This window comes from Balearica regulorum, chromosome 1 (assembly GCF_011004875.1).
Source record: "Balearica regulorum gibbericeps isolate bBalReg1 chromosome 1, bBalReg1.pri, whole genome shotgun sequence".
In the NCBI taxonomy this organism is placed as follows: Eukaryota; Metazoa; Chordata; class Aves; order Gruiformes; family Gruidae; genus Balearica; species Balearica regulorum.
Genome location: NC_046184.1, coordinates 51,271,497 through 51,377,461, shown reverse-complemented (window position 1 = coordinate 51,377,461; position 105,965 = coordinate 51,271,497). Strand labels below are relative to the sequence as shown.

Below are 105,965 nucleotides of genomic sequence, written 5' to 3'. Positions count from 1 at the left end.
CTAGTGTTGAAAGCAAAACCATCATCGCCTGCTTAAATCTGAGTGTTTAATTCTGTTGACTCTACCACCTATCTTCTCCAGATCCACACAGTGGATCATGCACAGTGGTTGTGATACCTTTAGGGATGGGTAGGATGCTTTTTAACTAGCATGTATCAAAAGGACACTCAGATACTTGTTGCCATCATCATGTTCTTTTAGGGTGTAATGGATGGTCAACAGAAACAACTTCCAATTTATGCTACTAGTCTTTCTGGTAGCCAGACTTGCTATGGGCCAGCTGAAAGAATAACTAAGTTAAAAGATTTCTGTACGGAAGTCTGTGTTGAGACTATATAATAAAAGCATGAACACAATGGGAAATGGCACGTACAGCAAAATTTTTTGTGCCACTTAGAGTGAAGAATAGCTGGTTTCAAGTGATAATATGTATAGTGTTGCAGAACACAACTTAGAGCTTAGAGTGAGTGTCTTGGATTAAATCATACTGCGAGAGTAATTTTTGCACTTTTTTCACAATTGCGAAGGATAAATACGTATATCTGTGAATGGCAATATTACAGGTTTGGTATGTTATCTGTAAACACCACTTCTTGTCTTTACATACTGAACCAATTTTGATCGCAATGTCTCCTGCTCATGGTGGGAAAACATTTTGTGTACCAGGAAATACAGGAGCAATTACATTCAGCTTTTAATACACTCTGCTCCTTTGAGAGATGAGTAAATATTCCAGCTCTGTTGTTATAAACTTCTCAAAAACCAGAAGAATTTCCCAGGGTCGTAGATTTCAGCGTAGAAGTCAGAGAGCAGGAGTGCTTGACTTCTAGTTTCACAATTGGTGCGTGAATTCACGGGTCAGTAATCTCATCAGCTGTAGACTGAGTCTGCAGCAATTTTCCGTAGCAGTAGGGTAGGAAGGAGTACTGAAAGCACAGAATGCGTGACTACATCTGATGTAGTTAACTGGATAACTTGGTTAATCAGGAAACAAAATAGCTTTTGCTTTTTTTTTTTGCCCCTGTAAGGAATTTGCTGTTTACCTTGTTGACTGAATCATTCTGACTCAGGGACAGTTTGCTTACGCGGGTCTTCTCCTGACCTTCAGCACAGGGGTGAAGTTCACCTTTTGTCCTCTTTGTATTTCCCCATGTAATAGGGGAAGTAATCATTTGCATTCTTTTCTGCCTTTGGGTCACGGTATTTAGTCTGCTGCTTGACAGGAAATGAACAGGAAAGAGTTTTTGTCATAGATTAATCCAAACCTTACATCTTGTGTAGATGGACAGGATTTTCTCTTCCAGCTCAGGGCTTGGAATTTAGCATGACTGCCTACACTCTGTTCCTAAGGAAACACATTAAGGAGCTGGACATCCGACCGCAGCAGCGTTTCTGGTGGAGGGACTCATTAGATGGCGTTATCTGTGTAAGTGCAAATGCTCACTGACATCATTAACACGCCATGTCACCATAATGCCAGGCTGAGAGAGCTAGCCTCTGTACTCTCACATTGGTGAGAGAAAGTTGAGCTGCCCAGAAATACTTCCTGACTGAGCCGAGTTTGCTGAGACAGGAACTCCCTGCAAAAATCCCCCTTCTGCCTACCATAAACACATCTCTTAAGGAAACTTTCAGGGCTGCACCATGTTCCAGCTTCTGGGCTGCACATTTAGTGAGCATCCCGTGCCTTTTCCTAGCGACATGCCAGCTAAATTGGGTTTTGCTCTGCTGCGCTCTTCTCCCGCATTGCGCGAGTTACTTCTGATACCACGCAGTTCACCTCTACTGGAGTAGTAACAGTGTCAACTTTGCCATCACACTGAAGACACCATGAGATGGGCACCAGTTGCAAGCAGAAAACTTAAAGCAGCTGTGAAGGCACAGCTATGAATTAAGAGTGGGGAAAGCTGAGTTAACAAGGCAGCTCCACCAGGAGACAGCACCTTCAAAGGACAGGTTTGCATCAAAATAAATCCCATGTAGCGGCATGGAGTTAGCCCTGCTACGCAACAGATGAACCTCAGCTTCTGGTTCTGTTGGGTTCATAACTGACAAAGCCGTGTAAGGACCCTCTGCTCTCCCCAGAGGAACCTGTCCCAGGTGAAGATGTACCACTCTCCTTCCTCCCCCTTGCCAGACTTCCAGACCGCAGTGTCTGGTTCTTGAAAATATTGGGTGATATGATGCCTTGGTCTAAGCTAGACAGTTGTTAAGTAGCCTTGTGCAGATCAGGAGTGGATTTCTGAAAAACTCTTATTCTAACCGCTCGGGGGTACAGTGGTTGTGACGCTCATGGGCCTAGAATATTTTTGAGACTGTGTGCACCCTCGGAGAGTTTTGCTGCTGTAGCAATGCTACTAAAATGTGAAGAGGATCTAGGACCTCAGGCCAAATCTTACCATTAAATAAATTTATTTTTCCTTCAGGAATAGACATAATGGAAGATTTGCCATTATAAATCACACTGTAATGGAAAATTTGCTCTTCCCCACAATTTTTCTGTAGAAAGTATCTGATGACATTTTGTCTAAAAATCTTTTTCAGTAAGAAATATACATTTTTTTCTATGTGCAAAAAATCTGTATCAGTTGTCTGCTCTTGATGACTTGGGAACTACTGGGGCAGTATGTGTGGATTGTTGACAGCCCTCATATGAGGTATAATCCTGACATTCTGGGGCTTTGTCAGATTAAAACAGTTTCTCTTCAAGCGGTATTTTCACAGAGATTTCTACCACTAAAACATCTTTCCTCTCTCTGTTGACAATTTTTCATTTTAATAACACTGTCTTTGATTAAATCTCCATGAATGAGGCAAAAAACATCCACCACAGACCTTCACCATGGATGAGGACTGGGATCCCTGGAGGTATTTAAAAGACATGTAGATGTGGTGCTTAGGGACATGGTTTAGCGGTGGACTTGGCAGTGCTAGGTTAACAGTTGGACTTGATGTCCTTAAGGTTCTTTTCCAACCTAAATGATTCTATGATTTTATGCTGCAGTAGGTAGTGGCATCAGGCTCCAGAAGGAGAGAGGTCTTTAATTTTTTTCTGATATCCTAGGATCATCAACTGAACCAAAGCCGAGCTGTGTTGCAGAGGTACTGGCAGTGCAGGAGGCAGGGCTGAGCCTGGGAAGAAGAGAACGCAGTGTTTCTTCTCAAGTGGAGGATTTATGTGCAGTTTCTGATCAACACAACGCCTTTTGCCTGCAGAGTGATGTCAGTATGAAATGAGATTGGGGGGTGGGAGGTATATGCTGACAAAAACTCAGGGCTTGATGGAGTAACAAAATTTTTGCACCCGTTTCCTCCCAGGAGGTTTGCTGTGAACCTGTCACCAAGCTGGGCTGTGCTGGTGAGAAGGAGCATGGGAAGGGTGTTGTACAGAAATTACGGGAAGATTAAAGCCTCCTTTTATGCATATAGAAAACCTTTATTTCTTTGTGCAAATAGTATTCATGCAAATTATGCAGCTACACTAAAGAGAGGCCCTTTAAGAATGTGTCTGAAAACACAGACTTCATTGCCAAGAAATAATGGGACTTCCTTAATTATCAGCTGTTATCTTCTGGTTTTGGCAAAACTTTTGTTGCTTTATGTGCTGTTGTTTCTTTTATGCTTTGACATTAATGAATTGGAATTGAAATTATGTGCTGAGGAAAACAAAGTGATCTGTATAAATAATAAAATGGCATTCTTGTGTGTGTCAAAAAGGGAGAGATCATGCATTGTGCAGAAGGAATTTGGAAACTGTGCTTTCACACAAACATCTTAATGGAAACAAATAGCTGGCTCCAAATCACAGAAGTGGTTCAAGAGTTGGTGTTTTGAGAAATCTGTCTGAGCAGAGCTCAGAAAGTCTAGCTGGTGTTGGAGGCTCTCCATCTTAGGTGGCAAGCTGTATTTTAACAGGAGCTCATCTGCTTCTTCTCTTGTCCCCTTATCTCCAGCCATGGCTGAAATTCCAGCAGTGGTGGTACAAACCTAACCATAGGTTGTAAACCTTAATGATCTTTTATTCATGCTGAAGCCTACTTGGACAAGTGGTTACCCTGACAAACAGAGGAAACTCATTGTTAATAGTGAATGTTGGGAGGGGGAGAGGAGAGGAGAGGAGACGAGAGGAGAGGAGGGTTTAGGCAACAGGACAGTCAAATGGGTACATGGATCACCAGGGGATTGCTGGTCAAGAAAGATTAGATGTTGTACAAGAGTTTCCCTCACCATTTCAGAGAAAGAGCAGAAGAAAACTAGCTGGAAAGGAGAAAGTAAGAGAGAGAAATGCTGCTGGGTTAAAAGGAGCTAAATCCAGGATTCCTGAACTTCTTAGGAAACTCTGTCTGAGCCCAAGCAATATTCTGGAGGGATGAGGCAGAGAATAGGAGCCTGGTTCCCAAAGAAACCCATGAGTCATCAAGGCAGACTGGCAGCTGTAGGGACAGATATGTCCTGAACTGCCTCCATTACACTGTGAGGCTTTAATGTGCAGTGACTTTATTAATTTGGCCAGATATGTGTATTCTTGTGATAGCCAAAGGGGAGTGATTTGGGGTTGGAGCCTCTGCGAAGTCTGCTGGGCTATTTGCTACTCGCACCTCTCCCAGGGGAGCCAGAGCTGCTCCTGGGGCAGCTGGGCCAGAAAGTCTTATTTCCGAGAAGGGGCTGCAGACAGAAAAAATCCCCAACCCCCTGTCCTCCCAAAAATGTTCCAGAGGCAATGTCTGCATTTCGTGTTTGCCTTGAACCTGAGCCCAGGGCCCACATCTCAGCTGGGAGAGAGCGATCACTACCCTGCAGCTGAGACCAGTGACTTCTGCCTCTCCAATAAACTGGTGGTCCTTTCGTGAGGGCCTCTCCAGGGCCAAGGGGTGGCAAAGGTCTGCTGTAAAGTCAAACGTATGTGGACAAACCTTCTCCGTGGAGCAGACTGGAGTAGAAGCTTTCATGCAGCCAGTTTCTGGTCAGCTACCAGAACCTGTGAGCATCTTACTGCCTGCCTGAAACAGGCAGGAATCCAAACCTGCGTAGGTGGGCAAGCTTTTCTCAGACCCCACAAACCCCATAGGCTTAGCCTACCTGAGATAGGAAGGGTTACAGGGACCAGGGATTAACTGTGGGGATGGTCAGTGAATTAGAATCAGACGCATAAGGCAGCGTGCTCAAGGCAAAAGTAGCTTGAAATCCCATGGTTCAACACACATCATCTGATACAAATCCAGGAGAGAGAGCATGGCTGTAGGTGTTTATGCTGGTTTTATGCCAACTGTTCCCAAATTACCAGTGCTCTGACTTTCATGTTTCTTGAGGCAGTGCCCAGCTGTATGTGCTGGGTGCAGCGTGTCACCACAGAAATGCCATTCTTCAAAATGCTTTAAGAGTTCAGTAAGTTGGAGTTTTAGCCAGTCAAGTTTCCACTGCATTGTGTCAACGGCAATGGTGCTCGCTGAGGGCAGCTCTACCTGCTTCATTTCTAGCCAGGAGGCCATTGATGTGCTGGTGTTCCCTTGTCACAAGTGCTTTCTGTAATGCTTTAGATTGCTATTCAGTTTGCCATTTCTGCCTTCATTTTGCTGAGTACCCTGTTAGATCGCTTATACAACTGTTACTGTTTTTTCCAAAGTGCACGGAGGATGGGAGCTGGCCTCTCTCTTTGCCTGGCGGGTATTTCTGAGGAGGCACCTGAGGTACCACGGGCTTCCCCGCTTGGGCACCAAGAGCCTGGAGAGCCAGAAAGAGCAGTTTCAGCGCTCCCAATGGTGCACTGACAATTTCTGCTGCTCTTGGCACATCCTAGGTGACCTGGCCCTGTTGCCACCCCTCTCCCTTTGGGTCCTTTTCTGTTCTTTACAGTCTTATGGCAGCCATTATCGCCTGCCTATCCTGGGGCGTGGGTGGCCTCAGCAGCATAGCATGGACATTTGCCGCCATTTGGTGCCTTCCTTCTCCAGGGCAATGTCTTCTCTGTGGCAATTTACACCACAGGTAATGGGAAGGGCCAAGCAGGTGCGTGGAGGACCCAGAGATGGTCAATAGGGGATCCACTCTTCTGCCCAGGAATGCAGTGACAAACATACTTTCAAGGGAAGGTACTGACCAGGTGAGTGAAGAGAAGATCAGGCCCTGACCATATTGTTTACTGCAATGCAGGATAGAGATACTTCAGCTAGTTTGGGGTAATAAAAACAATTGAAAAAAGCCTGCTTCTCTGCCAACAAACATATTCTGGTGTCTGAGCCGGCTCGCTCTGACCAGCAAGTGCAACTACGATAATGTGGAGGATTAGGGTATGTTCATGTGTTAGGCTGTGGCCACATTTCAGCAACTTTTCACAAGCAGAGCAAAAAGTGTACCCTTAACAATGACCATTTGTTGTGACACTCAGATCTTTGCTCCAAAGCTCATCATCATTTTTCCAGAAGAAACATGTTATATATTTATTTTTTTTTAAATAAGGGAAAAGGAACCTATTTTTTTTCCCAAGCACCATTCTTGGAAATGACCTTCTTGGCTGAAATTTTCTTGAAAAAAATCAGCTTGGTGCAGATATTTCCTGCTTCCAGGAAAGCTTTTCTAGAGATCTGTCTCCTGTAAATGTTTATACAAATAGTTAAAGGCTGCCAAACTTATAAGCTGCTAAGAAAGGGGAGCTTAAAATGGAAAACAGTGAGACCTTAATAATAGCATTGCCAACTTCACTTAATAAACAGATGCCTTTAATATGGATTTTATATAATAAATACTAGCTTAGATATGAAACTATTGTACCATTTTTTTGCTACACAATAAACAAAGATTTAGCATATCCATGCACAATGTAGAGGTTTTTTTGGCAAACATTGTATTTCTAAAAGTATCCTTAAGGTTGTTTGATCAGTTGCAGGTTGCAGTGGACTGATATTGATGTTCCTTTCATATGATGCTTTACGTACTTGTTTTGACAGATTGTAAAAGATACGTAATTAGAAGGGGAAAAGGGCTAGTTCATACCTGTGACATTTTATGGATTTACATGCTTCTGTGAACTGGACATAAAACACTTCAGCTCATCTGCGGTTTTGTGGGCTCTTGCTTTAAATGCTCAAGAAGAAGCTCTTACCATTTTTTATCTCTGGGAAAGGAGATCTAGAGGATTAAATGATACTATTAAAGACTTAACAACAGACATGAAATCCACAGCTAAAGAGTCTTATTTAAGTTTAATTTGCAGTACTCCCATGTTGAGACCCCAAGAATTTTAATGGAGGTATGACTTTACATTTAGTTGATAAGACAATTCACGATGGAGTCAAGTGGATGGCAATTTCCGTGCCATCTGAACTGGGCTGTCCAAGGAGAAGCACGGTCACGGCGGTGGGTGACAGTCCTTCTGTCCCAGCACTGGGACACCAGCTCCCAACCAAAGACCCCAGCAGATACTTTACCCATCCAGAAGATAAGAGTGGCTGGAAACCTGACTGCCGTGATACTTGTTCACCATTTAATAACCAGCTGAATTTAGGTCTGCGGAGGGACTTTCCCACAGGCCGTGTTGACAATGACCTTTATAATATGGCTCTACTTTTTGTGGTGTTTGGGGAGACTTAAGAACCTGTATTTTGTGAGTTATCTTTGAGGCTATGTGTAACTGATCTCCATTTCCCTAATACACTATTCATACAATAGGTTTTCTTTATGGGTCCATTACTTGCAGTGCTAAACTTGGCAGAATTTCAGGGAGTTTATTCTGAAAATAAAAAGTTCATCTGCATGAAATTGGATTTTTTTTTTCCCTGAATAGTCAACAGCAGTAAATTAAGTATAGATGGAAAATACTGCAGACCAGTGTTTCTGATGCCGAGCAAATATATGAGTATATAATAGCTTATACAAATGAAAAATACAACCTTTTTGATGTTGCCAAGTTGACTCCAGCCTCAGATAATGGGCTAAAAGGTGCAAAGTAAGCACATTGATCGGAGCTGTAATGTCTTTAGCAAATGAGGGAAATTAAATACCCTTTGCCTACATAGCCTTTGCCTTGACTGGTTTTGCTGTATTCACATTTGGAAGTAAACATCATCTCCGTGTGTGCCTAAATAGCAGCAAGATGGAAGTAATGACCCTGCTTTCAAGGGCAGAATGCCCCTGAGTTCCATGGGAATGGGATGCTAAATTTTACTAAAAATTCATAGAGCACACATGACTTAGACTTGAGTTGTACATCTGAAATGTTGGTGTAATTAAAAGCATCGCTTAATTATTTTTTTGTTTATAACAAAGGCAAATCCTTTTTATATCATTTAAAAATATGTTTAACTTTCCATATTTTCTCTGGTTTAATATTCATATGTGTATTTTATATATATGTGATACCACAAAACAGTGCAGAAAATACTGTGCATATTAATCTATATTTCTGTGCTACATATATATACATACTTTATATTATTTACTAACAACCGTTTTATTTCAGACATCAGAAAAATGTGGGATGCTCTCAAACTGTGTCTGAGAGCACTGATTACATTCACAATGGTGAACAGATTAACCATTTAGTTGCAGGTATCAAGGTTGTCACTCAAACTGGCAGCACCTCAGAATAGCTAAAGCTTATCAAAAATTGTCTGGATTGGAAATGACAGCCATACATGCATGAATGCGTCTGTATGGCTGGAAGATTGTTGAAGTGTGAAGTGAAGAAGTTCACTTCAGTTTATTTTTTATCATAATTACTGTATTTCATGAGGGAACATTGACTTGCCGCATGATAAATACAAGGGGAAACAGAAAGAAACTTCATTCTCTTATCATCTTTGTCTCCCAAAGGTCACCACATTTGAACAAAGCATATTTATTTCATTCCTTATGCATTTACATAGCCATTTACTGTACTCTGTATAAGTGAAGCAGAATAATTTTTTGCGAGACTAATTAAAAGTTGCATGGTAGAAAATGTTTTTGTGATCACACCACCGTAACGAAATTGAGCTGTCTTTACTGACGTGTGCTCCATTTACTGAGTTTTTAAAACATATTTCCCACACTTCCAGCAGATCATTGTTTTTTAAGAGCAAAACATAGTAAAGTTTTCCATCCTAAGCAAAGTAATATCCTTAATGAACATATTTAGGAAAAAAGTCATGGCAATTTATCTCATCTTTGTTCTATTTGTTGTGCAGCTTTGTACTGCTTCCTAGCTCTAGAGCATCTTAGAAAACTTCCATGTGAAATCAAGAGCAGCTAAATTGCCTCTGGATCCATAGGGTCAATGCATAAAATTTATTTGTCACCACCCAAGTGGTCTCTCTCAGTCCCAGCATACAGTACCAACCGGACAATTTTACCATGTTCTACATTTCGGATCCCATGTGAAATAAACATTTAGTGAATGGAAGAAGCCATTAATTTAGTTATATGATTTCATCATAGACTATTGATGGAGTTGAGAGTTGTATGGAGAAAGCCTGGAGGTTTTACCATGACAGATGGACAAACCTAAGCTTTTATTTTAAAAAAAAATTAAATTCCCCCAAGTTAGCTCAAATCACAATTAATTCTTCCCAAAGACTGCCATAGGTGGGGACAGGACTTAGTTCTGTGGCTGACTTTTTTAAGGACAAAATGGTCTACCAAAGAAAGGGGAAGGTCCAGTTTTAACTGGCGCAGCACTCCAAAGTGCCCAACTGGTTTCCACAGAGAATTTGGGAAGTTTTCTTTTTCAGGTGTTATGTGCCTAATTAAAATGGAAGAATTAATACTGTCTGGGTATATACTCAAAGGCAACTGCTGTGTCTGAACTGGCCAGTGGATAAAGTGTTGATAATAGCAGAAGTTCATGCTATGCCCCAAAAGACCAAAACTTGTGGCAACGTTGATGCACTCTGTCATTATAGGTGTGGGGTCGGAGATCGGTCCTACCCCTACTACTGGTCCTGCAAGTGGCCTTCGGCAAGTTGTGAAACTCCCATTTGCAAAGCAGGGACATTTTTTTATTATTCTGACCATCATCGCATTATTTTATCGATGTTATGATGGCACCTAGAAGACTAATGCAAGATTGAGGCTCTGCACTGTCGGGCACCTGACAAACATGAAGAGATATCAAACCATGGGTGGGGAAAAGCAAACATCATTTAAAAGGTGGAGAATGGGGAAAGATAACCCTTAATGCTCTACCTGCCGTTCGGGAAGTGAAAAAGGCATTGCCAGGATATATTAGTTTTTGTTGCAAAGCTGTGACTGTCTGAAGCGCAGACCTGTACATGTATTTTTCCCTTCTCGGTGGCTGATCACATGAGGGAAGATGAAATGCCTCCCTTTCCAAATGCGTGCAAATGACTCTGAGATATGGATAGATATGGGATTGTCAACTCCAATTAGTTGGTGAAATGACCTACTGTACTTCTCTTCTATAGGTATTACAAAAGCCGTTCCGCCCATGAATTAGGCATCGGTGAGAAGCTGAATTTAAGCCCACTATTGTATGGGAATGTCCACTCCACTTTGCCACACTAAAGACATTCAGGCAGGCAGAACACCCTCCGCCGACTCATTAGGGCATACATTAGAGGCAAACTCGCTGCGCTCGCCATGAACCCACAGCGCTCTCTTGAATGGTAGCCCTTGGTGGACGCTTGCAGGGCAGGCGCGTTCCCACAGCACCCCGCTGATCCCCTGTGAACAGATTCGCAGCTCCCCGCTGGCTGCAGAAATGGATTGCTTGCCCCATCCTCACCCGCCACTGACAGCCCTCATAATAATAACCTGCCCGGGAGGCGGAGGATGGGGACGGGTTTCTGACAACTCATTAGCCTGAGATACGGTCGGTTCCTGCCGGGGATCGCCACCGCCACCGCAGAGGGAGCAGGACGATGCTGGGCAACACCGGTTGGATCCTTTTGGTGCCATCCTTTCCCGAAAAAGTTACTTTCGTCCTCAGAATGGAGCATCTGGGGAGAGTGGCTCCATGAAGGATCCTGAGGGGGGGAAAAAAACAGAAAAATTGGCAGCGCAAGAAGTGCTGAGAAGAAAAATTAAGCCAGCAGGGGGTCGTATGATACTACAATGAAACCACAGCTGCTCAGAGGGATGGGAGGCTGCCCTCCGCACACAGACGTCATCCGTCTTCGAGGCAGCAGTTCAGTTCTGAGGTCCTCAATCTGATTTCTGTAGTGCTGTCTCTCTTCCTCCTTTGGCTTCATCAGGACATCATGATCAAGGTATCAGTCTGGGAAAAGAAATCAAGAAAAGAACTGGGAAGGCTGTATTAAATATTGCTTCTCCCTGTTCTCTGCAGTTTGTCTTTTAAAATCCAGGTGTGCTGAACTACCCTGTGATTTTTTTGGCCCAGTTGAGAACTACGAGTGAGATCCTGCCCACTGCCCTGTGTCGCTGGAGTGGTAGACAGGGCACTTCTGAGTCTGGCAGAAATGCTCTTGGGGTCTATGAAAACCACCAGGTAGAAGTTCCTCAGGCTGATTCAGCAGGAGGGGATGTGGAAGGCTGTCCGTGACGAGCCATTTTTTTCTGGCAGTCATGAAATGTTGTTACCTTACCTTCAGCTTGGAGAGTGATGCTTGCAAAGGAGAGATCTTCACTCAAAGCACCCAGCAGGAGCAATGTGGAGAAGATTGGTCACTACAGGCAAGAGATGCCCTTGCTTCTAATGGGATGGGAGCAAGACATGGGGAATCTTAAAGGAGGTCACATATTACACCTTTGCTACCTGTATCTTGTGTGATATCAGAGGCAGTTTTCTGTGCAAACTGAAACCCTGGACTGCATGTCCTCTAACTGATGTCTTCAAGTTTAATCATTAGACTCAGAAGGAGAAAAACAGTTGATTTATAAGGTCTTTGTCTTGCTCCGTACTGGTAGACAATGAAAAGTTAATTAATTTTCTACAAATTTTAGTGCAGAAACAAGAAACGGCTTCACTATAGGGAAGTAATTTGCAGCACTACCGCGGAGAAATGCCATCTACCAGGAATGGAGGCAGTCACTCTAAAGCAAATGCCAGCAAGACCTAATTTGACAGCAAAGAAAGTAAAACCCAATTCAGGCCATAAATAAGTAAATAAACAAAAAGAATTATCACAGTGTGCTGTTACTATAGCTCAGCTGCTTTGGAAATTAGAATGAAGACTTTCTGAGCCACAGGTCTCTAAGTACTTAAGCGTTCTGGTCAGGGAAGGCTCACTGGCTATTGCTAAAGTTTTGGGGGGATGTAAAATCACAAAGAAACAACTTCTGTTTTGGAAAGGAGGGAAATGGGAAGCCATGAATCCACATGCAGTGGTCTAAAATGGTGTTATTTTATTATTTCTGTCTTCTAAGCAGCCTGTCTTGTAGGCAGGGCTTAAACTGTTGAGATACAGAGATATTCCAGGCACACTGGAGATGTTCCAGACCCGCTAATAATCCCCCTTAGTCATGGAAGAACAACACATAGTAAATCATATTGAAGGCCAACAAAAGGTTTTTAACAACTTTATTAATGAACTGGAAAGGGAGGAGCATGTCAATGACATTAGTAGAAAATGCTAAATTTGGATGTGTTGCAGGCAGAAAAATTGCTCAAAGAGAAAAGTGGAGATTAAAATGATCTGGCAGAACTGGTACAAATTCATTCCATTTCAGGCACTATAACTGTTGCAAAGGAAGCCAAATATATTGATCTAGGTTTTACATTGCCCCTCACAACACATGCAGTCTGTCCAGAGAGCCTGAGGAACTGACCTCTCGTACAAATAGAGGCCCGGCAGATGTAAATCAAGGTGACATCACCTGCTGGCAAGTGACAGCTGGTACTGTCCCGCTGGCCTAAAACATAGCTATTAATGGAAAAAGGTGCAAAGAGAAAGAAACTAAATTAATCCAAATTAAAAGGCTGGCTGACATGGTCTAAGGCTGTGGTGAGATCCTGCTAAGTAAAGAAGACACATCTTGTTCCCAAGCTGTCTTGAGAAAGACACGGAGAACCCCCTAGATGCAGTCCTTCATGGGAGACTCAGACAAGAGAGGAGTGAAATGGCTGCGGATGTGGAGGTGTGCTTTGTCAGAGACAGGGAAAGTCAGAGTCTGCTGTTGGGATAAACCACAGAAGTATCTTGTCCTTCCTGCCAGGGAGGTTCAGTTGCTAGAGCGAGAAGCTGTAGCTTTGTGAGGAAGGGATTATGATCAGCGGTGTGGGCAGGAGCGCAGCTGGGGTTTTGCACGCAGTAAAACGGCCTTGGGAGGGAGGCAGCCACGTACAGCCGAGAGGCTTTCCTCTGGGAGCATTCCTCCGGGGGATTCACCAGTGACACCAGTGTCCTGTTTTCTGGAGCAGGTTCATATTCCTGAATTGCCTTTAAGCACACAGTACAAAGCATAGAACAAGCTTTATTATCTATTTCGAAGGAATTCCAACTCACCAAACTAATATCAAGGAAGCTTTCTTCAAGCGCTAAAAACTTGTTCATGCAGAAAAAAAAAATTGTGTGACTGTGAAAATGCACATTCTGTTAGATTTATTTGTCTCTAAGTGTTTTGTAAATAATGATCTTCTTGGGTGTGGAAATTTCTTCTAGGGTGGAAAATACTGATCTTTCTGGAGATGACTGTGTACTTTTTAATTGCCTTCAAGTTTGGAAGTGGTTGCACTCTTGCTAAGACTGTTTGAAGTGGTTGCTTCACTTGCACATGGATGAACTCCAGCTGATGGTGCCACATCTTCCAACAGAACAGCTGTAACTAGAAAATAGATGCTTGGCTTCCAAGTTCATTTTCAGCACTGAGCTTGAAATGGGCTCAAAAAGAATAAGGAAAAAGGAAATACAAAACTTGACTGGGCCAAAAGAGACATAGTCCAAAGGAGCAAAGATTTTGGTGTTGCACCTCAGAGCCACTAACAGAATTGTGTTGGTTGCAGCCCCGCAGTGACACACACATCTTAAAATCTCAAATAAAATACCTGGACCAATATTCTCCTCACTGTGATCCAGACCACAGATTCGCAAGTGAGGTGGAGTCCAATGTTTGAACCCAAAAGTGTCTGGTGAAATGCAGGAGTCTGGAGGGGAGCGAGTCAGCAGGAATCGCCGGAGGAGGAGGATCCTTGGGAGGAGGCTGATGCTAAGGGCCACCACCTTTGTGAATGCAACAAACCGCAACTCACCTGGTGTGCCTCGGAGCAAAGCGAGGAGCTGATGTTACTTTTCCTAGTGTGGGAACAGCTCCACTTTCTGGGTGTCTGTTCATATGGAAGTATATAAGACAAGGAAAAAAATGGTTTCAGGAGATGAGTCTTCTCACTTTGTGATATGGAGGCTACATATAAATGTTTTTTAATAACATTCGGAAAGCCTTCACAGCAAGCCATTTTGATATGTTCCACTGAAACTACTTTTCAATGGGAAAACAAACATGTAAAGGGAAAAAAGAGGATGTTTTTCAAACTCTCCAGGAGATGTTTTTGGCTTTTGTACACTTCCTTCCAAGCCCATTAAACACTCTTTCCCAAAGTCAAAGCACTTCTTTCACTGAAGCAGGCTGAATGAGTCCAGAAAAGCGGCCAGCCCTAAGTTCTTGGTGCCATTTCTGACCTCTCTTATAATATTTTAGATACCTCAGATATTTCTCCGCCAAGGTCTCAGAAGGCAAGAACTGTTAAATCACATCTGTAAACCGAAGCATGGAGAATTCTTTACATGTGTAAAATTCCTTCTCATTATATATAGAGAAATAGTTTACAGACTGCTCTAAGTACAAGGCAGTACTCACCAGAACAACAGGGATAGTATATACAAGCCTCTTAGCCTTGATGATCTTGTTTGGTAACAAATGTCTGAATGGCTTGACTGGATTACTTGAAAGTAGCTAAATTAAATACTGTCTTTTGTTCATCAGCTGGGAGATTTTTTTCTAAGCACTCTACTCCAGTCCCAAAACATCTGCAGATAAGTAAGAAAAAGAAAAGGAGGCAAAATAGCACATAAAGGGGATTTAACTCTCTCTTAAACAGAAATGCAAATGAAGGGATTCTGGCTAGCTTGAGAGATCCCCGCTCAGGGAGCTCGATGCTGGAGACTGGACAGGAATGGTATGAACACACATTTCTAAGAGCATCCATGTCACCCAGAGCTGCAAAACTGGGGGGCATCCGTGATCATATTCAGAAGACAGGATAAATTATCACTTAGTACTTATATAGGGAAATGTCAAGAGACCAGATCAGAATCTGGATTTCCCTGTGCTAGGCTGAGTTTACACATATGAAGACACTCTCTCGGAAAGCTAAAACCCTCCCAAAAGCTTGAAATTCTCTCATGAAACTATACTTCAGATATATGAAACGTACTAAGCTGTGTACATCCATCGGTGCAGGGGTTCGAGTGCTGAGTGACAGATTTTTAAACACATCAAGCGCCGCGTATCCTTTGTGCACTCCCGTTGAGACAGCAAATCCCCGGATAAATGCCTTCACCACACCACTGAGTGGAAGGCTCCCATATTTTATTTCCTCCTGCATCGTGTCCATACCCTGGTCAGAGTCAGCGTTTGCCTGGTCCGTGATCTCTGAAGTCCAGCAGTAGAAGATCTGGATCCAGGGAACAGCCAGAGCGCTGTGTTGCAGCCGTGGGGTAAACCTCACAAGGTTTTTTTTCCTGGACACTTCTTTTGTTTTCCACGTGGAAGCTTTGCTGAGGTGGCTTTTGCCAGCTCCCTGTATGGGCCCTGGATTTCCTGACCTCCCTCGCCGTGGGGAGGTTGGACCATGCTGAAACCTTCCCAGGCTGCCCCATGGCGCTGGCTGCTCCGGTCACTGCAAACGTACAGCGCCATCCCACGGGCACGTATTTCTGAACGGGACAGCCAGGCCTGTGCTCGGTGGGGGCCGTAGGCAGACTCCCCTCCCCACTGCCCTCCCAGGCAAGTCATCCCACCTGCAAGCGCTGACGCCCATCGCGGGACCCCAGGCATCCCATGTTCTTACATGCTGAGAGGTAGAAGTTGAAAGGTGTGTTTTTAGAGTTGCTAGCCATTTTTGTCTGAAGCATCTGCTCTACTGTGTGCTTTCTTGCTGTCTCTGATTCCCTCAAACAAGGAAGAAGCCAAGGTTTTGCAAGCCAAGTCTAATCCTGTTTACATGATGCTTTTAACTCCTCTATTACTAGTTCAAAGCATGTGTCCAAATTTAGAAGCAAGACTAATACAACCTCAGGCTTAGCACTCATCAGATCTCGCTAATTAAGCATGTTCAGGCCTGGTCAGTACTGGATGGAAAGTTGTCAAAAAATTATCTGCCTTAGCTGGGAGTGGTCTCGGAGACTGCAGGTGATGCACTTCTCTCAGTAATCCACTACCGTCACAGCCACACTTAGCTTGGCAGTTTTGAACGTCTGGAACAGAGTTTGGTTTAATTATATGCCATAGCACTTTGCGCTCATTTTTCCACGTGGAGAGGGAACACCAGCCTGATTTTGAAGACCAGCAAAGGGCTACTTGACATTTAAATCCCCAAATTCCTATCTGGAGGACAGAGAAGGACTTCTGTGTGCTGGCCTTCTGCACAGTGTCATCTCCTACTGCCATCCCCTGAATACATAATGAAAATGCTGATGGTTCAGGCTGGGCTGGTGCAGATGCTCATTTATCATCAGTGAAATACTGACATTTCTTTGTTAGAGGAAGGATGTCGATCAAGTTATCAAGCTCCAAAGTGAATGATTCTCTTCTTTCCTGTATTCTTTGTCCTGCTTATCCATCTGATAAGTCATGTTGCTGTTACAGATCTCTCACGTTTGAGTGAAAGTCAGCCTCTGTTGAAATGGCTGGCGTGAGACCCACGAATGACCTGTATAAGACTTCAGCATGAATCAGATTTATCATTTCATAGCTCATAGCTGAGTTTAGCCCTAAAGAAGATTTTGCAAACAGCTTAGGGATGTTGTCGTTACAGCACAAGTGCTTGTAATAAACCACTTTACGTAGAAGACACTATTTTGTCATGTGACAAATGCTGTACAATTGGAGAAAGGTTAGTATATACACATGCAAAACTTTGCAGCAGACTTTCTGCTACAAAGTTTTAACAACTCTCTACCTCCCTACCTATGTTGCAAACACAAAGCTCAGCCCATCAGGTGACAGAAATGCCCACGAGGTTCATCATCTTTGCCACAGAATTGATGTCTGATCCAAAACAAGCCAGGATCAACATCTTGAAGTCATGATGTGCTTCTGATTTCACCTGAGTTGTACCAAAGTCAAAAAGAGATAGACGGTAAAGGGGCAGTTTACAGATCTAAACCAAAGGCAGATTCCAGCCTACAACGTGGTACTATCTTTTAACTCTTTGTTAAGAAACATTGTCACATTCATCACACCTTTTGAGAGTGTCAAACCAGTTTGGCTTTTCAATAGCCAGTAAACAGCAAAAGTCTTTTTTTAAAAAAAAAATACAAAGCGAAAATCAAGGTTTTTTTGCAAACAGTGTCTAATTCTTTTTATAGAATGCTGTTGGATTTAGAAATACCAGTGTTCCCCTTGCAGCTAATTGCTAACTCTAGGTAGGCAGAAACTATCAATATGTTTCAATTTGAACATAAAAAAGCTCGCTCTTCTTTGTTAGCTATGTACATAATCAGCACAGCTTTGCTCCTGTTTTCCATCATTTACTGTGACTTCTAAGACATCTGAGTGAACAAAACAGGGTGCTAGTGGTGGAGTATGATGACAGATACATCTGCTGTGTGCTAGTCTAATATTAATTCATTATTTCCATTTCTACTTCTCCCCAGTAAGAAAGTACTCATCCAAAGCCTGACTGCCTTCACAATTGTCAATGAACAATTAACAATCAACACTTTAAATGCCCAACCTTTCTCAGGCATCGTAGCTCTGAGAGCAAAGGGCCATTTCAGTGTCTAAGGCAAATACTTCAATAGCCCTGGTGAGAAAGCAAGAAAAGGAAGAAGACCTTAGCGGTGTTGGGAGTTTGCCACTGAAGTTGTAAACTAGCTTTGCTGTTTCCCTGGCAAACCAGGACTTCAGCAGTAAACCCTTACAGAGCATGGATGGAAACAACTGCTGCAAGGGAAGAAAATCTTGACTGGGACAGGTACCATACACCTTCAGTCTTTCCCAACAGAGACATCATCATGTTTCTGGTAAGGCATCAAACTATTGCTCTTAAAAAGGGTTGGGATTGGGGGTAACTTTTGTGGTGTGGATTCCTCCTTCTCCTCTGCTCTGGCCATGTGGCCTTTGGTAGAAACTGCTTAATCTGACGAGCCTTACTGTGAATCCTTGCTGCATTGGGGAAGCAGGAGCCCATCACTGTGGGGTGCTACCAGCACCATGGGACGCCACCAGCACCGTGGGATGCCCCAGCGCCTTTTCAACCCGCAGGAGGGAGGTGTGTGCGTGGGAGGGCTCCCGCACCCTGGCTCCTGCTCCATCCCTTCGCCCCTCAGGTGGACTCCCCCAGCCGCCCAGCACGCCACACATGCCGTCCCCTTTTGTAGACCTGTCAGTCAGGATAACATCCTTGACCAGGCAAATCGCAGCCACTTTTCAGCTGGAAACAATGCTCGAGCCACAACACGGCATTGTGCTCAAAGCGGATTACACAAGCAGGGCTGTCTGCCTGGCATGATATTATTATATCAATAAGACTTTTCTTTCTCCCAGAAAACGTAAGCTCTGTCATATTTTAACAAAGAAACCCAATGCCAACCTGCTGCCAGCCAGCACTTTTAGCAAAACACTGCTGCTTCTCTTGGAAAGCGCTAACAACTATGGCTTGTTCGTGACAAAAGCATCAGGGGCTCCGGCGAGGAAAGAAGGGAAAACTTCACCAGTGGTCCGGATTCCTCTTTCCAAATACAGCGGTGAGCAAACCAAAAGAAGGGTTCATGTGAGCAAACCTCCACCCTGATGCAGACCCCTGCCCTGATGCAGAGCCCTGCCCTGATGAAGAGCCGCTGTGTGTTGGCTGAAAGCCGCCCACCAGCAGGTGCACGCAGCAGAGATGGCCCACAGACGGTGGGCTTCGTGTCCCTGCGGCATCAGCGGGGCCCATGTCTGGCGCTGATGATGAGGCAGGAGGAGGAGGCCAGTGGTTGTAGCAGCAGAAAAATAGCACTTGCTAAAAAATATCTTTTGGTGTTTCAGGGCTGCATTTCTTGCCACTCCCGAATGCTGTGGAGACCTTCGCTGCTGGCTGATGGGGGGGGTCAGTGACAGCTAAAACATCCCCTCAGGTCAGCTTATTCTTCTCAGTCCTTGGGTTTGTTACATTCAACAACTTCTAGGCACATTTTTTCCCCCTGAAGCAATGTTGTACCGCCATTGCCTTGCACCCTCTGTTATCTCTGGCTTGATCTGGGCTATTAATTTCTCATGACATAATTCCAAGCAAGTTTCAGAGAGCTTGATTCCTGTAAAGCGGCATGAAAAGGCTGTCGCTGCTGTGCCTACTGATTGTGGATTAAAACAAACATGATTCCATCTGGCTACATCAATCTGTCATGTTCGTCCATCTGTGGTTTTGCCTGCCAGTTAAATTCATTTATCATTAGAATAAGTCCCTTTCAAAAAAAGGGAAAGGGAAAATGATGCCTTTTGTTGGGTTAAGTTTAGTTTAATTTGAGATATCTGCCTTAATCTACCTAAGGAAATTTGTGAGCAGCATTCCTAGACCATGCCAGGAAATGTGTCTGTCTTCACAGATATTGGATGTATCTGCTCGCACAGGAGGGCTGGAAGACAAGCCAGATACGTGCCCAGGTATTGCAGGAATATTGTCCGAGACACAGTCTGGTCATATTTGTCTTTTTGCACATCAAGAGAAATCCTACTGAAATCAGTGCAGGGCATTGATATAAATCTAGCATATGCCTCATCGGGAGGCAGTGTGTTCAAAAATGCTAAGTCAGCCTATGTCCCATTTTCAAAGGTGACCTACTAGAAGAGGCCAAGATTTACTGGTGCTTATCAGCTTCTGCAAATACATATGTTCACAGTATAGAATCTATGCTCTTTAGTGTAGATTTTTCCCATCCTTCTCTATTGTTCATCTATGGGTTGTATTTCCAGAGAATAATCCTCTTCCCAGTTTGAAATGATCTAATCCTAAATCTTGCAGTCCCTGCTGGCCTGGCAGTCTCTCTATCTTCTTCATCAACTTCAGTCTTTTCTGGCTGCTCCTTGTACAAGGTGAGGCCACTGACGTTTCCTAATTTGATGCTCAGTTGCCATCGTCTGTGTAGTACCTACTCTTCCTGGGTCGGTGTTTGTGAAGCTGCTTGCACACCTTGCCTTGCAGATAGGAAAGGGCTTGGAGCCCTCACACAAGCCAGAAGTCCTGGTTGCCTTGAGATGGAGCACGTGCATGATGCAGCCAAGCACCAGTACTCCTGTGGGTCCCCGTCCTGCAGAGGTGCTTGTAGCATCCCCAGGCACCCACCACCTTCCAGACATGGAGGACCCAGAACTGGTCCAGAGATGCTGGATATAATGCTGGAATAAACCACTGAGCCTCTAAACATGAATAAGCCAGTCAGCTGTAGTTCATTACCACCTTAGTCATTACTTTGCAAATATTTGGACTTCTGCCAGAATTCATCAACATATTTCTGGATTCCAGGAGTGTCAAGAATTCATACCAGCTGTTCATTAGTCACTGCTCAGCACTCAACTTGCTCATGCTAGGAAACGTCGGTGTTTGCTTAGGGAATCAGAAACCACACTGGCTTACCCGCCAGGCACCCCGGTCACAAAGGTTCATTAGTGGAACATGGCAGCCAACATTTTGTAGGACACCCATAGCTGGAAAATTATTTGCCCAGGTAGTCAGTTAATGTTTAAAATAAAACCAAACAAAACCCGCTTCAGACTCATTTCCCAAAACAACACACTCCTCTGCCTGACTGCCCTGAGTGGCTCTGACCAGGGGATCTGCAGAGGGCTGGTACTAGGCTCCTGCCTGTCACTTAATTGCTGCTCAAAGCCTTTTTGAGTGGCTACACGGCATTTCAGGGGTACTTTGTGGCCTAAAGTCCACATTAAACAAGGCTCTGGAGCGGAGGCCCAGAATCAGCTCCCGCTTCGTTGCATTGCCACCTGTAGGTCTGTCTCATGAGGTGCCCTGACAGCCTCACCCAAGTTCACTTGTCCCTCCTTGAAGACGAGGCTCATACGCTGAGGTGGCTCTGAACTGAACCCAGCTGCTTCTCAGCAAGGACTCACATTTGATCAGACCAGCCTCAAAGCTTACCATCACCCAGCGATGGGGCCAGTGGTCTTTCAAAGGACAAGGGAGAACAGGTGAAGCAACATGATCAAAAAAGGGTTCTTGGTCGACTGCAGAAGTACATCAAAGTCCCCAGTATGGGACTTGACACGCAAGCCTTGCACAGATGTGTTTCCCAAAGACTTGCACACTCCTGCGAGGCTTTTCTTGAAAATGAAGAGGCTGCAGCAGCTGCTCTTTTCATGTTTTGATCCAGAACAAGTAACTGGCCACCTCCCAGCGACTCTGCTGTGTGCAGCTTAGCAAAAGCTGCTGCCCGCCTTGAGTCACCGCAGACTGGTAACGTCAGCTGGGACAGAGCCTCTCCCGTCAGCTGGTCCTGGATGGTTCCCTCCTCAATGATAGCCCTTCGCTGGCTTTGTTTGGTGCCAGCATCTTCTTCCTCCTGTTTCACATGCTCCTTCAGTGTTATGGACCAAAGCGTGTGGCCCTGGCTTACGGCTGAGCACTGCCCAGGGCAATAAAGTTTTGCAGCGGGCACGTGGCCCAGCTCAGCTTCTTTACCTTTGCTCTGGGCATCCTTGTTCCAGCAGGATGGCACCTTCTGCCCTGGGCCTCCTGAGGATATACAAGAGGGAGGGTGACTTGTAGATCTCTTTATATTAGGAGGATCTGCTCCAACAGGCAGCATTATCTGGTTCTGGTATTTTGGGTTGGATGTTTGTAGATGTTGGTTATTCACAAGAGGTGGGGTTGGCTCTGGACCGAATGTCCCCAGCATCTAAAAGTCTTTTCTGTAAGCTCACTCATGCTGATCTTTGCTAAAAGATCTCAAGTGGGAAGTTACTGAGGAGAAACTAAATAGTAAATGTGGAGTCCAGTATACTAAATATTTGTGCAGATGAAAGGAAATTGCCTCTATTACAGGGAGATAAAGAAGACACAAACATAGAATTTAACTAAATGGTTGATTTTCTCCAGTCAGTCGAAAGGAAAGCTTTAATTTCCCTAGAAAAGACAAAAGAAAGAAAAAAGCACAGCCCAGGGGAAGGGAGGAAAGAAAGACATGAAAAACCATAAGACAGTATTTCCCATTATGAAAGGGGCTTTTTGGAGACATAATGCTCAGAACTACATTATTACAAGATTTCTTGTGATTTATGACAAATCTTATAGCTGACAGAAAATACTTGACATAATTCAGTTAATATTACAAAAGGCCTTTGGAACAAGCTAGAACAAGCTTTAAACTTTTAACTTAAGATAAATTAAAATTCTTACACCAAGAGCCCGTAAAGACAGCGCGTGTCCCAGCAACATCGTGAACGTTATGGTTGTTATGTGAACATACGCAAACCATTTGCTGGGTTTTGGGGGTTGTGCTTTAGTTTTCTTGTTTAGAGTACTCTTGAAAATTAACTAGGGAATAGAAATGCAAACTGTGTTTCATATCCATTCTTGCTTTCAAAAATACAAGTAATCATTGCTGCTCACTGAACACTAAAATCTGCTGTCAGACAGTTCAGTGTCAATCCCACTGGACATTGCTTTTCACAAAATACAGTGCATGGGAGGCCACAGACAAACCCACATAATAAATAAAATAATTATCCCAAGATAGAAAATATAAATCACTGCACTGAAGGTGAAAACTGAGGACTAACCCTTCACATCTGCAATCTAATGAGTCACTGTTGACTTTTCTCCGGGCTCTGTTTTGAACCTGTCTTCTTGGTTCTGCCTCTGCCTTCCTTTGCAGGCTGGGATTATTTGATTACCTTCATTGTGTCTGCATTCTTGTTCATAAAATGTATAAAAAAACCAGTGCGTTCCTCATCTCCTTGCATTTCAAAGAATAGTGAAGTTTGCTCAGATTTAAGATTGTATTACTGCAGCAACGGGTAACATGCTTTATGTTAAATAAAGCAGCAGATCAAAATGAGAATTACTTTCTGTTGGAAGACTTTAGAACAGAATTTTTAGTGAAATTACTTAAAAAACGCGGTTTCAGGCAAATATAAAACTTCTTTTATTTAAGCCCTCATGGAAAAAAACAAGTGACTTTCATTTTTGCTTCTTCCTTTTCTCTGGCCTTTCTACACTGGAAAGGAGAAGTAAAGACTTCAGAGTAAGGGAGATACTCCAGTTTAGATCAGCAAACGGGAAGGCAATATTGCTTTATACATTGGAGGATGGGAGGAGAAACAAAAAATGACCCCTTTAATTCCTTTTAAACCATATCACACCCCAAAACTTGTTCTGCTTCCATCCAATATGGAAAGGGAATTCATGGCTCAAAATGTGTTTAGAAATTAGAAATTATTTTCTTATTAAAATCAGATACATTTCAAACACATACACATGTTTTTATTGAATGAAAAATCCTTTTTCATCTGACCTCATTAGACACTAGTGCTGACATGGCAGTCCTCTGCTAGATACACGTATTGAGCTGGTGGCTTCATGCTTTTTTCCATTCTCCCTTTCATCTCCTCCTTCTCTCCTTTGTTCTTCAGCAGGTTTCTAAATGGCAGCTTGTTTTTCTTGGCTGCCTCTCAGGAACGTCAGTCAACATTGGATCACTGGGTCTCATCTTCTTTGATTTCAAACCTATTTTAAACCCATTAAAAATCTGAGCCATTTGTCCTGTGGTGTTCCCACCCCTCCCTGGTTTCCAGAAGCTCAGACGTATTTAGGTGAGGGCAGTAAGGTGCCAAAATACCTCCCAGTTCGTGGTCTGAGGTTTGTCCTGGCTGTGCCCTCCCTTGCAGAGCGCAGTGCTGCCAGTGCTGCGGTTACGCGGGGTTGCTGGAGCCCATGGCCCGACCCTGGGAGAAAAAAGGTACCTGGGGGCACCCCATGTCCCTGCCAGGGTTGTTGGAAACCCCCTCGCCAAAGCAGCACATTTCCGGGGGGATTGGGGCAGATGGGTTTCAGAGCTGTTGTTTCAGTCCGTAGATTCCCATAGACATTTCTGTGCCGGGTACCTATAGGGGGGTTAGGATATCACTGACCTGCAGGAGCAGCAGGAACTCGTTCCCACCACCCAGACCTGCAGTGGTCTGTGCAGGACATGAGGAGAATTTTGTTACCTCCTTGCACACCCTTGCAGTTGGGAAATCCTCCCCTTGCTGATGGCGAGGTGAAGCCTTGGTCTCCAGCCTGGCTGTCAGACTGTTTCCCTGCTGAACTTCTGACAGCATACGTCCACAGCCCTGCCCAACTCTCACAGTCACTCCAGCTGTTAGAAATGTCTAAATTTATCCTTTATAAAATATGAATAAGTGGCTTCTTATCGGCTTGTATCTCTCCAGATGTTTGGGGATCTCATCTGTCAGGAATGTATTTAGAATTTTGTCTGATGCCAAAATCACAAAGCTATAAAAAATATTCCCAGACTTACTAACTCCTGGATCATCCTGAATTTTCCTCTTAAGCATTGCTTATCTCTCTTCATGCTTTTCCGGTGCTTTCTGTTTTTAAACTGAGGAAGAACATTATCTCAGTCATAATTCAGTCATTCAGTGTCCCGTCTCTGAGAATGGCTGAGACCTGGTGAAGAGCCAAGTAAGCCCAGAATGGAAAACTATAAAATTATTTGACCATAATTAGAGATATTCCCCAGAGTTTAGTGTCCGCTCTGTGTCTTAAAAAAGTTTTTTATCCTGTCTGTCACTACAGACAGTTCATTCATATGCAACTATGTATGTGTTTATTTGCTTCCCTTCAAAATCTTAGCTCTGCAGGTCAGCACATTTTGGTTTATGGTCTGTAAAGATACAGAAACTGGAAATGGAAAAAGGGATTTCTCATCTGTCTCACTCCCTCAGTGCTGTGATATTATCCGTTCTTATGTTGCAGAATGAGAGGCACACACACCAGGGCCTGGAAATCTGAGCTGCTTTGAGGAGGATGGAGATCCCCCAGAGGACTCTCTGAGAGGAGATCGGGCTTCTTTCTGGCCATGCTGATATTTGATGTCTTCACTGCTGCCTGCAGCATGGTTTAGAGGTACCAAAACTAGCTGTAAGCAAGAGCTTTATACAGGCTAATTTAGCTTAATTGCTCAATTTTCAAGCAGAGCAAAAGTCACGAGGCCCCTGGCGTCTTTAATGTATGCTGGAATAAGGCAGCTGGGAATAGTGTTACTTAGGCTGGTTCCCTGGCTGTCTTCCCACTCTGTACGTGTCCTACATCCATGGACACACTGAAGAACCAGGGTTGTCATATTTAACTACCTATAAAAAATGATGTTTAAAAGCTCCTTAGTGATCCAAGCTTGTAAACAGCCAAAGGGTGACTAGACTAAATGCAGACTCACATGCACAAGCTACGTGAATCCATAGCTCTGCTACATTATGCTGCCACAAGAGTACACACACAGCACGTTCCACATTTATGGAGCTCTTTTAGTTTAAAGAGCTAAGTGGTTCTTCCATTTCCACTTACAAGAAGCTAATTCACTTGACTACCTGATAGAGACTGATAATTTGCTAGATGCGTGTTAGACATACAGAAGAAGAAATTCCCTTTTTAAGATATATTTTCCACCAGAGATTGTGCCAGCACTCAGTAATACTCACACCCAGTAACCTGCAGCATGAAGTCCGACCGTAATGAGTGCACCTAGATGAGCACGAGCTCTTTCTGGCACCCAGTCTTTCTACTACATCCCAATGTGATGAGCCTTACTGTACACATTTTCCTGCACATCAGTCTCATACAGGTCAGGGAATCATAAATATGAAATGGCTTTGTCCTCTGCCTATCAAAAGAGAGGAGACTATTGTCAGAGATCAGAAATAACCATGATGTCACCCCACGTGTACATCCAGCAGAAAGCAAAACAATGTCTAGAACGGGTGGAAGGGCTGCCAAGACCCCACAGCAAAAGCAACATCTGAGCTGAGATTTTGATACTAAGGAAAGGGCCATGGGGATAGACAGATTTCTCTAACATGCTGGAGGTCAAGATTTTAAAGACAGCCTTGTGGTTTGATCAAGAGTGTCATCTCTCTACCCTGGATGTTATTCACACTATGCCTAGTATATCCAAACTGTATCTCAGATGTTTAATTTTATGGTGGGGATACTTAAGGCCCCTCAGATATAAAGATCCTAGTGAGCACTAATGATTCCACTGTATCATCACATGCATTACTTTTTACAATTTACCTGCGCAGATGTTAATAATTTTGCATAGGGAGAAATAGAAGTGCAGCCAAATTCAGTCCCACTCTGTGCCGTAAGAACTCTAGCTCTCCAGATACATAGCATGACTTACCCGAGCCCAAAAAGAGACATGACCAGGATTTCTCTGTGCCTATGTGCCTGCATGGCTCTTCTATGCCCAAGAGGTTCCAGTATATCTCCAGGCTGCGTTTTTCTGGCTCCCAGTATGCCCGCTCTGCCTTGCAAATCCAGAAATGCTGGCTGTAAAAGCGGCATTTTGGACTCTGAGCTAACAGAGCAAAAGATGATGTTGACCCAGCAGGACAAATTGCACCTTTTTTGCGTCTTCTGCCAGCACAAGAGGCATAGCCTGAGCTCACCAGCAGGTCCAGTGCCTGGCGCTCCACCATATCTGAGCTGCCACATTCCCTTTCTCTTAGCAACACTATGTGACACTTTTACTCACAAGTGGACAGAAGGACCAAGTAACATAAGACAGAATTAAGACTTTGTGCATCTGGGGATAATGCAGGGCTTTTTATTGAGTCTCATGGAAAGGAGCAGCATTAGCAGGAAGCCCTGTAGCAATGGGCACCTGCTGGGGCTCACCAGACTCCACAGATAACAAGACTGGGACTAGTACAAGTGACTGTGTGACCAAGCTGATGCCCCAAAGAGAGATTCAAAAGCAAAGAAATCATTGCACAATTCTCACTAGTAAAAAAAAAAAAAAAAAAAAAAGCAAGCAAGGAGTAGACAAGGACAAAGGCCAAGGTTGTCCAGCTTAGCTTGGCTTTCAGTGCCTGGTTTTCAAATGCCCCACCAGAGACACCAAGAGGGTGTAAGCAAATTGCAAGTATTCACACTGCATGTGCTCATTTTAGTTGTCTGAAAATGGGGGACACTGCAACGTGCCACCATCAACCACCATGAAACCTTTCCGCTGTTTCTGGCATGCTGAGATCAGCAATTCATTTGCAGTAACTGCTCTTACCGTCAAACCAGGGTCACATTCAAAGGAGTAGGTTTCAGGCTGTTCTGTGTTGCACCCAGCATACGCTAGCTCCTCGCTGATACTGGGACACGTGAGTGATTGGGTTGGGTTGACACTATGAAGGAAAGCCTGCAGGCTTCCTCTGAACCAGATTAACCTGAAATCCATGTTGTGAGCCTGCAAATACAGCCCGAGAAACAGCCAGAGCAGGGCACCCGTGGGGCCCCACTTACCTAGCCGTGCTCAGCATCTCCCAGGCAGCCACCAGGTGCGTTCCCAGAGCATCCATCCATGAAACAGCCTTTGGCAAAGACAGTGGCAGAACACAAAGTCCACTGTGCTTATGGCTACTTTGAAGCCGGACTTTCATGCCAGCATAGGTGCAACCATTAGAAGAAAGGATTTTGTGTGACAGGGCTGGGTTCTTCCTGATGTCTTAGCTGCAGATACTTTGTTTTCCAAAGAAAGGAGGGGAAATAGTCATGCGTGCTTGCAGCCCAGAAAGCCAACCGCATCCTGGGCTGCATCAAAGGAAGCGTGACCAGCAGGTCGAGGGAGGTGATCCTGCCCCTCTACTCTGCTCTTGTGAGACCGCACCTGGAGTACTGCGTCCAGCTCTGGGGGCCCCAGTACAAAAAGAACATGGAGCTGTTGGAGTGAGTCCAGAGGAGGGCCATGAAGAGCATCCGAGGGCAGGAGCACCTCTCCTATGAGGACAGGCTGAGAGAGTTGGGGTTGTTCAGCCTGGAGAAGAGAAGGCTCAGGGGAGACCTTATTGCAGCCTTCCAGTACCTAATAGGGGCCTAACAAGAAAGCTGGAGAGGGCATGGAGTGATAGGACAAGGAGTAATGGCTTTAAGCTGAAGGAGGGTACGTTTAGATTAGATATAAGGAAAAAAATCTTTACTGTGAGGGTGGTGAGGCACTGGAACAGGTTGCCCAGAGAGGTTGTGGATGCCCCATCCCTGGAAGTATTCAAGGCCAGGTTGGATGAGGCTTTGGGCAACCTAGTCTAGTGGAGGGTGTCCCTGCCCATGGCAGGGGGGGTTGGAACTAGCTGATCTTTGAGGTCCCTTCCAACCCAAACCAGTCTATGATTCGATGATAAAATAGAGCTTTTGCAATGTACCTCTCTGTCAGGAGAGCTTTCTCACTAGCACAGGACAGACATAATTTCTGTTGTACTTTCATGGAGTCTCTGCTGCGCAGAGGGGAAGGAGGGCAGCCGGTCATGTCCCTGCCCTGTCTGGCCATGCTGTTGCCCTCAGGACTGTGGCTCCTTCCATCTTTGCTGCTGGTTCACTGGCCCAAACTCCCCATCACTTCTGAGCGGGGCTCTGCCCGCCTTCGGAGGCTGCACCACATGGCCTGCAGCAGGTCTGCTGGGCCCGTAGGATGGGAGCCCTTGCGTTGCTTTCCAAAGGGACTCAGGCTCAAGAGGGCACCAATGCTCACAGTACCTCTTAGACTCAGGGAGGAGCTTTGTATTCCAGCAGCTCACTGAGAGTGCAATCCTTTAGTCAATGTTTTTCATCATATTGTCTGACAGCATTTCTGCTTCTTTTTCAATGGAGTCCAATGAGATCACAAAACAATAACCTAGTTTCCCTAAATGCTGCCTTTATTGCTATGTTTAATAAAATGTCATTATTTAAATTGACCCGTAATGCCTGAAGGGAGTGATTTACAACCACCTAACCTTCCCCAAGTTTGCCATGAAACCACTGCCAAATGCTTCTTTGAGCATTTCTAAACTCAGTTTGTCAGATTTTCGTTGCTCATCCTGTTGATCAGGCAGACAGAGGCACATTTTTCCAGTCTTGCTTTCTACTAACACCATCTTTCCTCCGCATGAGTAGTGATTGTAACTGGAGGCTATTAAACCTCATTTAATTCAAATGGTCTCTCTGGGGAGGCAGGTTCAGCAGCAAGTCACTGTCCTGGAGGAAGCCCTGACCATCCAGTGCCTACTCTTGGTTTATGAAGTTAGACTTGAAGCCCATTTTCTAAATTAATTCTGCATTTGCATCTGAGAGTCCCTGCGGCTGTCGCTGCTTAATTACCTTTCTGTAAGGTGCACTGCAACAGGCTTGACCGTGTGCTTCAGCACCAAATTCCCATTGATCAGGTCACTGTGGAAGAGCTGGATGCTATGACAGTCCCCAGGGTACCCGGCCTGCTCGGCAGTCCAGGGGTGAGGAGGATCACTGAAGGGTGATGATCAGGGACTGAACCAAAAGGCAAAGAGCAGATACAAAAGGGGGTGGCATGGCCCCATCAACATCTGTATCCCCATACACCCAAATTCCTTCAAATGGGTCCTGCTGGCAGATGCCCCAGTTGGGAGGCGGGGGCAAGCACAGCTGCCTTGCCCTCCTTTCCCGCTGGAAAGGCACGAAGGGGAGCATGGCACGGTGGTTGCTGTCTCCACACACGTATTAATGCCACCAGGCAGAGGACATCTCCCTCAGTTGCCCTGAACTCCAGCTTTGGGGGTTTGGCTCCCCTTACATCAGCGGTGAGGCAGAGCAGTGCCGAGAGTCATTCCCCCATCAGGAACTGAGAAACAGGCTGCGGTACGCCATGGCCAGCCAGCCGTTTCTCAGATGTGCTGACCCTGCTGTGCTCGGTGGCTTTCCAGCACAAGGCAGCGTCCGGACCAGCTCCCCGTACGGCTCGGAGGGTGGCGGAGAGATGACAGCAAGCATCCTTGCCTAACCCCTCTCCTTCTGCCCCACCAGCTCATTCCTCCCAGCCCCACACCCTGCAGCCACTGCTCACTGCTGGGCTGCCCTCCGGCACCCCGATCCCAGCTTTTGGGCTGGGTGCCAGGGCTGAAACAAGAGCCAGGCAGTGCCCAGGAGTGCTGTGCCCGGCCCCGTCCCACTGCCAGCCCCAACGCTGCCGGCTATGGATGGCTGCCTCACCGCCCCGGCTGCCTCTCGCCGCCCTGGCTGCTCTCCCTGGCTGCCGGGAGCGTTTCGGAGGCTTTCTGCCGGCTAGATGCCAAAGTTGGCAGAGGTGGCATTCAGGAAGCAGCAGGCAGGTTAATCCTCCTAATAATTCGTAGCATGCAGGATGGAGTGGAGAACTGACGTAGAAAGCATCGGTGCTGTGGGTTTCTATGGCATTTAAATTTCATCATTGTCTTGATATCTGCATATCAATTACCCAGGAAAAGAGGGAAGGAGGAGGGGCAGAGGTTACTTTGGAGCTAAGAAAACCATGATGGCAATAATCCGGCAAGCGCAGGTTCTATTGCAAAAAATTACGCCGACTGCCTGCCAACACTTTTCTTTCTTTAGCAAGTCCTCCCCATCTCTCTCTCTTTTGCTTTGTTTTTTTCCCTCCTGAATCCCCTGTAAATGGAACATGGGCAGATTAGCTGGTTTCCCTTCATTCCTGCTTGTCCAAAATGGATGGTAAGAAGAGAGGGAGAGAGGAAAAAAAAAAAAAAAAACTCAAAATGCCTGGAGCTATGGCTTGTGGATAAAAAACAGCTGCATGTGAAAAATAATTGATGTGGTTTTCAAGCTACTACGGTTTGGAGAATAAACCACCAACTCACCCCTTACTTCCAGAAAGATGGCAGAACCTTTAAAGAGTATTACTGAAAACAGGGTTTTGGACTGTTGGGTTTTTTTAGCAGTGGATGCTAAAATGGAATCTCATGCACCTGGATCCAAGCCTGTGTGCTGCCCGACAATCCCCTGTGGCACCGGGCTTGGGGCCTGACCTTTCTTCCTAAAACAAACCCCTGTCAGAAGGCGTTTTGTTGCTGTCGGTCAGAGAAGTGTAGCAGCTATCGGACCTCCTGGACACCAGAACAAGCCTTAACCCTCTTGTTCCTCCCATGAATCCCAAGAGAGGACTGTCAGTGGAACCGATACCTGATTACACGATGAGGTGATGAACCCTTGCTGGAGCACAAGGGTCCCTTTGAGTGGTGCAGGGAGACCCTTGTGTGCACTAAAAGGACCGGTACTATAACCAGAGGGAAAAGGATTCAGATCTTTATCAGACTGCATAGTAAATGGATTTGTGGCCAATATTTATTGTCATGTGCAATGTGCAGAAGTCTACACAAAGACTGTGATGGTCTCAGCTTTGCCCCCATAGAAAATGAACCACGGTGAGTAACTCCAGGGTTTCTTCTTCCTCTCTTTTTTGGGTTCCTTACTGACCTTGTGCATTTTTCCCCATGGTGGGCAGAAATAGGGTCCTTTCCATCCTCACTACAGACTTCTGAAGAGCAGCGCTGTCATTACTATAATGATTCTGTGACTTGACTTCCAATTACTAAATGCCATGAAAGTCCTCTCATTCTTGTATGCACACTGGTCCGGCATGCAAAATACTTTGCTCCAAAAAGTTGATCAGTGGCTACAGGGAAAAGTAAGGGCACTTTGGTTCCCTCATTTTCTCCACTTGTCTGTAGGCTGATGCCTTATATCAGAACTCAGCTTTAACAGGAACTTAAAAAAGGAAATACGAAGCTTTAATCAGTAATTATTGCTCTGGATTATCCGTTGGTTTATTTTCATACAGAAAACTTAGGAATCAAGCTGTTTCAAAATACGATGAGTCAGTGAAATGTTTTCATTGCTCATTTGATAACGGTTGGAAGATTTTTCAGTGGTTTGCAAAAAAAAAAATTGAAAAGTGCAAGACTTGCTTAACAATGGATTTTAATAGAAAGGATTAAAGATGTGGTGCCAAAACAGACAAGAGGGAGGTGGCTTCAGACCCCATCCAAAATCCACTGTTCAGATGTCAACTTCCATTGACTTCAGTGGACTTTGAATCAAGACCATATCTTTTCTTGAGACAAACAAATTTCTATTCCTTCCAACAAAGCTCTTTTAACACGTTTAAATGTGTATGTGGTACATTAACCTCTGTTCATGGCTGGAGGAGTGGATCATCTCTGGAAAACAGCAACAGCCACCAGATCTGGATGAACCAAATTTTCTCTGAAGTCGAAAGGACTGCTAATCCAGTAGATCCCTCGTAGAGACAGTAGCATCACCACCCCCCACATGGTAGAGGGCCAGTCACCCAAAACATTGGGAAAAGGCAAAACAGGTCAATGAAAACAATACGGAGCAAGGTGGAGCTGCCATGGGAAGGACTCTGTACAGGAGTGTGGCTGCTCTTCTTGCACTGCACAACAGACTTCGCACCAGTTTGCAGGGTGCATCCTTTCCCCCTCCTCTCTCCCACCAGCACCCTACTGCTAAGCAGTGTGTGAGATACCTCTAGCCCTGCCCAGAGGACACCTGAAAGGGCCCCTCAGTGAAAAATAACTAGCAAACTAAAAATAAGCATCTCTAGAGTTAAAGCAGGTAAGTAATTATTCAGCTGGAATTGCTGCCCTGCAGTTAAGCTCCTTGGCAGCGAGCGCTCTGATCTGGCCTCTCATCTTCCCGCCAAAGGACGATGCTCCATTTGGGTATCACCTCCGCTCCCCACACAGAACCGAGCGGGCCATGCCCAGTCCGTGGAGGAGCAGTGAGTGCACAGGCAGGGCAAGACCAGACACAGGGCCACGCCAATTAAAATAGTCAGGCATGTCTGAAAGACTGCGTCGGCCCCGAGGACCTCCTGTTAAACTGTAACAGGAGTTCTGCGTACTTATACGGATGCAAATAGAGAAAATGCTGATCTTTGAACAAGCCTCTAGTTAAAAAGTAAATCTGATCTTTTGAATTTTTGAGATTTTTATGACAAAAGTCTAAGCCAGGTGGCTCTGACTAGGTGGTAGGTGAGGTATTCCCCCCATGGTTTGCTTCTAAAATTAGCTTCACACACTGACTTGAAAATGTTAATCCCCGCTCATCTCTACCCTTGGCAGGGCACTTGGGGGAAGAGATTCACGGAGAATCCTCTCTCATCACCCAGTTCAGGGGCCAAGATTTCACCCTGACAGAAAAGGCCGAAGGGCTTCTGCTGGCTGTCCCCAGGGATGGCATCATGCCCTTGGGGACCTCTGCCAAAGCAGCAGGCTCTGCTCCTTCCTCCAAGTGACCTCCTCAGCATCTCTGAGGAGGCAGAGGCCATCCCCCGGGCCTGTCACCCACGCTTAGTCCCCTCTAACTTACTAGGACACATATATCCAGGGAGCATCATCACTCTTTGAAGACTTCTTAAGTCTTTAGTCTTAAGTGTAATCAAGAAATGTGAACATCAGAGAAAACCAGGTGATCTTCACATTTCTGGGCCTTTCTGTCTACCTGGCAACCTACAAGCACATTGCAGGAATGACAATCTCTTGCTCTTCTGTAACCAGCAGTACAGTATGAACCCAAAAGCCTATGATCCTGGAGAAAGTCTGTGGAGAGGTGAACACTCTCCTCCTCATAATTTTCTCCTCCGGCACCTCAAGAGGCAACACTGACAGACAAAGAAAATAAAACTGTGCTGAGACATCTCTGTGCACTTCCTACCTTCTGCTGAACTCCCACCAGCCCTGCAGAGCAGCAGGCAGCCACGCCTGCCTTGGGAAGATGCCCACAGCTTGTGGCCATGCACAGCTCTGCAGGGGGCATTCACTGAGCCACCTGCTTGGGTGCACTCATGGATGCATGTTTGTCCAGGTCCCATGGGGTGACCAAGAGCCAGGAAGGGGGTGTTGGAACGATCTGAGTTGCCTGTGCCCACAGTTGCAGACCGTGTGGCCTCCAACAAGTAAAACAAATTCATCTAGGAAGAGCAAACAGGTTTTATCAGGTTGCAGAGCTGCTAGACAGGAATGAAAGTGCAACTCAATTATTTGGCTTATAAGGACCAAGGCATGTGAGCCAACAGCATCTGGAAGGAGCAGGCTTATGCTACCAAGGTGAGAGCAATTCATCAGCTCTCTCAAATTTTTGGATACTCAGGCTCACTTTTGGATGTCCTACCTCGGGTTATCTGGAAATTGTCCTTTATTATCTCCAGTTTCCTATGCAATTGATCTGTTTCAGCAATATCAGACCTCCTGCCCCTACCACTGCTGTAAGCCTATCCTTACCACACACTCTTTCTCTCTCCTATCCCCAGGAGTCCATACCCACCATGGAGCCTCTCTCCTCCCATTTTCCCTCGCTGGCCACTGCTCTTCCCTCTCATTTCTAACTCAAGCCCGAGCCTGGCTCTACTCTCTCTCCCCAGCCATTGATACCACGGTCCATCTCCCTCAAGATTTTGTTCTGCAGTTTTTCAGTCCAGATCATCTCCTTCCCTCGTGCCCCAGATATTTCTCCAGAGCCATCCTCTGCCCCAGTCAGCCCTGTCTTCTCCTTTCCAGACAGTCACTCCTCCTGCTCATGGACCTCAACCTGCCATATGCTCCTGATGGCACGTGGGTTGACAGAGTAGTGCGACCTCTTGCTCAGGTCTGCCCAGACTTACCACCCTACAGCAGACTTTTCGCTTGGTAATTTTGATGTAGGAGGACCTATGAGTAACAAGTTACAACGGAGATAAGTTCCTTGCTTGTGGCTTTCACTTTCCCTTTCCTAGCCCTACGTGACATGACTGCTGCAATCAGGCTGTAACAACACAAACGCCCATGTGATTCCTCAACCACACATCACCCTTTTGCAAGACATGAGGCAGAAACCTTCCAGAACATCCTTTTCCTCCACGGCTGCTGCCGTGAGGAGGCTCAGAAGTGTAGGCGCAGCCCTCACCTTGACGGGCAGGATGCAGGACAAGCCCCCCGAGTAGCTCGCAAGCAGCCGTGGGGGGCTCGATGGGTGCCGGGGGGCTGGAAGTCCCTGTCTAGACGCACTTATCCGGAGGGCAGAGAAAATGACAGCACAACGTGAGCGATGCTTGTCTGTGGTATGTAAGTCAGCACTGGAAAATTAGAAAGATGCCAAAGATCAGCCTACCTTTACCTTTCAAGGTATAGATACAGAGATAACACCGCCCCGTGAGTCAGATGTTTGCTATCAGTAGATTATGGACTACATACATACCTCTCAGGGAGCATTTTGGTGATGATATAACCCTGAGTGGCCCTGAACGCGCAGCATTTTTGAAATGCATTGCAGAAGACAGCATGGTGGTCTTAAGGTACCATCATGCGGGTTTTTAAAACAGAGCTGTTCTTAAGTTAACCGAGTTCAAAGTGCAGAGGAGGAAGTATGAAACATTTTGTAACGCTTGCAACACGCTCACCTCCCAGGTTAGATTCAGGTAAGCAGAAAAAGTGACCGCTCAGAAGCGTTCCACCCTAACGTCCCTCTGCTGAGACCTGAGGGGGTAATGGTCTGGCAGGGAAAAATAGATGTATCCATGTCTTTTCCTATTTTCGGAGCTTAAAACTTTCCGCTGAGGTATGGTGACCGGTGCTATCGAACCGATCAGACCATGCGGGACTCAGCGGCTCTAAAAGCTGTGAACTAAGCCACGGATTGCCGGGGCCCGGGAAAGAAGGGAAAACCTCTTACGTTGTCGTGGCTCCATCGCTCGGCCCTTCGGTTACCAGAAAAGAGCCGGTAAAACACGAAACGTCTTCAAAGATTTAAGCAAGTCGGGTTTAATTAGCGGCTGGTTTAGGTCGCTCTTTTAAAACCGAGCCGGAGGAAGGCTGCGTTTCACAGCTTAGCTTCCAACCTCTCCGCCCTGACAGCGCGCCCGGGCTCGGGAGCCGGCGCCTCCCGGGGGCCGGTGCGGGGCAGGCCCCTGCCCCGGGGCGCGGGTCTCTCTCCCGGGCACCAGCCGCCCCCGCGGCGGGGCCGCCCCGGCGGGGAAAGGAGGGGAGGGGAGGGGGGGGGAGGGCAGAGCGGCGGCGGGGCGGGGCGCGGGGGCGGGCGGCGGCGGGGCGCAGCGCGCGGCGGGCGGCGGGCGGCGGGGCGGTGCGGTGCGCGGCGGGCGGCTGGGCGGCGCGCGCCCGCCCGCCGGTGCCGCGCGGGGCGCTGATGCCGCGCGGGGCCGGTCGCGCCGCGGGGCGGCGGGGCGCGCGGGGCGGGCAGCGGGGCGCTCGGCCATGGGGCGCGGGATGTGGCTGGCGCTGCTGCTGGGCGCCGCCGCCGCCGCTGCAGGTGGGTCGCGACCGTCCGGCGCTCGGCGTTTTCCGTCCTCCGCGGGCGTACGAGGTAGATACGGGGCCGTATGTACGCATAGACGCGCGTGTGTACATACACGTGTATCTGTGTATATATGCGTATCTCTCCGCGCACGTACGTGCGTGTGTGCATAGGCGTGCGCGTGCATAGAGTGTCGCGTAGGCGTGTGCGCACTATATACACACGCGCGTGTCTGTGCATGCACGTATCTGTATACACGCACATATGCATGTACACACGCATATATGCACGTACGTGCTGTGTATGCGTCTGTCCGTACATACACGCGTATGTCCGTACTGGCTACGTATGTAGGTGTGCGGTATGCGCGTAGGTATGTGGAAGGGCAGGAGCACTGGCAGGGGCCGGGGCTGCGCTCCCAGCCCAGCGCCCCTCGCCGCAGACAAAGAGGGGTCCGGGCGCGCCGCGCTGCCCGGCGGGGCGGCGGGGGGGAGCCGGGGCCGGGAGGGGCGGCGGGGCCCGGAGAGCTCGGCCCGGGGGGCTGAGCGCGGGGGAGCCGGGGGATGCCACGGGAGCGGGGCCCGGCTGCCTCCCCGCTCCCCCGGGCGGGCCGGCGCGGGGGGCAGCGGCGGGACGCGGAGGAAGGGCGCTGCGGGCTCCGCAAGCGCTTTCGGGCGGCGGTGCCCCGAGCCGTCGGGGTACGGAGGGCGGCCGGCAAGGCGGGCAGGGCAGGCAAGGCGGGCAGGGTTTTCAAAGCCCCTTCCCGCAGCATAAACGCTTTGCGCTGAGATCTGCCCGCAGCGGGATCCCGCCGCGCCGCAGCAGAGACAATTGGGCATAAACAGTTTGCATAACGCTTCCTCGGCCAGTCGCAAGCCGAGTGCCAATTTTCTTCTTTAAAAAGAACAAAAAACCCAGATGGGAAACAAACATTTAATCGGGCACAAGATATAAATGAAACATCACAAGGCAAGTGTTGCTAAAATGCTTAAGCAGGAAGCATATGATTTTCCATGGATGTTTTACAGGTGAGTCATGGTATTCGCTGCATGCTCTTACTCATTGCTGAAGATCCCAGTCCAGTGGCATGTACAGTGTATAGAATGGGAGTATTTAATTGGGCAGATTCATTAAGTGCAAGTAAGGAAAAGCACCTTTTCCAGGGCTGTGGCAGAGCAGTCGTGAGCTTGGGGCTGACGGCATGGAAATCTTTGTGCTCTCGTTTGTCCTTTTGCTGAATTCCTGTGGCAGCCAGCACTACACTAGAAAGCTGTCACTTTTCATAACATACGGTGCTCTGCATCCGTCATGCAACTCTTTCCAATTCAAGTGAAAACAAACACCCTTTCAAAGGGGGTTTCCTCTCCCCCCTTCTCGCCCCGGGACGGGAAGCGGGGTCTGCGTGCCAGCAGTGTTTCTCAAATCCTACTGAAGCCAAGGTCCCTGGCCCCAAATCTGGCCCCAGGTGAGGAAGGGACTCTCCATGCCTGGCCCAAAGACAGCTGCAGTCAGTGACCGTGCGTGACCGGGGCCAGAGCATACCAGGACATTGGAGCAATCGAATACCCTCGGCTCCCAGGGTCTCACATGGGAATTTGGTAGCCAATCCTTCCTGGCCGGGCTCAGGCAGAGCCTTGCCTCCGTCCCGGGGACAGCTATGCCAAGCCCTGCCACCACAGCAGTCCCCGGGACACCTCCCACTGATCAGGTCCTCCTCACTGCCTCCCCGGGGGCAGTAATCCATGGTGTGCAAAAACCAAAAGCACTCGATGAACTCGAACAATAATCTTGACCTGTCTCAGGGTGCTGACTGAGTCCTGCTCTATTTACCTCTTTCCAAATCCTCCTTGCAATCCCGCAACTGAGAGAACCGCAGTATTTTGTTTAGCGGCTAACTGCGCCGTGTTACATGTAGCCCAAGAATGCAGGAAAGCAGCCAAAGACATAAATTAGGCTAGCTGATAATATGATAATAGCACACACTTACCTACCCCTCAGGAGAGCTATGTAGGTTAGTTAATGTTTATATAATGCTTTGAAAAGGATGTTCAGGAGATGTAAGTGATATGACATTAATTTTACAGTTATATTTGTTTACTTTTCTAGAGTAAATGTATTCTGCACAGTTAATATAGATCATCTCAGACACATTTTTACCAGGTCCCTGTAGGAAGCCAACTTGACCGAGCATTTCTCATTCACTAAAAGTTTCTCAAGACTGCTTAGCCAGTGAAATCCAGAGACTGGATTCAGAAGTGCTTTTTTATGGGTGCATAACAAGCAGCGGTCCACATCTGTTCTGAATAATCAGTATAGAAAAACCTGTGTAGACCTTTGGTGGTAGAAATGTTTTCTTTCCAGGGTGTTTCTCGAGGAGTAGAAGGAGTGGGGAACGCTGTCAGGCTCTGAAGGCTTAGCCTCTGCCAGTGCATAATATAGCTTAATTGCTACTATGACACTGTAGACAAAAGCTGAATAAACCCCAAATAAAGGATTTATTGGATGCTAAACTGAAACAACCTTTGGACATAACACAAATGCCAAGAAGAAGCCATAGTAATTGGTGAACAAAGCTGACTATGTATGACTGGCCTAGCGATGAAGAAGACATTATGCACCTCAGATGGTTTGGCCTGCCCACATCCAAGTCATTATAGCTTTTTTTTTTTATGTTAAACAGTTATGGTTCATCAAATACAGCCTTGACCTACTGTTACATTTATTAATAAAGAGGTGGAGAGCCCCTAATCAAACATTCCTGCACCAGGAGGGTTACATTGCAGATGGTTTCACACCAAACCCCATGGTGATTTTGTTTTTCTTTGACACTTTAACTGTGGATTTTTAAATTGACAAAGCTTCCAGAGAAACTTGAACAAAACCCACAGAGCCTCAGCTGCGAGGCAGCTTGCCAGCATCATTTCAACCAAGGATTATATTTTTTTTCCCCCTTTACATGCATCAGTGACAGCCTTCCCAAACTTATGCAGTGCTTCAATTCAATCTTGACCTCAGCAGCAGTTTGGGACTGTGGGGAGATTTGGGGTAGGGATGGAGGGGTGCAAGAGGGGGTGAATATTTGAGGTCATTGGTGGCAGGAGATATTCTTACCAGCTCTCACATCCCGGATGCCAGATCTGCTGCAGGGTGAGCCGGGCTGCAGCAATGCTGTCCCCCATGGCTGTCTCCTGGCCTCCCACCGGCGTGCCACCTTGGCTGTCCTGGTGTCGCTGGCAGCTCGTCTTTCTTGTGCTTTTCTCCCCTTCCCCAGGACCACCTGGATCCCCTTGGAGGCCTCAGGGCAGGGGTGGCACAGCCACGGTCATTGCCCCCGAAGCCTCAGCCCTGCTCTGGGTCCCTCAGGGTGGGAGGGCGAGGTGGAGGCATCCCTCCTCCCATGCTGCCTGCTCTGCTCTGCAGCTCTTGGTAGGGATTTTCCCAAGCAGGGAAGCCCTGAGGGGGTTTTGGTTTGTTCTGCTGTTATAGATACACTGAGCTCCATGGAGGGGAGAGCGGAGCAGCAGTGCCGCGCTCTCCCTTGGCCACTCCTGGGCTCACTGGGTCTTGGCGGGATCAGTGTCCCCGAAAAGCGTGCCGCAGAGCACGTCTGCTTCCACCAGGGTGGGGTGCGCCCACCTCGGGAGCCAGCTTCAGCCCCCCACTCTCTGCCTTGCAGGTCTGGGCGGCACGGCAGCAGCGGGCAGCCCCTGCGAAAAGGCCTGCAACCCCCGGATGGGCAACCTGGCGCACGGGCGGGCGCTGCGGACGGAGACGGCCTGTGGGCGCCATGCCGCCGAGCCCTTCTGCACCTACGTCGAGGACGCCCAGCATCGCTGCAAGCGCCCCGCCTGCGGCCGGTGCAGCGGGACCCACGCGGGGCTGGCCCACCCCCCCGCCGCCATGGCCGACTCCCCCTTCCGCCTGCCCCGCACCTGGTGGCAGGCGGCCCAGGACGCCCCCCGTGAGACCATCCGTCTGGACCTGGAAACCGCCTTCTACTTCACTCACTTGATTTTGGTCTTCAAGTCACCCAGGCCAGCTGCCATGGTGCTGGAGCGCTCCCAGGACTTTGGCAAGACGTGGAAGCCTTACAAGTACTTTGCTGCTAACTGCTCGGCCACCTTCGGGCTGGAGGATGACGTGAGGCAGAGAGGAGCCATTTGCACTTCCAGATACTCGAGTCCCTTCCCCTGCACCGGAGGAGAGGTAGGTGTGCCGGGGTCGGGAAGAGAAAGCCCTCCCTCCAGCCTCCCTTTCCCTCTGCAATCTCCACTCCGGCATTTACACTTCTTATTTTAGCGCACCGGCATACTTTGTCATGGAATTTACCTCACAGGGTGAATTAACGCAATTCATTCCTAGGTGATGTAGGCACTGCTCTGCCCCTTGCTTTGCTGAGCTCGTAATCCCCCTCTTTTCTGAAATACTCTTCTCCCCTCACCTGGTGAAACCCCTGGCACAACCGCAAACAAGGCGGATGCTGCCAATTTCTCGGGAAAGCCAAAGGGAGCGTTGCTCTTGATGGCCTTCTCCAGTCCTTTGCAGTGGTTTCAGGGTGATGCAATTTTGACCAAAATGCAACTATGTTAAAATTAATGGTCACCAGATGCACTTTAGTGACCACCTTCACTGAGAAGTAAGCGTGTAACCATTCAAAATAGCTACTGACCAGGCTGAGGTACCATAAGCCACATTAGCCAGGTAATTAAGAAACTTTATAACTCGTCCTTTTTTTCTCTGTGCACACTTATTCTAATGTGAAATGAGCATGAAAAAAATGAAGAAAAACATCACATTTACTAAGAGGAAAAATAGATGTGAAAAATAGATGTGAAAAAGATTATTTTCAATACCAGAAACAGCAGATAATTAATCATGCACTTGGAGGTGCTACCAATAATACTCTTCCCTCTGGTGCCCAGGCCTGTCCCGTGATGCTGGAGACCCTCCCCTGGGAGCCACAGCTGCAGGGCTGCCCTCCAGAGTCCCCACTCGTGGGGACGTGTCCCCAGTGACCAGCTCTGGACTTTAAAGGCTGCTCCCTCTAGTGGCCTAATTTAACGAGCTTGCCTGAAAGTTTAATCAAACTTAAAATTCCTCTCTGACCTAACACAGAGAAAGGAGCAAATCTGGTTAGTGAATCGAGGGTCAGTTATATCATTGTAGGTTCTACTGGGAACTGGTTTTGAGGTGAAAGCCTGGTCCTCAGAGACCACCAATCATGTCTGAGAAAAATCACCTATTCAGACCCCTTTGCAATCACTTGGGGTCACCTCTAGCCATGCTCAGGCTAAGAAGCCACTCTCTGCAGAAATACCAAGAGGTCTTTGTTCACCAAAGTGCATCTCTTAGCTGCGTCTCAGGAGGCAGCCAGTGTCCTGCTCTAGGAGAAACTGCTCCACACTCTCATCAACTCAGAAACAAGCTGCTCCAGACCTGCCAAACAGACCCAGCATGCTTATTTCATTAGCTCAGCAAAGGGTTTAAATCAGATGTCTGGCGAGATAAAGTGCTATCTTCCTCTCTTCTCCTGCCTCCATTTGCTTGTGCCCCAAAAAAGTTGCCTGAACTTCCTGCCACAGTGAAACATATAAAAGGGCTTATAAGAAAGATGGAGAAAGACTTTTCACCGAGGCCTGTTCTGACAGGACAAGAGGAAATGGTTTTAAACTGAAATTGATTTAGATTGGATATAAGGAAGACATTTTTTGCAATGACGGTGGTGAAGCACTGGAACAGGTTGCCCAGAGAGGTTGTGGATGCCCCATCCCTGAAAGTGTTTAAGACCAGGTTGGATGGGGCTTTGAGCAACCTGGTTTAGTGGAGGGTGTCCCTGCCCATGGCAGGGGGGTTGGAACTAGATCATCTTTGAGGTCCCTTCCAACCCAAACCATTCTGTCGTTCTGGATCTGGGCTAACTACAAAGTGGGACCTACAAAAGAAATGATGGATGTACCCCGCTGGGAATTTTCCAGTCCCTCGGCACTTCTGCCAGCCTCTGTGTCCCACCACCTGAATCATAGGGCTATGCCAGCGTGCGATACAGGGCAAGGACTGAAATCTATAGCTCTTGGGCTAGCCAGTGGAGCATGTCTGGGGTACTCTGACTTGCACGCTCCTTTTTCAGCTTTCCCAGGGATTGTTCCCAGGGGTGAGAAACACAGGGCGTCATTTGGGGCAGTATTTACCTCATTTGTGCTGGTAGCTAGCACCCCAGTGTGGTTTTCACTTCGGTCACCCCTTGATGTACCTGCACCCCAGGATGGGGGCTGAGCCTGGCAACAACCTGTGCAAATCCTGAGCTTGGGCTGGCTCCTCTACAGGTCAGTGCGATGCGTGGGGACAGTAGGATCAAGGTCTTGCGTGTAGAAACTAATGTCTGTCTCAAGAAGGAAAGGAATTTGGTGGTATTTGATGCATCTGCAGTAGCATGCTACAAAAAGAGGCTATTTACTGAGCTTGCTCCTGCGGGATCTCTTCTTTTGGCATCGCTTTAGTTTGTGTTATTGCAAAGAAGCTATAAAAGTCAAGATCATTTAATTATTCCAGGTTTTAAACCAATGTTGAGTCCAAGGGGCTGGATCTTATAAGACATATATGGCACACATATATGGCACACTTCAGTTCCCTGCATTTTAACACCACTTTTTACCTGCAAAGTAATAACAGCAGCTTTCTGGTGACCAGATGGCAAGCCTGCATGCTTAGCAAATATCACATTTAATTTATTACAGTGTGCTACATTCCAGCAATTACTTGTAACTGCCAATAGCAACATGTATCTCACCTAAAGAAACATCGGAGTTTTGTGTTCTGTTTGGAGTTATGTTGTGCTTTACTCCCACTTCTGGTAGCACCTAATTTCAGACATATGGAAACAGTAATTTCACTTGAAACAGTGGTTTCAAATATGCAGTCATCTGAAATTTCCAAGTCTTATTTAATTGCAGCTCATTTGCCGCAGTTTTCTTTAAAGCACAAGCATAAATTCTGCAAGTGCTACTGGATTTCTTTGTTAACTTTTTAGAAGGTTTTTTTTAACTGCAATGTAACAACTGCAACCTGTGATCCAACCTGTGTATCGCACCATCTATATCCCACTTTCTCCCGCTTCAAACATTTCAACTCCACACGTGCATTTCCAGGCACAGAGTCAGGGCTTGCAGGACTTTGCAGGACGGTGGGGTCTCTGCACGCTGCTGGCAGCTCGGTCACTGCCACTGGTCTCCCTACGTGAGCGATTTGCAAAGCTCAGGGGAAGCCTCTGGAGGTGGTGGCTCCCCCCACACGGCACCGGAGCCCGGCACAGACCTGTGGCTGTTTGGGCTGGTGGTTTCTGGCCGTAGCCCTCTGCAAAGAGCAGGCGGTGCTGATCCACCTGCATTTCTGCAGATCATTATGGTGCCTGCGAGCCCCATTTCGAGGCGGCAGCACGCAGAAGCTCATAGTACTCAGAGGCTTACGGCTTCTTTTTAATAAATCACCTGTGTTAATTTGGAGCAAAGGTGTATCTGCCTCAGTTTTTATTGAAAAGAAACATCAGGCTTTTTGCATTTCTTCTGCCCTCATCATCATGAGTCATTCCTTAAATGCCTAGTTCAACTCTTCTGACAAAAATCCTCCCTCATCACAACTTTGCCATGATGTTGATATTGAGGAGATTTATGATACCACAGAAAGCAAGCTGTCAAGCCTCTGGGTTCATTTCAAAGACCCAGAGCTCAGAGCTCATGGAGAAATGAGAGATGCTGAACTGGCTCTGGGAGACGCCTTTTATTTTTCTTCTGTAGTAGAGCAGTTCTGGGCTTCCCTTTGCAGTGGTGGGACCGGGGTGGTGGAGGGCACTGGGAGAGTGGCCTGCATGGGGGGGCTGCTGGGTGTCACGGTACTGCAGTCACCCAAGCTGAAGGCCACCATGGCGGTGGGAGCTGGCAGTGGTAATGTCACATGCCATGTGTGACACTTGTGATGGGTAGAGTCACCTTGGCAGGGACTTGGCAGGTGTCTGCCCTTCCTCAGTACCTGTCCCTGATGCTGCAAAACCACCAGACACTGTTATCTTCTGCTTTGGATGCACCTGAGTCCTCCACCCTGAAGCAGGCATGAGCTGGAGGACCAGCAGCCCAATGATGGGATTAGGAAGGAAAGGGCAGATCTGGACAGAACTGTAGAGGAAAGAGGTTGAAGGCTGCATGGCACACTACTGATGTCAGGAACACCGCACTCATGCCCTGGGTTTGGTCCCAAAGGCTTTCTCAATGGAAGTGAACATGAGTTCACAGGTCAGCATGTGCTCAAAGACTTTGCCAAGCTGAGCCCCATGTGGAGCAGCCTGTAGTCTGCTGTAGTCTGACCTCATGCAAAGAAGAACCACCCTTTCAGCAGTCAGGAAACCAGTGACTTCTCTGCAAGGATCCAGGAGCCAAACGAAACAACTTAGCACCTTCTTGGTAGGGAACAGAGGAAAAGAGGCAGATGGTGGGCACCCATCTGCTGCCCCGGCATCCCCAGGCACTCACTGCCTCCTGTTCAGAAACCCAGGTGCAGGCTGGCACTGCTTTTGGGAGCTCGCTGTTCAACATGTAGGGCCAGGCTGTCCCCCATCATGGGGCCCATCCAGTATGGGTGACGGAGAATGGGAAGGAGGAGAAAACCTCAGTACAACCGACTCGGGTTTCCAGCAAGCTTTAAGCATCTGCCAGTTTGAGGGGTTGGGCTTCCAATACCATGAAGGAAAGGAGAAATCCTTCCCTGTCAGGGAATCATTTTGGATCAACTTTGTGCAGAGGGGTCACATTGCTCATTCCCCATGCTTAATTTAGCAAATTAATTGTTTCACAGCAGCAGTTTGTTTAGCATAGGCAGCAACCTCTAAATGTTAGCCTTATATTATCAGTGTTTTAAGAGAAAGGCTAGGGCCAAGTTTTAGCCTGGATCATACAAATATGCTACAAATCCAGAATATTTCCACTGTTTTCCAGGGTGTAACCCTTCAGCCATGTAATTTCAAGGGAAATCAGAACTGGATTCACCAGCCAAACATAATCTGATCTAAGTAAACAAGATGCAGAAATAACTCTTTCAGCATCATGCTCAGACAGGAATGTCAATTTTATTAGTATGCATAAGAGGCTATCTTCCCTCTCGAAGCTCAGGTTGTACTACTTTATTTCTTCCTTTACAGCTTACTCTGATCACTGTTAAGGGCTCATTGACAAGGGGCCCTTAGCAGATGTTAATTCTTTAACTGTGAGCAAGAGTGACTGTCCACTCTGCAATGCAATTATCTCATTCACTTTATATTCCCATCTGTGGTCAATTCAGATTAGCTCGCCTGAGTGTCCCCATTTAGACAAGCTCCGGGATAAAAGGACTTACTGAAGCAGAGTGTCCTTGACAAGATTTTAGTAAATTAGTAACTTATTTGAGTGTTCATCTATTCAGAATACTGCTAATAAATCACTTGGAGACCTCTGCTATTGTTGCTGTTTGCTATTAATAGGAGAGGCGTATTTGCAGCTTGACTATATTCCAGCAACAAATTCTAACGTGCTTGTAACTTTTGAAACATCACATACTGCTGTTTTACTGTGGGGTGTGTGTCTTACTGAGCATTTTACTGATCTCACGTGCCTTCTGTAGCAGAAAAACCTTCAAATGTTTTGCCTTGCACTGTTACCACATGCAGCCTGCCTCTGTTCCTTAAGGTTTTGGACACCAGTCCTACTGGTTCTACCTGAAATTAGCTCTGTAGAGGAGAAGTAAATTGTGTCCTGCTACTCAAAGGTTTGGTCCTGATGATAGACAATGAGGAATTGTAATACTCACTGACACAAATGGGAGTTAAAGATGCTCAGTGATTTTTGTTCTGGAGCCCTAATTTTGGGTTGTAGAAGCACTCTGCTGCAGCCTAGAAGCTTTTGCCCATTTTTTTGCCTGTCTTTCAGACCTGAATAAACTTGGTTTTAAGCTTATCATTGCTGTCCTTAACTGAAGCTACATCTCCATTGCTCTGAGATCCTCCAAGGATCTCATGTTTCACGGGAGATTTGAGTTCAGTCACTTGCAGGACTTGGGACTCCACAAAGAACTTGGTCAAATATGGAAGAATAACCTCAAAACAGCCTGGGACGTCAGCCCATTAGAGGGCTGCAAACGGCTTTTTTAATCATGCTGTGCCACTGGTGTCTGCACAGAGAGAAAACAAAGGCCCAAACTGACCAGAAGGAAAGAGGGATCCTGGCTGGTGTTCAGCAGTACTCAGGACATGTGAGGACATGATTAGGGAAGTATGTTTTCAAGTCCCATCTCTACGCTTTGTAGAAGTGCATTTTGTAGGGGAAAAAAACCCTCTTTAACAGTATCTTCCTGATCATTCTGTCTTTGGGAAAATGCAAATTGTGAGGTTTTGTACAGAAATGCCATGTACAAAGGAGAGTCTGTTCAGCTAGGGGTCAGGGGTGGGGGGGGGGGGTGGCCAGACCCAGCCCAACTCTTTGCATTGTATCAGTGAATTTAGCAAGACATAGGGGCCGTTATTTCATAAGCACAAGAATAATTATTTCCTGGGGAAAAGTTAATGAGACAAAGTAAACAAAGTCAGGCCAGAGTCAATGGAATAAAGTAGGAACCTAGAAATTACGGGGCTGCAACATCTGGCCATTCAGCGTGGGGTGGCTGGGGAGGGTTTGTGAGAGCCTAGTGAGATGCGTGCCTACCGAGCAGGATGCCATCCTCCTATCAGCCGCCTGGCCCCTGTCTCTCAGCTCAGCCCCCCAGCACCCAGCTTTCCCTTCTGCTATCAAAGCCCATCTTCCCAAGCCCTGTGTGGGGTTTCCACTGGCTTTAACATAGTGTGTGTGCATGTGTGTGTGTGTGTGTGTGTACACCTTCTCCCTTTAAATAATGGAGCAGCAAAAAGGGGAAACCTGAGCTTAGTTTTTAATCTGTGCCTGAGAGGACCCAAGATGAGGGCAGTTCTGGGCACATGAGGAGATGAACCTTTGGTCTCCAGGGAGTTTTACCATGAAAGGTACTTTTCCTCCAGAGTTTAGGAACCATCAGGGCTGAGCAGCGCAACGGCTGTTTTCCGGGCACCAGCACCTGCTTTTTAAGTTTTCCATATGTGGAGTACCAGGGATGATACTGAGGGGTCTCCAGGCCATGTTGTGACAGAACCCTCCCTCTCTGCCAGAGCAGAGACATGTCTCTTTGCTGCACCTCCCAGGTGCTCAGCATCTCTGAAGGACCAGGGCATGTGAGGGGCAAGATGATTTTCCAGCCTGCCTGGTGATGCTCTGCATGATTCCCCAACGTTGCAGCTAGCCCACAGGAAGCTCTCATTGTCTCCTTTTCTCCCTGGCTTTCCTAGTGCTTTTGGCACTTGGAGGTTGGCCGTCTGCTTGGCCAGCTCCTGAAATGCAGCCGCCTCTGGGATGGAGCATAGCCAGTGTTTAACAGTCCGTATCGGCCATCCTCCGTTTAGAACAGCAAGTTTCTGACAACTGCAGATCAGGGCTTCTGGATTCCCCTCCAATTATGGCTAAAACAAATTATTCCTCAGAGGGAGCTTGACCAGTCTGTGAAAGGGGGTATATTGTAGGCTGCCAACAGCAGGAGGGAACGGGTCCCAGGGCTCCAGGAGACCCTTTCCAAACTTTTTATGTAGGAAGTGAAGAGCACTGTACCCACATAAAACAAGAGGAATTTGGGTAGACAGAATTTAATTCTCTGAATTGGCATCTGGCCTTGTTAGTGGGACTATTGCTTCTCTTGAGAAAAGTGCCGCGGGATTTTAGCAGCGCAGTCAGAGCCTCTCTTCAGGCACTGCACCCCACTGCTTCATTTCACAGTTCATTTTTGGCATGAAGGGAAGACTGTCTTACTTATTCAGGCCCCAGTTTGCTGGCTGGAAAGTAGGGCTGCCATATTTCTCTTTGGGATTCCTGGATACAACTGGTTACACAAGAAGTGTGTAATCTAAAGCAGTGAATCGACACATCTCAGAAGTTTTGGATCAAAAGCTCATGGGGACTTAATCTGAGATTAATCGCCATGCACAATGGGTGTCGGCGTGAGATATCCAATATACCAACATTCAAAATCCTACACAAATGGTGAAGTCCTCAAATTCTCCCTGGGCAGCATTTCCAGGAAGAAAAGAAGTTAATGTCCAAAACCAAACTTACTAGACACATATGCCATGACTCTCTATTACTAGTTTCTGCACAGCATCCCTTATTGCTGTGGTCAAAATCTATAGCCATGAGTTGAAAGGGCAGTGCTGATTCTCATGGTCTTTTTGATTATGCATATTAACATATAATTCAGACAGGTGCTCTTTTTCCTAAAATTAAGTGTAGCTCATGGTAACTGGATGGTTTAAGCAGCCAGCTCTATAGATGCAAAGTCTTTTTGTTATAGACAAGAGCAATTGAAAATTATTCATTAAATCAGGTTACTCTTCAGGTGAAAGAAATCCCTTTGTTCCCTATTACTGTTGCAGGCATTCTTGCTGAAATGCTAACCTGCTGCCTTGCAGGCTTTTGCAGTGGTGCACCATACTCAGAAGCTTTTAAAGGGGTTATTCTGCAGCTCTGGGGAGTGTGCCAGCTTTTCTTATGGCCCTGCCTATGAACAAGCAAGTCCAGCTCTCTCTGGCTCTTTGGAGGTAACTCCAGGTTTTCTTGATCTTCCATATGCACAACAGGTACTGCTGGTAGGCCAGGGCTGAAAACATAAATCTTTGTGGGGATAGGGAAAGGAGGGGAGAGTATTTAAATACCATCTTTCTTGCTGAGCGGTCAAAGGGCTTCTTCATGTCATCAGCTGAAATGTGCTGGTTCATTTTTGTATGTGGGATGGTGCAGCCTTGGAAATGGTGATTCTGAAGATGAGAAAAAAGCAATAATTATTTTCCTTGATAGTGCATAGCCGATGATATCATGCATCTGGAGGGGTTTGTAAGCCAAGAAACTGAGCATTCTATCTGTTTGATGAGTGAAAGTAGCGATTAGGCAAAATAAAGCCATTGTGGAATAAACTATCAATTCTTGGAGAAGCACTGCTAACTGGAGGTGAAGAAATCCAAATGTTTTGAGCTGGTTTGAGTTGGAGAGAGATTTTTCTGCTAAGAGTATTACTTCTGTGATCATTGTCTGCATGAAGACAAGCATGACCTAGCAGTGTTTCATTTTCTTCTAATGAAATTGTGCGGTGGGATGGTGAAGGGAAGCTGAAAATATGACTCTCATCTGATTGATTGATTATTGCCAGAGATTTCAAGGATCCTGGAGAAATCCCAATGCTCTTGCCTGGCTCTCTTCACACCTTTTCCAGCCCCCCACTCTCTGGCTGCTACCTGTGAGTAGACATAACTTCTTGCCTTTGAGAATGGCAGAAGAATGCCTTGAGTTTCCAAAAGATAAAAGTTGCTTTGCCAAGGCCACCACAAGGGCCAGTTATTTGATATTGGTTGGATTTTCCTCCTGAAATCTTTGTAAGATTGCCTAATTTTTGGATGGTGAGACAAGGGATTATTGGTTTATGTGCTGTAAAACATTGCAGAAGGGCTGTAGGCATGCACCAAAATGGAGTCCCGTTTCTCCAGCGTCTCGAGGAGCTCAGGGGCTGCCATTGGTGGTACACAGTGAGTTGCCATCACCATCGCTTGGGGACATGGACAGAGTGCTTCATACTGTGGCCCGAAAGACAGGCTCCGCTGCTCAGTGTGACCTTAGTGTCTCTGACAGTCACCTCTCTGCAGTGGTGAGGCAGGTTTCCCAATTTCTCTTGCTGTTTCATCTCACCTTGGTGATGCTGAAGTGTGCACCATGAATGTGCATATGCAGGGGATGGTCAGACCTCTCCCTGAGAAAAAGAGAGGCTCTTCTTCCCTGCAGTCCACTTGGTCTGACAGGCAGAAACCCAAAGTATGCTAGAGGTGTTGGTGGGTGATCTCTGCCCAGTTTAGGCCAATGAGCTTCCCACATCATGTGATTTATTTACAGCATCTGCCAAAAAGTCTTTTTTTTTTAGCCTGGCATCATTGCAATGAACATAGCACAGAGATGCTTTTAAAAGCTCTGCTTGGTGTGGTGCTACATCAAGTAAGTCTGTTTTGTCAATAGAGGGTACCAGCGCTGTGGCTGCAGCAGCCTTCTTCACAGAAGGAGGAGTCCACCAGGCTTGATTTTATGAAGGAACAAGATTGTTTTCATAAAACTTCTAGGAGCTTAACGCCTTTAAGATGTATGTCCCAAATGTGGTTGAAGTTAGCCAGTGGTTTCAAAATTTTTTAGGACAGACTGGTGGACAGATGCATAGATACGCACACAGTGCAATGGCATAAGGCCTGTTTCATTAGGGAACTAACCTAAAAGATATGGGAAGGCTTCACAAGCAAAACACTCCTCTGCAGACGCAGCTCTCCCCTCTGGGAAGAGCCAAGAAGAGAGCCTGGCAGAAATTGACCACTCTGATGCTGGAAATCCCTGGAAAGGAAAATACTGACCGGGAGGGTAACTGCTAGCATGGGGTTGAGCCCTCAATACTGAAACTGGGAGACAAGAAAAACCTATCATCTGCAGAGTTTCTGTCTCTCTCAGAGGATGTATGCAGGCAGGGAATATGTTGGTTGTTGTGGGCACTAGGTCTGGTGGTTAGACCATGCATCTGACAGATGGGGTGCCTGAGCTGCTCCTGCACTGACAGGGCTGAGGGACCCCCATTAAACCAGGCAGCCCCTGTGCCTGAGGCTTCCTGCTGTAAAAAGGGGTCCCCAAAGGTGTCAGGGCAGGTAGGACTGTCGCTGCACCCCACAGGTACCAAATAGGATTTATTGCTGCGGCATGAGTCTTGCCGCTTGGCACGGCAAATCTTGAAAGTCAAGCCATCCTCACACGTACAATAAGACAGTCTCACCTTAGTCTTTCTTGCACGTGTCGTTGGGTGTTAAGCTTCCTTACTCTTTTCTGGGAAAGTGCAGGGGAACGAGCACAGAGCAGTCTTAGCGCCGAGGCTCCTCTGCACCATGGAAGCGTGACAGAGCAGGGGTGTGCGAAGGTGTGAGGACACCCTCTTTGAAGGGAGCAACTTGTTAGCGCTGGATTTCTGCAGCTAAATTTACATCCAACTCCATCTGCGGGTGAAAGCTGCACACAGCTGGAGATCCTGGGGCTGGGAGGTGGGGGACGAGGGCTCCCCTTCGCCTGAGCCCCAGCACCTGGCAGGCAGTGCCGAACCTCGGCCATGTGCTGGCCTGAAGGGAGATTTTTCAGGAGGCAAAGGGATGAGGTCCCAGACATGCTGGCAGAGATCCACAACAGCCTTTACTGCCTACATTTTCAGAGCATTGTCCAGGCACTAAATAAACCAGATAGTTTCCAGTGACATGGAGATTCAACAGAACCCCATAATACAGGCCAATTAGCCACATTTATTTAGTGCCTGCATACCAAGAGACACTGCAGACTTCTAATGCAAACCTTAACTTTTCCATTAAACACTTACCTAGACATGCATTCCTCTTTGTAAGGTGGTGCACGTCCCCCATTGCTTTTGCTGTGTCTCTATTTGGAGAACATAGCAAACTTTACATTCTTTTTATTCTTATTATTTTTTTCCTGTGTCCCTGTATCAAATAAATCAGTAGATAAAGCAGTACTGAATTTATCAAATGCCCATGAGCTAAATAGGTGAATCACTAATATGGATACATCATTATTATAGAGTGCTTATAGATGTGTTCTCATGCATCCAGGTTGGATGACAGAGGGTAGAGTCCATCAGTCTCTTTTATTGGAGATCTTGTTGGAACGAAACCACAGATCACTTCATGCAGTGTTACCACCTCTGTTTTCATTTGCAACCAAATAAAAATGTAGTTATGTTTTTAATATTTGTTTATTGCTTTTATTTCTGACATATTCCCATTTGTCGGCTTGTTCCCATGTGTAGACACTTCTTGAGTCTCCCATCCATTTATTCCCTCTGCCTGTAGTTTACTGTTGTCATTTTGTGAACCATCTCCTGATGCCTTCCAGGCCTGGGGGGAGAAACTCCAGCTGAGGCCAGTCTCTTGGTCAGAGGTTGGAGCGTTGTGCCTCTAGCCGGGCATCGGGACCTGGGGAAGGGGTGCGTGCAGGGGGGCTGCAGATTCCTGTCCATGGCTTCTGTGGCTGTGCCTATTTCTGAAGGTCTGTGAGGAAGAAGCTTCTTGTGGATCGTGTGTGTCTCTTCAATGTCGTGGGCATTTGTGACCCAAGGGGCCCCATTTTATCACTGTGGACATTTGTATCTTGACAAAGGTCTGGGCGCTCACAGCTGTGGCCGGTGGAGGCTCCAGTGGTCTGAGATGCACCCATGGCTCATCATTGCTGGCGGCAAATCTTTCATTGGTTTTGTTGACTTCCTCAGGCAATTTTGACTTCAGAGCCTATTTTGTTGCTCTCAGCATCGTTCATTAGCATTTTCCTTCCCACTGTGGATATATATAAAGATGTCCTTTCATTGCCTCTCGAGTGTAAACATACTAGGGTACTTCTTGCAAAGGGACTTTTATGTATTTATAAATCGAGGTCATTGTGGTGCAAGCGGTTACTTGAGTGCACCATGTTCATGGCTGCCGTTTTATTTATATACAGGGCTACATTATTGCATCTGTGGAATGGCAAGTAGCTAGAGCTTCTTGCGCCACTAGGACAAAACAAAGTGAAGTAATCAACAGAGCAAGAGTTGCTCATGACAGCCCATAAGGAAATTGAAATGCTGTGGAAATTTATTAGCGGGTGTCTATGTAATGATGTGCCCACACTGCAGACAGCTGGAGCGGTCTGGCTGAAGAGCAGAATACTTTTACTCCATGGCACATGTAAGGTGCTGCAGGGCAGCTTCTCCACTCCTGGTCCCCTGGGAGTGGAGTGGGATCCCTCCTGCCACCAGCGGGCATCCCACCAAGAGGGTCAGGTGAACCCAACCCTCTCAAGGCATAGCAGTGGCATTCCTCACTCAGGGATTGCAGTCTATAGTTACTGTCTGGCTGTGTAGAGACACTTCTTCCCCACCAAAAGATCCTCATGCAAGTTTTAAATTACTTCTCTCTTGATGTTGCTTCATGCAGATGTCACATTTATAGGACATGGGATCCAACAGCATAATTCCACATGATGTGGAAGTAGCATTACCCCAAATACTGATATTTTGTTTTAAAGACATAGGTTCTTTTTATTTATTTGCCTCCTGGTTTGTGACACTTGCTCCTCAGAGATGAGATATTGCTAGATACTTAGTTTTAAATGGAAGCTGAAATAAAGATTCAGTTCTTGGATTTGTGTTTAAGAAGAATCCAAAATACCGTAAGATTTATAATGAGCTAGCAACACTGGGAATGAAAATATCTTTTTGAGAGGATATATTATGGCATGTCTAGCATAGAAGTGCTGTGAGTTTTCAATTTATTACTTCCTACTTGTTCTACAAAATAGAAGATTTAGATTAGTTCATGCACTACAGAGGCCTCCCACACTTTGCTATCCTATGTGGTGCTGACTACTGGGAGAAGTCACATTGTCAACCCAACATTGTAATGCTGGGCTTTGACATATTGTCTGTAAGACACCTGCATGCAGACAGACTTGAGTGGGAAATCCGGAGGTCTGGTCACCATAGGGTGCTTTCTGGTGAGGCTCGCTGCTGGCGAATGGCCAGATTTTGCTGCTGTTGCTCCTTTACCGGGGGGGGGTGAGTGTGTTCCCCTGCACGTGCTAGGGCTTTCTCCTGGCACAGGCCTTGCTCTGTGAAAACAGGAATGGCATCATCTATCAAAAAGGATGTTCTCCTGTACCTCATCGAGCTATTTATCTCCCTTGTGTAATCACAACACAGCTCTCTTTGGCAGGACTTTCAGGCATGACTTCTTCCAGCACTTTTGGGACAGGAAGAGTAACGGACTTGATGGCTCTGCAGGCAGCGACTTCTCTGGGGAGGTGGGAGGGAACTGCCGTTTCCCCATCGCATCTGGCAGAGGGGCTGCCCCAACAGCTAAAAAGCTGACGTGGTATGTGCCAAGACCGTGGTGGCAGAGCCACTGAGGAGGGTTTCTGTCCCTGTGGGTTGAGCCGGGCGCACGTGATTTCTGTGTGGTTTTAGCAAAACAAACCTAGAGGGCTTCAGGGAGCTGTTGGGAAGAGGAGATGATGGCTGTGGATTGGGCACATCAGCACGAGCGTCCCAGGGTGACTGGGGAGCACTGGCCCAATAGAGTCAATCATCAGAGGAAGTCCTGCCGTTTGGCACCAGAGAGATGATGGGCTTGCAAAACCCCATCATCAGATACACATGCATGTTGGCAGTGCGTCCTTCTCAAATCCTGCCTACAGGCTTCCCCTGCACCATTAAAGCTAAACAATATTTTGTTTGAGGAGGCCTCTGACTGCAATGGCCAGGGGCTGCCAGCAGAACTGTAGGTGTGAAAACCCAGTCAGGTTTGCTGTGCAAACCATGGCTTGTTCATAGATGGGATGCTGCAGACCAGGGCCAGTCCTATCAGTGGGACAATTGCACAGAAAAGTCCAAGGAGAGGTAAAAGCAGGAAAGCTGTTACCCACCCATGTGTGTGTGTACGTGGGGCTGAGATGCTGGGCAGCACAGGGGTGCAGACCCATAACAGCTGTATGAGGGTAGTGTGGCCCCAGTGATGTGCTGACTCCTGAGACAGGCTGGGATAAATCAAAGAGGTTAACAACTGAACAGGGAAATATTGCTGGGAAACATGTCCTTGACATTATTATGCAGCCTCTGGGGGCTCCAGCTCAATCGTCTGGGACAGAGCAGAGAATTGCTATTTGTATGGCATCCAACATGTTCTAATGACTGGTTTGGATTTTAATAAAACAGAAAGAACTACTAGCATCTGGGATGGAGGGATGAGGGTGTTTACCATGTTGGCGGCACTGAGACAAGGCTCACCCTGTTACGTCGCAGTGCTGCAGGGTGCAGGGTGGCTGTGAAGCCAGGGCCGGGGCTGCCAGGCACAGCGAAGCAAAACAGGGCAGCCGGGGGCAGCAGCTGAGAGCCCGCCGCCCTTAGCAATTACAGATAAGACTCATGTTTAGCATCACTGTTTTCAAGTAGCCATAAAAAGAAATGTTTGTAACTTTTTAGGTCCTAAGCAGGAATACTGGCTCCATTGAAATCAGCAGCAGAACTCCCCCTGAATTCCACACAGACAAGATTTAACTCTCTCAGCGTGAAGGGTTCTTGATTTCCTTGCTGTGATTGTCTTTGCTAGAACTACGAGTATAAGTCACGTGCATTCAATGGGGATAGGTAAACAAGAAAAACTGAAAATGATGAGAGGAAAGTCTGCAGCTGCATCTAGAAAAAATTGTTCCCATTTATGTATTTTCTTCACTTCTCTCATCTGAATCAGGACAAAGAATTCTCTAAGATGCGATTTATGTAATCACAAGGAACGCAAAATGCTAGTTATTATGAAAAATTCCCAGCCCAACATTTTCCAGCATCTCCACTAAAAGGAAATCAATGTCTCCAGTTTGGATGTTTCCCAAGGAATTTTCTTTCCGTATCTGAAAGCATCTTATGTTCACAAAGCCACCAATGAGTAAATGTGATCAGAATGACATTGACATAAATTTGGGTAAATAACAAGCCTTGGGTAGAGGTGCAGGGCCTGATAGTTGGCTTCACTCAGGTTTCTGTTCATATCTGCTTGACATTTTTATTTTAGGAAAGCAGAAAAAAACCTCTATGTTCTTGAAAGAGAGGGGAAACCCCCCCACACACTTTTGAAATGTGTTACTATTTATTAATATCCCTCATGGGACTCAACACTTCTACACAAGGGGAATACCGCTCACCAGCCTTGCCCTCTGACCTCCTCTCCCAGTTAACCTTCTCCCTTATCGACGTTTTTCCAGCAGAAGATGCTGGAATACCTTTGGGAGGGAGCATTTGCAGGACAGTGGTGCGGGGCTGCAGCCACAACGTGCTTGCCAGCACGCGGCATCCGGCACCAGCACGCCCGAGCCCCGCTGTCACCGACCACTGGTAGCGACTGCACTTGGCAAGCCAACGGGCCGCACAAAAGCACACTGCCGCCATTCAGCTCCAAAACAAGCTATAAATCTCCTTCCAGGCTGGTACAAAGCTTCCTCGGGCTGGATCCTGGCAGCTCTGGAGAAAAGCCAGGTCCCGGCCAGGAGCGGTGCCAGCAGCGGCGGGGATGGCGGAGGCAGCAACCGGCAGGCAAAGCCCGCGGGCAGGCGAGCTGGCAGCACCGGGGTGATTATTTCCAGGATATGTGAATCCTGGTGAAATAAAAGGGAAGCCTTCATCAGCTGAAGTGTATCAATCAGCCGCATCCTTTGGGAGGAGCAGATTTAAGCCGAGGAAGCTGTGATCACCGTAAGAGGTGCCGGCAGGCTTGCACGCTGCCTCTCACCGGGCACCCCGCAGCACCTCCTGGCAAGAAACGATGGTCACCCTTTGCTGTCGCACACCTCCTTGCTGTCCATAGGAGGCTGGATGGCATTTCGGGTGGCATGGGTGGTTGGCAGCAGGGCAGTTTGAGAAGTTTTTAAGCAACTGCTGGGAGCAGTGCATCGAGTCGTTAGACTGCGTCACACCCTCAGACACTCGTCAACTGAGTGATTGAATGTTGCTTACAAATATTGTTCATCGAGCTTTCGGTGGCTACTCAGTGAAGAGCTATTCAACTATTTAGAAAGTGTCACTGTAAATTAAAGATATGAGTAACTGATACATGTGTTGTAAATACATCATTTTATGTGAATGGTAGTTACATGAATTATATACTGTTTCTGATATCACACTGTAGGCAGCTAAACCAACAAGTTTAAAATAAATCTCTTCAAGAAAATTGGTTATTTTTATCTAGTGCTCTCAATTTTCAGCTTGAGCCAATATTTACCTATTCAATCAGGCCGAAGTTAAAATAAAGACTGACTGATAAGTATTTGTTTAAACTTCAGAAGCCCCCCACTTTTCTTTCTTTCTTATCTCGGTTTTCTCAACTATCAGCTTGCTGTCACTAATTGCCACACCTAATCACTTTTCCACTAGGAAGCAGCCTGGGACTGATAGGAGCCAAATATTTGGAAATCTGAGCTTTATTTGTTAAAAAATACACCCATTCTGGGGGAGGGAAGGTTAATGAAGAGTTCCCCACCTGAGCATCGCCTGCAGGACTGCCGGCCCCTGCGCTGGACTGCCCACCTTAGCCAGGGCCATACCCTGTACCAGTGGCACCCACCTCTGCTTTAACTTAATGGCAAAATTTTGTTTGATACCCATAGGATCCAGACTTTGTGTGGAAAGGGGCATAGGGGATCATGGCGGGTCACTTTGCACACACCAGGGTGGAGGTGGGTTTGCTGCTCCCACTGCTTGTGGAGGGGGAAGAGCAGCATGAGAGCCTGGTGTGTGCTCCCAGGGGATGCTCCTGCCTCCATCCCACCCCCCAGTCCACCACGGGGCTGGCTGACATCCTCTCTTCTGCTTCCCTTGCTGCGTTTCTCTGCCCAGGTGATATACCGAGCCCTGTCGCCGCCTTACGCCACGGAGGACCCATACAGCGCGGAAGCCCAGGCGCAGCTGAAGATCACCAACCTGCGGGTGCGGCTGCTGGAGCGGCAGGGTTGTCCCTGCCTCCCGGCGGGCCCGGACCCCCAGCCCACGCAGCCCCCGCCACCCCTGCATTATGCTGTCTATGACTTCATCGTGAAGGGCAGCTGTTTCTGCAACGGCCACGCTGACCACTGCGTTCCCGTCGCCGGATTCAAGCCCGTCAAGGCAGCTGGCATTTTCCACATGGTATGTACACGCACCTAACAATGTCTGCACTGCAGGAAAGCAGAGTTTTAAAAATACTAGGTAATGGCATACAGTATGGTATAGGTCCAAGTATACGGTATTTGACACGTGATGCCCTGAATGGCAAGCACAGTGAGCAAAAACGGTCTTTGCAAAGGAGGTGGTCTGAGGCTGAGGTGCTGGGTTTCCCTTGTGCCTCAGTGTAGGGTCCACCAGGGTCTCATCCTTCAAGGGTGCTCCACAGTAATTTAAGTTTATTTATTTCAGGTGGATCCTTAAAATAAATTAAAATTGCTGACTCGCTTCTTCCCCCAAACGCTATCTCTCAATAACACAATATCTAGAAGATAATAAATACAGGGCATTTTGATGACAGAGAGGGAGGAGAGCTTCTTTGAATATAGTGGGGATCTTGTGATTGCCATTGCTTCTGGAGTATCCTCAAATACTGGGCTGGCTCCTGAACTGAGAGGCAGGAGAGCTGGGGTTTGCCTGTCACTCCCAGGCTTTCCATTGCAATACCTTTCTCTGGATAAAACCCCTGTGCTCCAGTTTTGAGGGAAGTCCCATCACAAGAGTTCTGAGCTCACATCCCTTGGGACTGACCAAGACCTAAGCCCCAGTCCTCCCGCATCACAGAGATGCGAGAGCCACTAACCCGTTGGGGAGGTGATGGGCACAACAGCGGCCGACGTGTTGGATGCTTGCAGCATGACGTGCCTGCACCCTGCCAGCCCGGGGACACCCTGGTCTCGCTGCCCCAAACACATTTTGTCCTTTCTGCCTGTCTTGGCTGGCTCTGAAAAGTCCCGGCTTTGCTGGTGGAGGAGCGGTGGGGAAAGCCGAGGCAGTCAAACATATTGCACTGAATAATGTTAGAAAGGGCAAGATCATTAAAAAACCATAAGGCAGTTACTCGAGGTAAGGAGGTCTGGCATCTGTCCAGCTCTTTGGAGAACTTTCATTTCACTTAAATTATGGTCTCAGACATGAAGCAGACAGCATGTTTCCCTCCTAATAGAGCTAGTCGTGCAACATCTTGAAAATATACCAGTTTGAAAGTGTGCAGAGCTATGATTGATAAGGCTGTCTCAAGCAGCACTGCTCTGCTTTCCACAGATGTTCCCTGAGCGAAAGTCTTTGAAAGGAGCTGTTTGCTCAGGATTATTTCAGTGGGATACAATTGCACGGGAACGTGCCCCGCAGCACCGCCAAGAGTTGTAACAGAACCTGCAGCCAAATACGCTTCCGGTATGGCTATAGCTTATGGAAACCATAGTGCGCAGGTAACAGGTGGTGCTGTGGGAAGGAATCGAGTGCCAGAATCACACTGAAAACCAAAGCAAGAAATAGCAACAAGCCCCCGCGTCGGCCCCGAGGGGACTGGAAGCTCAACTCCGGTTATAAGGGTGTATGTGGCAAGAGTCCCAAAGGTGACGTTTCTGCAGTGAGGCTGACTCATTTCACTGTGCCTTACAGCTTATTCCACATGTCCCATAAGGGATGTGCTGGTGTAAAGGTGACATAGCCCCATGGTTTGCAGGGAAGATCAGAGAGTGGTAAGATGTTTCCTCTCCCAATACCACCTTTTCCACCGTAGGACTGGGGCAGCTGGGGCTGAGCCCGGTCTGTGCCAGGCTCCTGCCTGGTGCAAGGCTGCTGTGATTTGGGGACTGCAGTGGCACCCCACTTGTGCGTACCAGGCTGGGGTTTGCCAGTGCATTGCTTCAAGATGGGAAGAGAGGATTATTTCCAAGATGATAGCAAGACACGTGTGTGTGAATGAAAAGAAAAGGAATGGAAGATTGTGGAGTCCGTGGCTGATTAGCTGGGAGAAGTGAGAAAAACTCCTGAAAAGACAGTAGGATTTCAGAGAGGGAGCGTTTTTGTACATTTCACCTGGAAAAGTCACATAAAAGGTAATTCTGAAGAATTACGGTCAGTCATTCAAGTGTGAGATGGGGACTTCAGTCTTGTCTTTATGTAACTTTATCTATGTGGGATTTTAGCAGAACCTTCACTGTAAAACTGAGGACAGCAAAAGCTAGGAAGCACATTACCATTTCACAATATGATTGTAAAATCTGGCTCTGTTTATATGCTTGTCTAGACCAGCACGCTCCTGAAGAATATCCCCTGGGTTAGAGAGTTAACATAAAAATTTAAGCAAATTTAAGATCCTTTAAGGAAAAAAAAAAACCTTTTCCAAAAAACGTATACGCAAGTTTTCTTAAGCCCCTACTTGGTCTCAGCCCGCAGGCAAAATCCTAACTGCAGGCTTAGTTTCAGTCCCTGGTTGGCCAGCAGAAGAACTGGACGTGATATATTTGTTTTTCTCTTGGGCTGCTCTGGGCAGTAAGCCGGGATGTCCTGGCAGCACTGGCCGTAGCTGCCAGGTCTGGGGCAGGTCTCACAAATCAACCAGAAGAATTTCAGCCATCTCACCCAGAGAGGATCTGACAAAGCCATGCGGGGATGCTGGTGGCTGCTGCTCGGGCAGGTTTGGTGCAGGGACCTGACCCGGGAGGCCAGGATGCTCCACTCAGCTCAGGACAGCGGCCCAGCTCACTGGTGCGGGATTCCTCCCATCGGATGCATTTTTTCTCGAGGGCTGGGCCATCGTGTGCGGAGAAGCTGACGGTTTTGAAGGTAAATATTCTGAGCGGCTGAAGGGAGGCTAGAAGTACAACTTGGCCATGAGAGAATACTGACCTGGGACATCCTCAAGGCATGGGGATGGGATGTAAGAGGGTGGCTCTGTGGACAAAGAGGAGCTCCTTCCACCCCAGCAGAAGCAGCTCCATCTCCATTCACTGGGGTGCAATAACCTCCTTTGCAATCCTGCTGAGTCGAGTCAGAGCAAAGGTGGACTTTACAGACTTCAAAAATTCACTGTGAGAAAAAATATTTCACATTAGCCCCAACAGCAAAAGGCAATAGCCAGGGCCTGATAAGAGGTTTGTTTCTGTGCCCTCATTGCCATCCAGCTGCAAAACTCTATGTGATGCTCCTCTCTGTGGCAGTCACTGTGTGGGTACCACAGAGCAAAGCTTCCTGGCAGTTCCTAAAGGAGTAAGGAATATATGTAGGAAAGCCCTGGGTTTGTTTGAGCATCAGAAATGCCATGTCAGCCTTTAGGTGAATTCTGAATATGCAGGTGGGGCTCTTGCTCTAGGGGAGGGTATCTGTCCATGAGCTGCAGGGGAAGCCTACAAAGAGGACCTGGGTGCCTTCCAGTGATGGCAAGGGCTGCTCCTCATGGGTCGTATGATCCTGACTGTCCCTTGTTACACATTTGTGTGCAACAAAGAGCTGTCAGGGTGACACGAGTATTCTTCCTTCTCTTCCCCACTCCTCCCACATTTATTCCAAGGGTCACGACCCAAATCTCATCAACAACAGCCCAATGCATGATCAGGAAAAGATGTGCATGGACAAACACACCTCACACTGTACCATGCAAAGCAGTTGGATCAGTTTGTGAGCTGCATTACGTGGCAAAACACCGGTGCAAGTAGACAAATGGATTCATAGGCACAGGAGATCACTCCTGATCTTCAGTGGCCACGAGAGGACTGTTTTTTCAGCTGATGTGTAGCATAAGAGCTTCTCACCCCTTGCCGGTACCTCTGTGCATGGAGCTTTTGCAGTGCATCCCCATGACCTGCTTGAAACTATGACAAAAGTTGTGAAAGAGGAGATCGGCCTAGAAATAGGTAGGACTTTACAATCTGGGACTCCAAAGTGGGGAAAGCAAACTCAGAGATACCTTACCTGGGCTGTGCAGTTTGTCTCAAGGTGAGGGCAGGAGTTCATCCATCTCAGAGACTCCTTGGCTCTCCCTGACTGCAAAATCCTGCACAGCTAAGTGGTTTTCACGGTTGGCCTGAGATATCAGTCTCAGAGGGCTGTGTCCTTGCTGGGGCTTCCTGCTTTTACCTCTGTGAGATGAGATCTCATTATCAATTGGGGACTTCATTATCTCATTGATAATCCAATATTATCAACTGTCTAATGTTTCCCACTCTCTCCTGCCTTTCCTCTCCTGTACTCCCCTGTCTGCACACCTTTCTCCTGCATTGAACAGAGTGAGAACAAATGAAGCAGTCTGGGTTTGTGCTTCCTCTTGTTCTCTTTCTCCCTCAATGACAGTTTTAATAATGTGATACAGCAGCTGTCTTTGCTCTGAAGAAGTGGGAAACTAGCACCTAGGCAGGAAGAAGCTTCAATGGACTTAAGACATGTGCCTAAAGCGGTTTGGTGCGGTGCTGCTGCCATACTGAAATGGTACCGCTGCAATTAGGCTTATACGCTTCTTTAATAGTCCAAGGAGCTGTGCCAGTGTAAGTTGAGGGCTTTTCCAGGAACCATGGTTTATTTTCTAGGCTGAACAGACAAACCAGTTCAGAAACCTGATCAGTGAATGAATCATCCAAACTTGATTTCTGGCAGCTGCGAGACAATTAGGCACCAAGCCCCGGATATACCTCACCTAATTTTAGGCATGCGGTTGATGTACCCAAGTTAGCCAGCTGATCTCCCCGGGCTCCTTCCATAGTTATGAAGGTGTGGAGGGATACGCTATGGTTGGGATCCCAGGTGGACTGAACTACCGTGCTAAAGCACTTCTGTATAGTCAAGCAGGGTGAATATTCCTCCCCCTTCCCATGTGGCCAACCCAGTGGCTGTTATAAATTGTTACTGTGCTACTGACATCAAAAGATGCTGAAGGTCTTCCCCAGCAGCACTGACAGAAGCCTATTGTACAAGGAATTAAAAAAACCCCACCAGACGGCCCCCACACCCTGGACAACAAGCTTTGTATTCTTTCACAAGAACAAGATAGGATATGAGAATTTTCTCATGCATAAATTTGGTTGTCTGGTGCTTAGGGAAAGAATACCTCCCTGCACGCTGACAGCAGCCAGTAGGCATCGGTTCTAAAATTGGCACAGTGGCTCGGGCACAACACAATTTAAAAGCTATGGTTAGAGACTCAGCATGAATGCCATGATTTTCCTTGAGACTGATATCATGCCCATTTTCCATGAAAGTAAAAAAAAAAAAAGAGAGAGACAAAATACAATTTTAGCAGTTCTGAGAAAGAAACTCTATTAAAAACAATTGCCTCTCCCAGCTATTTGACCTATTTATGCTATCAGGTCTTTGGGACATTGATTTTCTTTTAGTGTGCATTTGTGTTGGACTCCACATAGTGGGTGACTTCTTACAGTATAAATCAATTCATAACAGGTGACCGAAAGCATTTTTCCCTCAATGCAGCATTTCTTTCTAACTGCCCAACATTTTGGAACATGATAAATAGGGAGGAAAGTATTTTATAAGATTTGACTAAAGAAAAAAAAAAAAAACAACATGTATTTGCAGTCTGAAAGGAAGCGCTGGAAGGTTATAATTCAGCAACAAAAGGCTCGGGAAGGAAGCATGCCCTAGCAACTGTCTTTGTATAGAGAAATCAGTCACTCGTTTATCTTACAGAAGTCAACTTTTGTAACACTGTTTGCATTGTGCCCTCTAATGACTGACGTTGTGTCGGGGCTGTCGAGCTAAGAAGGGAAACAGTGTGAAAGCGAACTGGGATGTAAAGATCCCATGACAAAATGAAAAATGGTATGAGAAGGCTTTGCCGCTTAAATGAGTCAAGAGCCGTGTGAATGCTTAAAGCGGTGAGACGTACTGAGAATTGTGTTTGTGTACTTAGCGATGCTCCAGAATGACCCAAGTGGGTATGCCTTACAGTTAAATGTAAATCGAGGTGGATGAAAAGGAAGGAAAAAATGTCCTCTTGTTGATGTGTGGGGGTCACATTCAGCCTTCAGAAAGGTGCTGAGATGCCAGAGAAATCCCCGAGGCCCGGTACATCATTTCCTTCTTCTACTTTGGGTCCCAGCAGAGCTGCCGGGCTCGTTTATCAGCAGAGAATTTACCAGACATTGCAGTCTTGATCTGGCCCTCCTACAGCTCTTATGCACATTAATTTTGCCCAGTGTAGACAGTCTTTTGGCTGTTTTTCACCTGCTGCTGCTTTTCTTTTCCTTCTATTACCCCTTCTTCTTGTCCTCTCTTTCTCCTATTTTCAGCTGTCACAGTATTTCTATATAACTAAAAAAAATACCTGTATGCTGCAAGAAAGAGCTTGCTAATATTCACCTTCTTTTGTTGTTTCTGATGCATAAAAATCTTTTCTGTCATGCTGGAATTATGTAGAAGAAAAAAGATATTTTCTTCAATGGGATAAAGCTAGGCTGGAGAGATGTTTAAAGCAGAGCTCTTTTGGGGAGTAATCGTTATAATGCTATTGAAAGCAAATAAATACATCAGCCTGAGGCAAGGTTTTTGAAGCACTTAGGTTGGACTTTCATTAAATTTCTGGAAAAAAGGAGTAGGGGAAAAAAGGTATTAACTAGTTTCACTGAGAAACAAGTTATTAAAGAGCCCGTTTCCCTCCCCTTGCTCGGTTGAGATGGGCCATTTAGCTGTTCAGCTTGTTCATTAGCAGGTCTGCACCCCACTCTGCCTGGCTGAGAGGGGTCAGGGACACGGTGGGACCTGGAGGGACCTCGCAGAGGCAGAGTTTTCTCGGGGTCCAGCCTGTTTGAGTAGCATCACTGTAAAGGCTCGGCACCACGGGAATTGGGAACCCAGCTGCCTTTTCCAATGATTGCTCCCAAAGACCGGAGCACGAGCAGCATTCTGCATCCATTGCAGAAGTGGGGCCAGCCGGGCCGTCATGTCCCATGCCCCCATGGGTGCTCACCCAGACGTGAGTCCCACTGAGGTTATGAGTCCCTTGCCCCACGGCAAGCAGGGGCACGTGGGTTTGCAAAGAGTGCTTGGCAGGCTGGGCCACTGAACGGCCATCCCAGCCCACACCGAGCTGAGCAGCTTCTGCAGAGGACCCACGGAGGGATGGAGCATCTGATGAAGATGTTGAAGCATCTGGTTGTGATGAATCCTGAAGGAAAGGAGACTGCAAAGCAGCACCCTTATGATAAGGACTGGGAACACGTGGTTCCTCCTGACCCAGGCTGTGACAGCCCCTGCCAGGCACTCAGCACTAGCCCCAGGAGCAGATTTACAGCCTCGCTGAGTCACCTGGGGAGCCTGCACTACAGACCTCTATGCTGACCCTGCACTTGCCATTATGCAGAAGTCAGAATTGCACTATTCTGTTAGTTTTTTAAGCTTTTCAGCCAGACCATATATTTCCTTCCCCCAGATGCATCGTACCTTTACAAGCAATCAATACCAGGAGCATCATGTCCTGCTCTGCCTCGGGGACTCTCTGAACACCAGCTGGCTTGATTTGTGTAGTCTCCAGATCTGGCTTTTTTGCAGCTCTCCTTGCCACAGCATCTGAGAGCCCACAAGCCTGCTGTTGCTGCAGCAGTTTTTTTAAGTTTATAAAACCTCTTTCTTCAGAGTTCACATATAGGTTAAGAAGTTGGCACTCAGCTATTCAGCAATTTACTTATTAGCTCTGCATGCCAAATTAATGGCTGCACATCAGGTTCTTGGGATACCCGTTCTCTTCTGGTTTATTTTCACCCACCTCCTCCTATCCTGGCAACGTGGCATGCTCTATTATACAGTACTTGGGCTTTCAGAAAATGCAGGCTCTTACGCCTTGGGACCATGAATGCTCCTCAGCGGGGAGTTTTGCCTCGCTCTGTGCTGGTGTCTTGGGATGCTTAATCCTTTGAAGGATTCTTAGGTGCTGCTGAGATTCAGAGTCGTATATTGTTAATGCTGAGCAGCCGCTGGCTGATTGATTAAGTCTGATTCTTTGTGCAGCATTGGCAAGGGGAGAGGTGAATTGGAGGGGTGAGGCTGAAGGCTGCGGGCACAGGCAGGGAGAGCACAAGTCCCCACAGTAATCCCAAGAGTCACTGTGTCTGAGACATACCCCTGTTTGCAAGTCTTCTCCCACATCTCTCTTACTTTGGCATCATGATCGTCAAAGCACCAAAGGACCACCTGGTTATCACCATGGCTCTCTCTGGGTCCCTCAGGTCACCTTCCCCTCCTGATCACGCACATCCCAGGTCTGGTGGGTCCCTCTATCCTAAGAGCTGGGACAGTCTGGCGAGGAACAAGCTGAAGGATTTCTCTGGCCACAGATGTGGTTCAGGATACTACAGCTTGTTTAGCCCTAACCACTCAATGGCCAAACGGCTCACAAGAAACCCCTACCAAAAATGGCACCAAAGAGTTAGGGCTCCATCAAAACCACCGGAAGATAGCCACATGACTGATACAAGTTTAACTAATTTCTGTCTCCATGCAGCTGGATGCTTTTAAGTATGTGTAAAGTAGTTCTGTAACATTGGTTTGTGTGTGGACTTTGCCTAAAAAAATATAGAAGAGAGAAATTTTATTGCAGAGTGTTGATTTAGGAAAGCAAGGCATCTGAGAGTTTGAAGAACGTTTTGTAGGTGGTAGCAGAAATGAAAATATGAAAACACAAGACACACTTTGAGAACTAAATATTGCCTCTGCAAATTTGTTTTGTTTCTTTTCTATATTTGCTTCTCATTCTTTTCAAACATTAGCACACATTTAAGCATATATCAATACAATAGGCCAGACAGACCAACTAGTATCCGTGGTGAGGCTAACTCATACCAGCGATGACGCCAAAATAGAACAGAAAGCGATGTTATCTTAGTACTTGTGCTTTAGCTTAGATACTTGCGCATTCTGTCCGACTCCATCTGTATCTGTCCATTGCTTACGCAATCCAGGTGCTGTACTGTATTTTGCTTATTCCTGCTTTGATGATCCAGACATTTTAATAAAGCAGGAAAGGATCACTTGAAAAGTTTTTGAAAGATTTTGCTATTTGTATTGCTGTTGAAAAATCTTTTAAGGACCTTCAAGGTCATTTTAAACTTTTATCACTGACCCCTGTAAGATAGCAGATGAAATCTCTTAATTAAAAAAAAAAGAAAATCAGAAAGTCATCATTAACCAGGAGCGTGTGTGGTGTGTATGTGTGCACCTATGTAACAAGCAGGAGCTGTTTACGTGCTCGGGTTCCTCTTCTGTTTTGTTTACAGGTCAGGTTTTTCACAGGAACCTTTTTCGTGGCAGGTCTCGCCAGCAAGTCACACAGTTAGGAACAGCACACTCATAAACCCACAAGTTAAACAGAGTGGCAGGCAGCGTGCTCCAGCAGCAGTTAAAGCCATGCCCCAGCCCCGGGCCGCTTCACCAGCTACCCCAGGCGCCCTGTGTTGCTCCTGATGCCGAAAGCAGCCGGCAGCTGGTGCAGCTCCCCAGCTCCGCTGGTTTTATGGCCAACCTGTGGCATGAGGGTGGGAGCGCTGGCAAGGCAGGCTGAGGTCTCTAGCTCATTACTGAACAGCAGGAGAAGTCAAACCACGCTGTATTGCCTTCCTTTCCCTATCATTTTCCCCGCGACTGGTGAAGGAAGGGGCACCGGAGTGGTGAGGCACTGTGTTTCAGCAAACACAGGACACCGGTCGTGCTTTGAGCCTGGCCATGCATCAGACATCTGCAGAGACTTGTAGCCGAAAAGCTCTTAGTAAAACTGTACTTAAAAGCAAAACCTCTAGCAGAGTAAAGCTGCAAGCACAGGCAGGCACCGAAGTAGCTATGGTAGGGTAGTTGCCTGCCACGCTCCACGGGAAAAGGCAGGGCCTTCAGCCTTGCTGGCGGAGCCGCGCTGCTTCAGAGCGTGATTTCACTGCATCTAGGGGCTGCCGGGCTGCTCTTGCCCTCTGGCTACGTCCTGTTTTCTTTGCCTTTGCCAGCAGTGTGAGTAATGCCAGCAGCTGACAGGGCAGCTGGCACTGAGCATGCTACGCTGGCTTTTCGTGTCTAATTACCCCTTACACTAGGCTGTCTAGCTGTTGAATTACCTATCTGTCATGATGATATCTAAGTAGAGTCCCTCACGGTCTTTGTACTATCCCTGGTTCTTCCTTTGTGAGGTAAAAACTCTGCCTAGGATGAGTAGATATCTATGTTTCAGGGGTTTGAATTTCTTTTTTTCTTGTACTTATTTATGTTGGTGATAGCTGGTCACACAGAGCTGGGTGCTGAGGTTGTGAGTGCAATTCCTGCAAGAGTGCAAAGGTGTTTTGATGTTTGGGAGGGCAAAAAAGAGAAAGATTTTGCGGTGTTTCCCAAGGATGCTTTGGATCTTGGCTTCTTTTAATCTCTTCTGGAAATTCATGCTGCATCTGGAAACTCTCTGCTAAAGAGTCTTTTAGATCTCAAAAAATAAAAAGCTGTGATATGCAATACCATGACATGCAGATCCACAAATATTAATCTAATTGAAAGTGTAACTGCAGAATATTTGTCTTTGATTGAATTAGACACCAAGACAGACATCATGCTAGCCCTCTTTCTAATCTATGTAATAGCATCTAGCTGCTGTGGTATCTCCTGTATATGGGCATTGCTCATGCCTCGGAGACTCTTTGGGCATTGCCATGGGTGATCCTGGCTCTCTTTGCTCTGCTAGGTCCATGGGAAATGCATGTGCAAGCACAACACAGCAGGGTCCCACTGCCAGCACTGTGCCCCGCTCTACAACGACCAACCTTGGCAGGCTGCCGACGGCAAAACTGGAGCCCCCAAAGAGTGTCAGTGTAAGTATCCAGCCAGGAACAGCGTCTCCAGAGCCTCTGCTGGAACAAAATGCCTCCTCCTTGCATGTCTGTGTTTCCAAGAGGCAGCAGACACTGGGGTGGTGGGCAGCTGTTTGGGAAGCAGCTCGGCAAGTGGAGAGCCAATGCCACATTCCTGCCCAGCATTTGCTGCATGCTTGTATGGCAGGGACAGTCCGGTTCACAAAGTCCCTCACTTGGAAATCCTCATGAAACCATGTTGCCTGCTGGTCTGGCCTTTCTGCGGGACCCAAGCATATCTCCTTCAGATGTGGTCTTCTGCTGTGGGCAACACTGCAGCCTGCCAGGGTGCCTTAGAGGCAATGGGGGGCCTGTGTTGTCCTCTCCATGGGCATCATTGACAACTATGTTTGCAGGAGGTATGGCCTTCAACTGCTGGACTTGGGCTCTGCTCAGCCCCTGGGTGCTGGGGGCAGGGAGCAGAGGGAGCCAGGGGCTCTGGGGAGGTTTGAGGATTACTTCTGCCATGCTGAGGAGGGTTGCTTGGGGTGAGCACAGGCTGCAGGGAACCGCAGAGGTCACGAGGTGATCTGCTTCGGTAACTGCAGCGGTCTAGCCAGGAGGGCACTGAGGATTAGCCGCACCACCCCAGGAAGGTTTTCAGGCACGCTGAGCACTGTCCTGGTGTGGCTAGGATGCTATCAACACTTAAGCTAGCATCAGCCTGCCTATATGTGGTCATTGCTGCAGTACACATGTTCCCCAAGGGAGCGACAGTGAGTCCCTGTTTCCACTGGCAATATTTGATGTGCAGGGGTTGGAACAGATCTCATTTGGCCTCCAACTTCAGGTGTGTGGGCATCCAGACTTCCTCCACTGCTGGGAAAGGGGGATGCTCTCCCTCTCTCACACACCTTCCCTCCACCTGCCTTTTCCCTCCTTCAGCTGTAAGGAGCATCCCATGCAGCAGGTGCTGTACGGGGCACTGCTGATTTCTAAAGCAGGGAGGGAAGGATCCTGCCCTAGCAGGAGCAGTAAATGTGGGACATCTCCTTGCACCGACCTGACCACCTTGCTGCCCTTCTACTGGGAAACTTGTCCTGGAAATAAAAGAGTTAAAGAAATTATTTTTTCTTAAATGTCATTTTCTTAAATGTTCCTAACCTCTAGAGGTTAGGAAGCATGGATGAAAATGAGATGATACTTCATGCATTTGAATGAATAACGGGTTTGTAGGTCAGGTCTCCCATTCCAAAACGTGGCTTGGGTTTTTGTGTCTCTTTTCTATAAATCAACATCTTTCACTGCCTTAATGACTCTTTCTATTCCCTTTGGCTTGGTCTCAGCTTGCAAGTGTAATGGGCATGCCGACACTTGTCATTTTGACATGGATGCGTGGCTGGCATCAGGCAATCGCAGCGGCGGCGTCTGCGACAACTGTCAGCACAACACGGAAGGGCAGCACTGCCAGCGCTGCAAGCCAGGCTTCTACCGGGACCTCAGGAAGCCCTTCTCTGCCCCAGACGCCTGCAAACGTAAGTCAGCGACGTTTTACTAGTAAAATCCTTCTGTTAAGTAGTAGGGTGTCAAAGGTGAGGTCTTCCTGCCCCTCCTTGGAGCAATCCACTTGCTTCAGTGAGGGACAGGGAGCTCTCTCAATTCCCTTTTTGATGTTGTTTGCAAAAAGCAATGGTGCGGGTTGCAGGGCGAAAGCCTTCAGATGCCGTTGATAAATCTATCCTGAGGATCCTTGTAGCTTCAAGGCAAGGGAAGAGAGATGATTCACTTACTTTCTCCTGCTATTTTTGGAAAGAAAAAGCTGCATCGTGTTTGCATGTTCTCCTTGTTTGGTGATTACCTCAACTCCAGAAGAGGGGCGCCTCAGCCAACAGGGGTGCAGCTGATAAATAGCATCGCCCACCAGTGCGTGTTTGTGGCAGCAGCAGGTGGGTATGGAACACAAGTTAAGTGATATTCCAGAAGATGTGACACCAAGGAGGCCAGGCCAAAGGCAATGACTTGGCCACATGTGAAATTAAATATTTCCCAAGCGAAAGCAGCTATCCAAAAGCCACTCTCCCCAGGGACCACTGTGAGCAATGGTGACTCACCATGGGGGACTCCAGATCCCCAAACCACACTGAGCACATTACACTGGTCAGCTAAATATAGAGCACAGGCATGCTCTCCCCTCTGCGCCTACAGCCACCCACTCTCTTCACCAGATTTCTCCTTGCTGACCCAAATCTGGAGGGTGACCTTCATGGGTGCAGAAAAAAATCTGACTGACACATTGCTTGTGTCATTTGAGGGGAGACTGAGCACATCTCTTTCCTCCAAAGGAGAAATGCCTGTGTTTAAAGGAAGAGAAACCCTTTTGGGATGGGGAGCTGCACCCCAGGCTGGGAGGGTGTGTGCAGTTTCACTTTTGTCTGCGGGCTTGGGTGGGGAACAACCATTTTTGTCCCGCTCCCTCACTGCACATCATCCTCGTGAGACTCCTGGCAGCCCCACCAGCCTGTTGCAGAAGTCCTCCTCCTCTCCACCTTTCACTCATTGCAAGGAGAAGCAGCAACAGCTGAACCGCCTGTTTTACAACCCTAATTCTCTTTGTGAAAACAGAATTGACCACAGTTCTCCATTACTTGTGTAAATCATTATTTCACTGCTGTAGTATGTACACAAATTTGTTTTTTTAAACAGTGGATTTAACGACTTTTTTAAGTTGCTTTACCTATTTGTGTACATAGAAGTTCCAAGTCTCCTCTGAAACATCAGATACTTTCCCTCTGTAATTATTGCCAGAATTTACGTAACAAACTTTTGTTTTGGAGTCTCATTAGTAAAAAACAGGTTTAAATCTTGCACTTAGATTCAAAGCAAGTCTTGAGGGTTTTTCCTAACTCATGGATTCAGCCTTGCTGATTAAATAAAAAACAATTGGATTAATTAACTCCTGGTAGAAAACACAGGACTAAATACTGAAATAAATTCTGTATGGGACCCTCAAGCTCTGAAATGTGCTTTTAATGGGGTTGTGCTACCTTCGCTAGGATTGTAATTTGTGATGTTCTTTACGTGCCAGCTCCCATCAGAGAAGAGCACGCATTTTTCCAAGGCCATGGAAGCCAAGTCAAGCTTTGGCACTGATTTGAGTACAGTCTCCTGGACACCTAAAAATAACGCCCTTCACCTTGGAGGTGGTAGGAGTGGCCACCATCTCCTGTGACATCTCATGCAGCCCATGGAGGGACCCATCGTAGTGTTTTCCTGGTGCCAAAACTCCCAGTCCAGATTCTGTGGCTCTTTGGAGAGTCCAAGAGGAAGCCAAATGGCACCTCCCGGGCTGGCCAGCACAGAGCATCCTTCCCTGCAAAATCAAATGGAAACAGAGGTCTCGGGACGCATCACTGCTAAACAGCCACAGCTCAAAGGGAAGGCTGCCAACAGTGTGTGTGTGTGCCTGTGTGCAATTTAGACCAGCGCTAATGAAGTCAGGCATTGCATTACATCACATCATTAGCTATATGTTAGCCAAATCCCAGGAGACTCGATTAAAAGTTTCTGCCAGCCCTTCAGGGCAGGAGGAAGCTGTGGAGATGAGATGATTAATGGGTATTTTGTTGACATATGCCGGTGCTCAGTCCTCTTGGCTTTCTGCATTCATCTCTAAATCACTAGTCCATGGCATTCCACTTTTCACATTTTTTCCCCTGGAAAAAAGTGTGTCTGACATAAAGACTATGAATTTGTTTCTATTACTCTTTAATGCAACAATCCAGCCTCTTTATGGACCACTATGTATTCATGAACTCTGGTATTTAAAGGCCAAAGGTAAAATATATTTGACAAGAACTGTAAGATATCATTACAGACAGTTAGAAAAAGTCTACATTTATTTACCTTCTGCATTAGGTACATCTAGTTTGTTGCTCTTTTTTTTGTGTGTGTTTATGAATTACAGAGCACAAATTAATCAAGTATCTCAGGGAGACAACTTTCCCCAGCATAAACTGGGTTCCACAAAAATGTAGGGAGTATCTGAATGCTTTCCTTTCAGAGACCCTGTTGCTACAAACACACAGATTATTTCTCTCTGGGCTTTTCAAACCCTCACAAATGCTCTCTTTCCCAAGACCACTTCACCATTTCCCTCCTGGTTTCCTGCTGCTGGGGCTGCTCCCTGCACCCGCAGATCCGGCATCTCACGGGGGAGCCCGGCAGCTTGCAGGGCCGTAGCAAATGACTAATGACTGTTAAATTAAATTATATAAGACCGATTACAGCCTATGCCTGGCACATTTCCAAGGACCGTGCCATGGTCTGCGATAACAAGGGACGTGCGTGGTGCCCTGTTATTCTTTCAGGGAAGGCCGCGGCGCTGCCTGCTTGCTTCTGGCTCAAGGCACCGTTATTGCTCAACCGCAGGGTAGCATTGAAAATTTAAAAATACCAAGGTCAAAGTAAATAAAGGAGTTGTTAAGCCATAATGTTTAAGGATACTTTAAAGATTCTTGTAGGCAAAGACTGTATATAATATTTGCTCAGGAGTAGGTGTGTACCTGATAAAATGAGATGTTCTGCTTTTTAAACCAGCAATCTGATGACTCTTTCCCCCCACCATACATATCGGTCCTTTTCTTTACATCCCTTATGAATTTTTAAGCCTCAACTACAGTATAATTGCAGACAATAAATCGGGTTTTATAATTGCTGAGTTTATTTTTGCTTTTCAACTGTAGGTTTTTGAGGGTAAATATTTGTCATTTCCAAAGGTTAGCTGGCAGCTGAAGAAACCACAACAGGGGGGGAATTCCAGCCCCGTCAGAGTCCCATTCACTGGGTTTCGATCCCAATCAACACATGCGATGCTGCGACAGGGCTGTTAATTCATATGTGTGTGAAAAGTCACGTGCAAAATATTACTATGTAGTATAGGGAGGTAAATTGTCATTTTAACAATGCTGCTTATGAATCGAAAGGAAAGCAAAAAGATCAAGCCTGTGGAAGGTTTCTCTTGGTCCCAGGCTAGTGGTACCCAGCCAGCCCTTCTCTCACTGGAGCTCCCTTGGCCGTGCAAACCCCCAGCCTCTCCGGTGGGGTGGCCACGGCATGTGAGCTGGGCACTGTCCTGAAGCCTCGCACTAAGAGTCTTGAACTCTGCGCCCATGTAGCCACCACAAAGTGCCATCCAGCATGGTCTGTAGCTGCTTTATCTGCTGCTCGTCTGCTCCTCTCACCTTCCTGGAGGTGGGTCTCCTACTATCCGTGCTACAGTGAGGCACAGATTGGATGGGAGGAGGAAAATGGGGTATAAACCCAACACTCAGAGCAGCAGCCCATGAGGGAGCAGTAGCTGCAGCTGCCAAATGTTGTATCATCAGTCCTGCAGTCCTTTTCTTCCTGCCATTGCTGTAGTATGGAAGCACTCGGTCCTATTTTCATGCATTTCTTTCGAAGTTGGTACAACGCACTCACCTTTGAGTTCTTGAGTCTCATTTCCGTGCTCAGTGCGTAGTGATGGGCTGCACTTTATGTCTCTGCATTGCTCAGCAGGTTCCCACTGCAGCACGTCACAAATATTTACTGTGTTGTAAATTTGCCACCCAAAGCATCCAGATTAACGCCACTTAGTGTCATCTTGGGCCTCCACCCAAGATGCAAGACCAAAAAGTTTCAATTCACCGGCCACTGATGGAAAGCAGGTCAGCGCCTTGGGAGATCACAGGGGAGCAGCCAGGAAGGATGGGGTCCATGGAGGTGGGTGTGCAACCCTTGTAGAAATGACCAACCTTCACATCGCATCTCTTTGCAGCTTTTGTTAAAAAGTATAGCCAACTATATTCTCATTTTTGATTGCCATGTTAATTGCCTATGAGCTTGCTGCCGTATTTTTCATAATAGCCTTTGTAAATTTAATATTCTTGCCTCACCATGATGTTGCCACTGCCATTAAATTCTCTATTAGGAAAAAAATTGTGCGAAAGCATTGTCTACAACATAAAAAGCTCCAACCCCAGTAGGGTTGGGAGTAAAACTCCGCTGAAACCCGACCGAAACAGGACCAGATCTATCGCTGAGCAGTGGGCTTAGCTCACCGACTGCAGGAAAACAGAAGAGCTTTAAGTGCTTGATATTTCCCCTGAAGGGGCTGAGGAATGCCACAAATACCCACCACATCTAGTAGGAAAAGAGAGCATTTGGCTACGTGTGTCAGGTGTAAAACACTTCATAGACTTCAGGAGAAAGGTATGCGAGTTTCAGTGAGCGCTGTTGAAAACTATGCTATTAAAGGTACTGGAGTTCACTGCCTCCAGCTAGTTATGCAAGTTTATGGAGAGGTTTTCTAATCTTTTAATTTTATCTAATTATATTTGTTTGGGAATGGAAAGGGTGGGGGAAATTCGGGGATTACTTTGGCAAAGATTTTGGAATCATAGTCGCCTCTAAGTTAACTGCCAATATTAATCTATCCTTTAATATTTTGAAATGACACTTCAGGTATGTCAAAACTCTGAAACCACAAAAATGTTGTCAGAGCAAAATTAAATATATATGTGTGCAGCAATAAGTATTTTAAGAGAAAGAAAGGATGTGTTGCATGCAGTGGCTTTTCTGCTTTATTGCCTTCACAGTTGCAAAATAAAAATATGCATATTAGAATTCGGTGAAAATTTTCCTAGCAAATGAAATTTTCTCAGGAAATCCAATTTTTATGTAAATGGAGTTTTAGACAAAAGTCTTTCAGCAGGGAATTTTTTGCCATAATGCATAAGGCTGACTGTAACACATCCTGGTCAGAGAACCAAACCCTGAGGGAAGGAGAGCACGAGTCACTCAGCTACTGGTCCTGCGGGGCACCGTGTTGCCTGCTGGCCAGGTCAAATGGTCCGAAGTTTGGCTCACACTTTTGATAACTGTATTTCTGATCTTTGAAAAGATTAACATCTTTGGGGGGGAAAAAAATGTAGTCTTGCAACAGACACAAATTACATTTGTGCAAAAGAAAAATCCTAAGAAGTAGGTAAGGAAAACTTCACATCACCTATTTTAGGGCATTCTTTCTGATTTGTGAGAATGGCCATTTCTCCCAGTGTGTCCCAGTATGCTTCCAGTGCATCATTCTGCTGCAAGGGGCTGTGGGGGAGGAAAAAAGAGCAGCTGGCATTTCTGACATGCACTCTGCAAACCTGTGTCCCAGAGTATATGCAAAAGTATATGCAAATAATGTTTTGAAATGATGGCTTTAAAAGAAAATCAGAGACAGAAAGGTACTTTTTGTGCAGCCTCCACTTTAATTAAAATGACTGTTCTGAGGGGGGGCGGGTTTAACCTCCTGGATGCAAGACAGTTGTTACTACTTTAGAAAGCAGTTATGCTCAGATTCATTTTTGCAGTGAAGCACCCACAGCTGCTTAAACATCACTGTGAGCCAGGCACTTCCCTGGGTACTTGGTTGGACTGGAGTCCAGATGCTATAAGGAAAGTACTAAAGGCCTGTTAGGCAAAACATAACATGAACCCAGGGTAGGTTGACTAATTAAGCTACCTCACAAAAGTTAAAAAGTCATACGGTGTCTAAAGGGAGATTCTGGTTATATTCATACAGGTGAGAGGAAAAAAAAGCCCAGAAACATAATTGTCCCTAGGCAGAGCAGTGGTTTCACAGGCATCTCCCACACCTTCGTCCCACAGAGGTTTTGCACTCACAGATGCTCTCTCTTCCCCCACGGTGTTCCCCACAGCTTGCTCCTGCCACCCCCTGGGATCGGCCGCGCTCCCCCTGGGGCCCCGCACCTTCTGCGATCCCAGCACCGGTGACTGCCCCTGCAAGCCTGGCGTGGCGGGACCCCGCTGTGACCGCTGCCTCCCCGGCTACTGGGGCTTCGGTGCCTACGGCTGCCGCCCCTGCGACTGCGCCCGCAGCTGCGACCCCCGCACCGGTGACTGCCGCAGCAGCAGGTGAGTTGGGGGGTCCCAGCTACCCCCCAGCCTCAACATAACCCCCATGATCTCCATCTCAGGGAAGGCACTGCTCCAACCCAATTTATGCATGGCACACAGTCTGAAGAACATCCATTATATAAAATACTTGGTGTTTGGTATGGTCAGGAATTGGGGATAGAGCAGGAGCTGAGGTTGCAGTTCACCTGGGGGCCTGGCACGCCGTGGCACGGCACTGACGAGGTTGGATTATTGGCTCTCGGTGCTGGTGTTAATGCATGGGGTGTTTTCCATAACCTTCACAGTTGTTTTATTTCCAGGAGCAAAATGTGAACCTCAGGGAGATCTGAGTGAGATGAGACCAAAGGGTTAATATTGTTCTGTTGCAACTCAGCTTGTATTGACTGTGCTGGACTTAGAGTCAGGCTCTGACTTTTAGAAGACAGCACATTTTAATAATACCCCACTCTCCAGATCTTATATGTTGCCTTTTTTTTACCACACTGGGGATATTTATACCATATAAATCCCTATAACGCATTTTAAACTCCAAATGGATTCATGACCCACTCTCAAATTACTCAACCTGTTTGCTTTCCAAAACTGCCCCTTGTGTTTGACACCACCAAGATGTGTGGTCATGTTGCGCCCAGAAGACAGGTTGGAACTGACCCTGCTTTCCACCGGCCCCAGGAGGAAGGCTGACCATCTCCCTTTCCCCCCAACAGCTCGGACATGACCTGGCACAACGAAGCACCTCCTTTTCAGGCGGTGCTCAATGAGAGCGAGCCCGCCTGGGGCTGGGAGGATGAGCAGGGCTTCTCAGCGCTCCGGCACTCTGGTAGGACGGCACTTCACGCGTTTCCCTGCCCCATCCCTCCCGCTAGCAGCCAGCACAGATACAGTCTTCTTCACTGGCTCGTAGTTAGTGCCCTGGCAGCTGCAGGAAGGGATGGACATTCCCCCATTAATGTCCTGTGTGACCACCTCCTCCCCCTCCACGAGCCAGAGGAGCCTTACAGCTCATCCCATCAGTGCGAGGACATGCAAACCCTTTAGGCAGATGCTTCATGCTGAAAGCCTGTACCCAGCACTTAGCTGTCGATAAGGCAAGAGTTGCCTGCCTGAATTTGTGGTCCCTGCTCTGAATTTCAAGGCTGTATACTCTCATGTTTTACTTGGCCATCATGTTTTAAATGTGTCTTTGTATTCAGTAGAACTACTATATGTTGGACAAATCGGCAACATTATTTAGAGGGTAGGGTTTGCCACTTCACTGGCAGCAAATTAGGACATTTCTAACTCAGAATTTCTTTCCCTGATACCCACAACAATTTTGGCATCAATTGCAGTTTACGATGCAATTCGAGATGGCCTAGTGTTTCAGCTACGGCTTCAGCCAGGGAAGTTATTTCCCTCCTGTCCCCCCCAGTCTGGAGGAGGTGGGTGCTGCGTGAGGTTGCTGTGAGGCAGGTTTGCCCCACAGCGCAGCGTCAAGCTGTCCTCCCTTGCAATCGCTGCGTGCAGGCAGGCAAGCGTCATTTCCTCCGTTTTCAGAAAGTGGCATGATAAAATCTCGAAGATACAATAATTGAGTTAATTGAGGGGAAAGCTCCATCATTTGTCTGGGCAACTTCATTTTAAACGTAAATAAGTATATCATGTTATTCTTTGTTCTAAGATCACGGAAGTCGTTAATCTGCCTTAACCTCTGCAACATTTCCTTTTAAAATTTTGTCTGGTACATTACGGTGTGGAAAATACCATGGGGAAAGACATGTGTGTTATTTGCATCCCAAGGCAAAATAATAAGGCCTTTGTTTCCCTTCTCTTCAAATTGTAAACAAGGAATAATTGTCCTTGGACTAAGATTGTACATTCAGCCTGGATCTGAAAATAGGGCTTTTTTTGCATGGGGCTCGTGGACCACGTGAAAACCTCTGTCAGGTCCCAGGCTCTGCCTGCAAATACTCCTGTCTTTCAAGTACAATCCACACCTGTTTGCTTCCTTCTCTTTCCTCAGGTAAATGCGAATGTAAAGAGCAAGTTTTAGGGAATCCCAAGGTCTTCTGCGGGATGAAGTATACCTACGGTGAGTTGCGGGTGAGGTGGCGGAGGCGTAAAGGGAGGTGCTATGAGGCAGCACAAGAGTGTAAAGCAGGAGAGGTGCTGCTGTGTGCACCACTCCATCCTGGCAAACCCGTGGGCTACTTAGTCTAAGGGCAGATCTTTGACCTTTCCAAAATATATAGATCTCATGGTGCCAAGTCAAGGTAGGTGAAGCGTCTTGCTGTTACCCACCTCTCTTGCTACCAAAATACCCTTGTGCCAAAATCATGGGGGGATGAGAGCTGGAAGTGTTCCTGAGAGGTTGTCTAGTTCCAAGACAGACACTTGTAAAGCACTGTTTCCAAAAAATAGGTCACTGAAACTCTGTCTGTAGACCAGGTGCCCCAAACACAGTCTAGAAATCACTAAATCTGAATTACACCAAATGTAAGGAGGGATGGTGATCACCACACGGAGAAAATGGCTCCAGTAGAACTTTCCCCTGTCAACAAAGTTTAACTTTTGCAATGGGGGGGATGTATATTGTCTATATGTCTGTTGGATTTAAATGAATGAGAGGAGGCACTTTGTTTCCCAAGACCTCTCTGTTGTGTTCCAGTGAACCACCTCTTTCATACCGCAGCAGAGCAAGGAATGCTCTGTGTAGCACTCCTTTCTTTGACAGTCTTCCAGGGGTCTCTTGCACCTGTTTCATCCTGCACTGAAGTTGAAAATGCGCAGAGAGATAACCCCTACCTCTGCAGGCTGCGGAGCAACCTACAAAGGGAAGTTCAAGGGGCCGCCAGCTGTTGAAATATAGCCCTGGCTTAGCGATATTAGGAAAAAATCTGATTCTGCTTTGCTTTGCTCCCTGGCCGCGATAGTGACTGTGTTTAATCTTGCAAAAGATAAGGAATAATAAAAAAAAAAAAAAAGTCACAAAACCCCCAAGTTCATAAATCTTATCTAAAGTGTACTCAGGCTTCCCACCCTTTCATCACTCAACATGCAAAGGTGTCAGCTAAATTGGAGAAACAGATGAATTATGGGGCTCATCATGAGCTTCAGGAGGCCATACAGTAGGAGGAGAGGTTTCCCTGAGCTTCCTGATGCACAGCACCGAATAAAGCACCACCATACAGTGACACCTACCACGGCAGGTATCAGCACGGTCAGGGGGAGGATCACACGTGGGACCTGAGCCTGGAGCCTCCAGCACACAGGAGCTCAGCAGGTGAGGTACCAGGTGGCAGGAGAGTGCCTGTGGCTGTCTGTGAGCTCAAAATACCTCGGATTTGCCTCAGTCCCCACCAACCTCTCAGTCTCCACCATTGCATTTGGATCTAGTGGTCCTGCAAAGCAGGGAGGACCAGCAGCAGGAGTGCTCACCAGGGTGGGATGGGGGCAGCCCCGCACACCCCTGCCTGCTGCCTGGCCTGCCCAGGCCGAGGCTGGCAAAGCCTCCAGGTCCATGCCTAAAAGAAAGGCTTTCTGCTTGATTTCCAAAAGTGCTGAGGAAGCCGAAGTCTTTGCTGAGCTCCGGGGGAAAATGAGGCCCTCACAAGTTTTGAAAATCAGATCATTGGACCTCTCCTGCTGCCTGCATGGCAGGTCCAGGGGCCGTGGCCAAACCAACCGGTGCCTGCCCATGGGTATGGAGATGTATGTGCTCCCCCGGCGGCTGCGCTGACCCCACGGTCCCCAGCAAGGAGCACTGGGCTAACTCCACTGTAATGAAGTAATTGTCCTCACTGCTTCACCCAGACACCTGCATTAGACCAAAAGAAAAAAAAAACCAAACAAAAAAGACTATTGTGAATAGTTTATGTATTCCTGGGTTTGAATTCATGTCTTACCAGTGATCAAGACTAAGATCTTGTCAGCTCATGACAAAGGCTCCCATGCAGAAGTCAATGTGAAGATCAAGAAAGTCTTGAAATCCACAAAGCTGAAGATCCTCCGGGGCAAGAGGACGCTCTACCCTGAATCCTGGACTAACAGAGGCTGCACTTGTCCCATCCTCAATCCCGGTAGGTTTGACTCCCTGAGCAGTGCATCCCCCACCACTTTTACAAAGGTTTCATTCCCACCCCTCCATCCCCTCATGCCAATGAGCTGAGATTGCAGCCCAGTATTGATTAAATTATTGGCTGTTACATCATTTGGATTCCAACAGCAATCTCCATCAAATTTGAATGTTGTAGAGAAAAACTTGGTTCATTCTATAGACTTTCAAACATACGATTCTCTTTATGATAATAAGAGTCTTACAGCTTTACGTTCCCAGAGGGAGAGAGGTACATATCACACCATGAGTATATGACATATCTTTTCAAAACTAATGCTAATTTGAATCCATAAAACCACATTTAAATCTGATTTGAGTCATGATATTGTACTAAAGTTCTAATCTAAACTCAAGGGAAGATGTGTCTTTGAAAGTAACCCTAATTTGCATCTACAAGATTTGAAAGAGATTCTCTTATGCGGTGAGAGGGCAATTTCGACTTCACAGTTTCTTCTCATCTTCTTTTACTGAAATGGAGTATAACCAGTGGTGGCTAAACAGTGCATGCAGTCTCTGGCAAGGATGAGGAGATGCAGACTCAGGGTTTTCTTCAATAGAGAAAAACTAAGCTCCAGCTGACACACCTTTCTTTACAACTCCGAGATACACCAACAGTTGCCAACTAATTCAGATAAAGGATTTTCTTTCCGTGAGGTGCACACATCACTTGGAAATTGCTGATCGAAACGTCGACTTCAGTGCTGAGTAGTCCTTTATGTATGCAGCATTAGGAACTTCCTTCAGGGGGGAAGGGCTGTCTGCAAGGCTGGATCCCACAGAAAGGTTATTCATTGATGAGGTGTTTGCAGTCTGCTTTCATCTCCACCGGAGTGACCATCTTTGGCTTTGAAGGCAAAACTGACATGATAGCACAGCTGTAGTCAGGAAGTCTTGTAAGGTGCAAGGGTCAGATGAATCAGCAGCATTATGCAGGACTTTAGTATTTAAGTGCAGTAAGACTCTACATATTGGTAAAACACCATAAATCCATAGTTAAATCGATACAGCTATTTTACTTTTCCATACGCAATGCAAACGCAAGCAAGAAATCCTTAATATGAACCTGGAGGAACACCGTGAAAGCTGATAGACACCGAGGGTGCAGGGCAGCCCCGCACCTGTCACCAAGCTTTGCGACTCCACTAACTTCAGAGGAACTTCACTGATTTTCCCCAGCAGAGGAAAAGACAGCAGCAATCACACAATCTATGAAGATCGCTTGGATACCAGCAGAAGGGTGGAGATGCAATTGTCTTTAGGGACAATCCAGGCTTCTGACACATCAGGTGTTACTTCCTTTGCCAGGTCTCGTGATTTACACCGCAAAGCTTGGTATTGTCTTGAAATGCAGCTGCTGGAGTCCCATGAGTATAAATTAATCTCAGCTTTCATGTTGGAAAGAAGTTGTGAAGTTTAGTCCTAATGGGAAACTTGAAAACATCAACTGAGTGCATCTTCAATGTTCAATCATTTCAAAGGGGAAAAAAAAGATCCCAGATATTTTTTTTAAATCTCATTATTTTATTTAGCTTACACATTCATTTCTGAATGGTTAGTAATACTGTATTAGCAGATTTAACCCTCTCTCAGAGTAAGAGCTTCTGTCCTCCAGATGAATAAACCAACAACAGCTGGAAAAAAAGCCAAGCTGACATAAAACAATTTCCTGACATGTAGCTGTAATGGAAATCACGTCTCCCAAAAACATAGAGGAGATCAAAGATTAAAATAAAAGAAAGAAAGACGTATTTTTATTCTGTCTCACCGCGCTAAAGGGATACCAAAAGGAGGGTAGGCTCTTAAACACTCTGGCAAGAAATGAAAACTCCAAGCATTTATCAAATCTCCATGGGCTGTTTTCAGATGATAAATGTGTTTAAGTTCCTGTGAGGGGATATTCACTACCCTTGCACACCTTCCCCTCCACGCGCACCCATAGAGGCAGCTTGGACTGAGCTGAAAGGTTTAAAGGTCTCAGCTGCCTGCAAGGGAACAGGAGCCCCTTCCTCTCCTCAGCTCTGCCAAGCACAGACACACAAATAAGCAGAAAGCTGCCTGCTGACAACACAGGGCAAAACACACAGCTTCAGGTCCTAGGTTGCGACATCTCAGTTGTTTGATTAATTTTAATTTTACACTTCTGTAACATAAGGTTGAACATCTAGAAAGCCCTACTGAGGGTGCATGCTACATTTCTCTCTCAAGGGAGATAGATTTAGGAGCCCTTGAAAAGTGATGCTTATAACAGCAGGATTGACATGGCCAAAATTAATGTCTTGCAAAGGCACTGTGCCAGATGCCATACACATATCCTGTGTTTACTTGGCAGAAGAGAGGATGTGTGTGCCCAAAAACTCAGATGAAGTAGATAACAAATTGTACTGAATTAAAGAAAAGCATGCTTGACCTTTAACTAGCGGACACTCTCTCTTTATTCTGAACTACAAAATGAAAACCCAAGAAAACATGAGAAGACTCCTTGCAGCGGCCAGGATGGAGTGGGGCAATCGAGAGCCCTGGGGTAGACCCATCTCCCCCAGGCTAGTTCGTAGCACCACATGGTGTTCCCCAAACCAGTGCAAGGAGAAGGAGGTACGGGGGGGTTTCATGCTTGCTGTACCCTAATCATGCTGCAGCGGGATGCTGGTCCCGGCAGGGATCTCTTCCTGCCACGGGAGGGATTATCCTCGTTATCCCCATTTATGGCACATTTGTGGCCCATTTAGGCTGTTGGGATCTGTGGTGGTGTTTCTTTAGCTAATTCAAGCCATAGGCTTCGCTCCGTCCCCCCACATAGCAGTTATTGCCCAGCTCCAAGCATTGAGTCATGCGCTGGAAGCCAAGCGCAGACCTGGATGGCTGGGGCGAGCCCCCTGCGGGGCCATGCTCCAGCCCTCTTGGCAGCTTCTGGACAAAAGGGGAGGCTTCACTAGACACTGCTGTCACGTCTTGAAAACATCTGGTGGAGGCAGAAGCTGACGCAGTTCTTTTCAGTGCGACTGCCAACCCCTCAGGCTCTTCTGGGGTGCTCACACTGACAAATCTAGTGTTGCCTCTCATCAGAGTCCGGCATGCCTTTGCGTGCAAGGGGGCACCAAACGTTTGGCGCAACACACCAGCATTGGACTGTCCTGCGCTGACATTGCTGGAACGCGCTGAACCGACCGATTTCCAGGCCCAGGTATATTCAGGAAGAGGTGAGCAGGTGGCTGCCAAATGAAGGTAACAGCAGTTCACAAATGAGGTATAAAAACTTGTAGCACAGCCCCCAGACCTCAGCTTCCATTTATATTTAGAAGCCAACAGAAGCAAGGTTTGTATGCTGCATGTTACTGACAGATGTGCCACAGATGTTGTTTTTCCATAGATACAGATAGAGCTACAGATATATGAAAGAATCAATATGTATAAATACTTCTTTGTATAAGTGCTTTTTTACACAGGCCTAGATACCCAGGCTGACTTTGCAGCATCAGTAAGGCCCGTTGAGCATAGTGCTGTGCAGTTCCTGACTGCTTTGCTGGTTTGCAGGCTTGGAGTACCTCGTGGCAGGGCACGAGGACGTCCGAACGGGCAGACTCATCGTCAACATGAAAAGTTTTGTCCATCAGTGGAAGTCGGCTCTCGGAAGAAAGGTCCTGGAGATTTTGAAAAGAGACTGCAACTAGAAGTGCGCGACTGCCTGAGGGCATTTCTTTATGCACAAAATGCAACAGCCTTCACAGAGAGAAGACCTCTAGGATGAAAACTGGAATGTAAGAAAATAGTGCCAAAATGTGTAGCGAGGCGTTCAGAGTTGTAAGCGCTGTCTAATTTAACCCTTCCTGGCCAATGTTGATTCGCTCGCCTGTAGCTTCTTTGCCAGGGCCTCGCCTGAGCCCAGCTCATCGTTACGTTGGGGGAAACAGAAGGAAGGGCGGACACTTGTGTCTCTCCTGAGCGATGTTGGAGCAATTCCTATGAACCCACTGATCGCCCCAGACTAAATTGCCACCCTAGAGAGGAAAAGCGTGCCCACAAGCTACAGTTGACAAGCAAAACCTCGCTGCCAGTGCTGCCAGCACGGATCCTGAGTGACTTCCAGAGGCTCCCAGAGGATGCTGTGGGGAAGGCGATGGCCGCAGCGGTGGGCAGGCGCCGGCAGCAGCATGGCAGTGATAACAGCTCTTCAGAAACACCCCTTCGGGTTAGGAGACAGCACCTGTCAAAGAGAATCAGGTGCCACTCGCTTTTAACCTGGTCACCCCGCTGAAGGTTTTGAGGGCTGAATTCTCTGCTGGTGCTGGCGAGGACAGAGGTGCAGGAGTGAATCGAATCCTTCTGCCTTGGCACAGACGCGACGCAGGGCAGAGGCCAGCTCTCCACCCACCGCACGTCCACAGAGAAGAGCCAGCTCCGGAGGGTGCAGCATCTCTGAGCTTTTGTCCTTGAAGTGTTAAAAAAAAAGAACCTAGCCCTACTGTAAATATTTCATTGTATAAAGCACTTTACTACCTGCCACTTCACAGTGCGGGAAGTCTAATTGTGTTGGGGAAAGAAGAGGTTGAAGGTGGCGCATGAATAAAACTCCCTGAAACAGAAGCACTCCTGAAGACCCCTCCCCAGTTGGACGGCGTTAACGGTATAAAGGGAACGGCCGGCCTGGCACTGGCCACTCAGAGTATCTGAGGATGCAATCTGAAAGATAAAGTATTTGCACTGAAGTCCCAGCTTCAGACCAGCACTTGGACACCGTGGGCAGGACTCCAGCGAGACTTCGCAAGCAGTGTGAGAAGAAGAGACTTTGAGATAAAAAAATGCAATTGCCAGAGGAGAAAAACTCTGCCTGCAGGAAAAGGAGTGGATGCGGAGAACGGAAAGGACTCGCATTCACATATCACAACCCAGTGATTCATGGTGGGCCTGGAGTTTATTTTATTTTTATGTTAGTATTTAAAATTGAACATTTTATTTGTTTTCTTCTGTGTTACTGTTTGCAATATACATGGCCATTATACTTCCTCATTAACACCAGTATGGAATATAGCACAGTTTACTGCAGTTTTCAGCACTAAAATATATCTTTTCTGTAAAGCATCTTTAAACCACATTGCATATAGTGTATTTTGTTCATGAGTGTGAGGGGAAAGAAAAGGAAGACATACAACACCAGAAAAGTCACGAGTCTACCAATCCACTTTACATATGTATTTTTCTTTCAAGGTCCTGTGGACTCACAAAAAAAATGATACTATTTTGGTAATTTGTTTTTATATCTCATGTATGTAATAAATATAATAAGATTTCAGCACCTTAATCTCCAGTTACTGCTTACGCTACTGGCAACGCGGTCTTCGTGCCTGCGCTAGAGAACACAGCGAAGATGGCGCTGGGTGCGGAGAAGCTGACATGGGGGATATTTTCCGCTCTGGTGGCGGGGGCGTACATTCACCATGTGGTAAAAAGCCAAGTAGCACAGAAGGCTCACAGAAATCCCATGTCACCTCTATTTTGGAAGACTTAAAAGCTGTTCTCATAAGGGGAACTGTACCTAAGCGTTTTCAAAGCTGGCCAGATCAGCACATCCACACAAGCCTGATGATGGCTGAACTGCAGAGCAGTTACCCATAAGAAGCACAATGAGGTTGGCAGAAATCAGGCTCATTCCCTACATTTGAAACATTTGAAACTGTAAAGGGGAAAAAAAAGTCTGTGGGAAACAAGCGCTGTGGCAAAAGCTCCATAAAACCGCTGCAGAGTGAAGTCAGGCGTCAGAAATGAGTGGCCAGGGGGTCATGGCGTAAGCTGCAGCGTGGGCAGCAGCTCCCGGGGTGGGCGGTTAATCAGTGACTGCCGAGGCACCACGCTGCAGCAGCACCCGTCTCCCCGCCGGAGGAGAGGTCAGGGAAAGACTCCTGTGGAGACACTTGGAGGCTCTTAGCCTCCAATAGCTCCGTTTTGATTTAAAACTTCATAGTTTTACCTGCTTGACATTTTTTTAGTTTCATTTTATTTTAATGCCATTAAAACTACATTTGCAATGTCTAGTTGATTAACATGGCATTGTGAAAGCTGAAGGGTGTGAGCAGAGAGGTACACGGTCCCAGCTGACTCAAGTGCCACAGGGAACCGGGATGGCTCCAGTGGTGGACGCTGCCTGTCTGACCCCTGTCCTGGCCTTGGGTCTGGGCACTGATGGTTTTACAAAGGAAAGGGATCAGCTTCTGTAGGGCAAATCTGCCCATGAGAGATTTCTGTGAGGAGAATTTGGCTGGAAGAAGAAACGACCCTTTACTGAGAGCGGGCAAGCTGGATACCCCTCCATCCATATAAGATCACCTCACAGTGACAAGACGGCCAGCCGAGCCTTTCTCAGAGAGAAAAGCTTGTTTGGACAGTAAATCTTTGCTACTGAGTGACTTCATGGAAGCAGCTTGCCTGGTTTATCTGTGTAACCCCATCTGTTACATATATGAGAATAGGATGTCTGTCCCTGCCCACCTGAAGAGTAGATTTATTGCTTGACGACTCCAGGAGTAGCAACGCCTTGACCAGTCCTGCTGCATGACAAAAATCAGTGGCAGGAAAACCAGCCTGGTCACAATCAGAGTTGGCAGCAGCATCCACAAAAGGGTCTTTTCTTCCAGAAATACCCCTCTGGTCTTACAGACAAGAGTTGCTGATGCAGGCAAAGCTGGCAGCTTCCCAGAGGCTGAACTGCCCCTGTCTGGCAAGAGGACAGCAGAGTGCCAGGGTTTCAGGGACCAAAGTGGTGGCAGTGGCACCGGGAGCTGCAGCAGCTCTCCCCAGAGCATCCCCGTGCTGTCCTCATGCCTTGCCTGCACCTAAAGAGTGAGTACCTCCCTGCCACTGAAGGAAGCATGGTGGAGTCTTCGAGCATCCCTGTTTCCAAAGCAGGAGGCTAGATGTGAGCAGCAGCCGGGGGTCAGTGACAGGGGCTAGGGCTGGCTGCCAGAGACCCCATGCTCCTACTTGTTGGTCAGCGCTGCAGGAGTGACTGAGCTGGTGACACGCACTTGGGTTGGAGGAGGTAAAGCGGGTGTGTTGAAGCCAGCTGCCAGCACAACGCAGACCCAAAGCAGACGGGGCAAACAGAGCTCTTCCAGCATGTCTGCATACGATCCAAACCTGTAGCAGATGCTATGGTGCAGAGAAGGGGAACACCTAGCCCCAAGTTTTCAGTCCCTCCTTCCACTGTGCATCTCTCCAAGCTCAAATTCTGTGTCGTGAGAGTTGCTAGGACCAGGCACTAAGCTAAATCCACGTGCTGCTGTGCAAGCGAAGCTTTCTCCACTGTCCTCTGCCACCACTGCTACTTGTGGAAGAAAGCAGGACAAGCCACCCAGATCTGCCCATTAGTTCTCACTAACCTGAAGCCGGGTGCTTGGAGAAGGCTGTGCTCAGAGATGTCCCACATCCTCCCTTGGGGAGGTCACTTTACACACCCGGTTGCTCACTAGTAAACACCTGCAAATGGGGGGGAGCGCTCCCCGGCTCTGCAGGGCCTGCAGGATGGGTACTTCTGCCCAGCCCATTCATCAGGAAGCAGGAGGTGACTGGACAGAGGTGTTTAGGTGAAACATTTGCTTTTATTCTATTAAAGACCATTTTTCTCTTCAGACCACCACAACAAACACCAACCATGCCTACAAGCAGCGGGTGCGAGGAGAGATGGGGGAGAAGCTGCCTGCAGCCCTGGCCACATCCTTCCCTGCAGCAGCAGCTGGCCACAGGGGCACTGGGTAGCCCGTGGTCCCCAGCAGCACGTCCCCTGCCACCCAGGAGCTGGCAGGGGCCTCCTCCATCCTCGGCACCTCCCAGACCAAGCCCTGGTGAGCTGCAGAAGCGGTGTCCCCCCCTGCCACGGCGAGAGCTGGGACAATGCTCAGGGCTGTGCCGGCTGCATGTACGTGGGCCCTGTCCGGCCAGCCATCACTCGCCCCAGAGGAATGTGATCTTCCAGTCACAGTGGAAAATTACAGGCGTGTTTAATATAGTTGCTCCAGCAGGCTAAATCTTCTGGGATGTGACCATGTTGCTGAAAATGACTGAACATCTGGTACTACCGGCCTGCCTAAATGGAAAGCCGGGCTGGTATGGGTAAACATAACAACTCGGGAACAAATAGCTGCAGTGTATTTTTTTTTTTTAAATCTTTATTTTTAGTTATCTTATTGACTTCAGTATCAACACTGGATAGAATAAACATCTCAAAAATGTCCGGTGGCTGCTGCCCCAGTATCCAGAGGAGCCCTCTCTCCGATAAGGCGGGAGGAGATCGGCAGCCCGTGGGCTTTCTGGGCTGATGCGTTGCTTTTTTGATGACGGTGTTTCCAAAGCATGCCCTTGCCCAGGGGTCACAGCTTCTCGCCGCTCTTTTCCCACAGTTCAGCACAGAAACATCACAAATGCCTTTTATTGCTTCAGGGGAAGGCAATGAGGCCTCAGCAAGGCTTGCAGGCTGGGAAATATACTATATATGGGAAACTTGTTGGCATATTGAAAACTTTAGCATGGCCGAGAGGCCAACATGCTGCGGCAGGCATCGGGAGGGCCGCTCTCTGTGCCCGGCCCAGCTCCAGGCTGTGCCCATCTCCTTGCTTCTGCGTCACTCCGGTGGCTCCTTTGGGGCCAAATAATGCTGGGCTGCTTGCAGATGGGGTGTGCTCACGGGTATGATGTGCTCACGGGTGTGACCCGCTCACACATATGCTTAAGCCCAGGGATGCACGTAGCCCAGGGAAAATTTTGTCATGCCCAAGCCTAGTTCCTTGCAATGCACTCTGCAGTTCAAGGTGTCTCCAAGCTCTATGTGGACACTTTCCCAGCAATAGAAGAAGTTTATCAGGTTGCTGAGAGGTCTAGGGGAGGTGTAGGAGTGGGTGCGGGTGTGTGTATGTGCGTCCCTATGGGACTGCTCGCTGCTTCATTTTTCCCAGATGGTGTTTTCTCTGCTCACGTGTCTGAGCTCCCTCTGACCAGGCAGGTTGCTCATGCTGCCGACATTTCTTTCTTTTGGCCTCTTCTCTCAGTCTTATACACAGAAGTTATATACATTTACTGAGTACAGGACATGGATTTTAAGCCATCTGGAAATCAGGGCTGGCAAAAGGCCCTCAAATCTGTATGAAAATTACTGAGAAGACTAAAATTGCTTCCTAAACCCAACATTAGTGAAGTTTCCCTGAACTGACTTGCTGTGGATGTGGACATGCACCTGAGCTCCAGGCTCAGGACACACGCTGAGGTACTGAAACACCAGAAAAACAGATCAAACCCAAGCAACCGTTCATTAGGCTGGCGTTAACCTGGAGTAAAGAACATTCCTCACTGCGTATCCCATGCCTGATTCACACACATCATCCCTACCTGATCAGCAGAAGATATTTCTAACATTATAACCTTAAAATGTATACCTGTACAAAACGCAGTTGCTCTCTGTCTCTGCTCTTCATCAGAGCTCTCCTTTGTTTGCATCAGGTGCAACTCGTGTCTGGACCTTGAGCATTTGTGCAGCCTCCGGGTGGTCAAATCTGCTGCGTAATCTCTACTTGGGCTTTATCTGAATAACACCTGTAGGAGATAAGGAAACATTATTTCAAGTACACAAACAAGGACTGGAGCTTTGCCCCACCTAACGTGAGGTGTCGGTGGCACTCGTGCAAGGATCCCCTGATCCCCCCAGGGCTGCAGAAGAGACCCAGGAGCTGTGTGCGCAAACTAAACGTGCCCAGAGACGCTCTGCAGTGCAAACAACCCTGCTCTGTGCCGCCAAACACCTCCAAAACAGACATTTTGGGAGGTACACTAGCCCTCGGCAGCCCTCGGGTCAGGGGGTTGGGAGGGGACGAAGTGGTGCAGACCAGAGCTGTGCCAGGAGCTGTGCTAACATCTTGGCAGTACAGATGATCACCTTACAGTGCCTGGAAAAGTTCCTGAAAACTATGTAATTTATCCGCATGTCCGTACCTCCGGAGAAGCAGCACATCCTGCCCCGTGACTTGGCCCCGGCCACAGCCGACAGCTACAAAGGCAGGAGGAAAAAAGCAACAACAAGAAAACAGAAGCCAAGTTATGCAGCAGAGGGGGAAAAAAATATTTCTCTGGTCGCAGCGGGTGACCGACAGAAACCCCAAAAGGCACTGCCAATGCCGTTCCATGCAGCACAGACAAACAGCCCTGCCTCAGGGCTCCGAGGAGCCCGATGTCCTGCAGCTGCGCTCTGGGGACCGGGGGACGGTGTCGGTGCCGGTGGGACGGGCCAGCACTCCCGGTCCTGCTCGGGGACGTAAACAGGACACCCCACCCCGGGCTGATATCAATCAGCTGGACGGGGCAGAAGAGGGAAGAGGCCAGGCCCCCGCTGCGCCCCGGTCACCTCTGAAATGACAAAGCAATATTGCAAATGACAAAATACAAGCGATATTGCAAAGAGCTTCTAGACTGAAGAGCGAAAGAAGATGGCCCGGGGGACTTCTGCAGCAGACTGCAGCGGGGTCTGCTCCTTGCCTGCACTCTGTGCTGGTGACTATTTAACTTTGACACATTGAAAGCAATAACGACCAAATTCTTCTGAGCAAAAAAGCACTTATAATTGGATAATGGCCACTGAGCATCAGTGGCTGGGTTGCCTAATGCCTGGAGGAAAGCATAAGAATTTTTTTCCACCCACAGACCTATTATGAAGCTGACAAGGTCCTGCTCTCTGCAATTCCCATTAATTTTACTGCTGGGCTTGAAGATTTATGACAGCTTTGTCTGACATTCATGAGGCAGACAGGTATTGTTACATGCCGACATAACCCAGGTAGCAGCTACAGGTTGTTCTCCACAAATGACTGCACTCCAGTCAGCTTTGGAAAACTCACAGATTTTGTACAGGGAAATACTAAATAAATCAAAATCGCTCGAAATTCCAGTTTTCCTTTCCACCCTCAGGGAAGCCCTACACATGCCAGAGAACAGGGATCACTGCTTGTCCTGTACTCAAACAGCAGGCAAGCTTAAATCCTTAGAAATCCCTGAATACCTGGCAGATGATGACATAAACTGTGGACATACCATACCTGTCATTTAAACCCTCTCTGATTTGGAAAAAATCAAACACGCAGCAGTTGCATTAGCCAGGAGCAAAGGAGGAGCGACCAGCTGGCATCCTCATTCTTCTCCTTCCAGAACTCCATTTTCTCTAGCTGTCCAGTCTTTTTTTTTTTTTTTCTTTCTCTGTAACGTCCAAAATAGAGAGAAAACAAATAGAATGAAAATAGCAACAGTACAAGAGAAAATACCATCAGGAGTTCCTGTTCACAAGGCTATCCTAGCATTTATCTGGGGCTGTTGACATTTAATAGCCAGCCAGTCTCTGCCAGTTGGATGCCAGCTTCAACCTCGAATGCCCAACTGAGATAACTTCGTGCTTCATGCTACAATATCTGCACTGTTATTTTTCCTGTCGTGTGAGTTAGCAGCGTACAGTATTCTGGGGGACAGCTTATCCGAAGGCATCCTGAAAAATAAACCTACATGGCTGATCCCCAAGTTTCCCTCACCTGAGGAAGCAAGGATTTTGCTTTCATGTTATGTTAAGGATTTTTTTTTCTGAGTGAATTGCAATGCAGAAAGCCTGTTGCTTTGCTGGTAACGGACTGTGAGTGTTACCATGATTTTAGCATAGTTTGTGAAATCTTCTGAATGTTTCTTCATTATACTGAAGAAACATTTTCATTTTAATTACCTGTAGTAGTCCATGGAGATACATCCATGGAAAAAGGCTGAGGAGTCTTCCCAATTCCCCCTCCCCAGCCGGTGCAGCAACTGCACCCAGTGGTTGTTGGAGGCTGGTGCTGGGTTATACTAAGTGCTGCCCGAAGGGGTTTTTCCCCAAAGACTGCAAGGTCCGAGGGCTCTGGGGAGACCAGAGCTGGGAGAAGAAGGGTCATCATCCTTGTCTTCCTTGGGGGATTTTGTTTTCCTTCCCTGGCATTACTCAGGAGCAGAGCAGGGCTGGGCGTTCATGACCGGCAGCACTCGCATGGCGAGACCACCACAACTCTCAGATGCTACAGTCCTGACACAGGTTTTGCAGAAGGTTGGACAGCCTGTCCCCTCCACCGGCAGGCCACCATCAAGCAGCAGACACCACGGGGCAGAGGCAGAGCCCTCCCTGTGGCTGCAGGAACCCAAGTCCTGGGGACCACGTGCGCTAGCACCTGGCCTGCTGGTGGCAGCTTAGCTGCCATGAAACAAGCCTGCTCAGAACTAGTAATACATGGTAGTAAGGCACTTCAAACTCTGTGGTTTATAAATCCACCCACCTTCTGTTTTCCAGAGCACATAAAAGCCGTGACAAAACGTAAAGTGTGGCTCTGGAGCCCACCACAGCCCACTTCTTGTAGGCTTTGGGCAGGGGGGGATCCCTCACTGAGAGAGCACGGAGGTTTGAGAGCCAGCAAGGGTCACCTATTGCAAAACAGAGGTGCTATGGGTCTTAACTCGCTGCGGCCAAGTGGGTTTATCCTAATGACTCACAAGCTGCTGAGCACTGACGGCCACTCCAATTATTTCCTTGCCACTCCTTGAATAAACACTATTTTAGTAATAATGAGCCATAAAGGTTACTGACTCATCCTTTGTCTTCCAATTAAGGAAATTAATTGGTCAATTATCTTAAGCATCACATAACTCAAAAAACCAAGATTCCTGTCAAGGGATTCTCTGTGTCGCCTGTTATAAACTGAGAAGCAACCTACAGGTATCACTTCCCAGAAAACAAAAAATTTGCGTGTGTTACAATTAGATACTGGGTTTGTTTGTTATAATTAGATACTGGGTTTGTTGCTGTACTGTCCTGCAGTTATGGTGCTTTCCACCATAAACCCACTCGAACGGCGTGACTTGGCCACGACTCTGACCTTTCCTCAGCAATGAAATGCAATATAAGTTATTTTTGAGAGAGCTGGTGCCTCTGCATGTTTGTTTTTTTTCCTTGGTGCTGTCATACAACCATTATTACTTTATTAAGCAGAGAGGGGAAAAAAACAGTGACCTATTGTGGTATATACTGGGAAACAATTTTATATTTTTAATGCGAGTGGTAAACAATCAAATCCATTTTGACACTGTATCATGTAATGTGATAACAAGAGAGCAAAAAACCAGAGGTAGCTACCATTCCCATGCAAAAAAACACAAAATAACACGGTTAATCATTTTTTTCCTTGACTTTGCCTCCGTCACACTCACAACCTTGGAGCCTTCCAGTATCTTTAGCTGCTGATATGGTGGCAGCTCTGGCCAGGATGACAGTGAATTGTGGGTCCCCGTGCCGTGCTCATCCCTTCAACACTTGCTGCCTTCCAAACCTGTGACTGCAAGCAACAGAGACGGGGAAGGAGATAAAGTGATGATAATGTCCAAATGGGACAGATCTGATTGCTGTAGGCAGAAATGCCCCTGCCATGCGTGAGTACCATGCATGGGCATTGTGAAGTTCTTAGAAGAGAGCATGTACAAATATCCTTTTAAAAAGAGAAGAAAAGTGGCAGATGTTTGTTGGTGGCAAGGAAGAACCTATAGAAAGACATCATGTATGGCAAAAAAAATGGAAGTGGGCAAAAAAGACAACTGTTCAAAAAACCATCCCTAATAACCTAGCAGAAGCTGGTACCCAAGGGTTTCAGCACTTAAAAGAGCTGAATATCCATAAGTCTTGTTCTGCTTTCCATAAAAAATCTTCCAGTTCCTTTACAAAATGGTGAAAACTTGCAGTTCACGTTTAGTAAGCATTTTCCCTGGCAGGGCTGAGAGGTTCACGCAGCTAGGGGAAGCTCTGAGCAGCAGTCTCAGCACAGGTGCCCAAAGACTTGTCTTTTCTTCAGCTATCCCCTTTGGTTTAGTAAAAATTGTCACTCCTTGACACGTACCATCTTTCACCTCTTTCCTTAGACCATCACAGCCATGTCACCATGATAGCACTCCAAACCGCAGCCCCCTCCCACCATCTGACCCAGCTTGGGTGTGGGTCCGGCGCCTGCCCGCATCCAGCCGGGCGCATACTGGGAGCGATGCCCACAATGGGAACAGCGGCCTGGCTGGCATCTCACCGGCCTTGTCCCTGGGCAGCCGAGGGCAGAGCTCAGCTCCTCGGGTTGAGTGTTGCGCCGAAGGTCCGCAGGGCGAATTGCACCGCGCTACCTGGTGCTCGGCGGGAGGCATGGATGTGCAGCCGTGGGCCTGCAATTTACATTTAAAGAATTAATAAAAATTCCAGGCCAGAGAGCTGCTGTGGGGTTTATAACCTTGACATTTTTTTATCACCCCCTGGCTTGGTTCTTTTTCCCTTTATAACCAAACAAACCCATACAAATTAGTATTTGAAAGTATGCAATTAGCAAGCTGCTCCTGCAGCTATGCAGTTCTCCTGCCACCCAGTTTCCCAATGGGGGGAAATCAACAATGAAGAACAAAGAAAAGAATTTGCTGCCTCATATTAATGACTGCTGTTTGAGGACAGCATTTGTATTTTAAATGAATAGCTTGCTGAGGACAAAAAGGTCAGAACTGCATTTTATGGTAGCGATAGAATAGCAGGAGGACAGAAGAAAGGCGAAAGCTGCGAGCAGACAGGCGGAACAACACGCTCTGCTTGCTGGAGAGGCTGGGACCAGCGCCCAGCCATGCTGAGGACACACGTTTAGGAGTCAAAATATGGGCACGGTCCCACAAGGTGGTGAGGACAGCGGTGGGAACGGAGCACACTCACCTCCCAGCCAAGTCAATGAGCTCCATGGCACACAGTGTGGTTCGAGGACACTTGACACGCAGGGTCCTGCTCAGCCCAGCGATCCCTCGCCCAAAATCCTTCCCTTCTGGAAAGCCATATGGATCCATCTCCTTGCACGTGGAACTTTTTTCATCAGGTCTGTTGCCTTGAATGTGCTCTGTCCCCCTGAGACGCAGCCTGTGGATATGCAATAAGACCCTGCCAACATCCAGCAAGAAAGCCTGTGCCTACGTGTTGGGCGCAGCTACCTGGGAATGTGCCCTTTGCTACCTTAGCATCTTCAAATTGACAAAGTTATATCTGAATTGAGAAACCCAAATGAAAGCCAATATTGGTTCAAGTTATACTGCAAAACTCCAGCCCTTTTCCGTGGGTATTGATAACTTCAGGAGAAGAACTCAGCCCACTGGCTCTCTGAGGCTTCAAGATAAAGGTGAGCCAGTATGGGACTATTTTAACCTATAATATGCAATGAGAATGAAATGACTACACTACAACTGATGATAAAGCTAGCCATAAAGGAAAGCCAAAGTCTTTAAAACAGCCCTGGGATCCCCTGAGGTGGACACCCCATTGAGATACTGCCTCAGCAGAGCAGAGCAGCCAGGTTATAGCCAACTTCTGCAAACCTGTTGAGGGGAGTAAGACGCTTCTCCAAGTGCAAGGGCTTGTGCCACTAACCTTTCCATAGCACCCCAGTGTGAAGCAGGCCCACAATCCCCCTGGGCCACGGGGATTGACTGGATCCCCACAGGGCTGTGTCTGTGGGGTACGGCTCGCTGCCAGGGTGCCAGTCCCGGTACCCCCAGGCTGTCTGCCCTCCCGTGCACCTTTTGCTGCTGGGCATCGCCCAGGGACATCCCCGACCTCCCGGGGATCCTCCTTGCTGCTTTGGGCTGCTGCACTGGGCCTGTGCAAGCTTAAGTGAGGACTAGGCTATCAGTGAAATCACACTGGTGCGAAAGAAAGGATGAAATCTGGCGCCTTGCCCCACCGTCCCTTTCTATTTCCGGAGGTTTTATTCCTGGCGCTCTTCAGTGCCCTCTCCTCCTCCTTCTTGGGCTCCTTCCCATTGCTGCTGTCACCTCCTGCTCACTGCGCATCTCCTGGCTTCTTTCCCAGGTGCCCACAGCAGCCGGTGGGGTCTTGGCATGTTTGCACCCATGTAGGGTCTTCCTCAGGGGAGAGACATCCCTCTTGCCCCAGCCTTGCTGCAGCTCTGACTCCAGGGCAAAGCTTTTGACGAAAAAGTAGGATACGTTAAAACTGCATGACTGCTGAGCTCTTGTATTGACTCTCTTCAGATGGAGACTAACATTTCATTAAGTGCATGTTTCTGCCAATGTAACAAGCCCTTACCTGCGATAGTGTGTGAAGCACAAACGGCCTAAAGGTATCATACCTGCAGGAAAAATTCCAGTCCCTTCAATAACGTATTAACATTTTTAGCATACATTCAAAACGTTTAATGCAGTAGGAAAAACACGTGTTCTGGTCTCGGCGGCCTTGATAATCCGTAAAAGCCAAAAATGAAGATTGCACTTTTTCATCAGTGACTTTTTGATGTGCAATGTTAGAGCCAGGACAGGTATCAGAAAATCAGCTGGAAAACAAGGATGACCAAGCAAAGAAATACAGACTAGTTCTGAACATATTCCTGGAAAGACTGACTGTAAAACTGTGAGCCAGATAAAACCAGACCTCAGCCACCCTGACCCCCACACCCCAGTGTTTCTGCTACAGCCAAATTACCCAGCGGCTCAGAGATGCCCAAGAGTCACTCCTGGCTTCTCTCCAGGCACTTTGGCTATGAAAAGGAGTAGCTAAAAAAGTATGTCTTTAAATAGGTGTTCCCATGGTACAGGTTAGTCCTTGTCTTGGGTAGAGCTGGCAAATAACCCTGCTCCGGGCAGAGAGGGGTGGGAAAAGGTGTTATTTTAGGAATCCTCACTCAGTAGGACTGGCAGGCTGTTAATAGCGTATTTTTAGCTGTGATGGAGCTGGAGGGAAAGGGGTGCTGGTGTCGGACAGGGTGCAGGAGCAGGAAAGGTGATGGTCCTTTACTGCTTTGTCCTCCCACAGTGGCACCCGATGGACGTGCAGAGCCCCAGCTCGAGTGTCCCCAGCGCCGGTGGCCAAGCACGGCTGGGACACCTTGCTCTGGGCCACCGCACGGACTGGCGCTGGCTGCGTGGAGCAACAAATGCACCTTGGAAAGCAGCTGGATGGCTGTCACGGCTTCAGCAGCTTTTGCTGGGTGTCCCCAGGTGCTGGGGGGGACCAGTGACAGCCGGGCATGTCCCGTGGGCAGGGTCCCCGTGTCTTTTCTGGCTGCTGAACACCTCTGAGAAAAGGCAGCATCCTCTCATGCAGCACTCCTCCCCCAGCCCTGCCACAGGCTTCTGGAAACAAACCAGCTATTTTGGCCTTGATTTTTTAATTTATGTTATCTTAAAATCATAGTTCATTTCTGATTTACACATATCAGTAGGAGAAAGGTGCATTGGTACGGTTAAACCACCTCAGGGATGCAACTTGCAGAGACAACTTATGTTTTTGCCTTTTTCTGTGCTTGAACCAAGGTTTTGCCAACCTACAGCCCAAATGTCTTCCTGTAACACCTTGAAATATTCCATATAAACTGTGCCAAAGTTCAGCAAAACCAATTTGCCTGGCACAAGCAAGAGCCTGGAAACAGGAATTCTTGAAAAATGCTAATAATGTCTCAAACTTGAACTATTTTTCCCTTAGCTGGGAAATCATTCTGCTTAAAATAGAACAGGCAGAGAGATGATAAAGAATTTTTTTAGCAGTCCTTGAGCCGCAGGACACGCGCAAATTTTGTTCTGGTTTGGTGTGACTTGGAAAACCCACTTAGCGCTTGTGCGTTGGTGAGCTTTCCGTTTTGTGGAAGGGAAAAGAGAAAGATTGCTGGCCTCTGGTCGCATTTTCAGCCTTTGTACTGTCGTGGAGATGGAGACACCTGATTTGCATCCATTTTCCTCCACGTTGCATTAATGTGAATGAAATACATTCGCAGTGTGTAAATAGTGGACTTAGCGCAGCAGCTCTGCTTGCATGAATAAGTCTATTAAGCTCCTCTGCCCTTTCTGCCCCATGGCTGCATAGATAAATAAAGAAAAGGCCTTATTATATTTGCGGTGGCTAAAATTAAAGGCCTATGCTAAACCAAGTAAACTAAGCCTTCTCACTTGTCCCCTATCACTTGCTGCTCCTTAAATCCCTTGGCTTAGGCTCTGTAACCTGGTGGGAGAGAACTATTCTGGGAGAGTGTTAAAGCTGGAGATGCAGTTATGTACTGACAACGGCAGGGTCTTTGCCAGATTCAAAGCCCAAAGTCTCACAGTTGATGCGCTGCACCCCCCTTATTCATATAAATAGACAGAGAACACTTCGTCCAGGGTTTTTTATAGTTGCTGAGATGTTGTTAAAAGAGAGAGAGAATCTGTGACAAATTTTCACAGGAAAACACCTTGAAGCCCATCTGTTTTGAACGTGGTCAGTTGAGATATATTTGTTTGGAGGATAATCCTTGAAGGGAAAGAACCACTCACCCCTTGCAATTATCCATCCATCCATCCATCCATTCAGGTGAGGGGTGACATGTTTCTTCAAAAGAAAGAGAGGAGAGGGGAGGGAAAGACTACTCCACTGCAACACCACCTTCTTCCTCCTGAATCCCGCATCCTCCTTGCCCCAAAGCCCCTGGTCCCTGTCCCATGCGCTGCAGAGCTCAGGCTGCCCCCTACATCCATCTCTGTCCCCTGTCAGGGTATTGTCTCAGTCTTGTCTACAGCCACTGGTGCTTCCCAGCTGGGGCTGTGCACTGTTCACCCCCCCCTTTCCCAGAGCCCTCCCATCTCCTGCATCCACGTCGGAGCTACCCTGCACCCCAGAGCTCCCCTCCTCTCCTCCCTTAGGTCCTGGCAGCCTCTCCCCCTTCTGCCTCCCAAGCCCCTTTGGTCCTCCCGCCCTCTCTCCCATTCCTGCTCCCCAGACTTTTGGGAAGCATGGCTGTTGTCCTCTCCTTCCCCTGTTGGCCCCTAACACCGTTCCCTCCACAGCTAGTGCAGCGAGCCTGGCCTGTCCCTTGGTGGGCTCAGAGGTCCTGTGTCAGTGGGTGAAATCCCAATCTATGGCACCATGCACCCTTCAGGCAGCTCCACAAGACCATGGTCTCACCTAACTGGAGTCGGAGCTTCCAGAGGACACAGAGCTAGAGCTTGGACCTCAAAAGTCCCAAATCACTAACATCTGCCTATGTGAGAGACCGTGCCTCTCCCTTGTCCCCATCTCCCTGCCACTGTCTGGACTCTGCTGTGCTATCTCGGCCCACTCCCCACGAGAGCAGTTTGCTTTCCTTTAGGGAGTGGGACAAACAGTGGGGTCAGGACCTCCAGCCCTGTGCCCTCAGCCACCCGTAAAGTGTTTAGGAGTCAAGAGGGTGTGGCAGAGGAGGTGCTGGGGATGGGTGGGATGAACACCCTGCAGCCACAAGCCTTACCGTGCCCTCAAGGTGTTCGGCTCCCCGTCAGACTGGAGCATGCAGCGCAGTGTAAGTTCAGTCCATGTTTTCATATAATTCCTGCAGTTCCTTAGGGGATGAGACCATCTCGGTGTACGGGCAGACAAAGAGCCAGCACTAATGCAGGGCTTCATCCTCTCCGACCTCGCTGTCCTTACAGCAGAAATATTCCCACTGTGCTAATGGGATTAAAAAGATGGGTATCTAGGCACTAAGAATTAAGAGAATTTGGTTTCAAAATGCTGTTGCGTTTTCTTTTGAAATGGCTGTGTAAACACACAAATGATTAGCAGATAGAGATCAAAACTTCCACGTTAGTAAGTACAAAAATGGACTTGGCGCTTTTTCTTAAACTGTTATGAATGTAGTGAAGTTTATTTGTAGGCCAAGGCATTATCATAACAGAATATAAACTTTTAGGGCAGCCAGTTATCTGGCATAATAATTCTGTCTTTACTCATTAACAAACATCAGCAAATCCGTGCTGTAGACACCAATATTGGGAAGTGTCGGGTACAGTGGCTTCTTTGTGAATGAAGGGTCTTTCTCCGAGAACTGGACCGCTGGTAATTAATTATCTCAATGGCTTTGATCTATTTACTTTGTGCATATTTCATCTGTTTTGGTTTGTTACTTGCATTTCAATGATCTCTCACATTACAGAGCAATTCCTTCGGTTGGGAAAATTGCCTTTCCCTTTCCCATGGGAGCGTAGCAGTGGACTAACCGCTCCGCAGAGATGACAGGTCCTTTTTTTACTTCTGTGAGCATGACTGCACTGATTTAAGGAATCTGCCCGTATACAGCTGAGGAATTCAGTTTGCTCTTAGGAAGCCTCTGTGTGCATTTATAGCAAACTGCAAACTCCCTTTGGGCCGCGAAGCTATTTGCCTGCTCTCTCAATGTTAAAGGTAAAATGGCAGACAGAGATGGCAAAGGATCACTGCCATTAAAGATGTGTCTCTTCTTGCTCATCAAAAGAAAGATCATCTCTATTTCTAACTACGGGTTAAACACTTAATTGTATTATTTAACACAATAATTACAGTAAGACTGTGTGTGTATTTGATTGACCTCAGATTTTCCCAAGAACAATTTTATTAACTATTACATGTTGTGAACTTAAGCTCAAAATAAAAGGATTGCTTTTTCATTTTTTTGCCATGACAGACAATAAACCCATGCTGATAGCGTGGGGTTCAAATATCCCATTCCTTCTATCTCCTTCCCTCCCCAAAACACCTTGAAATCAGTGTGGGGTTTTTTCAGATGATTAGGGGTGGAACTAGTTGGGAATTTTTCAATTCCTTCCTCCCACAGGCTGTTATTTCTGAGTATCTGGTGTTTTATCTTTAACAAATTATGTTATTGCATTCTACATGATAGTAAAAGCAAACTTGAGGATGGAACAGCAACTATTTTATGTATTTTTGGTTTTCATTCTTGAAAAACAACATTGAAAAAGGCACAGCAAACAACCTTTAGCTGCAACTGCCAAAGTTAAATCATAGCTAATTTTGCATCCAAGAGCTATGGCAGAGCCCAGTTTTAGCTTGCTATAACCCTGCCCATTCCCATACAAATCAGTACCTCATTTCAGACAAAATTAGCTCTAGGTTGACCTATACTGGAGAGATTGAGCTCAAGACAAGGAGAAGCTAAGGGCATATTACCAGAAGACAAGTTTTGTCACCTTGTTGCTGTAGGAGAGGGACGGCAGGGCTCTGCTGAGGACACCGAAGCGCAGGGTCAGCGAGCACAGGGAGCAGCGTGCTTGCCCAAGCGTGCATGCCCTGTGCGGGAAACGCGATGGGGCTTCACGCTCACCCCATGCCGGAGCAGGGGGGGACTCATGCAGCCCAGAGACTCATCACCAAATAAATATTGGTAAAATAGCACAAACCCAGAATCAGCAACTTAAACTAGAATCAGCCCTGACTCAAAGCTCCTCTCTGATTTTCAGAATGCATGAAGCCAGATTTCGCTGCCCCAGCTAAAGCACATTTAATTTATGCATAGGCACTTATCTAGCAACCCCCTAAGGCTGAGGCAATTGTGAGAGGTTCACGAGAACTTTATTTGCCTAAAATCTAAACTATACCCAAAGAGATTCTGCAGTACATTAGCTGCACGGATATTTTTCTCCCACACCAGGGGACAAACCTCCCCAGAGCACGTTTGAACCTCTTTGCTTGTAGCTTCAATAACATCAGAAAGAGCTTTAGAAGCTTTCTCAGTCTGATGCTCGGTTATAGCACAGCTCTTGAAGAGCAATTCACGCCCTATGGCTGGAGGCCAGGGGTTCCTTCTGCCCTTGAGTGCTGCTGTGGTTCGAAGTGAGCCTGTTTCTGTGCTCCCGTCTCACACTGTCACCAGCCGGCTCTGCTGTTTGTCCCCTTCTGTGGTTCTTCTTCCAGGAGAGGCCAAGATTGACTATTTTTGCCCTCCAGGGTGATACTGGGACACAAACAACATTTGCTCTTTGTTCAGTTTTTATGGACTGAACAGCTGCCCTTGAGCTGCGTCATGAAGCAAATGTATTTGTCTGAGCTAATGAAAGTGTGAAATGCACCCTGTATTGGATAAAGAGCATAGCAAAAGGATGTTTATGCAAAAAGATGTTTGGGGCTTGCTTTGAGCCACTGTGATGCCCAAGCAAAGGAGGGAAGAAGAGGTGGCATCCCACCAGCTCTCCCAGCTCTGGAGCTGAAGCTCACGGACAGCTTTGGGGTTGTCCTCTCCCCAGCTGCCCCACCAGTCCCGCAGCACTTCCTTGCGAGGCAGCAGCCTCCACAGCTCTAATCCTCTTGCCCCCTGGACCTGCCTTTTGTGCCAGGGGATGGCCAAGAACAGCAACCAGGCTCTGGAGTGGCAGTGCCTTACACAGCTGATGTGGAAGCACAGCAGCAGCGTTTTAAGGCACTCTGCAAGAGGTAGCCAGTGAATGACACTGTAGGAAGTACCCTGCATCCATTCATCAGTGGCTTATGCTTAGAGGACACCAGTGCCTTGGCCAACATCACAGGAAGACAAGTTGGGGCTTAAAGAGGATGAGATTTTTCTCTTCCAGACCCCAGCAATCAGACTAGCAGCAGGCAACCTTTCAAAGCCCTGTGCCAGGCTGGCTTTTTCAACATTGGAGATTACACGTGCTGGGAAAAACTCAGGAGAAACTAGGAGGGTTGTGGTTGCCAGTCCCCCTTTAGCAGGACCTACCCTCCTCAGCAGGGAGCAAGACCTGAGAACTCCTTATAAATGCTTCTCTGAAGATGCCATAGTGCCCCATCCCTGCCTTGTCCCTCTGCTCTTTCAGCATGAGCATGTACTGCCACAGTCCACTTCCCATGTTAGACCACGTAGTTTTTCCTCTGAAGGGAAAATTCAAAACCTGAGTTCCTGGAATGAGAATATAGCTGTACAAAGTTGAATCTCATCCCTCTGACTCCTAAGTTTGGGACTCAGATAGCATTTTATGTCTCTTCCAGGAAAGCGGGAATTTAATTCTGTTTACTGTAAATGTTCCCCTTTTACACTCCTTTTATGTCACCAATGTCGCAAAAATCCCTTCTAAAGTTAAATATAAGATTTTAGTTCGAGACAAGTCATTCATTCCTATCAGTCTTCTTTTCTTCTCTCTTTTTTTTCTCTTTTTTTTTTCTTTTTTTTTGGTAAGAAAAACTTGAATCTGTGCAAGATAACTTACTTATGTGGTTAGATCAGACTGCCCTCTTATGGTAAAATTTTAAACTGTAGGTTTTCTTAGGCTTTTCAAAGGTTTTGCAAGTTCAGTTTCTGAAACTTCTAGTCTTAAAAGTTACTGAACAAGGAGACAGAAGATGTCATGGTTACCTGATTCATTTCTGCCCCAGACAGGTCCTGTCACCGATTCGTCCTACCATGCCCGAGCACTGCCAACCCCCCCGGTCAGCAGCTTGGCTGCCGTCTGGTACCTTTGTGCGGGCCCGTCCTTCCTCCTCCAGCAGAAGTGTGCCCAGCCTGGGTGGGGTGGGGGGAAGGGGTGTGTTTGGGAAGTTTCCTAACACGCTCATGCGTGCAAGGACACATACGCACTGTTCTTTGTATATGTTAGAGAAGGGCTGACTTCATGGAAGTGTGTCTTGCACGCAGGATGAAGGCTGTCGATGGTCTCCAAATCCTGGCAAACTGGAGGAGTCTCTCAAACCCAGGGGCCAGCCGCAGACAAGGCTTCGCTGAAGCCACGGGTGAGCTCTCCCCTGCTGCAGAAAGCTCCAGAAAAACAGGGTGGCAAAATTGCTGGCCACCAAATTGGTCCTAGAGGCCATCTCAGCTTGCTGCAGACAAGCGTGTGTATGTAGGAGGGCTCGGCACATGGCAGCAACCCCAACGGTGGGTGGGAATGAGCAAGCGGGGAGGGTGGGTGCAGGCAGGGCAATCTGCAGCCTCCTCCCCAGCCCTTCAAAGCTGCTCTGTCTGCTTCCATCCCGGCTGCTCCTCCCCAGGGACCTCACCTCGCCCCGCACACGGTGGGGCTGTGAGTGAAGAGGGCTACATGCAAAGGAGTTTCTCAATGGTTTAAAGCAGCGGTGGGGACGAATCGATCTAATCTGTGGATTCGCAATGTCCATTCAATGTGCAAATGCTTTAAAAAGCCAGCAGTCATTTACTTCAGACGTGCAGTCCACACAAACGGTAGAGAGAGGACTAGAGTATGGTTTTGCTGTGAGGCTGCGGTGGCTGCCCGGATGCTTGGAGCCTTGCGGTGGTGGCACTGACACGTCATTGTCCTTCAGCTCCCAAGACTGCTACTCTTAAAGTTACTCTTAAAGAGTTTCTACCAGAGATGGGGCCTTGCAGCGCGCCTGAGCTCTTCTGAATCCACCCGCTAGAGGACAGCAGGAGGGTGTCACACAGCCAGCTGTTCATCCAGCTGCGCAGGGACGGCGAATGCCTTCACGTGTGTATAAACACATCAGAAATAGCAGAAAGCTGTCCGTATGCAGGACTGCAAGCAACTGATGGCTTGATTGACATTTTAATAGTAAGGTCTGGCTCAGGAAGGAAAAAAAAAAAAAGCCTCTGTTCCAAAGTGGTGTCAGCTCAAGCCACCACTGGTTTCTTTTAGGACAATGCCCTGGGTCTTCTGTAGGTATGTGACCAAGAAAGAGACCAAGGACATTACCTGCAGCATACAGACCCTTGAAAAATGCTGAAGTGCCCAGGCAGAGAAAGGAAAATATAGTGGCAGTGTTACTTGTACTAGCAGTGACCTGGAGAAAACCCTGTCTTTCATGGCCAGCCATGCAGAGCCAGAGATGATTTAATCCACAGATATATTTACATCCTACCGACCAGCACCAGCACGTCTGAGGTAGAGCCCTCTCCTGACTGCAACAACTTGCGGGCTGGTGAAGGGACATACATTGCCTGCATGACAGTACAGCCCTCTGGAAGGAGTTATTTCCTCTTATAGCTGATCTATAGATAGCTAGGTGGGCGGAGATGGTGAACACATACTTGACTCATCAAGATTTTTTTTCAGTCCCATTTGGCTCCCAGCTCTTAGCTTATGTTACCTGGCCTGAGTTACAAAGTCTCGACATGACCTCTTTTATTTAGAGATTCAGTCTGGAAAAGAAATACCCTAGACTTTCGATTTCTAAATCAGGAGTCACACCTGGTTTATGCATTACAGTCCTGCATGGAGTGAGGAGGGAGCC

The 105,965-nt window shown here is 47.3% G+C and overlaps 1 protein-coding gene and 1 long non-coding RNA gene across 3 annotated transcripts; one reads left to right on the top strand and one right to left on the bottom strand.

Moving 5' to 3' along the window:
- Nucleotides 1-36,233: 36,233 nt before the first annotated feature.
- On the top strand, nt 36,234-86,225 carry NTN4 (netrin 4). 2 transcript variants are annotated; one of them, XM_075749069.1, is made up of 10 exons: nt 36,234-36,418; nt 40,080-40,609; nt 57,968-58,255; nt 68,772-68,898; nt 70,224-70,412; nt 76,623-76,839; nt 77,550-77,662; nt 78,845-78,913; nt 80,730-80,900; nt 84,470-86,225. In XM_075749069.1, the coding sequence occupies exons 1-10, from the start codon at nt 36,364-36,366 to the stop codon at nt 84,604-84,606; spliced, it is 1,896 nt and encodes a 631-aa protein (XP_075605184.1). In that variant the 5' UTR covers nt 36,234-36,363; the 3' UTR covers nt 84,607-86,225. The 2 variants fall into 2 exon arrangements, with proteins under 2 accessions (XP_075605184.1, XP_075605176.1); XM_075749061.1 differs by lacking the exon at nt 36,234-36,418 and adding an exon at nt 37,318-37,431.
- A 2,579-nt stretch (nt 86,226-88,804) lies between these two features.
- Nucleotides 88,805-92,505, bottom strand: LOC142600054 (uncharacterized). The gene is made up of 4 exons (XR_012833519.1): nt 92,005-92,505; nt 90,908-91,318; nt 90,355-90,511; nt 88,805-89,411 (listed from the first exon to the last, which is right to left on the bottom strand). It is a non-coding gene; the product is annotated as an uncharacterized LOC142600054 (long non-coding RNA).
- Between the last annotated feature and the right edge of the window lie 13,460 nt (nt 92,506-105,965).

What these genes read in the sequence shown, in the direction of transcription:
- NTN4 (XM_075749069.1), top strand. Translation starts at nt 36,364, where the DNA reads ATGGGGCGCGGGATGTGGCTGGCGCTGCTGCTGGGCGCCGCCGCCGCC. An exon ending in GGTGACTGCCGCAGCAGCAG is followed by an intron (nt 76,840 to 77,549) that starts GTGAGTTGGGGG and finishes TCCCCCCAACAG; the next exon opens with CTCGGACATGACCTGGCACA. An exon ending in TTGTCCCATCCTCAATCCCG is followed by an intron (nt 80,901 to 84,469) that starts GTAGGTTTGACT and finishes GCTGGTTTGCAG; the next exon opens with GCTTGGAGTACCTCGTGGCA.